At 39.5% G+C, this 142,122-nt stretch overlaps 3 protein-coding genes across 5 annotated transcripts in view; 2 read left to right on the top strand and 1 right to left on the bottom strand.

Annotated features, from left to right (window-relative positions):
* Nucleotides 1-24,142: 24,142 nt before the first annotated feature.
* EEIG2 (EEIG family member 2) lies at nt 24,143-99,518 on the top strand. The gene is made up of 11 exons (XM_065907649.1): nt 24,143-24,570; nt 58,255-58,375; nt 64,307-64,336; nt 69,697-69,813; nt 74,154-74,200; nt 84,328-84,431; nt 88,008-88,103; nt 88,192-88,381; nt 88,480-88,607; nt 89,810-89,879; nt 95,477-99,518. Exons 1-11 carry the CDS (start codon nt 24,431-24,433, stop codon nt 95,517-95,519), a joined length of 1,086 nt encoding a protein of 361 aa, XP_065763721.1. The 5' UTR covers nt 24,143-24,430; the 3' UTR covers nt 95,520-99,518.
* An 8,522-nt stretch (nt 99,519-108,040) lies between these two features.
* HENMT1 (HEN methyltransferase 1) lies at nt 108,041-118,739 on the bottom strand. 2 transcript variants are annotated; one of them, XM_065927559.1, is made up of 8 exons: nt 118,679-118,739; nt 117,824-117,892; nt 115,158-115,286; nt 112,683-112,795; nt 111,695-111,829; nt 109,846-110,025; nt 109,122-109,296; nt 108,041-108,614 (listed from the first exon to the last, which is right to left on the bottom strand). In XM_065927559.1, the coding sequence occupies exons 2-8, from the start codon at nt 117,827-117,829 to the stop codon at nt 108,204-108,206; spliced, it is 1,149 nt and encodes a 382-aa protein (XP_065783631.1). In that variant the 5' UTR covers nt 117,830-117,892; nt 118,679-118,739; the 3' UTR covers nt 108,041-108,203. The 2 variants fall into 2 exon arrangements, with proteins under 2 accessions (XP_065783631.1, XP_065783639.1); XM_065927567.1 differs by lacking the exons at nt 117,824-117,892; nt 118,679-118,739 and adding an exon at nt 116,464-116,557.
* Nucleotides 118,740-136,522: 17,783 nt separating this feature from the next.
* PRPF38B (pre-mRNA processing factor 38B) overlaps nt 136,523-142,122 on the top strand; it is an 8,645-nt gene continuing 3,045 nt past the window's right edge. The window contains exons 1-4 of one of the 2 annotated variants that reach the window (XM_065907647.1): nt 136,523-137,092; nt 139,974-140,042; nt 140,324-140,475; nt 140,556-140,616. In XM_065907647.1, the coding sequence (XP_065763719.1) occupies nt 136,817-137,092; nt 139,974-140,042; nt 140,324-140,475; nt 140,556-140,616 (558 nt within the window). In that variant the 5' untranslated portion in view covers nt 136,523-136,816. Of the gene's footprint in view, nt 137,093-137,276; nt 137,563-139,973; nt 140,043-140,323; nt 140,476-140,555; nt 140,617-142,122 lie in introns of those variants that run through there. The other variant, XM_065907648.1, reaches the window with a different exon arrangement.

Here is a 142,122-nt window from a genome sequence, read left to right as displayed (position 1 = left end):
TAACAAATTCGATAAAGGCTTAAAAATGGTCCACATCAAAAAATTTAAAAAAAGAGAAAGACCAACATAAATAGCACTGCTCTTAACAGAAAAGCACAGACTATCTATGGAATACACATAGAAACTTTAAAATTTTTAAATTAGCATCATCAGAGAGATTTGAAAAAAATACTGCTTCCAGAAAGTTAGAATTGAATGCTCCGAGCTCTCATCCTGATCTCTCCCACACACCAGAATAAAAGTCCAAAAGGAGAAAGACTTCTTGGAAATTAAGCATATAATTGTTGAAGTTTTAAAAATCAGTAGAGACTTGAAAAACAAAGTTTAGGAACTCTCCTAGAACATAAAGCAAAAGACAAAATGCAAGAAAACTTTAGAGAAAAGATGAAACAAAACCCAGAAGGTCGAATATCCAGCAAATAGAAGTTCAAAAAAAAGGGAAGAATTTATATATATATGTATATGTATATTAGTATATATATTTGTCTAGAAGCAATAAATGATTAGTTCTCATCCAGTAAATGCAAGGAGGGCTTTCAGTCACTAAATGAACTTATTAGAATGTTTACTGACCAATGTAAAGATGATACATACTAATGTTCAGAAAAATTACAGATAGGCTGAGTAGCTTGAATTTGGATCAAAAATGGCAGTAGAAAAAATATATTAATTAATTCTGCTAACTGCAATAGATGGTTTATTGGAACCCCTCATAGAGTTCTTCAAAAGGGCTTAACAGATTTTATTTTAACAAGACATAGTAAAGAGGAAATGGTTCAAAAGACGTCATCAGTCTTTTATTTAGCTAAGAACTGTGCTTCATTTAAAGGAAATACAGTTTCAAACTGGAACTTCCTTCTCAAGAAGTGGTATGAGGTTACAACATTGATTTAACATACAAGCTTCAATAAGGATAAAGTTTACACAATTCACCTGAAAATAAAACGCATGTGGAATTTATCATATTAGTCAGTGTAAGTCTCTATGGGTCACAATTATTATAACTATAACAAGCAACATAATGAAAAGTTGAATAAACCAGTCAAGTTCATAACCACTTTGATTTTTTTAAAATACAAATAAAATATAACTTTCAAAACAAATCCATTCAATAACCATGATCGCACTAGATTTCATTCTAATTTTTAAAAAAAACACTTAGATAATCACATAATATCAAATATTCAGTGCAGTGAATCCCACTTTGTTAAGCAAATATATTAATAGAAAACAAGAAGTCAAATTTTTAGCTCTTCACAGCATATGCTGTATGTAACTAAAGTTTTGCTTATATATATGTGTGTAAGCAAAACTTTTATTTTTTAAGCAAAATTAAAGTTTTGAGCAAAATCAAAGTTTTGCTTATACATATATATGAGTATATTTACATATATATGTACATATATCCAGGCTTCCCACGTGACGCTAGCAGTAAAGAACCCGGCTGCTGATGCAGGAGACATAAGAGACGTGGGTTCAATCCCTGAGTCAGGAAGACCCCGTGGAAGAGGACAAGGCATCCCACTCCAGTATTCTTGCCTGGAGAATGCCATGGACAGACAGAGCCTGCCGGGTTATAGTCCATAGGGTTGCAGAGTCAGACACGACTGAGCACGCACACACATGTATATATCCTCCAGAGTTAAAGAAAATCATAAGATCATAAGTATTCCTAGTAGAGAAATGATTGCCAAGCAAAATGAATGAAAAAAGACCATGCAGACACAATATCATAAAACTTTAGAACAACAAATATTGAGATTTTTAATTAATTAATTAATGGCTTTTATTGTGGTAAGAACACATAATACAAGATCTACCTTTTTAGCAAATCATTAACTGACAGACACACTGTTGTAGAGCAGATCTCTAGAATTCATTCATCTTGCATAACTGAAACTTTATACCCATTGAACAGCAGCTCCCCATTTTCCCCTCCCTCTACCCTCTGGTAACCACCATCCTACTCTCTGCTTCTATGAATTTAAGTATTTTAGATACCTAATGTAAGTGTTCTTGCCTGGAGAATCCCAGGGACGGCGGAGCCTGGTGGACTGCCATCTATGGGGTCGCACAGAGTTGGACATGACTGATGCGACTTAGCAGTAGCAGCAGCAATATAAGTGGAATCTTGCAGCGTTTGTCCTTTTGTGACTGGCTTATTTCCCTTGGCATAATGTCCTCAAGATTCATTCATGTTGTTACATTTGGCAGAATTTCCTTCTTTTACTGATAAATAATATTCCATTGCATTGTTATATTTTTTAAGCCATTAATGGACATTAAGGTCTTTCCACATCTTGCCTATCATGAATAATGCTACAATGAACATGAGAAGAGAAGATTTTTAAAGCCTTTAGAGAGGAAGAGGGCTTCCCTGGTGGCTCAGTGGTAAAGAATCCACCTGCAAAACAGGAGATGTGTGCAGGAGATACAGGTTAAATCCCTGCAAGGGGAAAATCCCTTGGAGAAGGAAATGGCAACCCACTCCAGTATTTTTGCCTGGAAAATCCCATGGACAGAGGAGCCTGGTGGGCTACAGTACATGAGGTCAGAAAAGAGTCGGATACGACTGGGCGATTTCACTTTCACTTTTCACTTTCATGCATTGGAGAAAGAAATGGCGGCCCACTCCAGTGTTCTTGCCTGGAGAATCCCAGGGACGGTGGAGCCTGGTGGGCTGCGGTCTATGGGGTCGCACAGAGTCAGACACGACTGAAGTGACTTAGCGGCAAGGAATAATAATAAACTAACATCTAACTTCTTATCTTTAATTCCTGTGCTAGAAGATAGTGGAGCAATACTTCCACAGTTCTGGGGGTGGAGGGAAGTTTGAATACAAAATTCCATGCTCTGCCAAACTATAAATCAATACAAAGGCATACTAAAGACATTTTCATATTTACAAGTACTCAGAGATTTCATCTCCCATCTGTTCTTTATGATGCAGGTTTTTAGATACATATTCCAGAGAAATGAAGTATAAACCAACAAATAGGAGATATAGAACATAAAAAAGAGTAGAATTAACCCAGGAGTCTAATGGCAAACAATTCCAGGGTGAGACAGTTTACAAAACAATTTAAATTATAATAAGAAGTCAGTGGGCCTCAAGCATAATGTCTTCAAGAAGAAAAATGAAATTTAGTCTTTGCAAAAGATAGAATGACCATGGAAATAAATGAAATCAGAAATATGGTAAAGAAAATATTTTTTTCAACAAGATAAAAGAAAGACTTTTGGGAATTCAAAGGGAGACAAAGAAAAATTGCATTTCTAAAAACTTGTGATTCAAATATGAAATCAGATAGAATGTGGCAAAATTTTACACAATTTATGAAATTATAAAAGAATGACTGAACTTGGAAACTAGAACATTCTTCTTCAAGGAGCCCAGAGATCATGACCTTGGACCTCTGAAAAAAGAAACAATTTGTGTACATTACTTGGCTATGCAGTGAACAATAATTAAGTAAGCATAATAATATAAATTGAAAAAAGTTGAATTTTAACTTTCAGAATCAACCTGTAAACAATAGATGAGATCTTACTTGCAAAGCCGAATAGAGACATAGACATAGAGAACAAATGTATGGTTACCAAGCAAGGAGGTGGGATGAGTTGTGAGATGGGGATTGACATATATACACCATTAATACTGTGTATAGAACAGATAACTAATGAGGATTTACTGTGTAGCACTGGGAACTCTACTCCTAAATGGGAAGGAAATCCAAAAAAAGAGGGGATATATGTAAACATACAGCTGATTCACTTTAATGTACAGCAGAAACACAACACAGTAAAATAACTATACTGAAACAAAAATTAATTTTAAAATACATGAAAGGTGGGTTACAATAAAAAATGAACTAAGCATTAACCTTGTAAATGTAAAAACAGAAGTATTGTTGACAGAGTATGATAGGTAGAAGAGCAGAAAGTTGAAAAAAAAAAAAAGGAGTTACTAGTCTCATCAAAGTAAATCCAGAATGTGACTGCTTCTTACCAATTCCATGAGCATTCCCTGCTCAGAACTCCCATCATCTCTGTGTTACTGTAATAGGTGTTGTTTAGTTGCTCAGTCATGTCCAACTCTTTGCAAACCCATGGACTACAGCATGCCAAGCTTCCCTGTCCTACATCATTTCTCAGAGGTTTGCTCAAACTCATGTCCATTGAATCAGTGATGCCATTCAACCATCTAATCCTCTGTCCCTCCTTCTCCTCCTGCTCTCAATCTTTCCCAGCACTCGGGTCTTCTCCAATGAGTTGGCTCTTTCCATCAGGTGGTCAAAGTATTGGAGCTTCAGCTTCAGCACCAGTCCTACCAATGAACATTCAGGTTGAATTCCTTTAGAATTGACTGGTTTGATCTCCTTGCAGTCCAAGGGACTCTCAAGAGTCTTCTCCAACGCCACAGTTCAAAAGCATCAATTCTTCAGCGCTCAGACTTCGTTATGGTCCCACTGTACATGACTACTAGAAAAACTATAGCTTTGACTAATATGGGCTTCCGTGATAGCTCAGTTGGTAAAGAATCTGCCTGCAATACAGCAGACGATTCCTAGGTTGGGAAAATCTTCTGGAGAAGGGATAGGCTACCCACTCCAATATTCTTGGGCTTCCCTTGTGGCTCAGCTGGTAAAGAATCTGTCTGCAATGCAGGAGACCTGGGTTCGATCCCTGGGTTGGAAAGATCCCCTGGAGAAGGGAAAGGCTACCCACACCAGTATTCTGGCCTGGAGAATTCCATGGCCTGTATAGTCCGTGAGGTCACAAAGAGTCAGACCCAACTAAGTGACTTTCATTTTCACTTTTCACTTCGACTATACGGACCTTTGTCAGCAAAGTGGTGTCTCTGCTTTTCAATATGCTATCTAGGTTTTTCTTCCAAAAACCTAGGTCACAGTTTTTCTTCCAAAGAGCAAGCATCTTTTAATTTCATGGCTACGGTCATCATCTGCAGTGATTTTCGAGCCTCTCCAACTAGTCTCTCTGCTTCCAACAACATCTTCCTACACTTATTATCAACATAGAAGCTACACAAATTCTTCTAAATACAAGTCAAACCATGGTTACTTCTCTGCTCAAAACCCTGCAATGGCTTCCCATTGCACCCAGAGTACAGTGAAGTTCCTTCTGTTGGTCCATATGGCCCTACATCATCTCATCCTCTGTCATCTCTCAGACCTCCTTACCCTTTACTCACTCCATTTCATTTATGCCAGCCTCCATGCCAATCCTTGAATGTGCCAGGCACACTCCTATTTTGGGGGGCTTTTGCTATTTCCTCTGCCCAGAATGCTCTTCCCTGAAATAATTCACTTGCAGAACTCCCTCCCTGCCTCTCACTCTTTGCTCAAATGTCATATGGTGCTGGTGGTAAAGAACTCACCTGCCAATGTAGACATAAAAAACATGGTTCAATCCCTGAGTTGGGAAGATCACTTGGAGGAGGGCATGGCAACCCACTCTAGTACTCTTGCTTGGAGAACTCCATGGACAGAGGGGCCTGGCAGACTACAGTCCATAGGGTTGTAAAGAGTCAGACATGAATGAAATGACTTAGCCTGCACACACACACCTCTCAATGAGGCCAAATCTAACCACACTGTTTAAAATTGTTACTCCTACCTATCTAACTCCTGATCCCTTTTTACCTTGTTCTACTTTTCTTTTTCACTGAACTTATCACTGGTTCCAGTATAATCTAAGGGTCTCAACATCCAACTCCTCAGTTAAACCTAAGTGCCAATGAGGCTGAGATCTTTGTTTGTTCACTGAGCACTTAGGATAGTGCCTGTCACCATAGTAGGTATTCAGTAAGTAATCGTGAAATGAGTAAATATAGCTTAGGCGTCATGAGATTATATGAGACTGATGGGACAAAGCCTTAAGTATATTATTCAGAAATATAAAAGCAACCAAAAATAAAGCTATAATAGTAAATATCAAAACCCAGAAGGGATAGCTAAATTCTTCTTTTTATTGTGGATAGTGAATAGATAATGTCTTTTAAATGGAGAAACTAACAAGTGGCAGCAACAGCATATAAATTGAAAGCCTTGAGACAATTACTAGGATTCTGAAAAGAAAAAGTTCCTAAGAAGTGGCTGCTACTTCTGTGTGTGTGTGTATAGTATAAACACAGAAACAAAGACTCGAAGGCTACATAACAGATAACTTGCCACTGTAACTTCTCAGAAAACAAAGGGGTATATAATAAAATTAAAAGTAATAAAAGGGTAAAAATCAGTAATTATTTAAAATGATTTTAAACCTATTACCAAATAAAGGAAAGTTGTTTGTCTCTGGAAAATGAGATTGAGAAGTGGGGCAGACAGCTGTTGTTTTTCAGTGTAAATTCTTCAATAATATTTTATTTTTATCATGTATATGTATAACTGTGATAAAGCTGAAAGAGAAAATTAATTTTTTTAAAAAGAAGGAAAGAATAAACAGTTTTAGTTTCACTCCAGCACAGGGACAAACACACAACAGATTCCGCAAACACCATCATGGCCAAGATGATCACCATGGTCAGGAAAAATAAAATGAGATGAAATAACACTAAACATTTGGCTTTAATAATTTTCAGTTTCTACATGTGTGGATTTCCAAATGTTCCTCTATTATGTCAAATAGTCTCTTCTTTGAAATCAAAGGCTTCCTCTAACATGCACCTGTCCATTGCTAGAGAAATTACTCCAATATTTTAGCATTTGCCTTATTTTCTCCTTTCTGGATCATGTGGGTTGGCATTGCCCCTTTGTGGGTTTGCCAAAAGCAAAAGCAACAAGCCAAACCAAGTATCTGTAACTCAACAGCAGGAGATGTATTACTTTCACATAAAAGAATGTTAGAACAGAAATACTGTAATCATTAAACCAGGATGAGGCCCAGCCCAGTGGATGGTGTAACATTAGACACCACGGTCTCAGGGAACAACCTGCTTCTTCCCACTCTCATAGAGCCCCGAAGACTTGCCTTCTTTCTCTACCTCACTCTCCTTATCCAATCGTCCTCTAGGAAGTCCTAGACTATAATGCTAAAACACATTATGAACCTTTCACACTCCCTAGTTACACATATTCCTATCTCTCAGTTGGGCTGCTATAATGATACTTTTAAAGTGAAAATAGTTACAAACACTTCATAATACTTGCTGTGGGCCAGGCACTCCTCTGAGTACTTTACATATATTGTTCCTCTCACAACTTATAAGGCATTCCAGTACATTACCACTTTAGGATGAGGAAACATGCACAGAGAATAAATGACTTCCCCAAAGTCACACATCTGCAAAGTGGAGAAGCCAGCAATCACTTCCCAACTCACACTCTGCATTCACACCTGTCATCCTCTGATCTCACGCCCACTCAGCAGCCTGTGTGATTGTCTGAAACACTTAACCCTTACCAGAATTGGAAACCCTCTTAAGGTGAGAACAGAGACAAATTTTATTCTTTTCTTCTCAAAAGCCTGATCAAACCAGCTCTGGAGGACACATTCTTTCTTAGTACCTAGGAGAAATGCCTTGACTTTTTTTGGTGCTCTCATTAATAAAAATTCTTCTTTTTAGTCACAAAATAGTCTCATTTCAATAATAAAAATACCCAGTCCAGTGTGTTTGTCAAAACCTGAATTTTTTTGAAGCATTACAGTCAATGCTTCCTTCTACCATCCACCCAAACTGCTTAGTCTGGGGGCTTTGGTGGTGGGGGGAATAGGGAGGGTCAGCTCTTTTCTTCTTGCCCTTTTCCTTCTCATTCTCTCTCTCAGCAGGCCTGGGGTCAGCTAGGGGTGGAGGAGTCAGAAAAGGGAGATAAGGAAATTCCTTATTTGACAGGTACAGATGTAACCTAGCATTGGTATACTCTGGCTGCAGCAGGTATTTAAAGTTGACTCTTGCTCTCAGGGTTGTCTTTGTGAGCACCTTGGATATACCCCTGTGGGTTCTTCTGACCATAGCTTCCTTGAAGCAAGGCAAAGCCTCCATCTTAGCTGGACACTTCCACCCCCACCCCAAGCTCAACCTCACCTTCTGCCTCTGAATCTGATGGCACAGTATAATTGCGTGTACCACTTTGTGGATATATGGCCAGAGACTGCTCATCTGTTTACCAAGAATTTCCATTTTCCTCCTGGGCATACGATTGGACTGCATTTCCCAGCCTCCCCTGCAGTTGGATGCAACCAAGTGACTAGTTCTAGCCAATAGAATGTTGGCAGAAAAAGACCACTTCCAGGCCTGGAAGCCTTCCGAGTTTGAGTCAATTACGGTTGTGAACCTCATCTAGGAAACCTGGGTTGACAGGGGTTCTGCCACTTACTGACTGTGTAATCTTGAGAAAGTTACTTAATCTCCCTGTGCCTCACTCTCTTCATCTATAAAGTTTAAATAAGTGAATAAATGAAGGTGCTTAGACTAGAACAATGACTAGTACATAGTAAGTGCTCAATAAATGCTGATATTATTGTTATAATGTAATTTTATTATTATAGAATAGTTATTAATAGCCATAAATATATGGAATAAGAGACAGGTTCACCAGTCTTAAATTGATAAGGTAGAGAAAACAGACATTTTTCACATTATAAAGGAATTTTAAAAATCATAACCGATAAACATGGATTTGACTATGTAAGAGGTAAGAGATAGTACAGAAATTTAGAATTAAAGTCTTAGAAAGCTCTGCCAATTAAAGATTAATCAGAATGAAAGTAAAAGAACTCTGAAAATATAACAGAGCCATTCAGATTTGATTGATAGCCCAAAATCAGTTTATATGCCACTTTTCAAGAATACATCAGTGTGAGGTTAAAGCACATCTATGTTTTTCAATACCAAAGCACCTCTAATCAGCAAAGACAGATGGGAGCCTTTCCCTCCTGCCCCTGTCCCTCTATGCCACATAATCACAATATCCCCCTGCTACTGACGGCTTCTATTTGGGAGTCAGCACCATCATTCTTACTGTAGCCGAGGCTTATCAAACTAGTGCACAGCTGATATATTTGACCCAAAACAGGGTTGCCACAACTGCAGGTGCTTGATTAGTTAAGATATGTGTTAAGAAATCATCTGCTCTAAAGATAAAGCCAAAGTTTGAAGCAAATCACTGGATAATTTTGATAAAAGTTACTTTTAAATCAGTTGTTTGTGCATTCATCTCGGTTTCCTTTCTTTCATGTTATTGCAAAAAAATTTTTTTTTCTTTTATTTTTTATTATCTACAGTGTTATTATGGGTTTGTTTGAGGGAGGGGTTGGTCTTGTTTTGTTTTATTTTGCTTGCTTCACAGTTAAACCACCTGGGTGAGATTTTGACACAATCTCCTTTGGCCAAACTGATTTGTCATGTATGCAGCAGTCTTCTTGTTCCTACAATGCAACTTCCCATCTTCTCTTAGCTAGTATTTTGAATTGTGCCAAAGAAAGGAAATGATGCCGCGTGTCTCAATGTATCTTAAATCTTGGTTCCCCCCTCAAAAAAAAAATAAGAGGGGCTTTTTATAAAGATAGCTTTTAGGATTTAAAAGAGAATTTTAAATGAGTAAAGATAAATATAACTTTAAAATATGAGACTAAATAGGCCCACTGCATATTCCTACTGTAATTCTTTTCAGTTTGAAAGTGAAAAACCAGATAGGGAGTAAGGTTCTGCTTAGAACAATTTGTGCTATAAATAGATGCACTTTTCATGATGGATCTTCCTTATCCACATTCTTTGGAGGTATTCTGGTAAAACAATTGTTAAAGCCTTTAAAATTTTTTTTTAATCTTAAACAATTATATTGAAACCTGAATATTCCTTCTTAGATTGTACAAATAAAAATTATACTTTCCAACTGGGAAATTATATTGGATCCCATTTGTCATTATAATGACAGTAGTTGTTTGGGGGCCATTTATTTGAAATATATTAACTACATGACATTTAATCTAGAAAGCCCCTGTTTAAGTGTTCAAAGAATATATAAGCTAAAATCTATGTCCAGTCCATCCAAGGGTGGGTGCTTCTTTTGTTGTTAAAAATAAAAATCTTCTGTGCTATTTTAAGAATCTCCTTGGTTAAAGATTTTGAACACAGTGAAAAATCTATACACCTCAGACACTTGGCTAGCCAAGAAGGTCAGGTTAAGGTTGCAAGAGACATTTCTCCAACTCATCAATCTGAGAACATAATATACTTAAGTAATACAGGAAACAACATTGAATATAAGTAACCTAGACACTCATTATTACCATAATGCAAAATTCAAGGTGACCCCTAGTGTACTTCACATTTTCATCACTAGACTGTTAAAGTGAGTTGAATATATAAATTTCCAGAATATAGTATAAATATATTTCTTTCCTACAAGAACATATTTTTTATATCAATCTTATTCCTTCCTTCCCTAAATCTGCTTAAAGTATCACCATCCTCTCTGTCAAGCAGGTTTATAACACCCTAGTCTTTTTTTTTACTTCTTTCCTTATTCCATCACCATACGCAATGAGTTGCCAGGTCCTACTGATTCTAGCTTTACAATAACCTCTTGTGAGTCTTCTTTTCTCTAACGACTCTGCTAATATCCTAACTCAGAGCCTCATAACCTATTGTCCGCACTGCTGTAGTAACTAGCCTTCTATTGGCCCCTGCATTAGACCCTTCCTACTCCGATCTCTTATATGTGCCTGTCAGCTTAATGTTCCTAATGAACAACTCTCATTTTTCATACCCTTGTTCAAATGCTTCACAATCTACAAAGTGAAGTGTAGACTACCCAGCCTAGCACTTAAAACCAGGTTCTGGCCACAGTCTGTGTTTCGAACCCATTTTGTTTTGTTTTGTTTTGTTTTTCCCTACTCCTTTTTATAGCTACTTTTTTATGTATTTCAGCTCAGACTTTTCTCCTCCCTAACTTTGTGCTTCCCTTCCTCTCTCCATTGGCTCGTCGGAAATGCCTTTCCTTCCTCCTCTGCATCTGCAGATCCTACGCTTCCTTCAAGACTCAAGGTCTAGCTCATTGCCACATCCTCCACAAAGCCTTCTCTTAATATCTCATGTGGAAGTAACTGCTTCCTCTGAGGTACACTGGTAGGTATGAAAATGCCTCTTTCTCAACTTTGTTCTGTTTTAATTTCGCCTACTCTGAACTCCTTGAGAAGATCCAGTTCTTATTTGCTTTTTTAATCCTCCAATTGAATGGTTGCATGTTGGATATATATATATATCCAATAAAAAAGACATATTTAAGACAAGCACGAGTTTCATGTAAAAGAAGACATGATCTAATGCATAGAAAAACACTGGACAATATTATAGCTAGATACCAATAAAAAAAAAGAACACTGAAAAGCAATAAATATTTATATCTAGGGTTTCCCCGGTGATCCCCAGTGGTTAAGAATCCACCTTGCACTGGAAGGGAATCAGTTCGATCCCTGATCTGAGAAGATCCCACATGCCATGGAGCAACTAAGCCCAGCACCCCAACTACTGGGCCCAAGTACCACAGCTACTGAAGCAGGCATGCCCTAGAACTGGTGCTCTCCAACAAAAGAAGTCACTGCAAGGAGAAGCCTGCACACCACAACCAAGAGTAGCCCCTGCTCACCACAAGTAGAGAGAGCCTGAGAGCAGCAAGGAAGACCGACCACAGCCAGAAAACATAAAAACAAATAAGTCTTTTTAAAAAATTGTATCTAAGTAATACTATACAGTAATCTTTTCTAAGAAATATCTCCTCAAAGTATTTATTCTAACTGATGCAAAATTTATGAGGCATTTTTAATGGACAACCATGCCTAATTCTTCATTTTTATACTTTCTTTATTATTAATACCAACTAGCGCTGCTGATATGGCTCTAGGTAGTTGAAATAACATTTGAAACATCATCAATTCCTATTGAGACCAACAAGAACAAAATTGAATTGAACTGAATTGAAATACTATCAATCCAAATATAACCAAACCCATCACCTGGTGATCTATTTCCTGAAAAATAGAGTCAAGGTCTGTTTTTGTTTTACTGTACACCTTTGAGATCACCTTTAAAACATTATCCAATTTCTTTGTTTCCTCACTTGCCCAGCAAAGAGCTTAGTACATAGAGAAACACTTGCTAAATATTGAACAAATGAATCTTCAAAATTAGAGTGCTAATATTTTTTGTCATCTACTAACTCTGAGTGATAATGCTATACTCAGAAATCAAGTCAATAATAAGCTGGACAGAAAATAGCTGCTCTGTAAATATGTTGAGTTTAATTAATGTGGGGGCTTCCCTGGTAACTCAGCTGGTAAAGAATCCGCCTGCAATGCAGGAGACCCTGATTCAATTCCTGGGTCAGGAAGATCCCGTGGAGAAGGGATATGCTACCCACTCCAGTATTCCTGGGCTTCCCTGGTGGCTCAGACGATAAAGCATCCACCTGTAATGTGGGAGACCTGGGTTAGGAAGATCCCCTGGAGAAGGGAAAAGCTACCCATGCCAGTATTCCTGCCTGGAGAATTTCAAGGACAGAGCAGCCTGTCAGGTTACAGTCCATGGGGTTGCAAAGAGTTGGACACGACTGATTGACTTTGATGTAGTCACTCACTCACTTAATATAATTTTAGAGCTGGAGAGGGTCTTAGGGATGATCTGCTTTCTGGTAATTGCTTTTTCCTCTATGTGCCCCAGTGCTTTTTTGCATAGTTTATTGAAGCACAGTATTAGCAAGTATCTTTTTAGCTTTTCTCCATGTTAACTCCTTGAAGGCAAAGACCTTAGGATGACCCACCTTCCCCAGGTAGCCTGATGCTTGGCAGGTTGTAGGCACTCAGATACTTGCTGAGTGAATAAGAGTGAATCTAGACCTCTGACACCCAACATGGCAGCACTTAGCCACATGTGGCTATTTAAATTACTTATAATTAAATTAAAATTAAAATTCAATTCTTTAATCATCCCAGCCATATGTCAAGTGTTCAGTAACCACATGTGGTTAGTGACTACCATTACTGAATAGAACAGAGACATTTCCATCATTGCAGAAAGTTCTATTGAACTATGCTGGTCCAGACTATTTCCCTCATTTTGCAGAACAAAATGAGCTCAGGGAAGTTAAACCATCAGAAGCAGAACTGGGATTAAAATCTGAAACTCCTAAATCACTCACTGTTCATTGTTGTTAAGTCACAACTCTGATCCATTCTAACTTAGGGCTAGTGATACAGCAAGCATAGTCTTTAACTTATGGTTGTCATAGAAGTTATTAGATTTTTGTATTGTAATTGATCAATTTGCAGGTTTTATAAACAAAACTGTACTTAGAAGTTCTACATATCTCTGACATAAAGGAGAAAATAACACCAATTTTTAAAATTTTTCCGGGTGCCTATCTAAAAAAATACAATAGTCTGGTCCTATGCCAATTTAATTAGAAAATGCATAGGATAGGTTCTGGTTTAATGTTTGCTTTTTGGTTTCATTTCTTTAAAGCATTCCTCTTTGATTTACTAATTTATAAAAATTACTGGGATCTAAATCAACAAATTAATAAAGTTTGCTCAGATTTAAGATTCAAGGTTGATTTGGCTTGAATTTTTAGAAGACTTTCTACCTGTTTTGAGAGCATCAGTAATTTCTAAAATGCTCTTAGAGAAAGAACCTTATTTTCTATAACTTCCGTAATGTATTTGTTTGTGAAATTAGTATTTAGTATTCTCTGGAAGGAAAAATCTATTTCTACCCAGTAAGAATAATTATAAAGAGGTGAGGAAATAATCATTCATGTGGTTACCTTAACATTAGGCTATCAAAGTGGCAAGGAAAGGAAGGACCAAATGAAAATTTAAGGAGTCCCCAAATGCTATCAGTTTAGGACACTTAGGCTTATCACATTGGCTCAGTTAAAAAACCCTTCTTAATCCACTCTAGTTATATTCTGACTGGCATGGAGCTGCTGAACAAACATTGTAGTTTCTGATAGAAAAGTGTACAATCTAGCACTTATTTTTAAAAGAACCACAAAGGCAATTTGCTATCTTTCCAAAGAAACTCGAAAAAAGGTAAAAAGAACTACTGATGAGATCAAATTTTAGAATTAATGGAGGCACTTCAGAAAGTAATCTGATTCTTTCATTAAAAGCTTTTATCCTTTCATTAGGCAGACAAATCAAGTAGTCAAGACAGTCAAATGCCAGTACTTAGATATCAATAATGACCTTATTTAACCACAGAACCAAAAAAGGAGGATGTGTTTTTATTGTCATATTTCCTTTGAAGTGAAATTCAAACCATTTTGTTTGGCTGGGAAAGTTGTTATCCAAACTCCTGTGTCATACTCTCCTATGATCACTCCTCAATAATGCTAGCATAGTTTGGTTTTAGACAACGGAAAATTAAGGCAAGTATTTGATTTACCATTCTTAGAATATATGCCTTTGCAAACAACCCAGTATAGGAGTGCTTCCCTGAAATGGATAATATAGAAAAAAGATGTCATGAACTCTCAATGGTAATCTAAATTACTATAATTAAAAGATTTTATAAATGTATTTTAAACATAAAATTAGACCTTGTAACTTTACATAACTATAAAGCAACATAATTTACAAATTAAATGCATCATAATATGCTAAACAAATATCTCAAATTAATGACAATAGTTGAATATTCATTCAGCAAACATTTATTTGAGGATCTACTCTGTTCCAGACACAGAGTATATAATACTAGCTGGTACAACAAATGTACCCCAAATTTCAGTGGTTTTAGAAATTAAATGTAGTGAAACAAGCCACTCACCCAAGGACAAATACCGTAAGAGTCCATTCACATGAGGTACTTAGAAGAGTCAAATTCATAGATACAGGAGGTAGAATGGTGGTGGCCAGGGGCTGGGGGACAGGAACATAGGGAGATATTGTTTAATGGGTAAAGAGTTCCAGTTTGGGATGACAGAAAAGTTCTGTAGATGAATGGTGGTGATGGTTGTACAACAGTGTGAACGTACTTCATATCACTGGACTGTATACTTAAAAATGATTAAGATGGTAAATGTTATATGTATTTTATCACAGTTTTAAAAAATAGTTTTTAAAAATCACACCCACATGCACAAATTAGATGTTAAATTCTCACACCTCACAAACCAATATCCTGGTCAGCAGATTTGGGAGAGTGAGTGAGGGATTCTGCTATAAGCTGCTAATTGAAATGCACAGGCTGATAGAGGCTTTCTCATTTTCAACACTTGGCTTCCAAGGCTAGCTTAAATCAACATCCAGGCATTAGATGGGTGAAGAGTGAAAGAATCACATTCAGGAGATTTGTATGGACCAGGTCTGGAAGATGCACTCATTTCACTGGCTGGGAGTCAGTCTGCAGCAGCGTCTAGTTGCAAAGGAGACTGGAAAACACTCAGGAAGAAGAGAAAACAGGTTTGGTTTTGGCACTCTAGGCCATAGCCTCACCACTTGGTCATAAGATATCCATTTCATCCTTTTTCCCCGAATAGATAATCTCCAAGAGAGATAATTTCAAATCTCACCTGGTTACTTCCTCAAGTTCAAAGTACAGGATCTCCAGGTAACCCACACAGGCTTCTCCATCAGGTCTGGATGTAACTCCACATCATTTTGTGGCCTAGTGATTCTCACCCATGGGTGATTTTGTCCCCCAGGAAACAGTAGGCAAGTTCTAGAGAAATTTTTGATTGTCACAACTGGGAAGGAGGAATATGCTACTGGTATGTTGTGGATAAAGGCCAGGGATGCTACTAAAATTGTACAATACACAGGACAGCACCATTCCCACCCTAGAACTGTCTGGTCCAACATGTTAATAGTGATGAGAAACTCACTGTGACCTATGGAATAAGATATCTTCCCTAGTCACACCCAGTATATAATGATGGAACAAGTGTATTGCAATAAATACTTCCAGGTGGAAAAGGGAGAAGGGGAGGCACTGGCCCATTGCAAAGACGAAATTCTGCATGGAGGCTTTGTGATGGCCCTGAACCGGCAGTGGGTAAAGCTCCTAGGTTGGACCATATCACTCTTTTCTGCAAGGAGCCCACTTCCCCTTGTGCATTGTCCTCTTTGGTCACCGACTCTGCCCTCTGAAGTTTTTCTTCTAAGGCCACATGTGAATTGGGTGTCCAGAATTATGACTTCCTTGTGGAAATTACAGCTTTTAATACAGGCTCATGATTTCTTCAGCAATACAATTCCTCAAAAATGCAAAGACTTTCTGATCTGTTTGCATCCAGTCAGTTTCATAATGCCACTAACACTAAAGTTCTTTCCTAGAGATCATTTGTTATCCTAATTGATTTCCTTGCTTTTTCACCCCATGCTTCTCATCCTCTCAACATGAGAGGCCATCAGACCTAAATGTGGAGGCCACACCCTAAATCTAATCTTTGCTGCATGGCTGAGTTTTAATGGGCTCTTGTTGTGCAAAAGCTTTTTTTTAGTCTTATTGCCTATTCTTTGAAGTACAAAGGAGTAGACTCTTCCAATCCCTTGAGTCTCCAAATGGCTGTACTCTCTATATTCCTCTTCAGTTATGCTTGCAAACCTGTTTATTATTGCATGAGCGTGTCTCACTTTTCTAATATCTTGCTAAATGCAACCAGTAAACCTAACCTCTGCCCGTGTGTGCTAAGTCGCTTCAGGCATGTCCAACTCTTTACGACCCCATGGACTATAACCCGCCAGGCTTCTCTGTCCATTGAATTTTCCAGGCAAGAATACTGGAGTGGGTTGCCATTTCCTTCTCCAGGGGATCTCCCCAATCCAGGGATTGAACCCGCATCTCCTGTGGCTCCTGCATAGCAGGCAGATTCTTTACATTGAGCTCTGCCCAACTGGCTCAAACACAACCTACAAACATTTCATTTTCCAACCTCCTCTAGAACAATGGGCATTGTAGCAACCTTTTTTGCCTTCTAAATTATCACAGGTAACTCTTTCACCAAATGTTTTGCCATGGGTTTCCATTTTCCAGCTCCTAACCATAGTTTCCTTGTGGCCCACTGCCTGTCTGACTAGTTTTAAACGATAGTACTCTACTTCTGTAACAATTTCTGAATTAAGGTAAATCTAGCTGTTGTGGCAAACGTACCTCAAAAGTCACAAAAGTTTGCTTCTTGGTCACATAACAGTTCCATGTTAATGTTCCTGTTTAAGGGTGGAGGAGCAGGAGAATAAATCTTTGCCATATAGTCACCTAGGGACGTAGGCTTATACAAGCTCTGTTATCTTCAACACATAACTTCAGAAGTTTCCCTTGACATCAAAGTCCAAACAGCAGATGCCAGAAAAGAGGGAGAATCGTCTGTGGGAGGTTTTATGGGCCAGACCTAGAATTGGCGCCATCACTTCTGATCACATTCCATTGGCTGATGGGCTTAAGTAAAAGTAGAGTGTACATATTCCAGGAAGTGTTCTCAAGAGGGAGGGAGCATACCTTTCTACCTTTCTTCTTTCTGAGCACACCTTTCTTCCTTCTATCTTCTTGCTGGCTGGAATTGAGAGGTGACTAGAGCTTGAGCAACCACCTTAGACCACAGGGTGAAAACCACATATTAAGGACAGTGGAGCAACAAAATTTGGGTTCCTGATGCTCATGGAGCTCTTCCTCCAGCTCTGGGCTTCTATCTCCTGTCTTTACTTAATTAAGAGAGAAATGAGCCTGTCATATTTAAGCATCTGTTGTTTTAAGTTTTCTTTTATTTGGAGCTGAACCTAACTTTAACTTATATGCCTATTCTTTAACTGTTTGGTATGGTTACTTTTTCTTCTGCCCATTCCTTTTAGTTGGAGACTACTAATACTCCCTTCTCATAGAAGAGGATATTACAAGATCTGTCAAATCTCTGATACAAGTAGTCTCTGCACATGTCTAGCACCTTTACTGTTTTCCCTGAGAAGTGAAGCACTTGAAAGTGTGAAAGTGTTAGTTGCTCAGTTGTGTCCAACTCTTTGTGACCCCACAGACTGTAACCCAGCAGGCTCCTCTATCCATGGATAGAGGCAAGAATATCTCTAGGCAAGAATACTAGAGTGGGTAGACATTCCCTTCTCCAGGGGATCTTCCCAGCCCAGGGATCGAACGTGGGTCTGTTGCACTGCAGGCAGATTCTTTACCATCTGAGTCACCAGAAATGAAATTCATATCATTTCAAGAAACACAAATTGAACAACTAATGCCAGGTGTCCGGCTAGACAGAAGAGATACAAAGATGATTAACAAACCATTCCTGCCTTTGAGGGAATTTATTATAGGTATTGGGGTAGATACTTACATCTGCTGCTTCAATGTTCATTCCATTATTCTATTCGAAGAAGTTGAAAAGCTAAAACTTACATTCCTAAGACTCCTTTATCACTTGAATTCTAGGTGCAAATAAGTTCTGCCAAATAGATGCACTTATGAAAAAAATAGGTGCAAGTGAATTGGAGGCTATCTTCCTGCTCCTGTGGCCACTTGCAAGCAAGGTATGATAATGTGTTTGCAGCATCTAGACTCTTCACATGGGCTCCATATGGTGGCAGCAGCAATAGTGTGTCCTATTGTCAGCTTCTCATTCCAGTTACATTGCAAATTAGTCATAACTGACTAGCCTAATGCTGTAGTAACAAGCAATCCCCCAAATCTCAGTGACTAAATACAATAAAAGTTTCTTTCTCACTGACAGAAGTTAACTGCATGCAAAGCAAAGAAAACCACCAATAAAACGAGAAGGCAACCTATGGAATGAGAGAAACATTTGCAAATCACATATTTGATTTGGAATCAATATCCAAAATATATGAAGAGCTCATACAACTCAATAGCAAACAACAAAATGAAACAAACAAACAAAAAAATGGGCAGAGGACTCAAATAGACATTTTTCCAAAGAAGATATACAGATGGTCAACAGTTACACGGAAAGGTACTCAACATCACTAAGCATCAGGGAAATGCAAATCAAAAGCACAATGAGATATCATCTCATACTTAGAATGGCTATCATAAGACAAGAAATAACAAGTGCTAACAAGGATGTGGAGAAAAGGGAACCTTTGCACACTTGATGGGAAGGTAAACTGATTCAGCTATTATGGAAAACAGTATGGAAGTTCCTCAAAAAATTAAAAATAGATCTACCATATGATCCAGTGAACCCACTTCTGGGTCTATATTTGAAGGAAAGAAAATCGCCATCCTGGAGAGACATCTGCACCCACGTATTCATTGCAGCATTATTTATAATAGCCAACTCATGGAAACTCAGTGTCCATCAGTGGATGAACAGATAAAGAAAACAAACAAACAAACAAAATATGCTCAGTCCAACTCTTTGCAGTCCCATGGACTGTAGTCCACCAGGCTCTTCTGTCCATGGAATTTTCCAGGCAAGAATGCTGGAGTGGGGTTGCCATTTCTTACTCCAAGGGATCTTTCCAACCCAGGGATCGAACCCACATCTTTTGCATCTCCTGTATTGGCAGGCAGATTCTGTACCATTAGCACTGCCATATGCCATATTAGGAAGCCATATGTCTTACACACACATACACACACACACATACATATATGTATATGAATGTATATTCAGTTATATAAAAGAAGGACACTTTGCCTTTTGAAACAACATGGATGAACATCGAGGTATAAATTCACTTATTCATCATAAGTGAATAAGTCAAATAGTGCAAGACTTATATGTGGAACTCTAAAAAAACCAAATTCATAGATACAGAGAACAGATTGGTAGTTGACAGAGGAAAGGTTTGGAGGGCTGGGGAAAATGGATAAAGAGGGTCAGAATGTACAAACTTCCACTTATAAATAAGTTCTGGGGATGTAGTGTGCAATATCATGACTACAGTTAATAATAATGTATTGTGTATTTGAAAGTTGCTAAGAAAGTAGATCTTATAAGTTCTCATTAAAAGCACAAAAAAATTGTAACTATATGAGGTGATTGATGTTAACTAAATTTATCATGGTAATCATTTCACAATATATACCTCTATCAAATCATTATGTTGTACATCCTGAACTAATACAATGTTACATATTGATTATATCTCAATAAAACTGAGGGACAAAAATTTATTGCAAATGTGGGCAGCTGTTCTCCAGGTGCTTACTCAGTGATCTGGGCTGCTTCCATATTGTGGCTACTACATCTGAGCACACGGTTTCCTCCATGAAAATTGTAGCAGGGCAGAGAAAGGCTAGAGAATTTCTCAAAAGCTTGTCACTGTCTCATTCTGGAAATGATGTATTACTTCTCATATCTTATTGGCTAGAGCTAGTCACATGGCCCTACTGAACTGCAGGGGGATTGGTAAATGTAAACTCCCACATGCCCAAGAAGTAAAAAAGGACCAGATGATAGTGGCATCTGATGTTGGCCACAAGTGAATTCAATAGTCTGTTAACGTCTACTCCACCAGCCCTTCCAAGGACTCTGATAGCTGTTTGTTTCAGGTTTCTACAGTGAACCCTGGCTGAACCAGATGGGCACTGATAGCTTTCTATCCCCTAAACTCCATCACTCTCCACCCTTTGGTGCCTTCCTCTGTGCCTCAGGAGGCCATCTTCTACCAGCTGCATCTTTCAGGTTTCTTTGCCCTCTCACTTCAGCTGGTTTTGGATCATGGGAAGCAAGCAGCAGAAGATCAGAAAGCAGGAGATGAAAGAGGTCAGGATATTTAACCCCCCTCCTTTCAACACCCCACCAGTTTGTGGTTTCCTTACTCTGCAGTTCTGTAAAGAATCCTTTCATTAAAATTTCCTTATTTAAACACTTTAAGTACGATGTCTGTTTCTTGTCTGGACCCTGACTCACGCACAAGTGTTTAATAATCAAGTCTAAATAAGAATACTAGACTCTCTTCCTTCCTTCAGTTTTAGTGAAGCGAGAGATCTTTATATACTTCAAATTCTAGTATATCATTCCCGTTTTAAAACTTCAGTGGCTCCCTATTACATCCCTGTCACCACACCCCACTCTAAGTTGCAGCCAGACTGAACTTCTTTCAGTTCCTCCTGCAACACGGTCTCTCTTCCTCCGAGCCTTTGCACATGCAGTACCTTCTTCCTGGAAACTGCTCTCCACCCCCACTCTCACCATTCTGACAGAAGCTCGAGTGTCACTTACCCTAGAAAGTTTTCCACAACCCTACTTATCCTAGTTAGATGCACTATATTCCCACAGTCAGACACAACTTGACAACTGAACAACAACATTCCCACAGAAGACTCTATTCATACCTACTGTCACAGGAAGACAGACTCAATATTATATTGTACTGCAACAGCTTCTTACTTACCTATGTCCTCCAAGAGACTCTAAGATTTGGAATAGAAACTGCATCTTAGATAGCTAGGACTTACAAAGGTGCTTGGCACATACTAAGCACTTGACAAATGTTGGATAGTTCCAGAATGTCATTGAAAAAGTTTGAATCTTCCTCTCCTAGCTACTACTGTTTTCTCTCTTTTCGTTCACTGGCAAAAGTCAGGAAAAAAATTTGTCACTCTTTCCTCATGACTAACTACCATTCACTTCCCAGACTGCTAGCCTAAAACTGGGTTTGCTTCTTGGAGGTGTCAAGCCAAAAGACACAAAGAGAGGGAAGGATTTATTACTTGCAACAAGTAAGGAAAACACTGGGGATCTTTCCTGAAGCAGTGTCTCCCCAGTTGCAAATTTGAAGAAATTTTAAGCTAAAGGTATATGCCTATTCATGAAGGGGCTTGAGCAGAGGAGAATTTAGTGTAGAATTGGGCCAAAGGTGATCAGAGTCCAGGCTTTAGTTGGTTGAAGTCAGAAAAAGTCTATGTCATCATTCCTTAGGTTCTAATCAGTCTGGGGTCCCAGCATGTAGTTATTGTCCTCCACCTGGGTGTGGGGGGGTGGGGGGGTGGGGGTGGTGGCTTATATCCTGCTCGACTCAAAAATGTGTATTAGATTGTAACATATATCCCTTGAGGAGGAACCAGGACTCTTTTATTGCTAAACTGTTGTTTCTTGAATGCTTTCCCTTTGTTTTTGCATTCCCTCACTTCCCTTAAGATCATTAATTACTGACATCTGTTCAAGGGCAAGTATAGTCACCAGGCTTAGATCCCAAAATGACTTAGGCCAAAAAAGAGGTTTCTCTTATGTCCAGAAAACAATGCCTGGTTCTCTTTCTCCAGGAACTCCCTACCCTATCTGCTTACTAGACCATTTTAATCTTATTTTGCCATCACCTTTTATGGAGGCTTCACTTGCCTAGATTACCAATAACTTCCTAGAGCTGCAGTTTAATAGCTTCTTTTCAGTCCAAATCCTCCAGGATTGCTCTGCAGCAATGCAGATCCCCTCCTCCGCTCTCCATAGATCATAGACCTACCTCCCTCTCCCTCTCTCTAATTGATCTGCATGCACATCTGTATTATAAGCCCCTCTGTGCCTTGTTCATTTGTATCTCTAGTCTCCAGCACAGTGCCTGGCACACAGTAGGTCTTAATAAATATGAATGTTAAATAATTAAAACTCTTCTTTGACTTCCCGGCCATTTATCTTTCTTGACCTCCTCTTTGTTTGTTCTCAGGTGCCTTCACAAGTTCCTGTTCCTCCATCTATCCATTAAATATTCTTCAGAGTAACTCATTTTTAATCCATTCTTGGGGTTTCAGCCATCAAGGCACATTCTAATTCCTAAATACATGGTTTCAGCTTTAACCTTTCCCGTGAGCTAAGGCTGCCCTTCTCTCCCTGACGTCTCACAGCTTAAAGACTCATTATCTCTTCCATTCCCAATCTGCCCTCTCCTGCTTCCATCTAGTTTTCCAAGTTACAAACCGCAAAGTTCCCTTTAACTCTTCCCACTGCCTTTCCTTGTCCTGATGGCCAGCCAGCTATGTTCACTATCAACTCCCAAGCCCAGGCTCCTAAACTCTGCCCCTGGGTTTTGACCTTCATTTCCTCTGCCCGGAACACACCCTATTCCCACAGCCCACTTTGTCCCAAATTCTGTTGCTTCTTTGAAATTCGGAACACTGGTTAATATCAATTAAATTGCTTTCCCTTCTGATTTGGAGACAAACTGAGTCTTCATGCTAAACAAACACACGTGGTAGGTTTTCTTTTTTAACGACCGATTTATATATATGTGTGTGTGTGTGTATGTATACATGTATATACATCTCACTAACTCATAAAACCGTTGAGGTCAGGGTTTTTATGTGGTTTTTTGTTTTGTTGTTATTTTTTTTAAATAAATCATTGGGTCTTGATAGTGACCAACATTTTAGGTGATTAAAAATATTTTTATGTGAATGAATGCATGGATAAATGAGAGAACTGGAAACGAGGATCTTTTCAGTTGCAGCCTGTCAGAAAGATTACTGCGAGGGTTATAATTTAGACTGAAAACAAGAATATTATGTAAGTAAGCAGGGAAGGCACATTGCAACAACATCCACATGCCTATAGAGAGCAGGTAGTTGCTATGCATCTGTGGACACTATTTTTAGGCTTTACAGTCTCGGTTTGGACAGACTAAATTTTAGAAAGAAAGGTATTATTTTAATCTTTTCTGTACTCTTTTATCCTGGATGACAGGAATTAAAGAATAAACAAGAGAAAAAGTCTGTAGCAGTCAGGGCCTGAGTCCTCAGCACATTTTAATCCTTTCTTTTCCTTCCTCATTTTATATGAGGAGGCTCGTGAATTTTAGTTTTAGGATTTCAAATTGACGAAAAGAACGTCGTGGAGATTCTGATTCACTCTATTAACCCATGACTCTCAAACCCAAGGGGAAAAAACATCGCTGAGGAGGGAGGGGGAGAAAGGAGGCGGGGCAAAATAACTAAAGAAAGGCCGAGAGGAAGCTGTAGCAGGAAGTTCCTTTTTGGTAGGATTTGTTTTCTTTTAACCCCAGAGAGGCGTGACACCCTAACTGCCGTCGCGGGTCAGTTTCCCGGCGAAGCGCCCGCCCGCCCCGAATTTCCTCGCCCGCCCTCCCCACTTCCGCCCGGCGGTGCGCTGCCGGCCGCGGCCGCTGGGGGCGCCTCTGGCCCCGTGGCGCTGAGGAGGCGGCGGCGGCGGCGGCTCTCCCAGCTTCGCCTCTCCTCCTCCCAGACGGGCGGCGGCGGCGGCAAGCTGCACACGGACAGGGCTCCCACCGCTCAGGCGAGCTGCAGCACGACCACTCCCCGCGGGCGGGCGGGGTCCGCGCTGCGGCCGCCGCCGCGCTCGGGCCCAAATTGCCGCAAGAGGAGGCGGCGGCGGCCGGACCTCGGCGCCCCCCGGCCGCGCCCCCGCGCGCAGCTCGCGGCGCGGACCATGGGGCTGGGAGGGCCCGGGGCTCGGCCGAGTTGAAGCGGCGGCGCCGGCCCGCGCGCCCCTTGGGGCCGCCCCCGCACCCCGCTCGCCGGCGTCTGGCTCTCATGATGATGAAGAAGAAGAAGTTTAAGTTTAAGGTGGACTTCGAGCTCGAGGAGCTCTCCTCGGTGCCCTTCGTCAACGGGGTCCTCTTCTGCAAGATGCGGCTGCTGGACGGCGGCAGCTTCACCGCCGAGTCCCCCAGGTAACGCGCCCGCCGCGCCGCCCGCTGCTCCGGAGCAGCTGGATGGGCAACATCTCTTGATGGGCAACATCTCTTGATGCAGCCCCTTTACTCTAGGAGGGCGGCCAGCCTCGTGAGCTTTTCTTTCTCTAGGGACCAGTCTGAGTGTATCGATCTGCATAAAGTGCTTCGCAAATAGGTTTTCGGCTGGGGTAGCCACCTGCGCTTATGATTCCAGATGGTTCCTGGTATCTGCTCTTCCCTCCTCAGTTCTCCAGGAATGGGAGCGATGGTCAGAAGGGAGAGGATGCTTCTGGTTTCTCTTCAGACCTTTCCATGTATGTGAGATGCAGAGTGGAACTTGAGCTGCTGTTAGAACAAAAATAACCCAAACCGCTCGAGTTCCAGGAGCGCCCACTCTAAACAGAATCTGCCTGTGCATTTAGCCTTTCTCTTTATGCCTGTCGGTTGCTGGAGGGCTCAGGCGCCCGGGATGCCCCGGCCTGGTCAGACTTGAGTCAAGTGTTCCCTGGAGACAGCACAAGTCTGGGTCTCATCTCAGAGCTGCGTGTCCAGTTACGCCCTAACACTCACTCAGTGACCTGTCTTGAAGTGACCAGTCTCTCTCAGTGTGGAGGACTTAGAACCAGAAGCTGTTCTCATTTTGTGTGTGTGTGTGTGTGTTTTCGTTTTATTGCTCTCATTTTGAAATGCGCCCCTGGGCCTCTCAGGGAGCGTTGTTGGCAGATTACAGAATGAAGTCAGGAGTGGTAAGTGTTCCTTGAGTCATGTCAGACTATTTGTAGGTTGACAGATCTCCCGTAGGGTAAGTGTTCCTTAGGAAAAGAGAAAACTTGTGGAATTTTAAAAAATGAACTTTTAAGGAATAAGGCTTTTAGTTAATGCTTATTTTGCCATTAGTGCTGTACATGGACTTTATCCTAAAACATACTCTGTTTTCCTTTTGTCATCTCTATTAATTATGTAAAAGAAATAATGTCCATGGGTTGTGGAGTTGGGATGAGAAAATTGTCCAAGGTGGCAATATTGAAGCCTGTGGAAGCCAGAAAATGTAATTGTCTTGTTCACTAAAGCAAAAGAGTTATGAAGCAATATTGATTCTCAGAATTTTTTTTTTTTTTAAATCAGCTGAGGAGTTTTTTTAAAGTGTGTGTGTGTGTTAGTCACTCAGCTGTGTCCAACTCTTTGTGACCCCATGGACTGTAGCCCACCAGGCTCTTCTGTCCTTGGAATTCTCCAGGCAAGAATACTGAAGTGGATTGCCATTTCCTTCTCCAGGGGATCTTCCAGACCCAGGGATCAAGTCCAGGTCTTCTGCATTGCAGGCAGATTCCTTACTGTCTGAGGCACCAGGGAAGTCCCAGGTTTTTTTTTTAAATTAATTAAACTAATATGATGATACATCCACTGCAGTCATTTTTAACACACTGGTAAGAGAACGGTTTTACTGAGAATGATGGAATAAACATTGTACCAGCTCTTAAGGTTGAAAGCCAAAGCCAATCTTTGAATGTTTCTGTAGGTGCAAGTGACAGCCTTACCCTGTCCTGTGACAGTCCCACCCCCAGCTTCTGGCAGTTAGACCAGCTCTCCTGGGCCAGTGATGACACCTGGTGGTCAGGGTACTTCTCTACTCCCTGCTTTCTCCCTCATTGGCTTGATTCCTATCAGTTATGAATCAGTTATCCAGGTGTTGTAGGCAGTTGTTTATTTGACAAATATGAATAGCCTAAACCCTTTAAGTGGGCTTCCCAAGTGGCGTTAGTGGTAAAGAACCTGCCTGCCAATGCAGGAGACATAAGAGAAGCAGGTTCTGTACCTGGGTTGGGAAGATCCCCTGGAAGAGGGCATGGCAGTCCACTCCAGTAGCCTTGCATGGGGAACCCCCATGGGCAGAGGAGCCTGGTGGGCTACAGCCCATAGGGTCACAAAGAGTCTGACACAACTGAAGCGATAGAGCAAGCACACACGCAAACCTTTTAAATATATTATCTTCTCTCACTGCAAGTTTGTGAGGTAGGAATCCCCATTTTGTAGATGAATGACCTGAGATAACTTTCCCGAGGTCCCCACATCTGGTAAGTGAAATGCCAAAATTGGAATTCAGGTCTGTCTAATTTCAAGCAGATTAATGTCAGATAAAGTAGAAAGTTGTGTGCTGTGCTGAATAGGGAGTTTCCCATTGTAGTTAACAAGCAAGGGGTGTAATTTGATTTGGAATTAGCAAGATCGAAAAAGAAAAAGTAGAGTATCCTGTATGAAATTTACCCCTTTCTTTTCCAACTAAAATGTGACTGTAATTGGAGTCAGTTAAATTAAAAATAATGCTGTGTATAACCAACCAGACAACACCCATGTAGTTTGAAGGGAAGCAGTTTATAATAAGGAGGCTGTTCCTTATTAGGTAGAGGTAGTTGATATAAATCTAAGACCAAGAGTATGGAATGAGGTGGATCTGAACCTAAATCCTAGCTCCACCATGGCACATCTATAAAATAGAAACCATTGCTGGCTTATGTGGGTGTTGTGAGGATTTAGTAAGATGATGCACCTAAAACAGCTACCACAATGCTCTGGCACCCAACTGACATTTAAAGAGAAGACAAGGAGCTTATCTAAGAGGGTTTGTTTTCATTACGTGTTATACTTCTTTTCTTCTGGCGACTATGAAAATGTTGACTTGAAAAAGATAACCTCATTTTAGAAGAAAAAAGAAAGAAAACCAGGAATACTTAAAGGATGTGAGTTATTTTAAAATTGTTTAACTTTTTATTTGTGGATACCAGTCTAGGCAGTGTATCTCTAAATAAATGCTAGATTTTAAAATTACCTGAGCTTTGGCAAAAATCAAATATAGTTAACATCTAACATTTCTACCATAAAAACATTCACTGGACTACGTAGAAAAAGGGTTAACTTAGCAGACCCAAGACTGCTTTCCATAGAAAGGCCTGCTTACAGTGTTTTTGTTGGCATCTGGGAACCTCAATGATCAATAGTTGCCTACACTGACGTAAAACTTTAGAGTGACTCATTGTGCCTGAACTACAGTGTGATTGGTGCTGAGTACTTTCTGGGAGTCTGGGATTTTGGTCTGTGCTGGACTGCCCACATGACCAGCTCAGGGGAGAGGGGCAGGGGGGACCCTTAGGTACTGCATCTCTAATGAGCTTCCTTGGTATGCTCATGTGTTGTCCCGGTTTGATACCTGAGAAGTTGGTCCTTGGTCACTCCACTGGGAGAGAGCTCTTGGAAGCTTGCACTTGGCTGCTCAGGGCTTTGTTCCATGCACTTTTCTCCTTTACTGATTCTATTTGTATCCTTTTGCTATGGTTCATCTTAGACATGAGTGTGACTATCTGCTGAGTCCTGTGAATCCTCCTAATGGATCACTGAGCCTGGAGATGGTTGTGGGGACCTCCTGATTGGATGCATGAACCTACATAAACTAATAATTCATTTTGTTAAAGAAAAGCTTTGGAGGGACACAGCAAATTATAAATATACTTGGTTTTCTGCAAAAATTAAAGCTGTAGATCATTCATTGTTTACCAAATACTAATTTTGCTTTTAACAAGTTTCTAGCTGTCTGTCAGGGGCTATGAAAAATACAACAAATATAAAGGCTCATAAGGCAGTTACCTCTACTTAAGGAAATTAGATCATACATGTATAATTGCTTGACAGGAGACAGTATGATAAGTGCCTAATCAATGAGTCAGACAGTATGTGAATGTTGTTGAAATTCTGAAGGTAAAGAGTTTATTTACAGCTGTAAAGGTTATGAAAACCACATCAGCTTTTCAGTTGTGCATGCTGGGAGGATGAATTTGTGTTGAGGAAGTGTGGGTGGGGAGGACTGATGGAGCAAGTTGGCAATAGGAGTTGGTGATAGATCAGCCTGATTGCTCAGAGTTCACATTAAACTTCTGGCAGAATATAGAGACTTTGAGTGCCATTATAAAGAATTTACTTTGCACTGCTCATAGGATAAAAGTCGATCTAAGATTTTTACAGTAAGTCGTAATGTGATTAAAATGCTTTTAAGCTGGCTGTTGGGCTGATGTTCTTTATATTCAGATAGGAATAGATTAGAAATGAGGAGACAAATTACAAGTCTATTAAAATAACCCAGGCAAAGTGATTAAGAAAATGAACATGGAGGCTTCTCATGTATTAATAAGTCACTGATGAAACGATAATACTATGGTAAATGACTTGATGACAAGACAGAGTAAAGAAGTCAAGAAAAATCTTTGTTTCGTTTTGTTGAGGGGAATATATATATATATTGTTAGGGAGGGTCGAAGAGGTCAGTTGTATGTTTAACATACTACATTGAGAGAGAGCCTGATAAGCAGTTGGAGACATTTTTAGTGTGGATTTCTTAGGTTCTGGTAAGCCTGCTTACTAAATTTTTCATCTAGAATTTCCTTACATGATTTTGCCCTTTTAAAGATTATTATTGTGCTCTGTGGAATGGGAGCAGGGAGGGAAGCTCAACAGGGAGGGAAATTATGACTGATTCCCTGTTGTTATACGGCAGAAACCAACACAACATTGTAAAGCAATTATCCTCCAATAAAAAAAAAAAGATTGTTATCGAAAATTATTCTTAAAAGGATCCAGCTTCTTAAAGAAAGTGTATCCAGTGAAGGGGCTTCCTAGGTGGCTCAGTGGTAAAGAACCCACTTGCCAATGCAGGAGACACAGGAGACCCAGGTTCAATCCCTGGATTGAGAAGATCCCTAGAAGAAGGAAATGGCAACCTGTCCAGTCTTCTTGCCTGGGAATTCCCATGGACAGAGGAATTTTGCGGGCTACAGTCCATGGGGTCATTAAAAAGTTGGACATGACTTAGCAACTGAGCAACATCCTCATCCAGTGAAGAGGTTAGGAAAAAATATAAAGATTAAAAGGTATTTATTTGTAATAAATGTTATTAAAATGATCAGCTATTTATATACTATAAAAATAAATTGTATGATTATAGTGATCTAATAAACTGAAACCAAATTATTGCCTAATAAAATATTTTTGAAGATCTTTCAAAAAGAGAATATTACATTAAAATCTTTTCAGAACACTCTTAACTTTGTAAAAGCATTCAGATCACTTTTGAGGTTTACTGAGACTATCAGAACAGATTTAATTTCTGGTCTGCTTTAATAAAGAATATAATAGGAAAATTTTCCTGTATTTTTTAGGATTTCTAAGTTTGCTTTATTTTTTTTCTTTTGTGCGTGTGTGTGTTTGTGTGTGTGCTCATAGCTAAATATTTTTCTAAGTTTCACATGAACTTGTGGCAGAAAACCACGTGAATCCAGGGAGTGTCTGGGAAGCTAATGAGCACATCTGTATTGGATCTTTTACTTTGTAAACAAACTGAAGGGGTTTTTTTTCTGTCTGGCCAGAGTATATTTTCATGTTTTCAAGATTTTAATTCTCTGCACATTGTGTACTTCTTTTTAGTAAACTTTTCCCTCATTGCAAAAATAATACATACTCATGTGGAAAACTTAGAAAATAGAAGAGAAAAATAAGTGAACCAACTAAAGATAATCACTATTATTAGTATTTTGATGTATAACCTAGGAGTCTTTATTGATACACACACACACCCTCCACACACTTATCACATACTTTATTTTTAAAGCCAAAGTACAGTCATACCATTCTTACATTCTTTTCATTTAATAATTCTTCCATAATTTATTTTTAATAGATGTATACCATTCCATTGTATAAATGTGTGCAGTTAGTTTGCTGAACAAAGCCCTTTTTGAAAGTCTTTCTTCTTTGCTTTTTTTTTATTAACATTTTTATAAACACACTAAATTGAGCATCTTTAAAGTCAAATTTTGCACACATTATTATTTTTTAAAGATTAACACTTAGAAATGAAATTATTGAGTCACAGGGCACTTTTAAGGCTTTTGATTTATATATCAATATATTACTAACTTGCCCTTTGGTACATTAAATTGACTTTAAGTTGAAAGAATTACTAATAAGTAGCAAATGCAAAAAATAACCAGCATTAGAAAATGCTCTTTGATCATATGGCACAAAATTATTTATACGCTGACCAGAAATGAGATTATCTGTTCACTTTATAGCAGTAGCTAGAACGTTACTCATGTGTCAGGAACTTTTCTGGGCTTCTCTGGTGGCTCAGACGGTAAAAGAATCTGCCTGCAATGCAGGAGACCCAGGTTCAATCCCTGGGTTGGGAAGATCCACTGGAGAAGCAAATGGCAACGCACTCCAGTATTCTTGCCTAGACTAGAATTCCATGGACAGAGGAGCCTGGTGAGCTACAGTCCATGGGGTTACAAAGAGTTGGACACAACTGAATGACTAACACACACACACAAGAACTTTTCTAAGCCTTCACATCCTCAAAAGAATCCTAGGAGGATAGTACTATTATTACGTTATCACTATTACTACTGCTATTACTCTCATTTTATTCCTAAGGAAACATAAGCCAAAGAGGTGCTGAAGATGAACACAGCTAGTAAGTGGCCAAGCAGGGAGTCAGTCTGACTTCAGGTATGCTGTTAGTCACAGAACTCTGCTGTCTCTCAATTTTTATGTTATGTGTTAAATATCTTATGTTTTAACAAACCAGTAATAATACATATAATATGTTTTCTGAATGCTAGTCTCAGAAAACTGGTTCCAGCGTGCCACACCCCTAAACAAGTCTTTAGACCTGGCCTGTTTAGGTTTGCCCAAGGTTATTGTGTGTGAAAGATGAGAAATGTAGTACTCAGGCACATACTGGTTTGTTTTTTCAAGGTTTGACTTTGCAGCTATAAGTCCTCAAAATTGTTTCATTAGTGGTAGTTGTAAAATTGTTATTAATGCCATTTTACACTAGGAAGTTAATATTCACTGTTGTATCACTGAGTCTTGCACACTAGGCAGTTTTTAAATGTTTATTGAAAGAATGCAGATATTTGGAGAAAAAATCAATTGTAGCTTTGCTAAGAATGACAAATACTCTGAGAGTCCCAAATTATATATATAGGGAAGTCATAGGGGGAAATCACTGCAGATGGTGACTACAGCCATGAAATTAAAAGACGCTTACTCCTTGGAAGGAAAGTTATGACCAACCTAGACAGCATATTAAAAAGCAGAGACATTACTTTGCCAACAAAGGTCTGTCTAGTCAAGGCTATGGTTTTTCCAGTAGTCATGTATGGATGTGAGAGTTGGACTATAAAGAAAGCTGAGTGCCAAAGAATTGATGCTTTTGAACTGTGGTGTTTGAGAAGACTCTTGAGAGTCCCTTGAACTGCAAGGAGATCCAGTCAGTACATCCTAAAGGAGATCAGTCCTGGGTGTTCATTGGAAGGACTGAGGTTGAAGCTGAAACTCCAGTATTTTGGCCACCTGATGTGAAGAGTGGCCTCATTTGAAAGGCCTCGTGTGAAAACTCATTTGAAAAGACCCTGATGTTGGGAAAGACTGAGGGCAGGAGAAGGAGATGACAAAAGATGAGATGGTTAAATGGTATCATCGACTCAATGGACATGAGTTTGGGTTAACTCCGGGAGTTGATGATGGACAGGGAGGCCTGGCGTGCTGCGGTTTGTGGAGTTGCAAAGAGTCGGACACAACTGAGCGACTGAACTGACTGAACTGACTGAACTGATGGGGAAATAGATGCTGTTCTCTATACACAACTTATAAGAATTAATATTCATTTTGGGGTGTCAGCCTTTGAGGGATATTATCAAGTAGAGTTCCAGGGAACTATTAAGATTCTGAGAGCGAGTTTCAGGAGAAAATGATGGTGTTCAAATACTAAGAAATGAGCATATATATTTATATATTTTACATTCCTAATTTTATTTATTACAAAATCCCTGTTATAGAGGTAAAATCCCTTTTGCCTCCTACTGGATTAGGATATATATTAAGTTTTGTAACACATATATTTGAAAAATAACAAGTGGCTTAAACTGTACAGAAATTTATTTTTTCACATATGAAGTTCAAGCCGATGTGTTGTCTCTGATCTGTCAAGTTATCAGGGGCCCTGACTCTTTATCTTGTTGCTCTTTCAGGTCCAGGGTATTGTTCTCTTCCACAGGGACTAAGTTGGCTCACCCTACATCCGAATTCCAGTCACCGGGAAGGAGGAAAGGGGAAGGGGAGGTCTTTTTTGCTCATAGCCCATTGACCAGAACTTGAGCAGGAGAATACATCCAGCCCCACGAAGGTAGAGAAATGTCATCTCTGCTGGCTGTCCATTTCCCCTGCAGAAGATTCAGTTACGATAGAGAGAAGGGGAAGACAGTTCTCAGGGGACAGTTAGCTTCTACCATTCTCCTTGTTTAGAGAAGAGAAAGGTAATCTGCAGGAAAGCAACCTAATTTGTTCAAGGTCACACATCAGTTAAATGAAAAATATCTGAAAGACTATCCCATAAAGAGAGAACAGACTTAGGCTGGGTAGATCAGAGAAGAGAACCAAGGACCAGTGGGGAAATGTTAAAGACCGCATGTTTCTATTCAATATAATAACAGAAAAAATAATCTCCAACATTTAAAGGAATACAGTAGTTAGTGAATAGCCTACCTTGTCCATTTGTCAGGAATGTTATCCTTCATTGGAAGGATGGGTGACCTTAAATGATTCTTACAGCTCTAACTCCAAGATTTCTATCATACAGGACCCCAAAAAGTTTGTTCAGGGTCCTGTATGATCTTATGGAAGAACCCAAAGGAACTTTTTGGCTAACCCAATGTGATTAAGTATTTTATTTCCTAATAAACTTCTCTTCCTATGTGTGCCAAATGTGTGTGTGTTTCTGTCTCCTTGATCCTCTTTCCTATTTTCACCTCTTCTTTACCATTCTTTTAGTTGATTGAAATTTCAGGCATTCTTCAAGATCTAGATCAAATGTCTCATCGGCTTTATGCCCACATCTGTCCCATACTACTGTCCACCCACTGCTTTTCTCCAACACTTATTTCACATACTGTGTTCTTAATAAATATTTATTATTTGTTGAATAAATGAAATCTTTTCTCACCATCCCCAATATGATTTCACCTCTTACGTGGCAGATAGATAGGGAAACAGTGGAAATAGTGGCTGACTTTATTTTTCTGGGCTCCAGAATCACTGCAGATGGTGATTGCAGCCATGAAATTAAAAGATGCTTACTCCTTAGAAGGAAAGTTATGACCAACCTAGACAGCATATTAAAAAGCAGAGACATTACTTTGCCAACAAAGGTCTGTCTAGTCAAGGCTATGGTTTTTCCAGTGGTCGTGTATGGATGTGAGAGTTGGACTATGAACAAAGCTGAGTGCCGAAGAATTGATGCTTTTGAACTGTGGTGTTAGAGAAGACTCTGGAGAGTCCCTTGGACTGCAAGGAGATCCAACCAGTCCATCCTAAAGGAGATGAGTCTTGGGTGTTCATTGGAAGGACTGATGCTGAAGCTGAAACTCCAATACTTTGGCCACCTGATGTGAAGAGCTGACTCATTTGAAAAGACCCTGATGCTGGGAAAGACTGAGGGCAGGAGGAGAAGGGGATGACAGGATGAGATGGTTGGATGGCATCATCGACTCAATGGACATGGGTTTGGGTGGACTCTGGGAGTTGGTGATGGACAGGGAGGCCTGGCATGCTGCAGTTCATGGGGTTTCAAAGAGTCAGACACCACTGAGTGACTGAACTGACTTACTCAATTCCTGTAGTTCTTGTTTCTACCATTCATTTCACCCAAATTCATTCTTTTAATTACCTATAAAGAGTTCCATGCAGTGTAATTCAGTTGTTGTTTTTCAGTTGTTGTTTTTCAGTTGCTAAGTTGTGTTCAGCTCTTTGCGACTCCATGGACTGCAGCACACCAGCCTTCCCTGCCCTTCACTATCTCCTGGAGTTTGCTCAAACTCATGTCCATTAAGTCAGTGATGCCATCCAACCTTCTCATCTTCTGTCACCCCTTCTCCTCCTGACCTTAATATTTCCCAGCATCAGGGTCTTTTCCAGTGAGTCAGCTTTTCACATCAGGTGGCCAAAGTACTGGAGCTTCAACTTCAGCATCAATCCTTCCAATGAATATTCAGGGTTGATTTCCTTAAGGATTGACTGGTTGGATCTCCTTGCTGTTCAAGGGACTCTCAAGAGTCTTATCCAGCACCACAATTCAAAAGCCTCAGTTCTTTAGCACTCAGCCTTCTTTATGATCTGACTCTCACATCCGTACGTGACTACTGGAAAAACCATTGCTTTGACTAGACCTTTGTTGGCAAAGTAATGTCTCTGTTTTTTAATGTGCTGTCTAGGTTTGTCATAGTTTTTCTTCCAAGGAGCAACTGTCTTAATTTCATGACTACAGTCACCATCTGCAGTGATTTTGGAACCCCCCAAAAATGAAATCTCTCACTGCTTCCACTTTTCCCTCTTCTGTTTGCCAGGAAATGTTGAGATTGAGTGCCATAATTTTCATTTTATGAATGTTAAATTTTAAGCCAGCTTTTTCACTCCTCTTTCATGCTCATCAGGAAGCTTTTTAGTTCCTCTTCTCTTTCTGCCATTAGATAGGTATTATCTGCGTATCTGAGGTTGTTGATATTTCTCCTAGCAACCTTGAATCCATCTTGTGCTTCATCCAGCCAGGCATTTTGCATGATGTACTCTACTTATAAGTTAAATAAACGGGGTAACAAAATACAGCCTTGACATACTCCTTTCTCAGTTTGAACCATTCTGTTGTTCTATGTCTGGTTCTAACTGTTGCTTCTTGATCTGCATACAGGTTTCTCAGGAGGCGGGTAAGGTGATCTGGTATTGCCATCTCTTGAAGAATTTTCCAGTTTGTCGTGATCCACACAGTCAAAGGCTTTAGCGTAGTCAGTGAAACAGAAGTAGATGTGTGTTTAACATTCCCATCTCTTTAGTAGAAATAAATGTGTGTTTACACATTTCCATCTCTTTAGTAGAAATAAATACAAGAAAGGGTAGGAAAAGTGTTCATCTGGTTTGTTTTAGGTGGGAGTGTCAGGGGAAGTATTATAAAAGATAATTCCTTAGCTAGATTTTGAAAAAAGTCTAGCTGGAGAATAAACGGAACAGTGGAAGGAACACTCGGAGAAGGCAATGGCAACCCACTTGAGTACTCTTGCCTGGAAAATCCCATGGACAGAGGAGCCTGGTAGGCTGCAGTTCATGGGGTCGCGAAGAGTCAGAAATAACTGAGTGACTTCACTTTCACTTTTCACTTTCATGCATTGGACAAGGAAATGGCAACCCACTCAGTGTTCTTGCCTGGAGAATCCCAGGGGCAGCAGAGCCTGGTGGGCTGCCGTCTGTGGGGTCGCACAGAGTCGGACACAACTGAAGTGACTTAGCAGCAGAAGGAACACTGCATGGTGGCAAGTAACAGCAGCATGGAGTGTGCTGGAAGCCCTTTAGTATAGTGGTTATTATGGTGCCACATAAGAAACAGGAGAGAGTGGGCTTGCTTGAATATTTTAAGGTCCAGGGAACCAAGAGCAGAGGAGTGACTTATGCAAAGTTAGTAGGTTAGCTTAGGGCTGGAGTTTAAGAGAATTCTCATCTGATGACCTTAGCTTTCTCAGTAGGAATCCAAAAAGATAAGGGATATGAAGATAACGATTAAAGACCAGAAAATCTTCTGTAAGGAATGGGAGAGGCATATGATCAAAGACAAGGTCCAACTGAAATTTCAAACATGAATTTTAGTGATGGCAACATGCATGTTTCTGCATCTTTCTCTGGAGAAATTCTATAGAGTGGGCAAGGTTCAGTGTATAGGTGTTACTGAAATGGTGTGAGGATAGGCATAAGGCAAAGGACTCTGGGTCTAGGATGTTAGGTTATTTGCATAATGTTAAAACAGCCAGAGAATAAGAGTGTTGCATAGCCAGATGTCATGTGCCTCATGCTGGAAGTAGTAGAGTTACAGCCTGTAAGTGGCACCAAGGATTTGGGGAAACGCTCACACTGCTTCCTGTGGAAGATGGGAGTGGAGAATAAATGCCTACCCTCTAGGGCTTCCACACAAGTAGTGTGCTCACGAGACAGCCAGGGTTCAATTAGGCAGTGGACTGTTAAGAGAATGTAGGAGTTTGTGTAGCCCTGGAAGCAGGGTTTCATGTGATGTGGTAGAATGAGTTGGGGAAGAGAGCAGCAACAGAACTGGAGGAAAGAGCATTCTGAAGAGGTAGGGAGAATAAGCGACCAGTACTTGCACTGTAGTCTTTCCCTGTGGATTGCAGGAATGAACGGTATACACAGAACTGAATGGCCTTAAGATTTCCAGCATGGGTATAAAATAAATTAGGATCGTATCCAAGGACGAGGTAATACAGGACACGTTCCCCAGCTTCTCCTTCTAGGAGAGCAAGAATGAGGCCGTGTTAGGTCATGCCTTTTACTCCCTAGGAGTCCTTGCCTGCTTTTATTGTCTGTGTCTGTCTGACATCCTCCAGCTACAAATTTCGTCTTCATCCACACTGACCTTTTCACTGTCATTTCAGAGAACAAACTTCTTTCTTTTAGATGCCAAGTCATTTCCCTTTGATCCTATCTTCATCTAACTTCCTTTTTTCTCTCCCTTTCTGTACAATCCTGATCCAAATTTTATTCTTTTAATTTTAAGTTTATTTTTACTTGGAGGATAATTGCTTTGCAATGTTGTGTTGGTATCTGCTATACAACAGTGTGAATCAGCCATAAGTATACATATATCCCTTTCCTCTTGAGTTGACCCATACTTTATGAAAGAATAGTCCGCATTTGCCATCTCGTAAGTGTGCTTCTCCTCTCAACCCCACACTTTGAATTCTACTCCAGCTCTTAGCGGAAATTATCCTTGCTCATTTTATCAACCATGTCTAATAGCTAGTCATTGTTTTCTCATTTGTGCCTTGGTGCTTTATTCTGAACTCTGTGATAATTAGCTATTTCTTAAAACTTGACTATCTTGGTATCCAAGAACCTTTTTCTCTACTTTAACCTCCCATTTCTCTGATTCCTTCACTGAATTCTGTGAGGGCACTTCTACCCACCGTCCTCTTTTAAAAGCAAACTTTAAGAGCAGTATTAGGTTCATAGCAAAACTGAAGGAAACTACAGAGTTCCTGGGTATCCCTTGCCCCCACACATGCACACACATACACGCATGCACACACATACACACATGTACACAGCCTTCCCTGCTGTAAACATCATACACCAGAGTGGTACATCTGCTACAATTGAAGAACCTGCATTGGCACATTATCATCACCCAAAGTCTAAGGCTTGAATTAGGATTCACTCTTGGTGTATTAGGGAGAAGGAAATGGCACCCCACTCCAGTGTTCCTGCCTGGAGAGTCCCGTGGACAGAGGAGCCTGGTGGGGTCCATGGGGTCGCACAGAGTCAGACACAACTGAAGTGACTTAGCATGCATGCGTGCATTGGAGAAGGAAATGGCAACCCACTCCAGTGTTCTTGCCTGGAGAATCCCAGGGACACAGGAGCCTGGTGGGCTGCTGTCCATGGGGTCGCACAGGGTCAGACACAACTGAAGCGACTTAGCATGCATGAGTACATTGGAGAAGGAAATGGCAACCCAGTCCAGCGTTTCTGCCTGCAGAGTCCCATGGGCGGAGGAGCCTGGTAGGCTGCCGAGTGTGGGGTCGCACAGAGTCTGACATGACTGAAGCAACTTAGTAGAAGCAGCAGCAGCAGCTCAATATATAGTTGGAGTCATGTAGTAGGTAGCCATACTCAGATTCAGTAAATAGACTTCTTTCATTTAGTAATACACATTTAAGATTTTTCCATGTCTTCATGACTTGATAGCTCATTTCTTTTTCCCAGTGAATAGTAATTCTGTTTTCTTGACATGCTATCGTTTATCTATTCACCTACCATTCACTGTGTGATTCCACTCACATGGTACCTAGAGTGGTCACATCTACAGAGACAAAGTAAAATGATGGTTGCCAGGGGCTGAGGGGAGGGAGGATTGGGGAGTTTTTGTATAATGGATATAGATTTCAGTTTTATAAAATGAAAGGGGTTTTTGGAGATTTGGTACATAACAGTATGAATGTATTTGAACTGTACACTTAAAAGTGGTTAAGAAAGTACATTTTGTTACATACTTTTCCACATTTTAAAAACATGAATAAATATATTACACCCCCCCCAATTTTTATTAGACCAAGCTGATTATGTACATGTTAGTACATTCAAATAAGAGCTTTCCACAGTTTGTCATGTTCCCCTCGAAGGCTTTAGCCTATGATTGACTGTGTGAAACTTGACAAACTGTGGAAAGCACTTGGAGAGATGGGAATACCAGACCATCTTACCTGTCTCCTGAGAAACCTGTGTGTGGGTCAAGAAGCAACAGTTAGAACCCTGTATAAAACTGATCCGTTCAAGATCAAGAAAGGACTATGACAGAGCTGTCTGCTGTCACCCTGTTTGTTCAACCTATACGCTGAGTACATCATGAGAAATGCCAGGCTGAATGAATTACAAGCAGGGATCAAGATAGATGGGAGAAACATCAACAACCTCAGCTATGCAGATGACACCACTCTTAATGGCCGAAATCGGAGAGGAACTGAAGAGCCTCTTGATGAGGGTGAAGGAGGAGAATGGAAGAGCCGGCTTAAGACTAAATATTAAAAAAACTAAGATCATGGCATCTGGGCCCTATTACTGGTGAGGCAAATAGAAGAGGAAAAGTAGAAATAGTGACAGATTTCCTCTTCTCGGGCTACAAAGTCACTGCAGATGGTTACTGCAGCCTTGAAATCAGAAGACGATTGCTTCTTGGCAGGAAAGCAATGACAAAACTAGACAGTGTGTTGAAAAGCAGAGACATTACTCTGCTGACAAAGGTCCATATAGTCAAGGCTATGGTCTTCCCAGTGGTCACGTACGCGAAAGCTGGACTGTAAAGAAGGCAGAACGCCAAAGAATTGATGCCTTTGAACTGTGGTGTTGGAGAAGACTCCTGAAAGTCCCCGGACAGCAATGAGATCAAACCAGTCAATCTTAAGGGAGATAACCCTGAATAGTCACTGGAAGGATTGATGCTGGGTCATCTGATGCGAACAGGCAACACATTGGAAAAGTCTCTGATGCTGGGAAAGATTGAGGGCATCAGAGGAAGAGATGGCTGTACAGCGTCACTGATGCAGTGAACATGAACTTGGGAAAACTTTGGGAGGTGGTGAGGGACAGGAAGGCCTGGTGTGCTGCAGTCCATGGGGTCACAAAGGGTTGGACACAACTGAGCAACTGAGTAACAAAAATATTCACATAGTGGAGAAGAAAATGACAACCTACTTCAATATTCTTGCCAGTTTAATCCTATGGACAGAGGAGCCTGGAGGGCTCCAGCCCATGGGGTTGCAAGAGTTGGACACAACTGAAACAGCTGAGCACACATTCAAATAAAGTGAAAGTGTTAAAAAGAAAGTTTTCTCTTTTAAAAAATTTGTAATTTAGGGAAATTGCGCCCTGAATTTTCTGCAAAAGCCTTGATGAGTACATTTAAGCTATTCTACCAACTAATATGATTTAACAAAATACAGACATGGGCTTATATGGTAATTTTTATTTAACAGTTTTAGGAAAGTTCCTCTTTTCCCCCAACTTGGATTTCTGCTTATTTAAGCCATTATTTTTGCTTGTAAGTCTGAAAGATATATCTTACTTGTTGCGCATAATATTTTACAGAAAAAAAAAAATTTCTGTAAAATACTATGTATAATGCTTACTTTCATCTTTTGTGTTAGCACTTTTCATCATTTCAAATGATATATTCTTTATAATAATCATTACTGTAAACATAGGAATTAAGTATAATTTTTACCATCCAGGAGTGTGAAGTTTAGTGGGAAATACTGTCACATGCAATTTAGGGCAGAATGACAAAGTCCAGAGTAGCAGTAAATACAATAAATAAAATTGTATGGCAGTTCAGGGGAGAAAGGGAGCAATTAATTCTTACTGAGAAGGTAGAGAAGACTGCTTAGAAGAGGCAGCATGTGAGCTGAGCTTTGAAAGATTAGTAGGATTTAACCAATAGGAGTGGGGGGAAAGGGCTGAAAATGTCATTTTGCTTCTTAATATTATTTTTACTTGTGTTTATTATCAAAAACTATTTTCAAGAGTGATACATCAATACTGCTCAGTACTGGCGGCTTCGCCAGTGGCTCCACAGTCAAGAATCCTCCTGCGGTGCAGGAGATACAGGAGACACGGGTTCAGTTCCTGGGTTAGGAAGATCCCCTGGAGAAAGGAATAGCTACCCATGCCAGTATTCTTGTCTGGAGAATCCCATGGACTGAGGAACCTGGTGGGCTACAGTCCACAGGGTCACAAAGAGTCGGACACGACTGAAGGGACTCAGCGTGAGCGCGCGCGCACACACACACACACACATCAATACTGAATCTTCATCAAGAAAGCATTTTCTAGTGCAACTGCTTTAAAAAACACTGATAATGCCTCAAGTGTTAAACAGTTACCATATGATCTGACAGTTCCGCTAATGTACCCCAAGAGAAATGAAAACGTGTCAACACAAGTTAGTTCTGTAAAATACTAAGTACAGTGAGCCCTTGAACAACATGGGGCATGGGAGTTAGGAGTACTTGCCCTGTGCACAATGAGGCCAAACTGAAACTCGAGTTAAAAGCAGGAAAAGGTTTATTGCAGGGCCATGTAAGGGGGTGGGTGGCCCATGCCCCCAAACCCCAAATTCCTCCAAAGGTTTCAGCAAAGCCTTTCTAAAGTCTAGGTGAGGGAGGGGCGTGGTTAGTTGTTGCAAACTTCTTAGTATAGAAATCCTTTGTTCTTGAAGCTGTCCAGGTAGGTTGGGTTGCAATGTTTTTGTAAACCTAGGACAAACAAATATTCTCTATTCTGCAACTTTTTATCTCTGTGTGAATGGACTCTTAAAGATCAGTACCTGAGAATGGGCTATCCTGTATATTTCAGGTAACAAGCGACATTCTTTTTACAAAAGGGGCAGAGCCAGCATGGCTAAGCACAGGCAACAAAGCACAAGGGTTAAAGCAGAAGGAACAGATCTAATAGAGTCAGATTTGGGTTTGTTTGTTGTTGGGTTTTTTTCTATTACATGCAGAGTCTGCACAGCCAAAGACCCACCTGCATTAGTCAGCTCTCCTTATCCTCCATGTCCACAGTTCTGCATTCTGAGATTCAGCCAGGCATAGACTGTGTAGTACTGTAGTATTTACTATTGAAAATACCTGTGTGTAAGTGGACTCACGAGGTTCAAAACCGTCTTATCCAAACTATACATGAATTTTTCATTATTTATAATAACCAAAAAATCCAAATATCTCCACTGTCTGTCAGCTGATAAAGATCAGTGAAATGTGGACTATCCATACAGTGAAACATTTGGCAATGTGAAGAAAGTCCCAATACATGCTACAACATGGATGAAACTTTAAAACTTTGTGCTAAGTGAAAGAAGCCAGTCACAAAAGACCACCTGTTATATGTTTCTATTTATATGAAATGTCCAGAATAGGCAAAGTCTACAGAGACAGAAAGTAGATTAGAAGTTGCCTAGGTTTGGGAGGTTGGAAGGAAGTAATGAGGACTTACTACTCATGGGTATGAGGTTTTTCTTCCCAAAGTGATGAAAATGTTCAAAAACTGATTGTAGTGGTGGTTTCACAGTCTATGAATATCCATTGAATTGTACTTTTAAATGGATGAATTGCACAGTGTGTGAATTATATTTCAATAATGGTATTTCTAAAAGCACTTTCTGACAAAACTCCATTAAGCCAATCTAATTAACTCCTTGGACAGTTTTCTATATCAGTTTATTCTTTCATTTAACAAATATCTATTGTGTGTATGTGCCAGGCACTATTCCATGCAACTGAACTATTTCTGTTCTCACTTCACTTTTTATTTTGTGAAATTATTTTCTTTGGTGTTTATTCTCTTCTTTGTATATTTTACAATGAACATGAGGTATAAATCAACTGCAAAGATTATAATAGCTATCTTAATTTATATTAATATGCCATAATCTGTATAGTAGCTATATTTTTATTAAGTTCCAATTTTTCAGGATCAGATTTTATATTATCTAAATTTTGTTAAGAATTTTTAATTTTTTGTGGCAATTTATAGTCAAGAACAGTCTATCTTGTGTTATTTAGTCAGTGAGTTATTTTAGCTAATTTTATGTTTATTGTTGCTACCATTAGTATTCATTATGAGTTGTATAAAAGACTTGTAAAATTTTTCTTTCTTAACTAATAGAACAGAAAACTTTGAGCATTACTTTCCCACTTCGTATTGTGGTTTAGGGATCAAAAATGTTCAAAGTCAACAACATATCTTGCTTTGTGGTAGGAGAAGAATGGACCTGATAAGCAGGAGCACAGAACCATAAAAATGGATCACATTAAGAACATGGTGGCTAGGTGGTGGAGCAGAACAGAAAACATTCGGGGCCTGTATTTAAGGACAAGACTGCTTTGGAGGTCAGATTCTGGCAGGCCTGGGGTGCCATTCTGTGAAGACTAGGTTTTATTCTGTTGGCAATATGACCTTGAATCCCCCATTTTTTCTGATTCTAAAATTAACTCAAGATTTCTGTAGAACATTTGGAAAAATACTTAAAATTATGAAGGAGAAAATGTTACCCATCAGAGAGAATCATTGTTAACATTTGGAAACATACCTTTCTAGTTTCTTCTAATTCACTTTGTACACAATTGAAGCCAAAGTCTTTTATCACACTTTTTTTTTAACTGAACATTATAAGCATTTTCCTTGTTATGAAATGTCTCTAGAAAAAAATAAACTCTTTAGCATGTTATTTTAGTAGTGCCATACAATGTAATCTTTTATGAATGGGCTGTATATTAAGTAACAATTCTATTTTGGATATTCCTATTTGTTCCAGTTTATGCCTTCTCTTGCCAGTACCAGGCTCTTTCTTGTGAATATCTGAATGTGAGGTGCAAGCAAGGTGTGTGATAGGCAGCTGAGATTTTGTCTAAAACTGAGCACAGTAGTCAGAACTTCTTTCATACCTAGCTCTTAGGATAATCCATATGGGCAAGATAATTAAAACCCGAGATAGCCTATAGAACAAAACACAAGAGTCAAAGGATAGAACTTTGGTAGAAGAAGACATAATGAAGACAAGTGAGAACAAAACATTGGAGAGGGTTTAACATCACAGAAGCTAAACAAGAAAAAAAAACTTGAGGAGAGGGTGTTCAGCCCTGCCCTAGAGTGGAGAGATGGAGTCATGTGAGAGCTGTACTCTTTATTTGATGGTCAGCAAGTATTTGGTGAACTTTTTTATAAATTATTGAGGCATAATTGATATAACATTATATTACCTTTAGATGTACAACATAATCATTTGATATTTGTATATGCTACGAAGTGATTACCACATCAGTTTAGTTAACATTCATCATCATACTTAGTTACAGAAAACCTTTTTTTCTTGTGATGAGAACTTTTAAGACCCACTCTCTTAGTAGCTTTCCAATGTGCAATACAGTATTATTAATTGTAGTCACTATGACCTCATGACTTATTTATTTTATAACTGAAAGTTTGTACATTTTGATCCCCTCACTAATTTCACCCACCCACATAATCAGTGAGAGCATATACTATTGGTCCATATGTCTCTGACTTATTTCACTTAGCATAATACCCTTGGGGTCCATCCATGCTGTGAAAGAATGACAATATTTCCATCTTATTTTTGGCTGAATAATATTCCATTGTGCATGTGTGTATTTCACATTTTTCTTTATCCATTAATTTATTGATGGACACAGCTTGTTTCTGTATCTTGGCTATTGTAAATAATGAACAGTGAACATGGCAGGGGACTGTGTATGCAGAATTAGTGTTTCCTTTTTTCCCTCCTCCCCACCCCAGATAAATACCCTGAAATGGAATTGTTGGATCATATGGTAGTTCTGTTTTTGATTTTTTTAAGAACTCCTCACTGTTTTCTATAGTGGTTGTACCAGTTTACACTCTCACCAGCGGTGCACAAGGGTTCTCTTTTCTCCACATGCTCATCAACACTTGTTATTTCTTGTCTTTTTGATGATAGCCATTCTAACAGTGGTTTTGGTTTGTAGTTCCCTGACGATGATGAAAAAATGTTGAGCATTTTTTCATGAACCTGGATGTCTTTGGGAAAATGTCTGTTGAGATCCTCTGCCCATTTTTTAGTTGGATTGTTTGGTTTTAATCAGATTGTGTGTGTTTTTTGTATTTTGGGCATCAATCCTTTACCAGATATGATTTGCAAATATTTTCTCTCTTCATTCAGGAGGTTGTCATTTCATTTTGTTGATAGTTCCCTTTGCTGTGCAGAAGTCTTTCAGTCTGATGTAGTCCCATTTGCTTATTTTTGCTTTTATTTCCTTTTGCTTTTGGTGTTAAATCAAAAAATCATGGGCAAGACCAATGACAAGGAGCTTACCACCTGTTTTCCTCAATAACGTTTAGGGTTTCATGTCTTACATTCAGTTTAATCCAGTTAGAGTTAATTTTTGTGTACGGTGTAAGATAGTGGTCTGGTTGCCTTCTTTTGTAGGTGACTGTCCTGTGCTTCCCTGGTAGCTCAGCTGGTAGAGAATCCACCTGCAATGCAGGAGACCCCAGTTCAATTCCTGGGTCAGGAAGATCCCCTGGAGAAGGGATAGGCTACCCACTCCAATATTCTTGGGCTTCCCTTGTGGCTTGGACAGTAAAGCATCATACTGCAATGCAGGAGACCTGGGTTTGATCCCTGAGTTCGGAAGATCCCCTGGAGGAGGGCATGGCAACCCCACTCCAATATTCTTGCCTGGAGAATTCTCATGGACAGAGGAGCCTGGCAGGCTACAGTCCATGGGGTCGCAAAAAGTTGGACATGATTGAGCTACTAAGCACAGCAAATCCAGTGATAAAGTTGGGAGAGTAGTTTTATTGGAGTCATAGGAATAGATGCCAGGTTTTAAGGGATTCCCTTGTGGCTTCCCTTACATGGCTTCCATTGTGGCTCAGCTGGTAAAGAGTCCGCCTGCAACGAGGGAGACCTGGGTTCCATCCCTAGGTTGGGAAGATCCCCTGGAGAAGGGAAAGGCTACCCACTCCAGTATTCTGGCCTGGAGAATTCCACGAATTGTAGTCTGTGGAGTGGCAAAGAGCGACTTCCACTTTCACTTTTAAGGGATTAGGGAGTGAGCAGGTGGTGAAGTGCTGGAAGCAGTGAGTATAATTTTTTTTTTTTTTGCGAAGTTTGTTAATGAAGAAAAGGAGAAAAGTGGAATTAGGTAAAGGAGGGGAAACCAGAACAAACAATTTTATGTTTTTATTTTTAGGATAGAGATTTGAAAATGAGTATAGGTTGGGGCAAAAGAATAGTGTAAAAGACAATAGGGATACAGATATTAAAAACAAAACCAAGACTGAAAGTCTTTCTTTTGTCTTAAAGAAAAATATTTTTTTTTCTGTCCTGAAACCTGTTTACTGGTTTCAGAAGAAATTCTAGGGCTTTTAGTAATCAAATTCTATCTCCAAGCATTGTGGCTTAGAAACTAGCTTACACCCAAGATTTATTTTATCTTAATCAAATGAGAAACAACCCATAGTTTTGATTTTGGACTTTACATGTTTGCTTCATTTCTTCATAGTGAGTCATCACTCACGTCACTTTCGAGTAAACTTATTTAGTGACATTTTCTTTCTAGTTATAGTTTTATATATTTCCTTGTTCACAGACTGCAGCCACATTTCTATAGCAGTTTCTGGGAATTCTCTGGTGCTGGTTTTTATACATAAAGTTATTAATATTTTATCTTCTGTTATCTTTTGAGGCCAATTCAGAGTCCCTAAAGGTATTTTTTTATTATTACCTCTGGGTACCATCTGGTCATGAAGGTCTCCCCATTTTGGTCATTCCTTATGGTTGAGGAATGACTTCCAGTTCAAATAAATATCTTACTTGGTCTGTCCTGTGGATGTTATTATTTACACTATGTACAAGGCAGAAGCAGTTTTAGAAATAACAGCCCCAGGAAGGTAGTTAGAAAAGATTGTTCATGGTCCTTGCCTAACAAGGGAATTGGTTCTAAAATTTTGCTTGTAGGCTAAATCAGTAAAGAATGTTTTATAAGCAATTATAAATTACCTTCATAATTTCTGTTAATGGAACAATAAGCAATCATTGTTAACAATGTAGATAATATGCATTTGTAATTATATGCAGTTGAGAATTATAAACTCTCTTATTGTATAGTGTAAGGCTTCCTGAAGCAACCAGGAACTCAGTAATAATTACATTGTTAGTTAGCACTGGCTGCTTCCTAATTTGAGAAACTGTAAATTAGTACCAACTGATAGTAAGTCAAGAATCTGCTAAGGTAATCCTTAAAAACCAGCACACAAAACAATTGAGAGGCTGTGTAAAATATTTATGGCAGTTTCTCTAACTCAGCTACTCTGCTTCCACTGTGGTTTCCTTCCATGTGAGAAATGGTGTCAGACATGGCAAGTGATACAATGTGATGCATAAACATGAAGCTTACAGTGGCTGTGATCTGAGCCATCAGGAGATACCGCAGCGGGTCTCTGCCACTCAAGAAATATCCCACCATGTATTCTCAGTACAGTCCTTTCATATGCAGCCTGCTTGTAATCTCATTTTTCATTGCTGCACAGATCTCTCCCAGTCTATCCCCCAGACCTCCCTTCAAGTAGAGTTAGCCAGAGTGTGTTGCCGTGCCTTTGATTTTAATTTACTTCACTTGAATGAGTTTTTCCTGATTATTGTATCATTATATTAAGGATAACCAAGATAGCCAGAGTAGAGCTTTTAAAGTCCATTTTTAATATTATTTTGTACTATTTCATCACATAGGGGCTTTCCTGGTGGCTCAGATGGTAAAGGATCTGCCTGCAATGCAGGAGACCCAGGTTCAATCCCTGGGTTGGGAAGATCCCCTCAAGAAAGGAATGGCTACCCACTCCTACTCCAGTATTTTTATCTGGAGAATTCAGTGGACAGAGGAGCCTGGTGGGCTACAGCTCTTGGGGTTGCAAAGAGTCAGATGTGACTGAGTGACTTAATGCTTTCACTTTTTTTTTCATTTTGTCACATACCAGCTGAGTCACTGGCCTATTTCCCTCTGATCTCAAGAATGTAACCATTCTGCAGTTTTCTCCTCCTTATCTATATCTCCAAATAGGTTTTGATGGCCAACGCATGTTCTTTGGAATTCACTATTTAATATCACTGTACCAGAAAACCTCCTCTGATACTTTAGAGTTCCCTTTCAATAATTACGCTTATGAAAATATCAGAGTACTTTTTTAACACACAGCAAAACTTTGTTAAAGTCCTATTTCTCTTGCTCTCAGTATCTTTCACTTGTAAGGCAGCTCCAAACGTAGATGTAAAATGTCCCAGGAGTTTATAGGAACAAGAGAATAATTTTGTCCAGGGCTCAGGAAATGGCATCATAGAATAAGTTTTGAGTGAAGTCTTGATTTGTTAACACTTTGTAGTTTACACAGATACATATAAAGCGGTAAAGAATCTGCCTGCAGATTCAGAGCCAGTGATACAGGAGACTTGTGTACTATCACTGAGTGGGGAAGATAACCTGGAGAAGGAAATAGCAACCCACTCCGGTATTCTTGCCTGGAAAATCCCATGGACAGATTAACCTGGTGGGCTGTAGTCCACCAAGAGTTAGACACGACTTAGTGACTACACAACAGCTATATGTGTGTGTGTGTGTGTGCATTTAATTTTAAATTACTATGTTTTTTTGAGTCGCTTAAACAATGGAAATCTATATTCTCACAGTTCTGGAGGCTGGATGTTCAAGATCAAGGTGTGGTCAAGTTCAGTCCTATTTTGCAGATCCCTGCCTTCTTGCAATGTTCTCACATGGCTTCTCTGTGTGCCCGCATCCTTTGTGTTTCTAAATTACCCCTTACTGTAAATTTTTATAGATTTTATAGATTCAGGCAACATGTTTGCCAATCTATATAATATATAAATATCTAGATAGATATAATTTATACTAATATGTTAAGCTAAAATCAAAGCATTTCATAAAAGAGAAAATTTATATAGAAGTAAGTAATTTGTGCAACATCATTCAGTGTTGAAATTAGACTTGAGCCTAGGTCCTCTGAGTCTCAGACTGGTTCCTTTTCCTATATTATGTGGATGAGGTTGGATCATAGGAAAAAGATAGAAAGCATTTAGGAGGGCATCCTAAAAGAATAGAACAGCATTAGGCAGGCGTACGTACATAGAGCTTGGATAGGGAGTAGTGTATAATTCAGTTAGGTGAAGTTAATGAAGGTAATCAGAGGGGGTCAAGTTTGAGAGGCTGAGAGGTAGACCTTGGAGGGATGAATGCATAGTTGAGGAATTTGGCCTCTGGTCTTCAGACAAAAAGGAGTCATTCATTTCTTGATCTAGAAACTAAAAGGAGCCATTCATTTCTTGATCTGGAAACTGGCTAACTAAATAAGTGACTGAAGAAACTGTATCTGTTATTTTCACATATGCCTTTAGACAATTCAGGAAGGGGGAAAAAAGTCCTCTTGTTCAAAGTAAAATATTTTTTAGAGAACAAGTAACCTCTGAATTGGTTTCTGACCTTTTTTTTTGTTCTGAAGATACAACTTTTAATTCTTTTTTTCTTGTGCAATTCTTCATGTCTTAATCAGAAATGGTACCTGTGATAGTTTTTTGCTTTTTGTTTAGTCTAGTCCTTGCATGCCTGACAAAGTATTTCTTTTTCCTTCATACACAATACAGTTTTTTGGCTCAATACAGAATCAGTAGTTCACATCGGCTTCTGAATTCTGTAGTTAGTCCCTTGTACCTTTGTTTATAAGGGTTGTGAAGGACATATTTTCATTCTTATGTATATAACTTGATTTTAATTTTCACTATCTCAAAGGACTTTTACCTGATGAAAATTGGGAAGCTTTGTGTAGTTTTCTTTAAAATTCCCTAGGCTGTGTGTATTCTTAAATTTTTAGTATAGGTCTTTCCTTAAATTAAGATTTTTTTCCCCTATTATTTCTTGTTTTTATTGTGCCATTTTCACCTGTACAGTCCTTTCTAGAAAGTAAAGAAGTGCTGCTGTGTAGTTACAGAAAAATAAACTATTTTTCATGTGTGATAAAATATGCGTCAAAAATATTCATTTTGATTCTACATAGTACCTAGGTCAACACTTGTTTCTCAGTGAAGAAACTGACGCCCCAGCAGGTTAAATGACTTGTCCAAAGTCAATATAGTTTATACTAGAAAAGGTCGTGATACTTTATCTTTTTCTCTTTCCATTATGCCATCCAGCTTTCCTTTGGGTGGCTAATAAGCTGAAAAGTTATGAATAGAAAAGTATATGTTAGAGAATACATCTGTAGATGCTGGGGGTGGGAGGAGGGTTGGATTAGGAAATTTGGATTAGCAGATGCAAATTATTATATATAGAAATGGATAAACAAGGTCCTATTGTATAGCACAGTGAACTGTATTCAATATCATATAAAACCATAATGGAAAAGAATATGAAAAAGTATATATAAGACTGAATCACTCTGCTGTACACCAGAAACTGACACAACATTGTAAATCAACTATACTTCAATTAAAAAAAAGAAAGAAAACTATAGGTTAAACTGAGGGGTGACCTGGGTGCTAGTCTTCTTTTTTTATGTTATTCTAATTGTATTCATTGTTTAAAAATATGATCCAAAAGTATGTAGAAAGAATGACCTGTGAGTTTATGTGAGGGAACTTAAAGAATACATCTCTCTCCAGATAAACATCAATTCATATTTTTGAGTTTAAACACTTTTTACTCATAAAAACAATTAGTCAATTATCATACTATAAAAATGGGGCATAACTTTACATACTTTTTTAAAAATGAAATTTCTCATAGGCCATCGGCCAGGTCACTGAATGGCGGTCTTTCTTGCATGAGCCTTCAGTTTTTTTGTAATATGTACAGCAGATTATTAGCAAGCAAGTATTTGGCAAACATCTGGCTACTATATATCAAACAGTAGCCAGCATTAGAGCTTGGTCCTTTCTCTACCCCCCTCATGATGCAGGAGGAGCCTCATCTATTCAGGGCCACTCCCTCCAGCTATTGTTTGAGTCCCATCCCCTCTGACTTTCGTTCATACCCTGTCAACTCTGACTTTTTCTCTTTACAAGTTCTCTCCTGTAACACTAAGCATGTTAAAATGAAATCCTTGTTCTACGCCATATGGGCTGCCACCCTAATTTTTTCCACTGTATTACTAAAATGTTTGAAATCCATTGTCTGTGTTGCCTGTGTCTACTTCCCATAGTCACCTGCCTGCACCTTTTTACCGAACTACACAGCATCAGTGACTTCATTGTTGCTTCTTTTTCATCTTTATCTTACCTGACCTCTCTGCCACATTTGATTTTGTTGAACTCTTCCTTCTTAAAAATCTTTTGGTAATAACATGAACTCCTTTGTTTCTCTCTGTTGACACTGGAGTCTCCTTTGTCTGTCCCCCCTTCTTCTCCTGTATCTTCTATATCAGTGTTCCACAGAGTTCCAGACGCTAGCATAGTGGCACATGGGAGTGATCTGGTTCCCTGATGTAGAAGCTCTTTGAAAAAGGACCAGAAAACTCTCCTTCTGGGTTTTTATGAAGCCTTCATTGTTCAGTCCAGTTTGTCTAAATCACTGGTCTGTGGCTATTGATTCAACCGTAAAGCCTCTCTCCACTCCACAAGCCTCTCTCCGCTCCACAGAAATCCTGGGGTAGGACTGGAAGTTCCAATCCTCTATTCTCTTGGTTAGTTCTCCTGGCTACCATCCCCCACCCTAGGGCGGGATCTAAAAGTCATTTTATTTACATAACAAAAGACACCTTTATTATGAACAATTAGGAAATTCCAAGGATTTGGGGAGCTGTGAGCCAGGAACAGTCCATGAAGACCAACTATATATAATAAATATATTTTGCTTATCTGAACAGATATATATTTCTGCTAAGTTATATTATCACAGGGACTCTCAGGCTCCTCAGCCTCAAAATGTCCAAAACTGGGTTGTCATTTTCCTCACTAACACTACTAGCAGAATGAATGAATGTATAATTGAGTGAATGAATGAATGAAAAAAATCTTGCGTTCAGTTTTTTCCACTGAATGATAGATAGTACAGTGCACTCAGCTCCTCAAGCCAGAAATACTTGTGGGGTAAGAGACATTCACTGATTCTTAGTGTTGTATGTTAAAGTCACAACTTTATAGAGCTAGTTTATTCCTGGAGTCTCAAAATGCTGTTTTTACCTCAGTTCCCAAAGGTTCATTTTTTCAGGAATCTGTATCTTTTATAAAACAGAAATCTCCTTTACTGTTGAAGAAAATTCTCAATAAAATTTAACCATTATTTCTCTCTGGAAGGCAAATGTAAGTGGATTTGAACTATTTATATCCTTGATAGTAACAATTTCTAACATCTATTATTGAGGCCCATTATAAATCAGGCATTGTTCTAAATACCAAGTGTAATAATTCACTTGGTTTCCCAAAATTTCCTTGAGGTATAAATACTGTTACCATCTCTGTTTCATAAAGGAGGAAATGGAAATGCAAAGTTTAAGGATTGTGTCAGGGTGATAACTGGCAAGAAGAACGCGTAGGATTTGAACCCAGTCAGACTGGCTCCGGAGATAAGCTTTTAACGTCCATGCAGTAATGCTGTCTGGCAGAAAGCTTGCATTCTTCATGACCGTTTTTTACTACTGTTTTTAACAAGTTAAAAATGCTTTGAGGTACCAAAATATGGCATAATTTTAGTATGTGCCTAGAGTACACATGTGCAAGTTATTCTTAGAATATTAAATAATGCAGTTCTAAGTAGTTGTAAAAACTGGATCCATAATGTTCATTTCATTTTATATTATTTGTATTTGTTTAAGACTTTCTAGATTTTCTTTGACTCTCTTGAAGCATAAACAATGGCCATGGCAACATTTATCTTCTGTTAAGTAAGTCCCCTGTTTACATATTTCACAATCAGCAGCTTTATCATTTTATCTTACAAATACTTGGTTTTCCACAGTATCAACACAAATCATATTCTGTTGCTTTGTTTCTTGAAAATGGTTAAGCAACTATATAAGACTCATAGGAAATTAGTGAGTCACATAACGGAAAGCATTTACTAATGTGACTTTTGTCTCAGTTGTCAAGTAGTCTGAGTTTGTTTCCATAGTTACTCATCAGTATAACAAACTGTCAGTACTAACTTGGCTACTTTTTTTTTGTTTGTGTGGTCTGGACCATTTTCTGACAGCTGTGTGTGTGTTCATTAAAGATTATCACACACAAAAATTGAGTAATTGTTGAAGGCACACAAAAATTTTTTTGTTTGGAGAAATTGTTTGAAACTCCAAGGCTATTATTTTGATAGTATAAAAATCTAAAAGATTATTTAAATTAATATATTCTTTTTGAATTCCTATTAAGAAAGAGCATGGTCAGGGGTACCTTAGGCTTATAAATTTAAAAAATTCATTTGCAATATTGATTCCTTTCAAATATATATGGTCTGAGAATCTGCCAGAAACAAAGCAAGGATAAAGGAAATTAGGACCACATCCTGGGGGATGAGGACTAAATGGAATGATGGAGGAGGCCAACTCAGCCAGTTTCTGCCACCCTGGAGCATGGAGTGGCAGTGCTCCAGGAGAGAGAATGGTGGATGCTGAGGTATTCAGGAACCAAGGCAGGCCAGGTCAGACAGGACACCAGGCTTTCACCTGGAGGCTGAGTTGGGGAAAGATTCCTTGAGGGGATAATGACTAGTCTAAGTGAGTCAGAATTAAACTGGAGAATGTGGTAGTTGAAAGGGAGAGTAGATGGTGGACGAGGTAAAGAAAACATCTTGAAGAAAGGCATACAAGTGAGAAATAGTGTGAAGTAAGTGGGGAATGGCAATCAGTATTAGACCGAAAGAGTCAAGCTATAAGACTTAGGGGGTCTCATTATGGAGATGCCATGTTAAGGAGGTAGGGCCGAATCTGAAATGGGGAAACAGTGACAGAGTTTAAACAGAGGAAGGATGTCACCTTCTGTATTTTAGAAGGAGCTCTGTGGTAACATGAGGAAGGTAGATTTGAGTGGGGGCCATTTAGGAAAATGTTACCATATTTCAGCGAAGAATTGTTGAGGGACAAAATCAGGGTAGTGGGACTAGACACAGGAAAGAGATTGAGTTAGGAATAGTTGTGAAGTAATATAGACAGGAATTGGTAATTGAGACTGTTCGTTTGTGGCCCATGAATGACATTTATGTGTTTAGTCCACAAATGTTTATTGAGTGTTTACTGTGGTTGGCAGTATATTGTGCAGAGTAGTATGCGAGGGTGTTACTCTGCCTTCGTTTTTGGATTTCTCCTCCAATAAGGATTCTTTATTGTGCCATGTTGTGAGCTAATTAATAGGTGAGTACACTTTTCATAGCCCATTTCATCCCAGCCTGGTCTCTTGGCCCATTATTAGACTTTCTTACTCTCACATGAGAACCTGACCCAGCGTCCTAGTTCATGTGTCAGTCTACTACTTGGGAGGTTGTATTTATGTGTCTGGATAGTGTCTTAATCCCTAGAAAGTTAACATTCTTGCCTTGTACTTACAGGAAGCATTACCTGTTTTTCCCCACTGATTATGCTATTAGCTATAGGCTTTTCATATATGGTCCTTACTGTATTCAGGTAAGTTTCTGGTCTACCTATTTTGTTAATAGTCTTGATCATGAATGGATGTTGGATTTTGTGAGATACTTTTGTCTACATCTGTCGAGATGATTATTTCATTCCAATCCCAAAGAAAGGCAATGCCAAAGAATGTTCTAACTACTGCACAATTGCACTCATCTCATATGCTAGCAAAGTAATGCTCAGAATTCTCCAAGCCAGACTTCAACAGTACGTGAACCATGAACTTCCAGATGTTAAAGCTGAATTTAGAAAAGACAGAGGAACCAGAGATCAAATTGCCAACATCTGCTGGATCATTGAAAAAGCAAGAGAGTTCCAGAAAAACATCTACTTCTGATTTATTGACTATGCCAAAGCCTTTGACTGTGTGGATCACAACAAACTGGAAAATTGTTAAAGAGATGGGAATACCAGACCATGTGACCTGCCTCCTGAGAAATCTGTGTGCAGGTCAAGAAGAAACAGTTAGAACTGGACATGGAACAAGAGACTGGTTCCAAATCGGAAACGGAGTATGTCAAGGCTGTATATTGTTGCCCTGCTTATTTAACTTATATGCAGAGTACATCATGAGAAATGCTGGGCTGGATGAAGCACAAGCTGGAATCAAGATTGCTGGGAGAAATATCAGTAACCTCAGATATGATGGGACCAGATGCCTTGATCTTAGTTTTCGGAGTTTAAGAAGGATTTATATTGAGTATTTAGTAGATTTCACCCCTGAAGCTAGCTGATCCTGGGCTTTTTGGTTGTTGTTGTTGGGAGGTTTTTGATTACTGACTCAATCTCCTTATTTTGTATTGGTTTGTTCAAGTTTTCTTCTTGATTGTTTTGGTAAGTTGTGTGTTTCTAAGAGTTTACTGATTTCCTCTGGGTGGTCCTATTTGTTACCATGTTAGTTTCCTGTATGTTCCTTTTTTAAAAACAGCATCCTATTCCTGTATGGTAGATGTACTTTCTTTCTCTCTGATTTTCTTTTCTTCTTCCAGTGTAGACTTTGTTTTGTTTAAGTTGTTTTTTGTTTTGGGGTTTGTTTTTTTATTTTTATTTTTTGCTATTTATTGATCTCTGTCTTTCCTATTAAGGAATTTTCCTTAAGTATCTGCTCATATTTAACTGTGGAGCACTAAAAGTTGAGTAAAAGCTTTGTGCATGTGCAGGGTGCTCATTGACTCTGCCTTTTGTCCTTCATTCTAGTTCAGGATCAATTTTAAATTCTTGCTCTTGGCTTTCAATGTTACCAGCTTAAGGTTCAGCATTCTTTGATTTGCTTAGTCAGTCATTACTTGTCTATCACTGCCTTTTTTTTTTTTTTCTTGTCTCCTATGTGGCTTTCTTTGTCCTTGTATGATGGTGACTTAAAAAAAAATTGTTTTAATTTAGAAAGTTTTGGGGAGAGAGCTGAAGTTAATACAGGTACCCATACTGCCATCCTTGATCAGAAGTTTTTATTTAATTTTATCAGAAAAGTAAAATAACAGGTGTTTTTTAATGTTATTTCTGGTTCTTGATCATTTATCAGTGGTCTCAATGATAGGAACTACCAAGCCTTGAAGCTCAAAATATTCCGGAAGAGTCCAGGAGTACTGGGACTTGTTTGTCTGCATACCTTAAGGGGGAAGCTCCAGAGACCATGGCTGATGCCTTGATCAAGTCTTTAGGCTAAGAGATGTTTAGAGGAAAGTTTGTTATCTCATTATTCACTGATTTTTCAAATTCACTTATTTTTGAGTATACAGATTAGCTGCTTCTCATCTTAACTGGGGGTGCCTTCGGTTGCCTGACAAATACCTATCCTTTGCCAAGCAACTCTCATTCTGCCTGTGCTGTATACAGACAAATTTATACAGATAAACTGCACGCCTGCTGGATTTCTAGGGAAATTCCCCTAAGAACACATGCATTCTCTTCATATCATAATTTCTTAAGTCAGGTAAAGCTTCCTAATGGAAAAAAAAAAAAAGCTAAAGTTACTACAGGTAAATCTATGATAAAATACACAGCCTCATCTCTGTTTATATATAACATGCACATACCACACACAAACACATAGTTGACTTTTAAATTATATTTGTTTTTGCACTTGTTGTTTCTGGATGTCTATGCATTGATAGAGAAATCTATAAAACCAAATCGATTGGTCCCAGTAGAAATACATTTTATTGCAGCTACAAGTTGACTCCCTGCCACATCGCCATCCTCAGCCTTACAAGCCACCCATCAGCTCCTATCATCCTATAGAAGTCACCTCATTATTACTTTCCTAAGAAAATAAAAACCGTTTAACTTGAGCTCTCTTGCCTTTCCCTTCTGCTTTCTCCAGCTCTGTTTTTGCCCCCTGCCTTTCTTTTCTTCTGACGTTAGAGGAATAATTATCCTTCCTTCCTAAGAGAATGGTAGAGGGAACAGCATGTACAGAGAGACCTGGAAACTTGAAAGGGAGGAGGAGTTGAAAAAACTGGGCACGTGGGCTTTCGAGTTAAATGAGCCTGGTTTGAATGCTAGTGGTGCTTCTTCCTACCTAAATGACCTAGAGTTAACATCTCTCCTTATGCACTTCAGTTCAGTTATTCAATTGTGACCAAGTCTTTTCGACCCCGTGGACTGCAGCACACCAGGCCTCCCTGTCCATCACCAACTCCCGGAGCTTACTCAGACTCGTATCCATAGAGGCGGTGATGCCATCCAACCATCTCATCCTCTGTCATCCCCTTCTCCTCCTGCCCTCAATCTTTCCCAGCATCAGGGTCTTTTCCAATGAGTCAGCTCTTCACACCAGGTGGCCAAAGTATTGGAGCTTCAGTTTCAGCATCAGTCCTTCCAATGAATATTCAGGATTGATTTCCTTTAGGATGGACTGGTTGGATCTCCTTGCAGTCCAAGCGACTCTCAAGAGTCTTTCCTACACCACAGTTCAAAAGCATCAATTCTTGGGCACTCAGCTTTCTTTATAGTCCAGCTCTCACATCCATACATGACTACTGGAAAAAGCATAACTTTGACTAGATGGACCTTTGTTGGCAAAGTACTGTCTCTGCCTTTTAATAAGCTGTCTAGGTTGGTCATAGCTTTTCTTTCAAGGAGCAAGCATCTTTTAATATCATGGCTGCAGTCACCATCTGCAGTGAATTTGGAGCTCCCCCCTCCCCAAAATAAAGTCTCTCACTGTTTCCATGGTTTCCCCATCTATTTGCCATGAAGTGATGGGACCAGATGCCATGATTTTAGTTTTCTGAATGTTGAGTTTTAAGCCAACTTTCACTCTCCTCTTTCACTTTCATCAGGAGGCTCTTTAGTTCTTCTTCACTTCCTTACCTATAAAGTGAGGATAGTGTCAGCTGCCTCGGTTGTTACTCCTGGGGTTGTTGTGAGATTAAATAACATGTGATGAACTGTCCATTAGTGGTAGCTCTTGTGGCTGGAATAGGAGTAAAGCTGTGACAGTAGTTGTTTTAGAATAAGTATTGTTATATTTCTGTCTTTTACACTAACTAAACTCTAAGCCCAGTCAGGTTAAAAAACAGTTATTCTGATCTTCATATTTTAATCACCTAGCACATACTCATCACATCTAATATAAACAAATGTGTATTGTGTGTTGAATGAATGATGAAGCATCATTCTATATTAATTGAATTGATAAGTAAATTCACTATTTTTCAGTTGCCTGTGAATAATTAAAACTTTCTGAAGATTTTCAGATCACATGGTTAGGAATTTGTTTTCTTCACATTTCACTGTTTCCAAATATTTACATTGTGAACTTGAGTGAAATAGTGTGTGTGCTTTTTAACATGTCATCAGTAATATCATAGTTAATTAACTGGTTCTTTTTTTTTCCCCCCTCAGGGAGGTGGTGCAAGCAAACTGTGTTCACTGGAGGAAGAAGTTCTCATTTATGTGCAAAATGAGTGCGAGTGCCACCACAGGTGTCCTGGACCCTTGTATCTACAGAGTGTCTGTGAGGAAGGTATCAAAACAGCCTGTCACTTCTCTGCTTTCAGAAGCCGTGGTTACTTCTACAGTCACTGACTCACTTTAGTTAGCTCTGCTTTACTGTTAGAACTGTTATATGTAATTTCACTTCATACCTGCAGCATAATTTAAATTGCTGTGATAAATATGATGCGGAATCTGAAGAGATAAATTAAAATGTTATCAAGAACCTTCATCTCATTATCACTATGCATATAATTATTCATCTTATTTCTGTTAGTTTAGGGGCCATAATAGGTCTTTATCCTGTCATTCATTGTTTCTCTTCTTTATTAGGCACTGTTTTTTAGGGGACTTTGCATATTTTATGTCTAATAACAGCCCTGAAAATGTGTTATCTTTTCCATTTTCAGGAAAACCAAGGCTCAAAGAGGTTGTTACTTGCACAAACTCACTTTGCTAATAAATGATAAATCAGGAACTCAAGCACAAATCTTTCTGATTTTAAACCCATGGTTTTTTTTAATTTCCTTTCTGCTTACTAAGTTGAAGCATATTACCAATAATCTATAAAAATTGTAATCTCAGATTGTTTCAATGTAATACATTGTAAACTTAAAATAGAAGTGTATGTCTCTCAGGTAATAGCCAAGGGATCCAGGGCTGGTAGAGCAGCTTTGCCATCTTCACTGTATGATGCCCATTTTTAGATCCAAGGAAGTTGCTCTAGTTTTGTTATCTCTCCACCAGTGAGAAAGAAGAAAAAGCAACATGAGAACAAATGCATTCCTTTTTAGGGCATGACTCAAAAGTGTTCATACTGGTTAGAACTTAGTTACATGATCACACGAAACTAGAAGAAAAGCTGTGAATGTAGTCTCTAGCTGAGTGACTTTGTCAGATTCCAAAATTAAAGAAGGAAAGAACAGATATTGGTGAACCACTAGTATTCTCTTACCTTGGGATATGGAAGTACTTACTGAACTTACTGTACCTTATCCTATCTAATTATTATGTAAAAGTGAGAACCCATAAAGAAAAATTAGTAAACCCAACTGTATAAATACTATCTGCATTGCAAAACATACTTTAAGATATAATGTTTAACCAAATATCTGGCACCCCATGACCCAGTCTAGTTGATACATAAAATTAACTGTCACAGATTGTTTGTTAGTCACTCAGTCGTGTCTGACTCTTTGCAACCCCATAGAATGTAGCCCACCAGGCATCTCTGTGAAATTCTCTAGGCAAGAATACTGGAGTGGATAGCCATTCCCTTTTCCAGGGGATCTTCCCAATCCAGGGATTGAACCTGTACCCTCCCACATAGCAGGCAGATTCTTTACCGTCTAAGCCACCAGGGAAGCCCTGAAAATAAAAAACCCCTTCATTAGATTGCTAGGGCTGCTACAACAAAGTATCACAAACTGAGTTGATTAAAACAATTTATTGTCTCACAGTTCTGGAGGCCAGAAGTCCAAAATCAAGATGTCAGTAGGGCCATGCTCTCTCTGAAGGCAAGAAGGGAAGAAACTGTTCCATGCCTTTCTCTTAGTTTCTTACTCTGAGGCTTTCCTTGACTTGGAGCTGTATCACTCCAGTTATGTGGCTGTCTTCTCCCTTTGAGTCTTTATATCATCCACCTGCTGTGCATGTCTGTGTTCAAATTTCCTGTTTTTTTATTAGGACACCAGTCATATTGGATTAGGACTGCATTTTTAACTTGATTATCTGTGTAAAGCCTCCTCTGCTTTCAAATCGGGTCATATTCTGAGGTTCTGCATATTAAGATTTCAGCATTTCTTTTGGGAGAGCACAGTTAAATCCATAACAGGCTCTAAAATTATAATAAACTTGGGGGTTTATGCTTCTCAGATTAATGGACTAGCTTGTTACAGGCTACCCTTTCCTCTGAGAAGGGTGAACTTTTCCGAAAAACTATACAAAATATTAAAAGTAGCTGCTTGAAGGCATTAGAAGCTGTCTTCAGCAAGGATTTAAGAGGTTTAGAATCAAAGACCAGGGAAGCATAAAGAGATGAGTTGGTCTTGGTTTTACCCTCAAAGCAGTTGCTAATTTGTAAGCAGTAGCTAAGGAGCTGAGTCAAAAGCAGTGATGGAGAGGCTAAGGAGCTGAGCTGAGATTCTGGCAATTTTACAGGACTAAGGGGACAAAAATGGAGTCCAGAGCCCACTCGCAGAAGGAACCTTGATAAATACCCTGAATTTCTAGTTGGGACTCTGTAAGAGTTTCAACCTAGAAGAATGAGTAAAATGGCTGTAGATCAACCCTTACAAAAATTGACATTCAGCTTCGAATCAGCTTAGTCAGTGCTTAAATGAAAGTGATAGGTCCTAACCTTTCTACTTGCCAGAAAAAAAATGTGTATCTTCTCTGGAGGAGAATAACATTACTCTGAGCCTAAAATTATTTCTTCAGGTTATCATGCACAAAAAATTACCAAGCATACGAAAAGACATGACTGCATGACCAAAATCAAAAGGAAAACAAGATTATAAAAACAAACCCATGGAAGATACAGATTTGGAGAAGATCTAATAAACCTTTTACAATAATTGTTATTAGTCAACAGTATGGGAAATAAGAGAACTTGAAACTGTTTTTAAAATTAAATTGAATTTTAGAACTGAAAAATGCAGTAACTAAAATTTAAAGCTAAGTAAATGAAACTAAATCTCAACAGACGTATTTAACAGCAGGTTTGTCACAACTGAAGCACACTTTGGAAAATAAGACAAAAGAAATTATCAGTAGGGAGTTTGGGATTGACTTGTACACACTGTTATATTTAAAATAAATAACCCAACAAGGACCTACTATTTTTAAAAAATGGAGAGACGACAAGAGGTAGATAAGGAATGATACAGATAAGATGAAATTGGCCATGTGTTGATAATTCTTAAAGCTAATTGATGGGTTCACGGGTATTTATTATACTACTTCTTCCACTTTTGTGTATGTTTGAAATTTTACATAATAAAAGAGTTTTTAAATTTATAAAGGAAGAAAGAAAATATAAGTGTGGGACACACAGAAGAGAATGTAAGACACAGAAAACAATATAAAGGTCTGACATGTATATATGTATCAATGAAGCCCTGAAAAGAGAGGTGAGAGTTTGTGGAGATTGTGGCTGAGAATCTTCTAAAACTGATGAAAGATATTGAGCCACATATTCAAAAGTCTTGTGAACCTCACGCAGGATAAACAACAACTCTAGCATGTTTCAAGATAGACCACCAGCCTAGCTGGAACATACAACACATGGAAATGGAAGTTCTTGGTGATGAGATTGGAGGTACTGGATCAGCTGGAGCTTTATAGGAGTTTAGATTTTATTCCAGTCGTATATTTGGAATCAGTTTGTTTGGAATTTGAAATCAATTTGAGGATTTTAAAAAGGAGAGACATGATCTTCTAAGATGACTTTTGCTGCTGTGTGGAGGATGAATTGCAGAAACCACTTAAGTGATTGGGATAGTTTGGATGAGGAATGCTTATGTTTTGGCGTGGAGTTATAACAGTTGGAGGTGGTATGATTCAGGATGTATTTTGGAGGTAGCCCCCCTACTAATGGATTGGATATGGTGAATGTGGAAAACAAAATTGAGAATAACTCTTAGATCTTTTTCATGAGCATATGGGTAGATGATTCTGCTGTTTATTGAAATGGCAAAGACATGCATTGGAGCAATTTGGGAGGGCAGATAAATAGAGATCAGTAGATCTACTTTGACCATGTTAAACTTGAAGTGTCTATGAGACATCAGGGGCTTCCGCAATGGCTCAGCAGGTAAAGAGCCTGCCTGCAGTGTAGGAGACCTGGGTTCCATCCCTGGGTCAGAAAGATCCCCTGGTGGAGGATATAGCAACTCACTCTAGTATTCTTGCCGGGAAAATTCCATAGACAGCGGAGCCTGGCGGGCTGTAGTCCATCGGGTCACAAAGAGTTGAAGGTGACTGAAGTGGCTGAGCACACATGAGACATCAAGTAGACATGTCATGTAGACATTTAAATATGCCTACATGGAACTCCAAAAATATGGAACTCAGAGGAGAAGTTCAGACTAAAGATTTGAGTTGTCAGCATACAATTCTTATTTAAAGCCGTAGACCTGAATGGGATAGGTCAGCGAGAAAGTGTAGATAGAGAAAACAAGAGGCCCTAGACCAAACACTTAGAAGGGGTATTAAATTGCTTAGCAAGTACAAGAAAGGAGCAAGAATTCATATATATCACGTCTCATATACTTTTGGCCACATCTTAGTCATACGGCCATCGTACAAAAAGAAAGTGAAAAATGTAGTCAGTTAACTTTATTTTGGGTAGCCAAAGCCCAGCTAAAAATAGAGGATTCTGTTATGATGGAGAGGGAAAGAATGGACATATGGGATGCAGCTAGCATACCTTCCACAGAGGTTGAATAAAGGAGTAGTAGGTCTTGCACAGGAGAGGGAGAAATAGCCAGGGAGGTAGAAAGAAAAGTAGACAATTGTAGCACCTTGGAAGTTTATAGAAAAAAATCTTATTAGGAAGGAGGCAGAGAGAGAGGTCAAGTTTGTCATATGCTGTTTTGGAATTAAGTAAGATGAAGCCAAAGCCTTGGACTTTAATAAGAATGGAGATCATTGGTAATCCTAAGAGCCACTGCAGAGGGAAAATAAGAGCAAAAACCCAATTAGAGTTACTTTGAAGAGAGAGTGGGGTACAGCAAATTTTGGTAAGTCTTTTGGAAAATGTGGCTGTTAGAGGGGAGCAAAGAAAAGAATTAGCTAGTAGAGACTAGGATTATCTAGAAAAAGTTTTGCTTCGTTTAAAGAAAGGCACTATTAAAGATACGACAGTAACCCTATAATAAAGGAAAACTTGGTAATTCATAACGGAGTACATCTGGTGGCATGACTAAAGGGCCAGAGAAGGGGAGGGATAGCAAATATTCATGAACAATAGAGTTTACCATAGATTAGCTCTCAGCTTATTTAAATTCACCTCTTTAAAGGTGGAAATGGCACATAATGCATTGTGCATCTTGGTTTGTGAAAGAAAGATAAGACGGTAACTCCATTCAGCAAACACATGTACGGAGTATATACTGTGTGATAAGCAGTGTCTAAGCGTTTTAATTATTGTATCTGTGTGAAGTCTCAAATTGAGGGATTTGGCAAATTAATGTAGTTTATATATTTTAAAATAAAGCGTTAAGACATCTATATATTTTTTTATTATTTTTCACTTTTGCCAGTTTTGTTCACATTAGATAAGAGTTAGATAAGAAAGTTTCTACTATATTACCATGGAACAATGTCATATGTTTTAGGTGGGAAAAAGTAAGGTATATGTAGTATGTTATTGTCTGAGTAAAGAGGGAGTAAATATATATACACACACATATACATATACACATCTAAAAATCGCTAACAGTGGTTGTCTCTGGGGTGGGGATCTCCACTCTTGTTGAAATCTTTGTGAATGTATTATTAATATGCTTAACTAAGTAAATAATTTAACCTTTCTTTGGTGATTCAGGTCATTGCAATGTGTCCAGGACACTTTTTGGCAGTTTCTTCTTCAGCAAATAGATTAAATGTTAGTTTATCTTCTCACCATTTATCTCCTTCAAATTTAAGTTAAATTCTAAATAAAAACTCTGGTTACTTGCCGGAGGCGGGTGGGGGACATCCAAATAGTTGGATTTAAGATCGTCAAAATTTTAGTTTATACTTGAAGTGAAAGTGTAGTTCAGTCATGTCCAGTTCTTTGTGACTCCATGAACTGTAGCCCACCAGGCTCCTTTGTCCATGGAATCCTCTAGGCAAGAATACTGGAGTAGATTTGCCAGCATATAAATAAATACCTACCTCAAGACTGTTTGACATATATTTAATTTTAAACCATTAGTCATATGATATCCTTACAGTGTTTTTTTTTTATCTTTGGCAGGAATTAAAAGGTGGAAAAGCTTATGCAAAGGTAAGTTGGTCTTCTTTAACTCTTTTTGGAATTTGTAATATCCCTCATTGCTATTTATAAGCCTAAAAATTAAATGGTTTGCTTTTCTAATTGCAGTTCAAGCACGGATGTTTTTAAATAGAGCAATTTGGAGATTGAACAGTTGGATCTAACAGTAAATTATAGGCATATTCTTTCTAAATGCTGATTATGGGATGTCATTAAGTTTAAACTTCCTTGCTAGAAGACAATCTCTGGTTTGCATTAAACAATAGCAGTTATTCATTCGGTTTCCCCGGGAGGTAGTCTCATTCCCACCCAACCCCCAGTGGAATAGGACTCCCCACCCTGTTCTCTTTTAGCACCCTCTATACTGTCTTTTATACTTTTATATGGAATTACTAATGAATGTGCTCACTTTTTGCTAGATGAAAGGAATTAGTAAGTAATAATACTACCAGAAACTGACATGCTCTCTTTTATTTCTAAACCTCTTTGTTCTCTAAACCACATACTCCTCTGTTTTTTCTGGTCACACGGTGATGCTCATGGGTTCTCAGTTCCCCCACCAAGGATTGAACTCTGGCCACGGCAGTGAAAGCCCAGAATCCTCACCATGAGGCGACTAGGGAACTCCCCACTCTCCTCTTGTATTTCCAGCCTCTGTGATGGTGTCTCCTTCAATCCAGTCACCTAAGCCAAGAACCAGGGCACTAGTTTCAACTGTCAAATGACCTAACTCCCTAAAACTGGCTGGTTGCAATGTCAACTCAGATGCTGTTTGCTACAAGTAACAGAAAAGTCCCCTCACATAGAGGCTTTTTTAATCTCACGAAACAGGCAGATATGAGATAGAGCTTCTCCAGGATTCACTGACTAGAGAATATCATCAAGAACCCATGTTACTTTTTGTTTTATTTTTATTTTTTTTGTTTACATTCTCTATGCGATGGCTTTGTCCTTGGCTCATCTCTTCATGATCAGGAGGTAGCTAGCTGCTCAGGTTTCAGTCAACATATTCACATATAACAAAGCCCAGCTTCTTCTCCATTTATGTCTTTTTTGAGTGAGAACACTTCCTAGATGGCCACCAGAGGATTTCCCCGTACCTCTGATTGGCAACAACTGGATCATATGCCCGCTACTAAACTAGTCATGGGCAGCAGGAATGGATTGCCATGGTTAGCTTAGACTAATCACAATTGAACTGTCATCTGGAGTTGGGTACTTTCCTTGTGCACATGGATGAGCTAAGAGTGGATACTTGAATAAAATCAGGGCTTGCTAGCAAGGAACATCAAGGCATTAAATGGCGGGTAGGCAAAAAAAAAAAAACAGTCTGCTGTGATTGTCAAATCTTCATTTCTCTGTAAAAAGTTTTTGAAACCATCTCTTCTGTCTAGTCCCAAGACCACTGCCTTAGATTATGCCTTCATTATTTCTTATTTAAAACGTGTGTTGGCCTCCTATCTTTTGTTCTTTTCCTCTGTTGTCTCTCTCCAGTTCATTCTTTGTATTATTGCCAGGGGGATCATTCTAAAATTCAAAGATATCATATCCTCCCTCCACTTTTAGTCCTCCAGCAGCTCTCTATTGCCTGTAAAGGACGACAAAATGCAAAGTCCCCAATCTAGCATATTAGACTCATGTTGGTTTACAGATCTTCCGTCTATACATGCACCCACCCCCACACACTCACTCATCCTTATGCTTCAGGCATAATGCCCTCAGAACGTTCCTGCGGTGTGCTGTGCTGTTTTAGCCTTTGTGCCTTGTGACTTGATGTTTTCCCTACCATGCATGTGCTTCTGTCAACTCATGTATCATTAAGAACTCAGCTTAGTCATCCCTCCCCACTGAGAAATGTTCTTTTTCACTCTCTTTCTTGTAATTGTGTCTTCCTTGATCCAGCACAAGATCTATCACAGTTATACCTAGAATGTATGTATTTATGCCATTTTAATGAGACAGTTATCTCAGTGAAACCAAAGAGGAAATCACAAGGAAATATGGACTCTTGTATCTCATTATAATGTAATCTCTTTCAAGACAGTTGGGTGTTTTTTTTTTAAGGCTGCATTGTACGGCTTGTGGGACTTTAGTTCCCCAACGAAGGTTTGAACCCGTACCTCCTGTAGTGGAAGCCCAGACTGCTAGAGAAGTCCTGAGACTGTTCTTAACCGTGTTGTTCATGACTCGTTTTCATTATCTAGAGCAAGGCCAAACGCATAAAAAGTATTCAGTAAATGTTGACCTTAGTATGCTTTTCTTCATGGAACTGACCAGATTCTTTTTTTTTTTTTTTAACTTGCTTTATGCTTAGTGACACTATAATACCAGCATTCTGGCAGTGGATGGTAAGCCTTATGGCTGTTTTTTTATTCAAAAATATATATATAATTGCCTACATTGTGTAAGCATTGTTCCTAGCACTACTCTAAGTGTAAGAGATACAGCAGTAAGCTAAAACAGACAAAAACCCCTGACTTTGGGGAGCTTACATTCTGATGAGGGATTGAGTGAGGAGGACAGACAATATACAATAGATACGAAGTATGTCCATACATGATGTGATGATAACTACTAAGAAGAATAACGCAGATGAAGGTTAGAGGGCAGGGGAGGGAGGAGGCAGGCATGCTCTAGAATGGTCATAGAAGCCCCCTTTAGAGAGATGACATTTGAACATAGACCCTAATGGAGTGAGATAGAATGCTAAGAGAAGATTTAAGAAAGAATACATCAGGCAAAAGAACAGTAAGTACTGAAGACCTTGAGGTGGTCTTGGCATTTTCAAGGAAAAGGATCTTGTGGCTGGAAGAGTAGATAAGGAGGTGGAGGGGAAATGACAAGGTGGCCGTGGACAGAGGAATCAAGACAGTCAATGCAAATGTCTTTCAAGGAGTTTTGCTGTGAGGGGGAGCAGCAGAATGGTACAGTGGACTAGAGACAGATGTGGGGTGAGATTTTGTTTCCTTCTGTTCATTAAGATGGGAGAAAATCCAGCACATTTGTGTGCTGATGGGAATGATCCAGTAGAGAGGGAAGAATCCCTGACACAATGAACTTGAATAGGCAAGAGCAGAGTGCTTGACCTCAGATGGGAGCACAGCCAGCTCTCTTAGAGTAAGTGGGAAGGTGGGTACATGGGCACAGATGGGGCTGAGTGCTCTTTTGATTGCTTTTATTTGTGAATGAAATAGGAGGCAAGACATCAGCAAAAAGTGTGGGTGGAAAAGATATTGGAGGTTCAAAGAGAAAGGATCGTATGTGAAATGACATAATGGGATAGGCATGATATGATAGGGCATGTGAATGATGTGTGATCACACTGCCACAGGAGCCCTCACATGTTCATCTGGGTGTGGCTTTGCCCTGGACATCTCCCGGCTTTTCGCTGATCTCTTGGGTCAGAGTAATCACATGAAGATTAGGTAGATGTTACTTGTGGCTTAACGTGTTTCTGACTCACTGCTTTTGGAGCTTGTGTCCTACAACTGATCTCTTAAGTTCTTTCCTTCATTCTTTTTGTACCAATTAAAAACTGCTAAAATAGTGCTCCAGCCTACAAGTAAAATCTTCATCTTGAATGCCATTCATACATGCATTTATATGCACTTTAAAGGGTTAACGCAGGCATTTAAAAATCACGGCAGGGGGCTTTGCTGGTGGCTTAGTGGTAAAGAATCCGCCTGCTAATGCAGGAGACATGGGTTCCGTCCTGGTCCGGGAAGATTCCACATGCCTCAAAGAAGCTAAGCCCATGTTTTGTGCTGTGCTCAGTCACTCAACCGTGTCTGACTCTGCAGCCCCATGGACTGTAGCCCGCCAGGCTCCTCTGTCCATGGGGATTCTCCAGGCAAGAGTACTGGAGTGGGTTGCCATGCCCTCCTCCAGGGGATCTTCACAACCTAGGGATTGAACCCAGGTCTCCTGCATTGCAGGCGAATTCTTTACCATCTGAGCCACCAGGGAAGCCCAACTAAGCCCATGCACCCCAACTGTTGAGCCTTTGCTCTAGAGCCCAGGAGCCATGGCTGCTGAAGCCTGTGAACCTATAGCCTGGGCTCTACAGTAAGAGAAGTCACCACAGTGAGAAGCCCGCACACCACAACTAGAGAAAAGCCCATGCAGCAGTGAAGACCCAGCACAGCCAAAAATAAGTATAATTTTAAAAAAAGGAAAAAGAATCCCAGGAACCTTTTTTAAAAAATCACAGCAGGATTTGAAATGTGTAATACTTTTTATTATATATTCAGGGAGATGTGTTTAGTTAATTACAAACTCAAAACACTTTTTGTTACTAAAAGACTATATACACTTAGTGATGTAGAATTGATTTTGTTTGTTCAAAACATAATGATATAAGGGGGATAGGTTTTTTTTTACCAGTTGAGAATGAGAAATAAAGTTGAGCCACATCAGAGGAAAGAACAGACAGTAATCTTTGATAGCTGCAGAAAATGGGGCCCAAACCTGAGTAGTTATAAGAGGGAGGAATGGGTTTGAGTCAAGCTTTTGGGTTAACAGCAGAGAAGGCTGGTGTGGGGAAGGAAAGAAGAAGGCTTCATTCATAAATAGTGATTTAGCTCAAGGGAGACCAGTGAGGCAAATATTGTGGAAGGTGGTGAAGGAGCGGGAGCTTGTAGCAAAGAAAGTGTGTGATACACTTAAGTCATTTTGCTCTCAGGTGGAGAGTGAGAACTTAATAATCTGCAACTATCTGTAGTCACCAGTGGTTAACTGGGGATAGAGCCAAACCAGAACAGGGAGAGGCGAGTCTGATCAGTTTTGTGTGTGTGTGTGCAAGTGATCAAGGTTGGTCTGCTAGTATTTCCTGTAATGCGGTGTGCTACTTGCAGTGATTTCCATTATTTAATATACATTTTTACATCAACAGTTATATGTTTTAATGGGTAGAGAAAAATATATGGAGTAAACAAATCTGTTATTTCAAAGATCATATTACTCAAGACAAGAAAGTTAAATAGGTAATGAAAGTGAAAGTCACTCAGTCATGTCCAGCTCTTTGTGACCCCCATGGAATTCAGGGTACAGTCCATGGAATTCTTCAGGCCAGAATACTGGAGCGGGTAGCCTTTCCCTTCTCCAGGGGATCTTCCCAACCCAGGGATTGAACCCAGGTCTCCCGCATTGCAGGCAGATTCTTTACAAGCTCAACCATACGTTTTTATAAAAAGTGAGTCAATTTTTAAGACATGTTAGGCAAAGAAAAACAGATGTTGTTAAGTTGGCAAAAACTGCAAATAACCGAAGTTTGAGACAACTTGGCTAGAACATGGGTTGAATGTCTTCTTTAAAGAGAATATGATAAAAGCCTACTAGATATTCTATTAATATAATTCTCTTTCTTTTCATAGCTGGGCTTTGCAGATCTAAACCTGGCAGAGTTTGCTGGATCAGGAAATACCACTCGTCGCTGTTTACTGGAAGGCTATGATACCAAAAATACAAGACAGGACAATTCCATTCTTAAAGTAAGCACATTTCCAGATTTACATGTTCAACAAATGAAATTCTCTGCCTTTCAATAATCATAGGTGTATATTGTGAGGCTTCTCAGGTGGCTCAGTGGTAAAGAACTCTCCTGCCAATGCAGGGGACATGGGTTTGATTACCTGTGTCAGGAAGATCCTCAGAAGCAGGAAATGGCAACCCACTCCAGTATTTTTGCCTGGGAAATCCAATGAACAGAGGAACCAGGTGGGCTCCAGCCCAGAGTTGCAAAGAGTTGGACATGACTTAGCGACTAAATAACAACAAACAGTATAAGGTCAAGATGGGAATCAGTACTAGGATCATAAGCTGGCCACACCACTGAAATACACAGCACCTGGGAGGAAAAAACAATCCAAATTACAGAAGCACTGAAAAGTAACAGATGTTCACCTTCATGATCCTAAGGTGTTTCTCTCTGGTGCTGAGAACATTCAGGGAAGAATACATACAACCACTACAACCTGAGAGCTTACGGAGCAGAAGGAACGTCATAAATGAATACCTTTCACTGTTTACAGCTCCCAAAAGGTGACTGACAGCACAGCTGTGGTGGGCATATAGAAGTCACTGAGTACTCTCACAAGTGAAGAGACAGGTGGAACTCACTTTGGACATCTGCCCTACTGTTTCCAAGTACCTTCAGAAGCTCTATACCCCGGGGAACCCAGAGGGAAGACACACTTCAGAGAGTTGGTGCCAGTATTAAATGAGACCAGTAGAGAAAATGTCTGAAAAGTACTTGGATCTAGTAAAACTGGATGAAACTTTTGCTGTATTTTAGTTAGGTTTACCCTCTTATGGTAAGTTACCGAATGATAAGAAAGGAAAATAATCCTGAGTAAAACTAAATAGTCAGAAGTTAGCAAAGAATTACCTATACCTGACAGTTTTCAAACTCACTTAGCCTAGCACATAATAGATTCTCAAATCATGACTGTTGTTAAAGTTGTTGTTATTACCATTATCACTGGTATTTACAGAAGAACATAATAAGATGCTATAGCTGATTTTTTTTTTAATTATTTATTTATTTAAATTGGAGGCTAATTACTTTACAGTATTGTAGTGGTTTTTGCCATACATTGATATGAGTCAGCCATGGGTGTACATGTGTCCCCATCCTGAACCCTCTTCCCACCTCCCTCCCCATCCCATCCCTCAGGGTTGACCAGTGCTCAGCCCTGAGTGCCCTGTCTCATGCATCGAACCTGGACTGGTGATCTGTTTCACGTATGGTAATATACATGTTTCAGTGCTATTCTCTCAAATCATCCCACCCTCTCCTCCCACAGAGTCCAAAAGTCTGTTCTTTACATCTATGTCTCTTTTGCTGTCTCGCATACAGGGTTATCGTTACCATCTTTCTAAATTCCATATATATGTGTTAATATACTGTATTGGTGTTTTTTTTCCTGACTTCACTCTGTATAATGGGCTCCAGTTTCATCCACCTCATTAGAACTGATTCAAATGCATTCTTTTTAATAGCTGAGTGACATTCCATTGTGTATATGTACCACAGCTTCCTTACCCATTCATCTGCCGATGGACATCTAGCTGCAATGAACATTGGGGTGCACGTGTCTCTTTCATTTCTGGTTTCCTCAGTGTGTATGCCCAGCAGTGGGATTGCTGAGTTGTATGGCAGTTCTATTTCCAGTTTCTTAAGGAATCTCCACCCTGTTGTCCATAGTGGCTGTACTAGTTTGCATTCCCATCAACAGTGTAAGAGGGTTCCCTTTTCTCCACACCCTCTCCAGCATTTATTGTTTGTAGACTTTTTGATAGCAGTATGGCTGATTCTTAAAAGGCAGTCAGCAGCTAGAGAATAGCATTTCAAAAAACATTAGCAAAGTTTTTAAGTTCTGGTCCAACAAAACAGAAAAACACCATTTCCAAATAATAGTACTGTAGGTATTCATTCCTTCATTCTTTCAGCCAGAATTTGAGTAGCCAGAGGCTTAGGGAGCTTAAGGAACATAATTACAGTCACGTAGCAGGAGGGTGGATTGTGACATCAGGGCTCTGTGTTTGTTCTTAGATCTCTGGAGCCCTGGGTAAGCACTTCACCTCTGCCCCACTGTTTCCTCCTCTATAAAAGGGGAATTTCAGTAGTTGCCCCGGGGAGGTGATCCTGAGGTCTGAAAGAGTTACTGTATGTGATTTTGCCAACACGCTTTAGTTGTATGAAATAGAAATCCCTTAGGTTAGTTCCTATAAAATGGAGCTTTAGGTCAAATGCAGGGACATTTAACAGAGCCCTAGGATGGGAAGTTACAACCAGACCTGAACTCCCAGGAACTGAAGGATCTTTCTAGGGACTGTTCTTGGCTCTCTGCATTATAATTTCTGTCTGCAGACCAGCTTCCTGTGCTTACTCACAGCCTGCCTGCCCCGCTGAGAACTTCAGCTGCTAAGTGGCGTTGGCTTGCTATGATGTCAACAAAATCTGGGAGGTGGAGGAGGCTGTTTTTAGAGACCTTGTCTAAAAGGTCTTGGCCTGGTACGTTTCCCAAAATATGTTTGCAATAGTAGCCTCATGGTATGCTTCAGGACAGGGTGGATGTTCAACAATATGCTAACTCCTCCTTTCCAGAAAGTGGCAAGAACATTAGTTTAAGTCACTTAGTACCTTGAAAGAGAAGCTGATCCATCTGGTAGGTAGACAAGGACTTTGAATACTTTTAAATTTTTATAGCTCTATTGAGCTGTGATTCACTTGCCATACATTTCACCCAGTTAAAGTACACAATTGAATGGTTTTTAGTATATTCAAAGGTGTGTCCAACTATTGCCATCATCAGTTTTAGAACATCTTCATTACCCCAATAAAGAAACCTCGTATGTGCCCAATAGGAGTCACTTCCCACTTTCCCCCAACTCTCTGCCCTTCCCCATAGCCCTCAGCAACCACTAACCTACTCTGTCTCTGAATTTGCCTATTCTGAACATTTCATATAAGTGGGATTATAGAATAGGTAGTATTTTGTGTCTGGCTTCTTTGAACTTAGCATAATGTTTTTCAAGGTGCATCCTATGTTTCAGTATTGTGCTCCTTTTTATGGCTAAATAATACTCCATTGTCTGGCTATACCATTTTTTGTTTATCAGTTAATGGTCCTTCACTTTTTAGCTGTTATGAACAATGCTGCTGTGGGCATTCATATACAAGTTTCAGTGTGGGCATTATGTTTTCTTTTCTCTTGGGCATACATTCAAGAGTATATATGCTTGGAGCAGAATTCTTAGGTCACATGGTAACTCTACTTTTAACTTTTTGCAGAACTACCTGACTTTTTCAAGTGGCTGAAACATTTTACATTCCCATCAGCAAAGTATATGGGAGTCCAGATTTCTCCAAATATTGAGCCGTTTTATTCTTTAGCTTCTTAGAATGGGGAACTTCATAGATGACCCTGTGCATTTCATATTTCAGATGCTGCTAATAGGCATGTGGAGACTTGCACTAAGCATTTAGTCTTCAGGATAAACTTGTACAGAGATCCTCCAGAGGAAATGCCTTTACTGTTGGTGAAAAGCATTGAATAGCTTCGAATGTCAGGAAGATCAGATATTTCTAAGCCTCACATAATGTACAAGCTTTACAAAATAATTGCTGCATGAATGAATAAAATTTTTTTTACAGTACATTAATGCATTAGTTCAGGTGCAAATCTAGAGCAAAGGCCAGAAGCATTCTTCTCTTAACAGGCTACCAGCAGCACTCCTAGAAGCATCATATGGCAAACGTGTTGCAGGAAAACATTCTAGACATTTAAACAACACAGGAATCTGGGAGGAAAGACATATAAAATAGACCAGAACACCACAGAGGATAATTACTGGTGAAACCCTTGCCTTTTTTAAGATTTTTTTTTAACATGGATCATTTTTAAAGTCTTTATTGAATTTGATACAGTATCACTTCTGTTTTATGTTTTGGTTTTTTGGTCCTGAAGCCTGTGGGATCCTTGTTGGGGAACTAGGGATCGAACCCTCACTCCTTGCACTGGAAGGTGAAGTCTTAGCCACTGGACCTATAGGGAAGTTCCTTGAAGTCTGTGCTTTTCATTTCCACCTTTTCCACTCTTATTTTTGCAGTTACAAAGTTTTGAATGTTAAAAATTATTTTTAACCCATGTCTGTATAAAGTAGCAATTCAATATTGGATATAACCAAATTCAGTAATCGTTTTATTTAATACTTTCTAAAACAGGAAATACTGGATTAGGTACTGTGGAAAGTACATAGATTAGCAGAATGTGGCTTTTCCTCTTGAGATTTTTATAATTACAGTATTTCTTTTTCTCATGTTTAGGTTTGGATTAGTATGCAACTGATGTCTGGTGACCCATGTTTCAAAACGTAAGTTGGTGCTCAGTAAATGAGTTATTTGTCTGAAAGTGTAATAGTCATATATTTATTTACATTTGCACATTCTTATTTTGTAGAGTAATACCAGTGAAGGAATAGTTCCTCTTTTAGGAGACTGACCTGAGCCTCATAGAAGTTACTCTTACTTCTTACAAAACAAACTCTCCACTTTCTAAATTAATTAAGCTATGGGTTTTTTGTCATCTTCAGACTTTGGGTGTAATTATTACAAAGTAGAATTATTAATTTGACCTCTATGAACTTATCATTTCTTCAATAAATACCTATTAGGTGCCATGTGCTAGGCCCTAATTTAGACACTAGACAAACCACAGTGAAAAAAATAGATCAAGTCCCTGACATCTTGGAGCTTATATTCTAAGAGGGAAAAGAGACAATAAGCAAACAAGTAAATATGTGATATAAAGATGGCAATGAGTATTTTGAAGAAACATAAAGCAGGGTAGGAGGGCCGTGGTGAGGAGAAGTGTTGCTGTTTTATATATTACCTTCCTGGTTAGGGTGATATTTGAGCAGAGACCTGAGGGAGGTGGGAAGCACGCCATGCAGATATTTGGGGAAAGCATTTGAGACAGCAGAAACAAGGACAAAAGCCTTGAGACAGAAGTGTGTTTGGCAGTTTCAGGTAACTTCCAGGAGACCAGTATGTCTAGGAGAGACTGAATGAAGAATATGATGATAGGAGATGAGACCAGATGATAAAGGTCTTGTAAGCCGTTATAATAATGGTCTCATAGGCCACTTATAATCTGAGTGAGATAAAAGGCTACTGGAGCGTTTAAAACCAGGAGTAAAATCCCCAGACTTTTGGCTACTAGGTGGATAATAGACAATTTGTGGGACCAGCAAAGGGCCAAGGGTAGAAATAGGTACATGAGTTAGGAGGCTGTTTCAGAATTCAAGGCTTGGGGCCTGAGTAATGAGGAGAATGGTGGACATTTATTGAAATGAGAGTGCCTACAAGAGGAGCAAGTTGGGAGCTTGGATGTTGGACGTGTTAAGTGTGAGATCCCCATTTATCATCCGGCCAGGCTTTCTGAGTAGGCAGTTGAGTATATCACTACAGAGTCCAGTAGGGAGGCCCAGACTAGAGATGTAAATTCAGAAATCATCATATCATCAGTACATAGATACGAGTTAAAGCCATGAGCTTCGATTAAATGACCTAGAGGAAATGAGTTTAGATAAAGAAAAGGACCACAGACTAAGGTATGGGACTCTCCTGCCTGTTAGAGGCTGGGGAGGTAGGGAAGCACCAGCAAAGTAGCAACCAGACAGACAGGAAGAAGGAGCCAGGAAAGTACTGTCCTGAAACCAAATGACAAGCATGTAGGAAAAAAAGAAGGAGTAATCGGCTGTGTCCCACACTACTGAAGCAGGTCAAGGAAGATGAGGGCTGAGAATTGACTATTGGTGACTCTGACAAGCACTGGTAGAGTGTGTTTAAGACTACAGCCACACTGGAGAGGTTAAAGAAAGTTTTGAAAGAGAAACACTGGAGATAGTATAAACAATTCTTATGAGGACTTTTGCTGCGAAAAAGGAACAGAAAAAAATGGGGTCCTAAATAAGAGGAATGTGCAGTTAAGGGCAGGTTTCTGTTTGGTTTCTTTTTTAAAGATGGGAGATAGCGCAGCACACTTGTATCCTGACATGAATAGTCCAGTAGACAAGGAGAAACATGGTTCTGAAGAGAAAAGGGACAATTGTTAGAATAGTGTCCTTGGATTATCAAGAGGGATGAAAGCAGAGAATATGGCTACAGATGCAGATGTATGAGAAGTGGAAACATACAGAAGTAATTATCCAATTATTACTGATTTCCTAATAATATAGGAAACAAGGTAATCATTGAAAAGCAAGGATGGGGAAGATGGAGGTGGGGGTTTGAGGAAAGAGGAAAATATGTGTAAAAGTCTTCTCAGGGAGTAGGAGAGTGAGCTGAATGGGAAAAGGCAGTAGGATGCCTGTTAGCAATCTTAAAATCACTTTATAATTAAAAATGAAAGTTAACCAGATAGCATTTAAAATCTGAGAAAAATATGTTTAGAAAAGTTAACAATTACTTCACTATGCATCAACTTCATGTTTTTAATAGTAACATCCATATAGTTCTCTACTTATATCTAAAGATGAAAAAAAAAAAAAAATATATATATATATAGGGTTGGAAAGATCCCCTGGAGAAGGAAATGGCAGCCGACTCCAGTATTTCTTGCCTGGAAATTTCCATGGACAGAGGAGCCTGGCAGGCTACAGTCCATGGACTTGCAAAGAATCAGACACAACTGAGCATACACAAACCACGCCATGGCATATATATTTTATAAAGATGAAAATATACACAGAGTGCATCAGGCAAAATGCTGAGCTGGATGAATCACAAGCTGGAATCAAGATTGCTGGGAGAAATATCAATAATCTCAGATATGCAGATGACACCACCCTTACGGCAGAAAGCGAAGAGGAACTAAAGAGCCCCTGATGAAGGTAAAAGAGGAGAGTGAAAAAGCTGGCTTAAAACTCATCATTCAAAAAGCTAAGATCATGGCATCCAGACCCATCACTTCATGGTACATAGATTGGGAAACAATGGAACCAGTGACAGACTTTCTTTTCTTGGGCTCCAAAATCACTGCAGATGGTGACTGCAGCCGTGAAATTAAAAGACAGTTGCTCCTTAAAAGAAAAGCTATGACAAACCTAGACAGCATATTTAAAAGCAGAGATATTACTTTGCCAACTAAGGTCTGTATTACGGTCGGTGCTTTTTCTAGTATGGATGTGAGAGTTGGAGCAGAGAGAACGCTGAACACCAAAGAATTGATGCTTTTGAGCTGTGGTGTTGGAGAAGATTCTTGAGAGTCCCATGGCCTGCAAGGAGGTCAAACCAGTCAATCCTAATAGAAATCAATCCTGAATATTCACTAGAAGGACTGATGCTGAAGCTGAAGTTCCAATACTTTGGCCACCTGATGCAAAGAGCAGACTTGTTAGCAGACTCTGATGTTGGGAAGGATTGAAGCAGGAGAAGGGGATGACAGAGGATGAGGTGGTTGGATGGCATCACCAATTCAATGGACATGAGTTTGAGCAAGCTCCAGGAGATGGTGAAGGACAGGAAGTCTGGCGGGCTACAGTCCATGGGGTTGCAAAGAGTCAGACGTGACTGAGCGACTGAACAGCAACAACACAAATCAGTTCTTGATTAAAATTATGCATCTTCCAATAACTTAGCCTTCCTATCCTATTTGCTCCCAAATGATAATTTCCTGGCTTCTTTCCTTATTTCCTGTTCTTTGGGGACTAACAATTTTTGGTTTCTTAGGTGACAATATGTTTTCCTAATGTAATCAGTTTAGAGTGAAATGAGAAAAAGAGCAGCAAAATTTAGTAGAAGAAAATACATTCATTATTTCTTCTTAGGAGCTTTTTAATTACTGTTCCCTTTCTGGCCCTTTCTCTGCCATTTCACCTATTTGTGAAACTCAAGTACTGGAGATGTCCAAAATAGATCATCTTATATTCTGTGTTATCTCCACAAATGTAATTCTGGTAATCTAGAGTTTATAGAGAAAGACTTTCATGACTCACTAGAATAAACAAACTTTACCTAATCCTAAAATACATAAAAGTATTTTTCAGAAGACTCAAATCCCTAATATGTGTTTTCCCTTTGAGTATCTGAAATTATGCAACTGTCTATGAAAAAGGAGCCACTGTAACACATCCATGTTCTTCTTATATTGAGTATGGATTGAATAGAAAAATGTTTGAACTCCTGATGAGAAAAGTGAATTATTTTTACCAGGTTGTATTTCAGCATTTATTAAATATGTAAAATGACAGTACTTCAGGGCTGAAACAAGTGTTGGAAATTGTCTGGTGACTTTTTTTCCCAGAATACCTATCCACAGAAATTCTTGGCAGAAATATATTATGAGTCCCCTATTTACCATCTTCCTGTTGAGGGGAAAAAGATGTAGAACCTTTCTACCCCTGAAGTTGCTAAGAGAGCTTCATGAAGCCAGTTTCAAGAGTATGAGTATAATCCAAGTTCACTTTTTACCGAGGACCCTAAGGCACAGACAGAGCAGTCGAGAAACTTGACTATTCGTCTGCAGGACAAAGATATAAGTAACTTTGGGAGAGGGTCATTGTGCTATTCTATCTGCTTTTGTCTGTCTTTGAATATTTTATAAGTTTTCAAAAACCTACTAGAGAAATAAATGAGTATACAGATCCTTAGCACTCAGTTAAATTCTAGTTTTTATATTTTATGAGCAGAAGATCTGTGACTTAGATCAAACGGTTTTTCAGAAACAAATTTTATACTAAAGCCAGTACGTGTGAAGAAGACAGCTGGTAAATCAACCTCTAGCAACTTGCCCTAAACTCCATTTTATAATTCTCTACAATTCATCAAATATCCACCAGCTTTCGTAAAAGAATGAAGCTGACTCTGAAAAGAAAGCCAACCTCTAATGCTGATGAAAAAGATACTTGGAGAGAGAAGTTTTGTACCGTATTGGCATTTAATGACTTGGTGGTAAAGCAGATCTAGGGACGATGTAACCCACTTGAATAGCGTAGGGCTTTAGAGCGTTCATATTCGAGAAGGAAGGCAGTTTTCCATTTCTCAAAATGATTTAATGAATATTAGTCTCCCAATTTATTTCTTGAAAGAACTCTATGATGTGATGTTATTAACTCTGTGATGTCAGGACATGTCAGAGATTAAGGAACTAAGTTGTCCATGGCCCCAGGATTCACTGATTCAGTACACGTGTATTGATTGCCTACCATGTGCTAACAATTACCAAACTCAGTTAAGACTAACCCCTTGCTCTGAAGGATTCACTATTTATATGGGTGACAGACACACAACATAGGATATTATTGAGGCATAGAGGATAGAGTCCTTAACTCTTCTTCTTTGAAAGCCAGGAAAGTCTTCACTGAGGGGATGACAGGGGGCTAAGTTTTAAAGGATGAATAGGAAAACCACGAAGCAGGGGAGGTAGGTAGAGACATTTCAGGAAGAGAAAACAGCTTGCATAAGTTTATAGCATTGTTACAGGGCGTGGAGAGAATATTTATGAAATACCAAGCAGGTAGTGGTGTCATTTTAGGAGATCATTTTTCACATACTTTTAACATTGTTGCTGTTGGTTGGTTGTTGAGTGTGTCTGACTCTTCTGCAATCCCTTGGACTGTAGCCTACCAGGCTCCTCTGTCTATGGGATTTTCCAGGATCTTCCTGATCCAGGGATCAAACCTGCATCTCCTGCACTGGCAGGTGGATTCTTCACCACTGAGCCACCAGGGAAGCCCACTCTTACATTACTTGAAATTCAGACACAACTGAGCAACTCAGCACACAAAATAATCCCATTCCTTTCATTCTGAAATTGAACCACATTAAACAATTTTTGATAAGAGATACAAAAACATTTTCAGAACAAAAGGGGTAACTTAGAATAAAAATGTGGCACATGATCGGCACTCAGTGATTATGTATTTAACACAACAGAGTAGTCTAGGGAGACTTAGATTTCAGATTCTAACGTCAGTCCCTGTGGTTGATGAATTTTCTCCATAATGCCTAGTTGCCCCAGTATTAGAGCAGTTGGTACAGATGGCTGAAATTATCAAGGGTAGAGGGTCTTCAGATTTTTTGAGACTGCAGAACAAATGGTGCCAAGTTGAAGGAATAGCTCAAAATATTATGGTTGTGAAGTCAGGCTGGACAGGAAGGCGCAGAGCCAGAGGGAGACCCATAGAGAGGGAGAAGGGAAGGAGGCTGCAGGCTGAGAGTTTTGAAGGGTTGGAAAGCAGGCTGAGAGGTAGAGGGGTGGAGACACGGCAAGCTGGCCACCTATGAAAGGCAAAACAGAGGACCTGGCTTTAAAAACATAAGAATTTAGATAGGCAGGCATGAGTCACCATCAGTGATTAGTGACTGTGGCTATACACTCCATTCTTTGCATTTCTTTTATGTATTATATAGTTTTTGCACAGATTATTATGATACTGAATATTATTCCCTTGCCATACAATAAATTCTTATTGCTTACCTATTTTGTGTATATAATCGTATGCATCTGTTAATCCCATACTCCTAATTTATCCCTCCCCTTCCCCTTTGATAACCATAAATTTGTTTTCTATGTCTCTGAGTCTGTTTTGTATATAGATTCACTGTTTTATTTTTTTAGATTCCACATATAAGTGATATCATAATGTTTGTCTTTCTGTATCTGTCTTCACTGAGTGTTACAGTCTCCAAGTTCATCCATGTTGCTACAAGTGTCAATATTTCATTTTTTTTGGTTGAGTATACTCCATTGTATTTATGTACCATATCTTCTTTAGCCAGTTGTCTGTTGATGGGTACTTGTGTTGTTTCCATGTCTTGGCTAATGTAAATAAGTAGTGCTGCTATGAACATCGGGATGCTTATTATGTCAGAGAATGTTTTGCCTATGTTCTCTTCTAGGAGTTTTATATTTTGAGTTTATCTTTGTATGTGATGTGAGGGAGTGTTCTAATTTCAGTGACTAACATATAGTTCCCCAGCATTCCCAAGACCACTTGTTGAAGGGTCTGTCTTTTCTCCATCATATATTCCTGCCTCCTTTGTCATAGGTTAATTGACTGTAGGTGTGTGGGTTTATTTCTGGGCTCTCTGTTCCGTTTCATTAGCCTATATATCTGTTTTTGTGCCAGTACCACACTGTTTTGATTAATGTAGCTTTGTAGTATGATCTAAAGTTTGGAGGTATTATACCTCCACCTTTGTTCTCTTTTCCTCAGGACTGCTTTGGCAATTTTGAGTCTTTGTTTTTCCATATAAATTTAAAGATTATTAATATTTGTTCTAGTTCTATGGAAAATATTATGGGCAATTTGATACAGATTGTTTTAAATCTGTAGATTGCTTTGGGTAGTATGGCCATTTTAACAATATTCTTCCCATCCAAGAGCATGGTATATCTTTGCATTTCTTTGAATCACCTTCAGTTTCCTTTATCAGTGTTTTAGTTTTCAGTGAATAGTTCTTTCACTTCCTCGGTTAACTTTATTTCTAGGTTTGTTTCTTTATTTTTTTATCCAATTTTAAATGGGATTTTTTTTTTTAATTTTTTTTTTTTAGTTTTCTGTATTTCATTGTTAGTGTAAAACAGTGAGTTCTGTATATTAATCTTGTATCCTGCTACCTTCTTGAATTAATTTATTAGGTCTAATAGTTTTTTTGTGGAGACAGAGGCAAAACATAAGATTCTAGTTTGGTGAGTTTTGGACTGTGATGGCATTCACAGAGATAGGGAATATAAGAAGAAGACATATTTGGGGAAAGAATATGAGTTTAATTGGACAAAAATTTGCAGAATAAATAGTTAGATATCCTAATAGAATATGCAGTTTTGGAATTTAAGAGACCCTGGAATAGGAGTAATCTATCAATTAAATAGGTTTAATGCAAATCTTTCATGCAAAGATAGGCACAATAAAGGACAGAAATGGTGTATGGACCTAACAGAAGTAGAAGATATTAAGAAGAGGTGGCAAGAATACACAGAAGAACTATACAAAAAAGATATTCATGACCCAGATAACCGTGATGGTGTGATCAATGGACTAGAGCCAGACATCCTGGAATGTGAAGTCAGGTGGGCCTCAGGAAGCATCACTACAAACAAAGCTAGTGGGGGTGATGGAATTCCAGTTGAACTATTTCAAATCCTAAAAGATGATGCTGTGAAAGTGCTTCACTCAATATGCCACCAAATTTGGAAAACCCAGCAGTGGCCACAGGACTGGAAAAGGTCAGTTTTCATTCCAATCCCAAAGAAAGGCAATGCCAAAGAATGTTCAGACTACCACACAATTGCACTCATCTCACACACTAGCAAAATAATGCTCAAAATTCTCCAAGCCAGGCTTCAACAGTATGTAAACCATGAACTTCCAGATGTTCAAGCTGGATTTAGAAAAGGCAGAGGAACTAGCGATCAAATTACCAACAACGGTTGGATCATCAAAAAAGCAAGAGAGTTCCAGAAAAACATCTACTTCTGCTTTATTGACTACACCAAAGCCTTTGTGGATCACAACAAACTGGAAGATTGTTAAAGAGATGGGAATACTAGACCACCTGACCTGCTGCCTGAGAAATCTGTATGCAGATCAAGAAGCAACAGTTAGAACTAGACACGGAACAACAGACGAGGTTCCAAAACAGAAAAGGAGTATGTCAAGGCTGTATATTGTCACCCTGCTTATTTAACTTATATGCAGAGTACATCATGCAAAATGCTGGGCTGGATGAATCACAAGCCGGAATCAAGATTACCGGGAGAAATATCAATAACCTCAAATATGCAGATGACACCACCCTTATGGCAGAAAGCAAAGAAGAACTAAAGAGCCTCTTGATGAAAGTGAAAGAGGAGAGTGAAAAAGTTGGCTTAAAACTCAGCATTCAGAAAACATAAGATCATGGCATCCCGTCCCATCACTTTATGGCAAATAGATGGGGAAACAATGAAAACAGTGAGAGACTTTATTTTTGGGGGGTCCAAAATCACCGCAGATGGTAACTGCAGCCATGAGATTAAAGAACACTTGTTCCTTGGAAGAAAAGCTATGATCAACCCAGAAAGTATATTAAAAAGCAGAGACATTACTTTGCCAACAATGGTCTGTCTAGTCAAAGCTATAGTTTTTCCAGTAGTCATGTATAGATGTGAGAGTTGAACCAGAAAGAATGCTGAGCACCAAAGAATTGATGCTTTTGAACTGTGGTGTTGGAGAATACTCTTGAGAGTCCCTTGGACTACAAGAAGATCAGCCAGTCCACCCTAAAGGAAATCAGTCCTGAATATTCATTGGAAGGACTGATGCTGAAGCTGAAGCTCCAATACTTTGGCCACCTGATGTGAAGAACTGGCTCATTTGAAAAGACGCTAATGCTGGGAAAGATTGAAGGCAGGAGGAGATAGGGATAACAGAGGATGAGATGGTTGGATGTCACCACCTACTCAATGTACATGAGTTTGATCAATCTCTGGAGCTGGTGATGGACAGGGAAGCCTGGCATGCTGCAGTCCATGGGGTCGCAAAGAGTCGGACACGACTGAGCAACTGAAGTGAACTGAATGCAAATCTTAAATGTCTGTATCCTAAATAGCATGACCTAAATAGCATGGACCTAATAGCATGAGGACCTAAATAGCATGAGGATTCCTGTGAACTAACACAGTAAGGTATTTAAGTTGCCATTTAATGGGTCAGCTTCATGATCCCCCTTCAACCACTTTCCTATTTTATTTCAGGTTACCAAGGGATGGTCTCTAGAGATATGTGATTTTCCTCTAGATATCAACCTCAAAAGATTAAGAATGTTTTCTTCAAAAAAAAAAAAGTTGTTGTTAGAAATCAGTCTCGTCCCTCCCTGCTTCACAGCTTCTATATGGAGACAGGAGCCTTGAGTGAACGAATGAAACTATATTCATCACCTACTCCCAAAGAATCATGCCCTCAAAATCAAATCTAAACAACTAGGCTCTTTATTGACTCTTCCTCAAGCCGGTGGCCTATGTACACAAGAAGCAGATGGAAGATAAAACCATAGATAATTTAAGTAGATGGAGCCAACAAGAGATCTTTCCGTCGGAGGCGTGAGGTATCCCCTGCAGCCTCAGCTACAGAGGGGCTTGTGCCACCACCTCCACGGCACAGACACATCCCTGCCTGGCCTGAGAATCAAGCTGACATTTGGAGCCCCTGCACCACTCTCCTGAGAATACACCTCCTCAGTTTTCCCACCCGACTCTGTGGAGGCAGTGTCCTTTCTGGTCTCACTTCTTTCGTTGTGTAAAAAACTTTTTTCCCTCATGACTTTTAATCAAGTTTTGAGGAATGCTCGTACATTATTTTGTTGATTTTTGTCACTTTCATCCTCAAAGAGGGGACATTACCAGGCACCTTTACTGAGGCTGTGCCCTGACTACATAATCCATCCCTTAACAGCATTTCAAACTTTCACATTCACCATCCATGAAGTTCTGATCCTTAGCAATGTTTGTTTGCAGGCCTCCTTCTACATCAATGTGTATACCAATTGCTGGTGAATCTGAATCTCTGGAAGAAGATAGAAAAGGTGGAGAGACTCTCAAAATTCATCTTGGGATAGCAGGTATGGATGTGTCGCTTACTCGTTTTCTAGTTTGTGAGTCATGGTACTACTCGAAAAGATTCCTAAAGCCCCCCCCCCCAGATTTGTAATTCTGTGAGTATATGCGACTATAAATGAGCCAATAAGTATTAGAAGAGTTTTAATCATGCAGTTTTTGCTTAAACCAGGACTTCATTTTGTCCGAAGGGTATGTCATGCTATGATGAATTAAAAGCTCAATGTTGCAGTGACCCTCCCGGTCCCACCACTGTGTGCCTCTGAGGCCCACAGATCTAATAGGACGCTACGGGAGCGTCCACATGCCTAGTAGCTTCTGCCAGTCACCTTTCAGGTGGTGCTTCTCTTCCGTGAATCACGTGCCCTCTGTCAGTGGGTCCCAAATACTAGTGCACATCAGAATCACCTGGTGGGCTTGTTAAGCCATAGATCGCTGACACTGCAGCCAGAGGTTTTGATTAAGTAAATCCAGATTGGAGCCTGAAAACTGCATGGGTAAGTGCCCAGGTGATGCTGCTGCTGGGATCACTTCTCCAGGCAAACTTCCAGTCATAGGCTGCCCGCCAAGTGTAAAGCAGGTAAGGGGAATGTCAAGTTGGCCGGGGAAAAAGCACTCATGAGCTTCCTTTTTTATCCCCTGCAGTCCCCAGGGTTATTATTTGAAAGAAGAAAAAGAAAGGTGTAGTGATACAATTAATGTTTTCAGCACTTCTTAGATTGCAAAGATAAGCTTTCTTATGCATAATGAGGATTATGATATTTCCTGATTTGAGATCAGTGAATTCTTTGTGACTTTTAACTCTCCTGTTGGCTCCTTCTCTTCAATATTTAAATATTCTGAATTGTTTCTCATATTGGAAACCAAACACTCATCAGCCCTGCATCATTCTCTATCGCCTGTTCCTCCTTGGGCACGTACTCGCCTCCTCCCTCCATGCCCACCCTCGTTCTCTCACACTTTTCATAGCCAAATTTCTAGGAATAATGTACTGCCCACTTATTCCTAAACACACAGGATTCTGGCTTCTGCATTCTGCCTTATTTTGATGATGTCTCCAAGGATATGACTGTCAAATCTTGTGGGCATTTTTTCTGTTCTCATTTGAATAAATTGGCCATTTATTCTTTCTGGAAACTTTCTCTTCCTTTGGCTTCCGCTTCTCTTCTCTAACTTCTCGGAGGCTTATCTTCTTCCTCCTTCCTCTTAAAATATTGATGCTCACCAGGATTTGGTTCTCTCCATTCACCCCACCCTGGGCATTGTCATCTGTACCTTCAGTTTAACTATCATGTAAATATGAGTTAGTGTGTTTGATTTACAATCTGTGTTGCCTCCAAAGCTTCATCCTGACTCCAGGCACATGTTTCCAAATGCTTTTTGGAAACATCCACTTCATATCACATTAGACTAAAACCCATCTGTTTAACTTTTCTCTCAGCAAGCCTCTGAGTTCCTCATGATCAGGTCTTAATTTATGTTTGGATCAACAGCATAAGGGCCAGGGACACAGTAGAAATCTGTGACCAGTGAACGGGCGTCCTCAGATGTCTTAAATTCCACATGCCCAGCACGTCTTCCTAACTCTTCCTCCTGTATTTTCTGTCACAGTTATCCTGGCACACACTTCTAGTTAGTAGTGAAGTACTATCATTTGTGCCTGCTCAGCATCTCTCAGCTGAATTATTATGAAAATCTTCACTCCTTCACCTTCTATTTCATCCTGCTGCCAAAATGATCTTCCCAAAATGTTAATATAGTCAAGTCACACCCTTGCTTAAAGCCATTGGATTATCTCCTTCCTGAAACTCATAGAGATAAGTCCTTCATTATCAGGTATCTGCTCATCTCTCTTTCCTTCAATCATAGTTGGGTATATGCCAGCTTTGTGGAACTATTTGCCTTTCTACAGACAAGGCATGCTTTTTCCCGCCTAGTCTAGCCAAGAAATTCCTATATATTGTTAAAAGCCTGGAGTTAATCTCCAGTAGAGGTCTTTCCCCTATTACCACATAGTGTTCGATGTGTCTGTCCTTTGGAGTGCTTGATAGCTTCTTTTTGGTGCTTGTATTTTGGTACTTGGCACATGAAGCATATATTTTATTTATTTTGTACCCTTACATCTTGTACAGTATTAGGCATTGACCTCGTAAGAGCTTAATAAATATTTATTGAATGAACAATTTTGAAAACCAGTAAACCAGTAAATGGATGAATTAAGATCTGAGCTAACCCTAGGAGTAAAGTGTATAATTCTTGATATGAACCAACTCTTTGCATTCAGAATTTGCTGTACTAGGGCTTAGAACCACTGTCAAGCAGGACTAGGGATGCTGGTTTGCATTTGTACCTTACAGTCTGTCCAGAAATGAAAAACCCTTTGCAGAAGGTCCAGGTCACTCCAGTAGCTTACTTATTTGGCAGCATTTGTTGGCCCATCTGTGTTTAATATCATTTATAGAGCTGTTGTTATAATTGTTATATTACTCAGTTGGGTTTTATTTTGCCTGTAAGTGAAAAACAGTTCTAGTTTTCAAATATTTCACCCTCATGAAAATGGCCACAGTTCTGCATTCTGTAGAAGAAGCCTAGTTCTGAAAATACACAGTTGGCATCTGGAATATGCACATTATTAGGGAAATAGTAGAAGTGGCTTTGACACTGCTTTTTTTGTACATTTACTGTGAAACTGAATACTATAATCAATTTCTGCAGAACCTTATTCTCAGTGGTATATCACATGCTGTGTTGTTTTAAACCACTGACATTTGTACAAATTATAGCCTAGCACTGGCATCTCTAATGCAAAGGTCACAAAGTACTCTTTAGCCTCCCGTTGTGATAGATTTGGGAAGCAAGATTTCCTCAAACACCACACAGAAACCTGGAAATTCTGTGAGAATTTAGAGGAATCCATCTGACTCCCTTTTTAAAAAATTTTATTATTTATTTATTTGGCTGTGCCAGGCCTTAGTTGTGGCATATAGGATCTAGTTCCCTGACCAAGGATCAAACCTGGGCCCCCTGCATCAGGAGTACGGAGTCTCAACCACCTGGACCACCAGGAGTCATTTGACTCCTTTTTATCAGAGAAATACTAAATATAAAAACTGAAATAGTTTTATTTAAGATAGAATGCTATTAAATCTTATGAAAGGTACCATAGCACTTTGGTAAACTGAGGTATTTAAGTTCTTTGTACAGTATTTCTTGCAACAGTTATTTACATTGTACTGATTTAAAGGAATTTCACTCTTGATAATGAATTTAGCAGCTTCTGAAATCCATAGATTGGGCTTCCCTGGAGGCTCAGTGGCAAAGAATCCACCTGCAATGCAGGAGACCCGGGTTCGATCCCTGCGTCAGGAACATCCTGTGGAGAAGGAAATGGTAATCCCACTCCAGTATTCTTGCCTGGAGAATCCTCAGACAGAGGAGCCTGGAAGGCTACAGCCCACAGGGTCGCAAAAGAGTTGGACATAACTTAGCGACTAAACAACAACAAAATCCATAGATTAAAATACATATCAACCATTGACTTTTTGACAATAAGAGTAACATCATGTTATGACATATTGCAGATCTCTCAGCAAAGAGTGCCTCTGTTCCAGACGAACTCGGTGCCTGTGGACATTCTAGAACATCAAGCTATGCGAGCCAGCAATCGAAAGTATCAGGTAGAGGCTAAGAGCAGTGCAGGGAGGACATGTTTGGTTGCAGTGTATTTGATACTAGTGTAACAACCAGAGTGATTTTCTCTGACAGGGTATAGCTCCTGCCACTCCCGGTCATCTAGTTTCTCTGAGCTCTGCCACAGGAGAAATACATCAGTGGGAAGTACATCGACAGGAGTTGAAAGTATTCTAGAGCCATGTGATGAAGTTGAGCAAAAGACAGCTGAACCAAGTCTTGATATAGCAGATAAAGAAGATACAGCTTTAGAAATACTCAACAGGTATCATTTTGAACTCACTTTAAATGGGAAAAAAATTTTTTTAACTTCATTTTAATGACATAATAAAGGGAGGAATTTTTTTTTAATTATTTTCAAAGATGCCCAGTGAAGCAAGATTCTGTAGAATCTCAGCTGAAGCGAGTTGATGATACCAGAGTGGATGCAGATGATATTGTGGAGAAGATATTACAGAGTCAAGACTTCAGCCTAGATTCCAGTGCAGAAGGTGTGTTGATAGCTATTAAGTATATGTAAATATGGACTTCCCAGGTGGCGCTAGTGGTAAAGAACCTGCTTGCCAGTGCAGGAAATGTAAGAGATGTGGGTTCGATTCCTGGGTTGGTTGGGAAGATCCCCTGGAGGAGGGCATGGTAGTCCACTCCAGTATTCTTGCCTGAAAAATCCCATGGACAGAGGAGCCTGGCAGACCTGTGGTCCATAGGGTTGCAAAGAGTCAGACATGACCGAGGCGACTTAGCACGCATATATAGATATATGTGATCCAGGTTTGTATAATCCATGTGGTCAGTAGTGAATAGGCCGTACATCGTGATAGTGTTGCATATTTGTAAAATAAACTTCACACCCATTACAAATCTGAAGATAACTGTATAACTTGGGCTTCCCAGGTGGCTCAGTGATAAAGAATCCACCTGCCAAGTAGAAGACACGAGTTCATTCCTTGGGTCAGGAAGATCCTCTGGAGGGGAAAACCGCAACCCGCTCCAGTATTCTTCCCTGGGAAATCCCATGGACAGAGGAGCCTGGCAGGCTACAGTCCATGGGGGGTCACAAAGAGTCAGACACAACTTTGTGACTAAACAACAACTTTATAATTTATTTGCTAATGGACATTAAATTTGGGAAAGAATTAACTTTAAAAATATCAATTTTTAAGAAAGCTTTTATTGTACTTTTAAAATATGCATCAACGTCTGCTTTATAATAGGTACCGACATCTGCTTTGTCATAACGGGGCATAAGTACCTCAGGTCACTGCTGCAGTTTGGGAGGTTGGGTGGTAGTCCCTCATTCGCTCCTTAGCATTTTCACTGAAGCTGAAAATTTACATGCCACCGATTTGAAAAGTATAATTATTCATGCTGGTGTGACTAGAGAGCAGTTAACAGTGGCCTTAGTTTCATTATATAACTGGTTGTGAAGAGAAATAATTAAACCCCACTTGAGGAAATTTGTAGGAACAGCTGTCTTCTTTACTCAGCTTTAAGAAAAATAGCTTACAGAAAGTTAATGAGAAGTAACTATTAGGATTTCTTTTAAACTGCCTGTTTTAAAACATGTGTGTAGCTCTTTAAGTTTTTATTTCTTTAACAAAACTGAAATGTAAAATGTTAACTTATTGAAATATGAATATTATTTGACAGTAATAATCATATGTATAACAAATATTGTCAATGTGTCTTGCAGAAGAAGGACTAAGGTTATTTGTGGGTCCTGGAGGAAGAACAACCTTTGGAAGTCGTCATCTTCCAAACAGGTATGTAGACCAAAGAGTATCTTACTAAAGAGTAGAGTGACTTTTTTTTTTAAATGTTCATGAGTGGAAGATGAAAGTTACAAAGTTTGTATCAGATTGAGTCTAGAAAGCAAAGTATTAGTAGTTCCATGAGAAAAATTACAGCTCTTAGTGTAGCTTAGTTTTCCATATCCTGTGAGTATGTTTCCTTATCCTGAGTATGTACAAAATACAATTTGTATTTTGTAAGTTTATTTGTTGATTTCCTTAGATGTGTTTTTAGAACGTATTAGTAGAGAACTGGTAGAGCACTGGGAGAATAAAATAAGTGAGCAGTTACCAGGGAGTATGTGGAAGACAAATATTCCTGGTGGTAGGAACAAATAGAACTTACAGGCATAATGATTATAATATATAACTATATAATAGTGAATATATAATAATTATAGGTGGTACTTACTGAGCATTTATTAGTTATGTGCTGAGCACCATATATATATTTCATTCAAGTCTTATCTCTTTCAATGCTCAAAAAAATACCATTATTAGTTTTTTAAAAGAGGGAAAAAAGATAAAACGAGGTTAAGGTAATTTACCCAAGGAAACCCTTAAAGCTAGTTAGTGGGAAAACCAGGACTCACACCCATGTCTCTTTTGAGTCTAAAGCCCATTCATTGTACTTAATCATTTTACCTTACTGGCTCATGATTAATATAACCTATGTAAAGAATTGCCAGTGAACAGGTTTTTCTGAGGAGGTGGGGCATGTGAAATGGAGTTGTGAGACATGAGGCTTGGAAGTATCTTGAAGACAGGTTATAAAGGGCCTCTGTTGCCATAACAGAATGTTTAACCTTCTTATATACACTAGGGAGCCACTGGTCATTCTTCAACAGAGAACTGGCAGATTGGCATTTTAGAAAAGTAACTGGCCATGATTTTGAGGGTAGATTGGAGCAAGCAGAGTCTAGTAGTAGGGAACAGGTAGAAGAATAAAATTTATAAGGACAGTGATATGTATGGTAAAGAAAAATGTATTTCTGAATTAAAGAGACAAGTTTACATCCTAACCAGACCACTTTTGGAGTAAACCATTTAACTTCAATTGAACTTAACTCTTAAAAAATGCAATCATGTAAGTACTTCGTGGAGTTGTTTTAAAATATAAATGGCATGATTATACTCACTAAGCCCTAGCTATTATTATTTTAGATTATACTCACTAAGCCCTCACTGTATTATTTAGGAGCAGCAGCAAAAGACTCTGCTGCAACCAAAAGACACAGTTGCAACCAGATTGACAAATGCTCAGAAGCATGGGCTGTCTCATTAGACTGCCCAGAGGCCACCACTATTGACTTTACAGTGTTAATAACCTCCTTGTAAGCCTCAGTTTCCTCACCTGTACAATGGGGATGATAAATAAGTTACCTAACTCACAGGCTTTTTGTGAGGGTTAGATCACTAATGTAAAGTTGTTTAACACAGTACCTGGCACATAGAAAGCTCTCAATATATGCTAGCTATTTGTGTTGTTATGCGGAGAAAAGAAAGATAATTTCTAGTTGAGAAAGAATTTAGCTTTTAATTCTTTAAAGAATTCTTTTAATTCTTTAAAACTAAATACAAAGGTTTTGTGTAGTTAAGAATTCTGACTCCTATCCTCCTTCCAAATGAATGTTAGAATATTATCACCCAGTACATGGAAGCCTAAAGGGACCATTGGGGTAGAAGCAGATTCATATTACATGCTGAAGAACATCAGGGACAGCGTGTCGTGGTGAAAGGGGAATGGGCCAGAGTCAGACATGGGTTCTGTTCCTGTACATGCTCAGTCACTTCAGTCGTGTCCGACTCTTTACAGCCCCATGGACTGTAGCCCGCCAGGCTCCTCTGTCCATGGGGATTCTCCAGGCAAATACTGGAGTGGTTGCCACTTCCTACTACAGGGAATCTTCCCGACCCAGGGATCGAACCGGCATCTCTTATGTCTCCTGCATTGGCAGGCAAATTCTTCACCACTAGCGCCACTCTCCCGGCTTAGCCATGATTGCCCAGCTTAGCCTTAGTGATCTTGACATATTGCATCTCTCACTTGCTACCAAAAAGACAACTGCACCCCTGAAAGAATAACACACACACCCCAACACACATGGGCTGCCTGGGTTGAGTTTAGTCCCTAGCTCCACCATTCATGAGCTGTGTGTCTTTGGTAAGTTACTTCACTTCTCTCTGCCTCAGTGTCCTCACATCTAAAATAGTGATGATAATACAACCTATTTCATAAGAGTTATACTGTTTAAATGATATAAGGCATGGTAATGCTTAGGACAAAATCTGGCATGCAGTAAGCACTTTAGCACTCAATCAGTTCAGTTCAGTTGCTCAGTCGTGTCCGACTCTTTGTGACCCCCACGTCAGGCTTCCCTGTCCATCACCAACTCCCGGAGGTTGCTCAGAATCACGTCCATTGAATTGATGATGCCATCCAACCATCTCTCATCCTCTGTCCTCTCCTACTAATTAAAGGTCTGTCTTTCACAGTTACTGTGGCAATTAATCTATTTGAACTGTCCAGCAGGTACTTGCACACATAGGTCTGTCCATAAATAGTGGGTATTCATCAGAGAATATCTAACTAATGTGTTAGTGTTAGATATATTATGTAAGATAAACTTGTAGCACAGGATAAAACCAGAATCATTTACCTAGGGCACAGAAGAGGCACAAGTGAACCAAAGTTCCAACAGGGAACCTGTGAGATTGAAGAGAACAGAGCGACAAGTGATAGAGACTTGGGGAGGACTGTCTGCCGTAATCCTTTATAAGTCTAGCAGATACAGCCTGGCTGACTCAGAGCTGTTTACAGAACCCTGCATGCACCTCCTTGCTTGCCCTTAGGACATTTAATTTCTGTCAAGTAGTCTGTTTTCATTCCTCTGTGATTTATCTCTCATCTCTGACTGCTTTTACACTTTTCTCTTTGTCACTGGTTTTTAGCATTTTGTTGTGATGTGCCTCGGTGTGTTTTTCTTTGCATGTATTCTGCTGAGGGTTCATTGAGCCTCTTGAATCTGTGGGTTTACAATTTTCTTCAAAATTGGGAGTACTCCAGCCATTATTTTTCTCCACTTTTTCTGATACCCTGGACTTACAAATTCTAGCCTGTGGCATCCCTGATCTCTGACATGATTCCTCCACTCTAAGAGACCACCTCACTGTACTGGGTTCTCCCTTCCTGCCCTGTAGGCTTGGAGGATCCAAAAGGAAATGGCTTCAGGAAGCATGCTGGGGCAGTTTGTCTGGCTTGCTTTCTTTCTTTCCCTTATCTCAGGACCAGTTCCATGCTACCTGTTGTCCAGTGTGTGAAAACTGTTGTTTCATATATTCTATCCAGTTGTCTGGTTCCTATTATTCCATCACTTCAAGAAACAGAACCATTTTAGGTCATCTGAAAGCCACTGTGTACTGGTGCTTACCAGGGTTCCTTCAAATTCTGATTGTCTGCAGACATGAAAGAGTGTTCACTGGTGTTCTGTTGAAGATGTTCCTATTTCTTCTTTAGAATGAATCCATTAGAAGAGAAGTCCCTGAGCAAGCAACTGAGAACTCCAGTTCAGTCCATGGTGGACTAGTAACCACCATTACTAGTGGTTACTACTATTTCCATTTTTTATAATTTTAAAATTTCCTCTTAAAATGCCATTAAGGGCAGAGACCAGTCATGGTAGTTACTTCTGGTCTTACTGATCTCTGGCATGCTCAGAATGAAATCTCAGGTAGTAGCCCCTGTTATCTTGACCAGTGAGGAGATTGGAGCCTGGTGTTAACTTTGAGCAGTGATACCCTCCATCCATGCAACTCCACTTTAGCTTTCCTCCTGCTCATTCAGGAGGGGTCATGGAAAGGGTAGAAAGATCCTCATCCAAAAATAAATCCATTGCCAACAGAAAGACACTGTTTACAGTGCTATAGAAAACTTTTATCAGGGGAGTTCAGGTGGGTTTTTTGTGGTTTTTTTGTTTTGTTTTGTTTTGTTTTTTGGCTGCACCTCACAGCTTGTGAGATCTTAGCTCCCCAACAGGGACTGAAATTGTTCCCATGCAATCGGCAGAGTCCTAACCACTGGAGTGAGTATGTGTGTTCACAGCTCTGACTCTTTCTGACTCTTTCTGACTCTGTGGACTGTAGCCTGCCAGGCTCCTCTGTCCATGGAATTCTCCAGGCAAGAACACTGGAGTGGGTGGCCATTCCCTTCTCCAAGGGATCTTCCAGACCCAGGGATCAAACTTGCATCTCCTGCATTGGCAGCGGATTCTTTACCAACTGTGCAACCTGGGAAGTCCAACCCTAACCACTGGACCACCAGGGAATTCCTAGCTTGGGTGTTTTAAGTATTACCTGCCCTGGACTCCTTGCTTGGTACCTTGCGATAAATGCTATGCTTTCCTTCACCACACACACACAAACCTTATCCTCCTAGACCAAGAAACAATAGAGGGAACATGCATGTTTATTCCATTGTAACATAAATCTAAGGCACCGGGTGCATCAAAAAGAGCAAAAAAAAAAAGGCAAAAAAAGAAAATCTGTTGATGAGACCTTTAAGTATTTCTTAATACTTTTATTCACAAAGCTTGCAAATTTTAAGTCTTTTACTATTCACCATATTCCATTAACAGAGGTCAGATAGTACCTGGCATATTAGGGCAAAGGCTAAGCTGCTGTAATAAAGAGACTCCAAAATAAAATGGCCAGCCTGGAGGGACAAATTTGCCCCAGAAGTGATTCATTGACGCAGGTACTTCTGTTTTATCCTTTACCATTCTCCTTAACCTGTGTTGTCAAAATTGCTACTCATTCAAGGTGCAAGCAATTTCCCTTTAAGCAAGTGAGGAAGAAGTTGGCATGTCTCCATTCATGCCCCCTGGGGGGAAACTTAGTCACAAGGCCACACTTACAGACCAAAGAGTTTAGGAAATGTGCTCTCAAGCCAAGCAACCTGTACCTAGCTAAAACCATGGAAAGGGGGAGGGTAGATGTAGGAGACAACCCACGGTCTGACAAACCAAGCTTGTAAAGAAATAAATCCCTCTTCAAGATCATTTTCCCTTTTAATCTGCATTTACATAGATATAATTTACAATATGAACCACTTACAAAGAGGACCACTTACAAAGACATTTGCATTTGACTAAAATAAATTTTGCACTTCCCAATTATGTATGTGAAGACACCGCCACACTCCTAATGCTACTAGAAACTGTCATCTGTTAACTCAGTGCAAGATCTGAGCCACCAGAGTCAATATATTTCGGATTTATATGTAGACATGTTTGCCGCAGTATGTTGACACAGTAAGAATTTGGAAACATTTCTAGATTATGTGGGAATAAGTATGAGGTGATCAGGGACCAGACTAATCCCAGTGCAGCAGTTAATAAACATTGAAGACTTAAAGTACTTTCTCTCTGTGATACCTGTAAGCCTTGTGGATATCAAATCAAGTAGAAAATGTCTAATGCAACTGTCTCTTTGGGGACAAGTTTAACTGGAACAATGTCAAACATTGCAGCTCACAAGTTTGAAGTTTTGTTTTGTCTTTTCCCTATTTTTAGGGTGGGGTCTGGAGCTTATGAACAAGTTGTGATCAAACGCTAGAAGTCAAGCTGGTGAACTGAAGCTTCCCTGTGGGTTTAAGATGTGGGCAGTTGAGCTATTAAGGCACTTTATTCAAGCACTTAGAGCAAATGAACCTATTAAAAAAATGAAGCATGTTCGTCTATCAAGAGGAAAGCCAACACTGATTTCTCCTCTGAAGGTGCCCACCACTCTCCTTTCTCACCTACCAACAGGGAACATTGAAATGGTAGTACCAGAGCAGTGTGCCACGTGTGCTTATAGGAACACGGCCTCTGTGGTCACTGCACATAATAATGAAAAGCCTGCTTTTTCTGTCAAAACATCCAGTGGGAAAAAAACACTATACATCTGAGTATAGTTTTAGTGTTTTACGTGTCAAACCTGTGATAGACATGTTCAACAGATTCGGCTCTAGCTTTTAAATTTTGTGTTTGCAGGACAAGAAGTGAAAATAATTTAAACTATAAATTCTGCCAAGAATAGATATAATTCCTGGGAAGGAAATCTTCCATATTATACTCCCTACAGTATTGTACTAAATTCACTCTTCTTGATGCAATAATTGATCTAAAATGTGGGTGTCTGTGCTTTGGGAAAGTGTTATACAACAGTTTAAATATGTAAAATGCTTAATTCTAAATGAATCAGTCATAAATTGAAAAACAAGTGTGTGTTATTTAAGTCTGAGATACATGAATGAGTATAATGCTATTATTATGCAGTATGTATCATTACCTGTTAATATTAGATGAGCTGCAGAATTCCGACTAGTGCTATATAAAGACTAAGAGAAGTGTAAGATTCAGTATGTTAAGCTTTCATAAGATGCCCTAACATAAGAGCTCTGTTAACTAACAATAATATCTGCTGGGTTTAGGAGTCAAACTTTAGAACAACAGGAGGAAAACTGAGATGCGGTCAGAAACAAAACTGCCTTTTCTCTGAAGATTCAGGCTTACATGAAACTGAAAATCATTCCAAGGAGGTAATGGATAAAGAACAAGGGATAGCCGCTTGATCTTACTGACATGGACCTGTCGTTTTCAGTTCTCTTCTTTGCTGCATCAGAACTTAGTTATTTTGAGGCAAGAATAGAAAACAACATGCATCAGGTAGAGCTTTTAAAGAAAGAATATCTGATCTGGATCCAGTTAAATAGCACAGCAGATAAACCTTAAGAGTTTCTCTGGCCTTACATGACAGTTTCTGTGTGGAAAGATCTCAGTTTTGTTGGACTTAGTCACTGAAAAAGAATGTTGCTCCTATGGAACCAGTAACTCCCAGTCCTTAACTTTCAAAACCAGGTTCAAGAAATGTAGTGTGTTAGAATTACTTTGGTCTAGTATTTCCATGTCGGCAAAGTAAGGGAAAAATATTATTTTTTAAGAAAATTTATTTTAATACCCAAATTTAGAGGTTTGAAAGTTTTTGAATAATTCATGTTAAGGTTTTTTTTTTTAATATTTCAATGATTGGCTATTCCAAATTAATTCAATACTACTTTTATAAATAGATTCTGACTTTTTTTTTAAAGAGATAACACCCTATTTGGGGATATTTTGAATGTTGAAAGATAGAATTTTCTCACTTATTAGTTAACCTTTCTTATTAAGATTTGTTTTGAAGAAAAACACTGACCTGAACATTTTAGTCTAACCAAGGAAAATACTACCTTAAGTGGTAAAGACTTGCTGTCTGTGAATAAACAGGTGAATGATCCATTCATTATATATTATGGGAAGGAGAAAATCAAAGTTTTTAAGAGAGATGTGAAGATATTGTTTAGAGAGATATTTAGTATGACGTCTTAAAAACGTATTTTTCTATTTTCAAAGTATTAGTTCTGTATTTTTTATTGGCATCTCTACAGATGATTTTGCAGTTTTGAAAGTGATTATAAAAACTAGATTGTAAGTTAGGCTCCATAAGGACGTTCTTGAGATACGTAAGAGATGCCATGGTTAGGACTCTGCCCCCATCTTACTCATCCTCAACTGCCCTTGGCCCAATACAAGACTGGCTCTTGGTAGTTAAGATGATAGAGAGTTAGTTTTAAAAAACAAAATGTGGAGAGATTTTGAAAATCGTGCCTTTGATTGAGCAGTCACCAGATACATCTTGATTAATGTAGTAGTAAATATAACCAATATTTTAATACGTAGAAACATTAGGAAGAAAAAAGATGACAGTGTCCTCTGTAGTCAGTGAAAGTCTGGATTTATTTTATTCTATTTTGTGTTTTGTCAGCATACTTTGCAACTAGATTTCTTTAGAGTCCTCAAAAATATTTGTTGAAGGACCTATGTGTCTTATTTTCTAGTTTTTCTTAAACTATTGTACTATTAGTATCTTAACCATGTAGCTATTCAAAAAACACCTGCTTATTAAATACCAAGTCCACTTTTGGTTCCGTTTTGAGTTTAGAAAATAAATTTGAAAACTTAATAAATTTTTAACTTAAATATTACAGATTTTATTTTTTTAATATTAAAATCTAATATTTAAACCACCTAGTCTTGGAGAATTTGCAGATGTATAACAGTTTCTTTTTCTAATCTTACCCTCGAATAAAGGATTCATGATCTTTTAAAGCTAAGTATTTCTGATCAGGTAATGAAGTGTCTCAAATACTTTGGGGGGCACTTCCTGTTACTTGTGCTGGTGACCAAGATTAGAGAGGATGTGAAGGGTCGCAAAGGGCAGAGAAGGCCCTGGGCCATTAGTTTACACACCGACTGCCAGCTCCCCTTTGCAATGGTGCTGGTGAAGGTTTCTGTATACAGACAACTGATTCAGATTGGTTCCTTAGAATCTGAGAAAGTCTTGACCAAGAATCCTTAAGTCCACCAACCCATTCCAGCAAAATACTATCAGAGTAATGCTGTCCAAACTAGATTCTTCTGTATGTGCTTTTTGTTTTTTAAATAAAAACCACGAGCCACAGGTGTCTACCACTTAACCCATTTGTTGCTAGAAGGGAAAATAATCTAGCTTCCAGTCAAAACATATTCAGCTGTCAATGAGTTTTGATATATTAAAACATCCAGAAGTATTTTTAGAATTTTAAGATTTCCATGCTAACAGACTACTTGCAAGTTCATGCTAATAGTATTATTAAATACTTCACTGAAGTTCTCCGAAATGTTAGGCTTCCGTTATATATGATAATGTTCTGAAAGAGACTGGGCTCATATGACAGGATTGCATTTTAACAGATCTTTAACTGGGGCAGTTCAGAAAGTATGCTTGGTCAGTTCTGGATGGTACGTCATGTTAATATAACCTATGCTATAGTTGAAATTGGGTTATGCCATTACTCATGTGTTGGCTTAGGTACTGTACATAGTCTTAATAGCTGAGATGTTAAAGAATATGAAGTCTAAAAATACAGAGGATGAAACATGCCTATATTAACCTGTTTTAAGACTGCTTTGGATATAAAGGCCTTATTCCCTTATATATGACTTTCTAGAAGATAATATATATACACAGTATATTTTAAATGGTCATGTGGGTGATCTCTAACTACTCTCCATGTGACAGAATTTGCAACATTTTTAATTTATGTGGACAGCAGACTCCACATTTACAAGTGTTTATGTTCATCCTATGTATATAACAAAGAATTCTCTTATTGATACTCATTGACCAAATTCCACATACAGGAAGACATTTAGGGTATATTCAGTTTGGTTTTTTTGGAGATATGTCTTATTTTGGGGATCACCTTCCTCTTATACATTTACTCGGTCCTCTGGAAGTTGATAGAGTTGTGGGTAATCATGTAAATGCTTATGAACAAGATTTTATTGAAGTGATTCCATTAGTATTCTAATCTCTAATACATGGAAAATGACCTTCATATTTATATTTTTTGTTAATTGTCCAACTATTAATCCAGGAAATGTTTTCCTTTTGTTTTTTTTACCAAAACTAATTTTTTATTGTAAAATATTTGAGTAATGTAAAGGTAAATCTTACACATGTTCAATAAAAATCATATCTTAAAGTTTAGAATGTTGTTTATCCTTTAAGATTTCAGTTAAGATTCTGTCAGAAATCTACCAGATTCTTGCCAACAAAAGAAAACCAAAGGGAGAGGACCAGTGTATAACTTCTCCCTAAGGGCTTCCCTTTATTTATGACCAAGTAGTATACCAAGTTTACAGACTCTCTACAGTCCCCTGAGCATGGACTTGGGAATAAGACAGACCTGAATTTGAATTCAAACTCCCCTCAGAACCTGTTTTCTCATCTAGCCTGTAGATAAAACCACCAACTCTTTCTGGTTGTGATGAAGAACATAAAAGCTAATGTTAGGAATATGCCACTTAGTAGCACTTAGTGTTTGATCAAGCCAGAATTTGTCTTTGTGTAGCATCTACATACACATCTTAACTCTAGTGTTAAGACAGAAGATGGTCAATAAGTGTGGCACTATTAGAGGTTAAAATCATGGCTTTAAATGATACTCATGGTCATCACACCTTTGTACAGACTGTTCTTTTTGACTAAAACCTCCTCACAGAGAGGGAAAACGTCAACACATTCTCCCTGCAGATAATCAAATTATAACAGCAATTTAAAGTTAATGAAAGAACTATGGTTCACTATGAGTTTGAACCCAGATCCATGTAGACCGTCATGACTTCCCTAGATGGTGCAGATTATGAAAGGTTACATAAGTTAAGGAGAAAGTACCTTGCTTGCTGGCAGAAGTGGGGGGGCCTATGGCCACTCTGGGGGAGACCCTCAGACCTCCTCCTCAGTACACAGGGCCATGCAGGTGACTCTGTCCCGGATCACAGCGGAACCTGGCAGGAGCCTCTCATCTGTCCCCTCAGACTCTTTCAATATGGTTGATTACAGGTGTACAGCATGGTGACTAACAATTTTTAAAGCTTATACTCCATTTATAGTTATAAAATATTGGCTATATTCCCTCTGTTGTACAATATATCCCGTATCTTATTTTATACTTAATAATTTGAAAATTTTAAACCACCCCCCACGGGGGGAGCTTCCCTGGTGGTCCAGTGGCTGGGACTCAGAGCTTCCAAAGCAGGGGTCCCAGGTTTGATCCCTGGTCAGGAAACTGAATCCCACATGCCACAGCAAAGATCAAGGATCCCCAGTGCTGCAGCTGAGATGTAGCACAGCCAAATAAATAAATACAATACTTAAAAAACAATAATTTCCTACCCCTGTCTTGCCCCTCCCCTCTTTCCCCTCCCCTCTGGTAACCACTAGTTGGTTTTCTGTGAGTGTATATATCTACAAGTTCTCTATATCTGTAAATTTCTGTTATATTCACTAGTTTATTTTTTAGATTCATAAAAATATACAGTATTTATCATTCTCTTATTTCACTTAATACCAAGTCCATCCATGTTGTTGGAAATGGCAAAATCTTGTTTTTATGACTGAGCAGTGTTCTACTGAATGTATATATACCACATCTTTATCCATTCATCTGTTGATGGGCAGTTAGATTGATTCCACATCTTGTAAATAATGCTGCTATGAAAGTCAGGGTTCTTATCTTTTCAAATGAGTTTTTTCTTTTCAGATATACATCCGAGAGTGGAATTGCTGGGTCATATGGTAGTTTTTAGTTTTTTGAGAAACTGCCATATTTTTTCTCACTGTGACTGCACATAATTTACATTCCCACCAATAGTGTACAAGGGTTCCCTTTTCTCTATATCCTCACTAGCATTTGTTATTTGAGTTCTTAATGATACCATTCTGACTGGTGTGAGGTGGTTATCTCATTGTGGTTTTGATTTGTATTTCTCCGATGATTAACAACATTGAGCATCTTTTCATGTGCCTCTTGGCCATCTGTATGTCTCCTTTAGAAAATATTCAGATCTTCTACCCATTTTTTAATCAGGTTGTCTTTTTTTTTTTATGTTGAGTTGTATGAGCTCTCGGAGAAAGAAATGGCAACCCACTCCAGTATTCTTGCCTAGAGAATCCTGTGGACAGACGAGCCTGGTGGGCTGCCATCCATAGGGTCGCATAGAGTTGGACATGCCTGAAGCAACTTAGCATGCATGCATGCATTGGAGGAAATGGCAACCCACTCCGGTATTCTTGCCTGGAGAATCCCAGGGACAGAGAAGCCTGATGGGCTGCTGTCTATGGGGTCGCACAGAGTTGGACACGACTAAAGCCGACTTAGCAGCAGCAGCAGCAGTATGAGCTCCTTACATATGTTGGCTATTAACCCCTTATCAGTCATATCATTTGCAAATATTTTCTCCCATTCCATAGGTTGTCTTTTTGTTATTGATCGCTTCTTTGTTGTGCATGATAAGTTTTAAGTTTCATTAGGTTCCATTTGTTTATTTTTGCTTTTACTTCTGTTGCCTTGGTAGACTGGCCTAAGAAAACATTCCTATGAGTACACCAGAGAATGTTTTGTCTGTGTTCTTTTCTAGGAGTTTTATGGCATCGTGTCCTAAATTTAGGTATTTAAACCATTTTGAGTTTATCTTTGTATATGCTGTGAGGGAGTGTTCTAATTTCATTGATTAACATGTAGCTGTCCAGCTCTCACAGCACTGCTTGTTGAAGACATTTTCTCCATTATATATTCTCATCTCCTTTGTCAAAGGTTAATTTAGCATAGTGGTGTGGATTTATTACTGGGTGCTCTACTCTCTTCCATTAATCTGTATATCTGTTTTTATGCCAATACCACACTGTTTTGATCCTGTAGTACAGCCTGATTTCTGGGAGGGTTATGCCTCCAGCTTTGCTGTTTTTCCTCAGCATTGGCTTTGGCAATTCTGGGTCTTTTTTTTTTCCATACAGATTTTTTAAGTTTTGTTCTAGTTCTGTGAACAACGTCCTTGGTATCTTGCTAGGAACTGCACTGGATCTGTAGATTGCCTTGGGTAGTGTTTTCATTTTAGCAATATTAATTCTTCCAATCTGTTTGTGTCCTGTCCCTTCAGACGTTCTTGCCCATGTCTCAGGCATGGGGTTCCCAGGCCCAGCCTTCTTATGACTTGCCCCATCTTTCCTCAACACCTAGTTTTTTCTCCCTTCCTCCTTACATCCTCCCCCTTCTTTCACCTTATTTTACCTTTTCCTTCCTGTACATACATAGCATACATACCTGGTTGCAGCAGATATAAAGGAATGAAACCTGTCTTTTCCTTTGCATCATATGCAATCTTTGGTAGAGCTAACCCATCCCACATTACACAAGATGTAACACAAATTTAGGAAACATAAACAGAAAAGGCTTAAATTTAGACATTCCATGGATCAGTGATCTCTATTCCACAGGGATCATGTAATAACAAAATGCAAAGATCATTCTGTATGAATTAGTTTAGACCCCATCCCTATGCATTACAGCTCAGCTAAGTGGAGATGTCTCTTCAACCATTTCTCTTAAGAAACTGACTCCACTGCTAGATCTTGAAACCATTTCAGCAGTGATTTTCCTGAATATGCACAGCAAAAGCTTCAAACATCTAAAGAAAAAGGGCATAACTAAAAATTTTTTTGCATTTTATTTATAGGGAATCCTCAAAGCAAATGAATGCATTTACTCTTAAGTGGGAAAACTATGCCACCTTCTGGTATTGAACTTAAGTGATTCCATTCAAAACTGCCTCTCCTTTGGAGAAATGTCTGTTTAGTTCTTTGGCCCATTTTTTGATTGGGTCGTTTATTTTTCTGGAATTGAGCTTCAGGAGTTGCTTGTATATTTTTGAGATTAATCCTTTGTCTGTTTCCTCATTTGTTATTATTTTCTCCCAATCTGAGGGCTGTCTTTTCACCTTACTTATAGTTTCCTTTGTTGTGCAAAAGCTTTTAATTTTCATTAAGTCCCATTTGTTTATTTTTGCTTTTATTTCCAATATTCTGGGAGGTGGGTCATAGAAGATCTTGCTGTGATTTATGTCGGAGAGTGTTTTGCCTATGTTCTCCTCTAGGAGTTTTATAGTTTCTGGTCTTACATTTAGATCTTTAATCCATTTTGAGTTTATTTTTGTGTATGGTGTTAGGAAGTGTTCTAGTTTCATTCTTTTACAAGTGGTTAACCAGTTTTCCCAGCACCACTTGTTGGCGATAACCCTATATGCAAAACAGAAAAAGAGACACAGAAATACAGAACAGACTTTTGAACTCTGGGGGAGAACGTGAGGGTGGGATGTTTTGAAAGAACAGCATGTATATTATCTATGGTGAAACGGACCACCAGCCCAGGTGGGATACATGAGTCAGGTGCTCGGGCCTGGTGCACTGGGAGGACCCTGAGGAGTCGGGTGGGGAGGGAGGTGGGAGGGGGGATCGGGATGGGGAATACATGTAACTATATGGCTGATTCATGTCAATGTATGACAAAACCCACTGAAATGTTGTAAAGTGATTGGCCTCCAACTAATAAAATAATATTAAAAAAAAAAAAAAAAAAAAAACTGCCTCTCCCACATGAGCCTGTGTCTGGCTCTTCTTTCCCCTATATTCCTATATTCTTTGGAGTTAAGACCAAAGGAAAAACATATTTTCTATGTTCTCAGTACTAAATTCAAAACCTTCAAGCACTTTAAAAGACTTTAAAGCATTGCATACTCTGCTTAAACAAGGCAAAATTGTTTTTAGTATGGAATTAACCAAAGATTCAGTAAGCTCAATGACATGATTCCTCCTAGAAAAGACTGGGAGGTCAGCATGATAAAGGGATTCCAGAGGGACAAGGCTGGACAAAGACATGGCAGTGGGAAAACACAGCTGATTCAATGAAGGCAAAATACCTGAGTGTGGGATGAGGTGTGGAAATAGGAAGCAATGCAGCACTTCCAGGAAAGAACAGAATGACCAGAGTTTGACTAGTTTCAGGTCTGGTCACAGTGTATATTACAGGATGAAGTGGAGTAGGCAGCAATGCTGGCACAGAGCACATAGAGTTTAAAAGGAACTTAGAACCCAACAGGTAAATGGGCAGAGGCCCCTGACAGTTAAGACAGGTGTATAACTAGACTGATGCTGGCATCAAAAATTAGTTGCAAAAGAGGTGAAATTAACATTTACTGTACAATCTTGACTTCCAGCTCCTACCAGCTGGCTTGCTAGATCTTACCAATACTCTTTAAATATTCCCTACTTGTGGATATCCCCAAAGATGTGCACCACATTCAGTGATAAACCATGTTGGCCATGGTTAACACCTGCACGCTCCATGAAGGTATAATCTGGTAAGCCTCCGCCATGGCGCTGCTGGTGGTGCTCAGTCCCTGACCTCCAGCCTCCAGCTGCTCAGCTCAGTCTCCACACTACCAGCTATATAGAGGTAATTTTGTTGGTACCCAAACTCTAATCAAAGAAATTACTTTCATTTGGAATAACTTCCTGACGGAAATGAGCCCCAGAGGCTTGAGAGCAGTTTAAAGAGAGCTGAGCTGCTGGGTATGCTGCAGACAGAGGGGTTAGGAAGAAGAGAGGGGTGAGGAGGTGAGAAGCTAAGGGAAGGGCGCTGAGACTGGGGCTGTGTAGAATGTCTTGAGATACTGAAGGGGCTGTTTCACATCTCAACTGCACTATAAGGGAGTGCTGTGAGCTGTGCAGAAATTCTTAAAGGGGGTTTGGAGTTGCCCAGACCATGCAAATAGGAATTACAGGCAAATTTCACTCAGAACAAGGGCCTGTAAGTTCCAGCTAATACCGGGTAGCATAAATTTCCATCTAACCTGGTGGGTGGGCCATGATGGTGGCAGTGGTGGTAACTTTCCAAGCAAATCTGCAAATAAAACTCTTCCTCCTACACAACAACCTTTTTCACTGGCATACAGTGTACTTTAATTCCGTGGAGCAAAGTTTGCTATTCTTAAGGCCTTTTATGGTTACAAAAGTGTGGCCCATTCAAATGGTTTTCCTAGGAGAAAATAAAATCTGCCCCCCTAAAAAGCCACTAGTCTGCAAAACTGGAATTTACTTGTACTTAATTGGGAACAAAAAACTTTTAATAGTTTTCTAGGGAGTGAAATGGAAGGGCTGGGCGCAAACTGTTGAGGGATTTCTTCTTTACACCTTTATGAGCAGTCTGGGTTTTAGCATGAACTTGCACTACTATTTCCACTTTATTAAAAAGCATATGTAGTCATTAAAAAGAATGGGATACAAATAGATGAAAATTAATTTTATATTACTAATGATAAAGCTGCATCAAAATGTATAATACCATTTATATGAAATAATTGATATCGGAATAGATATTCTATTCACTGGACTTCTGTAAGGAATAGTGGTCTCTCTTAGAAAAACAATGAATTTGAGAGGAAGCGGGTTCCCAGTGGCGTTTCCAAAGGCAGGCATTAAGGAGAAGTTTTAAGGTTTATAAAGTTTAAAGGCAATAAAGTTTAGGGAATGCCCTAGTGGTCCAGTGGTTAGGGCTCTGTGCTCTCACTGCTGAGGTCCTAGGTTCTATCCCTGGTCATGGAACCAAGAACCCACAAGCTATGCAGCATGACACCCCCAAAAAAGAAGTGTATGAAGTTTACTTTAAATTCCATCAATGAAAAGATTTTTAAATTATATAAAACACTTCACCAAATTGCCTACTAATATGCAGCCCACAAGCTGGGAGGTGGGAGGGAGCAAGACATGATTGTGAAATTTCAGATAAGATTATGTCACTTCTCAGAAACCTCCTAGCAAATTATCCTCGGTAGTCAGGAAAAGCCACAGGCCTTCCAGCACTGCACCCTGGGGAGCTGGTTTCTAGAGAGCTGGGGGCTGCCCTTGGGCATGACTGTAAAGTGAGCAGGAGGCAAGAGTAGCTGAGGAGTGACTGGAGGAGACTATATTGCATCTCAGCAGGTACCCATACTCCATGGGTATCACAGACACTTAGAACCTGGCAAGGTACCATGCAACTCATGTATACAGATACGAGTAGGGTTGCCAGTGCTGTTTTCTTTAAATCAGACATTTAATCACTCGGTCTCAGAAAGACATGTAGAATTATTGTGTTCACTTTTCCAATCAACTCATGCAGTTGCATGTTGCAACACTCAAAGTTACTCTGTCCCCAGAGGAACATTTGCTGACCCTCAACTTAGAACCATTCAACATGCAAATAAAGGCTTGTATCAAGATAGGGAGGTAAAGACAAATCAAGAAGGCAGCAGGTACAGGAGCCACAGAGAAGTGGGGAAGCTGTGGGGAACGTGTTCTCATCACCCACAGCAGTCATGGGCATTTAGTGGTAGCTAAACACTTCTGGGAGGTGATTAAGCCTGAACAAAGTAGATTTTTGGAGTCTTGGCTAGAAGATCTTGGCTCTAACAGAAGAGCAATGAAAAGGAAACCCTAGAAAGCTGCACAGGCCTAGAAAGATGAGGACAGAGGGCCCTTCGGGGAGGGTGGGGGTGCAAAAGTCTAGATTGCATGCCTCCGGGAGTAATATCAGTGTTAAGTACATAGAGGGGATCTGATAGAACAGTCTGATTAATAGTGTTCTCTCCCAGAATCCCTTTTTTTTTTACTCACCATCTCCCACCAAATCCATTTTCCATCTACTTAATTATTAACCCTTAAAAACTCAGCTTGAGAATTACAGCCCTCCCCTCCCCCCCAAGGAAGCCCTTTCTCAGGTACCCAGTCTGCCTAGCCACAGCTTGTTTCAGGATGTTCCAGCTGTGGCACGTTGCCACAATGTCCTTTGTCCCCCTAGTTCCTTGGCAGAAGCCTACCACATCGGCACATGGCATCCCAAAATAAAAGGCTCCACTTCCCAGCATCCCTTTCTGTAAGGCCTGGCCATGAGACTTCCATCTGGCCAAGAATCAGGAGCAGTGCAAAAAACCTTACCAGACAGCTGACACATGCCCTCTGTCCCTTCCCTTTTCTTTTTCACTGGTTTGGAAGTTGCCAAGTGGTAGCTAAAGCTCAAACAACCATCTTTGTCCGCAGGGTGCACATGAAGTACAGTGGAATGGCACGATGGACATATGCTTGCAGAGGGGTTCCTGTGTGGTATAGCAGTCTCTTGGTTGGCTAACCGCTGCACTCCCATGCTTTAGGAAAAAATGTCTCATTTAGACAACTTTTTTTCCTATTACGTGCATGTCCGATTTTGTGACCCCATGAACTACAGCCCGCCAGACTCCTCTGTCCAGGGGATTCTCCAGGCAAGGATACTGGACTGGGTAGCCATTCCCCTCTCCGGGGGATCTTCCCAACTCAGGAGTCGAACCCGGGTTCCCTGAATTGCAGGCAGATGCTTTACCATCTGAGCCACCAGGGAAGCCCAATACAAGAAACTATATTTCTCTTTCTCCTACTGCTACTACCACCCGAATTCCAGCCAGTAAGCTCCAGAGAGCAAAACTCAAAAACCACGGGCAATATTTTGACTGTTGAGGTTTTGTTCTCTCAAATACCTGCATTCCTATTGTATATATGTTTTAGGCTAAGTATCATGAGTTAGAATTAAGCCCAAAGGAGGGAGAGGTTTTAAAGCTGCTCTACCCCCTGAAAAAAGGTTTTAAACACTACTGGATAATTCAGTTTTCTTTAAAACTCTTTAATATCAACAGTCAACACACACACACCAAAAACCATAAAAGTTAGGTGTTTTTAAAATGAAAAGCTATCTCAATTATGACTGCACAACCTTTAAATTCTAAATGAGCCCAATTATTGTGAAGATCCTGAATTTCAGGAAGTAAGGATGGCTCAAAAGTCACTACAATCGTTCAAGTCAACCTTCACTGCAGAACCATCACAGTTCAGTTCAATCACATCACCAAGGAACTCTCTCAGCTTCTCTACATTACCGCATAAGTGCCCCAGCCTGGGATAAGCAATGATTCTTTGCAGGGGTACGTAAAACTTATCTTCAATACAGAAAGGTTGGGGAGCCATCTCCATGGCTTTATCATCTTCAGTGAGTACTGGATCTGGAAGGTCTGAGGTGAATTTTCCTGTCCAGTTGCCAGGGGCTACGAACTCAGGCTCCAATTCATGCTGTCTCAAACCCACTTGGTATTTCTGTCTCAATCTGCTCACTTCTCGGTACACTAGATAAATCACCACACGTCTACGGTAATTTATCTGCTGTAAGCTTGGGTATGAGGTTGTATAAACCTGAAGGAGCAAAAAAAAAAAAAGACTTGAAATAGAAGAAAAATTTTCAAAACCACTAGTAACTTTTCAGCACATTAGAATTAACTGTATATACAATTAAGCATATGAACATGTGAAACCTTACCTACTGTGAAAGTCCCAATTATGAGGGTCAAAAATTCCTGGCATATAGATATTCTTCAACATATTTTTACCATGCACACCTCCTCAAACAAAATGGGTCTGACAAGCTTCAAGACTCAATTTCAAGTCATGTCCTGAATCAAGCTACACAGAAACTACTGCTGTTTTTCCTCTTTCCTAACAGATTACCAAGTTGGGGGGGTGGGGTGCGCAGTTGCTGGAGAAGTATTTCCAAGACACCAGCAGATCATCTCTGTAACATGCTTTGAGAGATCATGGGGCATGGGATTTTCCTCAAAAGAACGTCATTCACACTTCTCTCTAGTGGGGACTCATCTCACCATCCCAGTAAGTGACCTTGCTCTGAGAACAAAGAACACTCACAACTTCATAAACATGTTCACCATGATGCTCCAAATCAGCCAATCCAGCTGCTTCTGCTTTTTTCCGGAAGACTCCTATCTGGGTACAATAGCCAACATCCTCAGCTCCTGTGGGTGGTTCCCCCACACCAGTAAACTCCACCGAGTAACTGTAGCGACTGGCCACATCTAAAGCCCTAAGAGTCAAAACAAAGAGAAAAGATGGTTTTCTAAACTAAAACAACCATTTCCAGTAGGACAGAACATAAAAATTACAAGTTAAAATAAACTGCAATTCCTACAACATCACATAAGGCCACATCACTGGGTTTGCTTATTTCTGCAAAAAAGCATTAAGGCAATGACAGTGTCAGTTTCCCAGTAACCATAAGAATATGGAACAGCATGCAAGGACAAGGAAACCAGAAGGGCTATAATCCCAACTCCTATTTGGGTTTGCAGTTTTGCCAGAACATGGCCATCTGTCATGCCATTTTGGGAGATAACTCCTGATACCTTCACATGAGGTACCAGTGCCCACACACCGTTTCCACACTTGACAGAGAAAATAAATGCCCAAAGGTGGTAGTTCCTTAACGATTATATGCTAAGTTGCATTTTGGGAATCAATTTTATTGGAGTAAAGTAAGAAATAACATATTATGGTAACCATAGATACTAAGATTTCATATGGTTTAAAATTCCAGTGTAATCACACACAAAAAAAAAGACACTTAAGAACTCACCAGGTCTGAAACTGCATTCTGCTCCACTCAAATTTGTGATCTGAATCTCTCAAGACTGCACAAGGAAACAGGGAATTGAATTCAAAGTTTGGTGTGCTGATGACAATCATGGCTGGAGACATGTACCCAAAGACAACTTCAGGAAACTTGGCCAGATCTTCTGAATCAAAATGTTCTATTCTAAAGTGGTCAGTGAGAAAGATATAATGAAACCTAGTTTCACTTGCAAGTAGCTCCCTAACTGATTTAGCAAAACAATGTCTAACCATGGACCTCTCAGACCAGGTAAGAGAAACATGATCTGATGTTTTTCACAATAGCCAAAAGGCAGTTAAAAATAAACAAATGATGAATAAGCACACTGATATATACAATGGAATATTCAATCTTAAAAATGACATTCAGATCCAGGCTACACATGGCTGACACTGATCGCTGTGCCTTGCTCTTCAACCAATGTTCCAATGGTCTCCGTCAGTCATTTCAAACATTAGGCACCTACTGTGTGCCAGGCAATAGGAAATACAAAAGAAATAAAAATCTAGAGAATACATTACTAAACACTTGGAAATCTGGACACGACAGTAGGCAAACTGACCCTAGAATAAGACACTTAACTACTATTAAGAGGTCATTTAGAGACATATTTTGGTTTCTGAATACCATTTCCCATTAAAAGAACCAGAAGTGGCAGATTAGGAAGGAAAAGTAGACAACCAGTCTGGTACATCTTGTTACAACAGGAAGTGCGTGCTCAAAAAAAAGAAACAAAAACCAGACATATCACAAGGACACAGATGCCAGCTTGAAAGGACCCTCCACTGCTGTTGACCAATCATGGGAAGATCTGAGTAACAAAATAAAGTAAGTCACAATCCATTAAAAAAACAAACAAACAGGAATTCATGAGTTCACACTGAGGATAAATAAACTGGGGTGAGAGGGCTCCTGACTAGTAAATACAGAGAAGTACTGAAGCCACAGGAAATATTTACCACCATGTAATACAGGTAAATTTAGGGGGGAATATGGATGAGTAACAAAATATGTGCATGGTATGCAGTCTCCACTCTGCTTATCTGGGGCTGGAAGGCAGTAATTATACAGCTAAGCAACCACAAACACACCTTGACTGGAGAGATCAAAATTAACCTCCTCAGGGACAAACAGACATTACTGCCTCCAGATGGAACGACCTGAGGACCCAAATACAGTGCTCTACTGTATTCCAGGAATCTAATCATTAAGAGCCCAAACTGAAAAATACTCCTATTAAAAATAAAGAGAACCGAGGAACCGCCTGGTGGTCCAGTGGTTAAGACTCAGTGCTTCCACTCCCAGAGCCTGGGTTCAACCCCTGGTCAGGAGACCAAAATCTTGCAAGCCATGAGGCACCACCAATAACAAAAAGGGAACTGCCTATTTAATACTGAATTTGTTAGGGGCAAAGAGTAAAACCTACACTTATGTGGTTTAGAAGAAAAATGTGTGGAGGGAGAGAGACTTAGGGAAACAACAAGAGAGCACATATACATAAGATAAAGAAAATAAGGGAAACGTTCACCTGTGAATCAGGATAAAGGATATGGGTGTTCATGGTACTCTATACAGTTTGTATCTTAACCTATAAGCTTGAAATTATCTCCAAACAAAAAGTTGGAAAAAGCCAGGGAAAACCTAGTCCCAACTGACAAGCAATTTTCTCCACAAATAACTCAGATTATGACAAATATTTAGGGTACTAACTTTACTGAGACTGATTAATTCATATTTTTCAAATGAATAGTTTGAATAGTGTATAATATATAGTATATATATAGTGTATAGTAAGAACCAGTTTCATACTTACAATTCAATACATGCTGCCAAGTCAAATCCGAGCAAACGACAGTCTTTCTCTAACACAGAGCCATGATACAAGGTAATCGCTAAATCCAGCTCCCGGGGATCCAGATGATCCCCTATACATGGGGACAGCCTTGACCTGCAAAGCATTATTGCAGAAGGAACACTTGAACACATAAAGTCTATTTAGAATATCTTACCAGCTCCAGAAACTCTGATCCCCTGATAAATTATCTCCTGCCTACACTGGTTAAGTCTGACATAGCCTGTGTCCATGACTTGCTGTATTAAGCGCAAGGTCATAGGATAACTTCCTCTCTCATGGGACTTTAAATGGCCGACAAGAACAAGATTTTTAGTACTTGATATTGCTCTCATGATTAATACTTTTGGTTCTCTCTCCTCACCTTGGATCAGTAATATTAAATTTTTTGTTCTTTAGAAGAAAAACATTCTTAAAACGATCTGTGGAAGTCATATATGAGCAAGCAACTCACTCAAACTGAAGGAGGCCGTGGGCCTCTGTCCCAGAGCTGTGGCAATTTAAATCCTCTGCTTTAAGTTATCTTGGTGCTCAACATTGGACTTTGCCATTTGAAACTGAATTTGCAATGCTTTGATGGCTTTAACTACTGCATTGAGGCTATACTTGCTACATAGGTAAACAGAACTTCTAGGTATTATTCACAACATACAACCAATTAATGTCATGGGAAAGGCATTATTTGGTAAGCCTGCAGCTCTCATAGTGCCTTCTTTTAAACAAGTTGTATACAGCTGGTGTAAGTAAACACTTCATCTGGGAATTCCCTGGCAATCCATTGGTTAGGACTCCAAACTTCCACTGCCAAGGGCTTGGATTCAATCCCTGGGTGGGGAACTAAGATCCCATAAGTTGCATGGAATGGCCAAGAAAAAAAATACTTCATCTAACTGTAATTAATAGTTAGTTTTAGATTAATGCATAATTATTTTAGAGAATTCAGTATTACCCACTCCACTTAAGTCTCCCCTCATTGATATCTACTCCAACAAGCTCTTCAATGCACTTTTGGTATTTTAAGATCGCTAAGAGGCAAACATCACCACACCCCAAGTCTGCAACCTGTAGATGAGAAAAAATGTTATTTCAAAGACATTATAGCCAGAAATCACACATGATCAAGCATTTTTTCGCCAGAAAGAGTTGGGTATCAGAAAAATTACATAGTATCTTTTTGGTAGAAAAATTACATAGTATCTTTTTGGTAGAAAAATTACATAATATCTTTTTGGTAGAAAAATTACATAATATCTTTCTGGTAGAAAAATAAAACGGAAATTAACCTGATACATTGAAAACCTGGGAGAAAAAAATAGGTCCTGTTAATTTCCCAAGACCTACTACAGTGTTTGGACAATAAACTAATTCATGGACTTCCCTGGTGGTCCAGTGGTTAAGAATCTGCCTGCCAATGCAGGAGACACAGATTTGAGTCCCTGGTCTGGGAAGATTCCACATGCCACATGGGCAACTAAGCCCATGCACCACAAGTACTAAACCCATACTCTAGAGCCTGTATTCTGCAACAAGAGAAGCCACCCCAATGAGAAGCCCACACAGAAGTGAAGACCCAGCGCAAGCAAAACTAAATAATTAGAAATAAATAAACTAATTCAGTTTTCAAGGTAAATTCTAGGGGCCTGGCATAGGAGCAGCACCTATGACAGGCAAGTGTTCTAAGAGGGGTCTGTGCCTCTGAGAAGCTTGAAGATTTAAAAAGGGATACTGACCAAACATACTAGGATGCAGTCTAATCTGTTAATCTAATCTCCTTAATTTATATTCACATACATTCTTAAGATTTTTATTATATCTGACTTTCTTAATCACACAATAATCTTCATTAACCACAGAGAGTTATCTATATATTTCTGAACTCTACGTTATGAAAAGGGCAAATGAAGATAATTCATGACAAACACTTAAAAGTACCTACACCCAAAAAGATACACCATCTGAGTTGCACCCATGGTTATTCACTAATTTTCCTCTTTGCGGCAGGCACATTTATGGAATGGTGGGAGAAGGGGAACACAGAAATGAAAAAGGAAAATCTAACTACAGAAAGCGTATTACAGAAGCACTGAGCTGCACTAATTTTTAAATATATAGTATACTATATAATATAGTATATAATATGCTATTTAAAAATTAGTATATACTAATATATTATTAGTATATATATTATATATGTATTAGTATATAATATATACTATATAATAGTATAAAGAAAGAATGGAGCTGAAACCATACTAAGTATATATGAGCCCTATCACTTGGCATCCATCCGTTTTCCCTTCGTAGCAGAGGTATGTGGTCACTAACTATCACTAACTATAAACCTATCACTAACTGTAAACCACATAGCAGAGAGAAGTCTGGAGAGGTTAACTTAATTCATGAGAGAAGCTACCATTTTCTTAAGAAGTCGATCATCCTTTAGCCTGTAACTGGCCCTACAGACTTCAGATGTTCACTGGGCTAGCCAGTTTCCCTGGTCCTATGAAATCCAAACACCGGACTTCCCTGGTGGTCCGGTGACTAAGACTCCATGCTCCCAAATGCAGGGAACCCAGATTCGGTCCCTGATCAGGGAATTGGATCCCATATGCAACTAAGACAGACCTGGCACAGCAAAATCAATAAATAAAATATTAAAAAAAAAAAAAGAAATCCAAACACTGACACAGAAGGGACTGTTACTAAGACAGAATCCAGTGCCAACACTGATCACATACCTCTGCTACAAAGGGAAAGCAGATGGATGCCAAGTGTTCCTTGCCTTCCGCCACCATTCTTATCTAGTTAAAAAGAACCACAGTATCTATGTCCACAAGACTTGTCTACCTGATGTGTGGACTAAATGCTCTAGAAATGTGAACCACATGAAGATCACATCCAGTGGTAACATGTCAAGATCTCCTTCACATCTGAAACTTGCAATGTTGAATTTTACCTGAGCTCTGTGCTCCTATCCCCCATGCTTTGTATTTTGACAAAGAGTTTTCAGAAGGTACCATCTTGCCCACACTCACAGATGTTGCCTAGCGTTCCCATTCTTTGCTTAGAATGATAACCTTGACTACTTGTCCCCAAATTCTCTCCTCCTTCCAGGCCCCTGAACACTGGACTGCATTTAGCCAAGGACTGCTCCCAGGTAATAGGCTGGTTTCAGGGTTCACACCTTCCACTATCCAATTATACCACTCTTTTATCGTACTTCTCCTCATCCTCCTCTCTATAAAAGAAAATTCCTTTTTGCCCATGAAGACAGATGCTCTCCCTATTGCAAACCCTTTCCCTCCTTGCAAAAGTCCTCTCGTATAGCCTCTGCTTACTCGCTAGGTCCTTATTAAGATATTTTCATTTGACAAAGCATTAGAGAAGGCATTATTAGCAAATAACTGGAAAGAGAAATACCTACCTTCTTGGGTTGATGTTGCGCCACTAAATTTTTAACGAATTGGTAACGTTGTTTGTATAATGGAGGATTAAACTTAATTACCTTCTTACTGGGAACTTCTTCGACGTTTCCATCAACTACACTATTGCACTGAAAGTTTATAAATAACAACAACAACAAAAAAAAAAGGTAAGTGTTCTAATCATGCATGACTTCAGGAATTAAATAGGAGAAAAGTTTTATTTCCCCCAACCACTTCGTAGAATACATAGGCCCTTGAATCACCTCAAATCCTAAGATTAGGTGGCACTGTACTTCCTCCACACTTCATTTCATCTAAACCTCCTTTCATGTCTTTTAAATTATTATCTGACTTTAATGCCCCCTATAACTCAGGGTCAGCTGAAGGGAAAATTACTTATGAATTCATTTAATAACACAATCATAAGTCTCCTAGCCACACTGAACTACAAGGCCTAGGGTTCAGCTAGTGCATACATGCTAAATTGTGTCCAACTCTAGCCCGCCAGGCTCCTCTGTCCACGGAATTCTCCAGGCAAGAATACTGGAGTGGGTTGCCACTTCCTTCTCCGGGCGATCTTCCAGACCTAGGGATCGAACCTGCGTATCCTGCATTGGCAGGCAGCTTCTTTACCACTCAACCACCAGGGAAGCCCTGGGGTCCAGGTGGTCAGGAGGCTAGAACCTGTCTATAACTGACAAAGACTCTCCTTAACCAAACGGAAGTTAGACTGTGCCCTCTTTTGACTACACGTTCCTGAACCCTGTCCTGTCTTTGGCTGGCCTATCACAGTTTTACAGGTATCCTAAAGTCACCCACACTTGATACCTCATCACACACTTCATCCCCCACCTCAATATATGATCATACTGGCCCACCTTCAGAATCCTATCATAGGTTTAGCAAGAACCCCATACCCTTGATGGGGTTCTCCTTTCTTTTCCATCCACTGATTCCCTCACTCTGTTCACATGCCATGTATCCCCAGTTGTCTATTGCACAGAGTTGGGCCCCACCTCTCTCCCCTAATGCAATACTCTTAGTGCAATAGTTCTAAATAGTTTTCCTTTTACAAAGGTCAAAATTTCCTTGACATGATTCCCATTACAAAATAATGTCATGATTAATCCATAACTACTGTTACTGTTGTTCCTAAATTATTGTTGGTGCTTTTCAGTCGCTAAGTCCTGTCTGTCTCTTTGCAATCCCATGGACTGTAGCATGTCAGGCTCCCTGTCCTTCACTAACTCCTAGAGTTTGCTCAAACTCAAAATCATATCCATTGAGTCGGTGATGCTTTCTAACCATCTCATCCTCTGCTGAACCTTTCTCCTTTTGCCTTCAATCTTTCCCAACAACAGTGTCTTTTTCAATGAGTCAGCTCTTCACATCAGGTGGCCAAAGTATTGGAGTTTCAGCTTCAGCATTAGTCCTTCCAATGAATATTCAGGACTGATTTCCTTTAGGATTGACTCCCCTGATCTCCTTGCAGTTCAAGGGGTTCTCAAGAGTCTTCTGCACAATTCAAAAGCCTCAATTCTTTGGTGCTCAGCCTTCTTTATGGTCCAACTCTCACATCTGTACATAACTACCAGAAAAACCATAGCCTTGACTATAGGGACCTTTGTCAACAAAGTGATGTCTCTGCTTTTTAATATGCTGTCTAGGTTGATCATAGCTTTTCATCCAAGGAGTAAGCATCTTTTAATTTCATGGCTGCTTTCACCATCTGCAGTGATTTTGGAGCCCAAGAAAATAAAATTCTGTCACTGCTTCCACTTTTCCCCCTTCTATTTGCCATGAAGTGACAGGACCAGATGCCATGATCTTAGTTTCTTGAATCGTGAGTTTCAAGCCAACTTTTTCACTCCCCTCTTTCACCCTCATCAAGAGGATCTTTAGTTCCTCTTTTCTCTCTGCCATTAGATGAGATGATCTTTAGTTCCTGTTTTCTCTCTGCCATTAGAGTGGTATCATCTGTATATCTGAGACTGTTGCTATTTCTCCCACTGATTTTGATTCCAGCTTCTGATTTATGCAGGCAGGTATTTCACGTGATGTACTCTGTATAGAAGTTAAATAAGCAAGGTATAACAATATACAGTCTTGCCATACTCCGTTCTGAATTTTGAACCAATCAGTTGTTCCACGTCCAGTTTTAACTGTTGCTTCTTGACTTATATACACAGTCTTATAAAGGAATCCAAAATGCACTAGAGCATTGCTGTTCAAAAAACATGCAAATATGCAATGTTCTCATAGCCTATTTTTAATAGATTTAAGGTATAATTAATATATCTGAAATATTTCAAGATAAAATCAGAAATGCCTTATCTGTATTTGAATGTCAAAAAAAGCTACCTTTAAAAAGATTCACCCAAGTTATTCCAAACATACTTCCGTTTTTTCCAATAATGAAATATTTTTAATTAATTTTCAAGTCTACTGAAGTTCCATTCTTCAGTTGTTAAAGCCACATCCTAAGTCCTCAATAACCATGTGAATTATAACCATTTTACAAAAAGGACTTGAGCATCCGCGAATTTTAGTGTGCACGCGGTGTCGTAGAACCTATCTCCCAGGGTTAGCGAGGGAGGAATGTACCTCACAGGATATCACGGGGATGACTCTTCAGTCACACAGCAGGTCACGAAGGAAGCCTTACCTCCATGTTGTTTTCCGCCTTTGTTTTCAAGTTTCGTTGAAACAGAAGTGCAGCTGTCTCCTGCAACCCCTAGGAATCAGCAATGACTAGGCTGTAAATAGTGTATCAGTTTTGTAGAGGAAAGGCTAGACTAAGTAGCTGCTGCCTAGATCACTGGGAAGGAAGAGAGCGAGGTTTCTTCCTTCTCTTTACGTTTAATCCACATTAAAGTATCCTTTAACCCACAGAATGTATCCAGGAAGCACTGCTTCAGACAATAGCAAAGAAAACCTAAGTGGCCTTCCGCTCCACCAAACACACGCAATAACACCCATTCTTTCCTTTTACTGTTAGTTGGATTAAAACTGAACAGTTCTATCAGTTGTGACTATTTCATTAAAGCCCTCAACGTCACTCAAATTGCTTTCAGCTACTCTTTCACACGTGGTCAAAATGAAATTTAAAGAGAAAAGTGTCCTAAGTGAAAGTCACTCAGTCGTGTCTGACTCTCTGCGACCCACCCCACGGACTATACAGTGCATGGAATTCTCCAGGCCAGAACACTGGAGTGGGTAGCCTTCCCCTTCTCCAGGGGCTCTTCCCAACCCAGGGATTGAACCCAGGTCTCCCCCATTGCAGGCGGATTCTTTACCAGCTGAGCCACAAGGGAAGCATATATACTCCAGCACGTATCCAATTCACTACCGGCCTTGAATTTTACATTTTTAGTTCTCTGTTGCACATCTGCCTCTATCCACTAGAACTCAGTCTAAAGTGTAGACACATCGATCTCCTGACTTGAGTTATTCTCTAAGTCGTAACTCGGAAACCCTCCTCGAGAGAGCTCAGGAGAGCATGAGTGGATGCAACTATTACCTTTCTGTAAGAAGCACGTCCGCGCGCGGCCGACCAGCGGACATTGCGGAGGAGAGCGGGTGCCGCACCTCTCCCCGGCCCGGCCGCTGACACTGGCGCACGCGCGGTCTCACCACGTGACCTTACCCGCCCGCCGCCGCACCTGCGCCGGGGGCCCCGCCCCGGGGACGCCCTACTCCTCCGCCCGCGGTGTCCGGAGCCCAGCTCCGGACTCAGCCCCTCTCCTCTAGGCTCCTGGCTCCAAGACATCGGGGTTGTGTCTTTTAACGGCCTCTGTGGCTCATGCCCCAGAGCCATGTCTTAAGTCTCCATCCGCACGTTGGCGGGGGGACCACGATCCCTGCCACATCCCCCCTTCGCGAGCAGCTGCGACCCGCCCCAGCCGGCCAGCAGCCGCGACTGTTGGCCCGAGGCTGCACCTCGCTCGGCGTGTCCGGGGCCGCGAGCAGGGCGCCGGGCTCCGGCGGCTGTTGGCTTCGTGGCTCTCCCCGTGCGCGGCAAAGAGCTGAAAACGGTCCCGGCCGATGGAAGGTGCCAAGAGGAGCGACCGGGCTGAGCGCGAGCCGAGCAGCCGCTCGCGTCCGAATCGGCCAACACTCCCATCCCCAGAACAGTCCACATGGACCTTAAAGGGGACCGTGGGCTGCCTAAAGCTCTGCCGGTAACATCTGAACTCAGAAAAGCCTTGACACCGTACAGTCCGCAAACCACCAACTGGTAACTACCTCATGCTCGGGATACAAGTATCTGATCTCTTAGAAAAGTTACCTTATCGTCTGCCCTTTCCCTTGCAGAGATTCAACCTAACACCTCAAAAGTTATTTCTTTCTAATATGTGGGAGAAAAGCTTAAAGAGGAGAGGAAAAACGAAGCTGCCTTTGCGATTAGGAGAGGAATTTAGTCCTATTTTAAGAGACTCGATCTGGTTTTACTAATGAATTCAGTTCAGTTCAGTTGCTCTGTCGTGTCCGACTTTTTGCGACCCCATGAACCGCAGCACACCAGGCCTCCCTGTCCATCACCAACTCCCGGAGTTCACCCAAACCCATGTCCATCGAGTCGGTGATGCCATCCAACCACCTCATCCTCTGTCGTCCCCTTCTCCTCCTGTCCTAAATCTTTCCCAGCATCAGGGTCTTTTCCAATTAGTCAGCTCTTCGCATCAGGTGGCCAAAGTATTGGAATTTCAGCCTCAACATCAGTCCTTCCAATGAACACCCAGGACTGATCTCCTTTAGGATGGACTGGTTGGATCTCTTTGCAGTCCAAGGGACTCTCAAGAGTCTTCTCCAACACCACAGTTCAAAAGCATCAATTCTTCTGTGCTCAGCTTTCTTTATAGTCCAACTCTCACATCCATACATGACCACTGGAAAAACCATAGCCTTGACTAGATGGACCTTTGTTGGCAAAGTAATGTCTCTGCTTTTTAATATGCTGTCTAGGTTGGTCATAACTTTTCTTCCAAGGAGTAAGCGTCTTTTAACTTCATGGCTGCAATCACCATCTGCAGTGATTTTTTGAGCCCAGAAAAATAAAGTCAGCCACTGTTTCCACTGTTTCCCCATCTATTTCCCATGAAGTGGTGAGACCGAATGCCATGATCTTAGTTTTCTGAATGTTGAGCTTTAAGCCAACTTTTTCACTCTTCTCTTTTACTTTCATCAAGAGGCTCTTTAGTTTTTCTTCACTTTCTGCCATAAGGGTGGTGTCATCTGCATATCTGAGGTTATTGATATTTCTCCCAGCAAAATAACCGATTATATATAATAATATATAACATATTTTCAAACACTTAACACCTACTATATGAAAAGCACAATGCTGACCCCTTCAGGTATCACAAAGATACATTGCACAGTTTTTATTTTTGACATTTTAAGGGTTCTAGTCTCTAGGGAAAAGTTTATAACTTAAGGTAAGCTTCAGCAGGTTCCTGTTGGCTCTAGGAAACAAAAGTTTTAACCAACAGCCTTCCTTGAAGGAGCATATGCCCTATTACAGAATATATAATCTAAACAAGATCTTTAAGCATGAGTAAGTTAATTCCACTTCTGTGTATTTTTAAAATCAATTAAATAAGGCGGTGTTGGACTGAGGTGGCTCTAATGCCCTGAAAAGCCTGTATAAACAAAAGTAAAGCCTGCAAATGCCTCAATGTTAAAAAATGGAATCCTAGGGACTTCCCTGGTTGTTCAGCATGTAAGACTTTGAGCTCCCAATGCAGAGGGCATGGATTCCGTCCCTGGTGTGGGGAGTTAAGATCCTACACACACCTGGCTAGCCCACAGTGGGGGAGAGTAATGGAAACCTAAGGACAATCAATCATAAGCAAGTAGGCTTTTCCGAATAAGGCATCAGCTTAAGCTTGTGAAAGCAAAAAACAAAATGGAATAGGTATTGCTAAGAAAGCTCTCTAAAATGGAGCCAGAAGACTGTTGAAGAAGTGTGACTCATGCATGTGTGAGCCTAGGTAGAGTCTGAACTGAACACCACTTACTCTCTTAATTCAGGCATCCAGACCGTCTGCCCAATGTTCCAAAACTCAAGATAGTTATTGAACCTCTACCCCGAAAGAACGCCTGATAGGATATCCCTTCAAGACAAATATTTCCTTTTTTGTGTCCAGTCAGTCATAATTTTTGGCAGACAATTTTAACAACCTTGTGGCGTTTGCTTTTATAAGCCCTTGACTTTCTCTTCCACAAAATACTGGGTTTTACCCAAATGTGTGTCTCCTGGGTTGTAATTCCTAAGATCCCAAATGAACTCTTCTTATTGCAACCTTCTGCATTTCTTTGTCAACAGGTGATACCCAGTAAAGTAATTTCCTTGCTTTGCTTTGGCATCTTTCCTATAAAAGCCTTTCCTCTAGCTCCTGACAGTAATTAGGAGCTATCAGGTTTGAACGGATGTTTGCTGAAATTCTTTTTTATTGTTTGATCAAAATCTTAAAAATTCCAACATGCCTCAGTTTATCTGTTAACTTTATATACCCAAAAGAATTGAAAGCAGAGACTGGAATGAATATTCTTACACCAATGTTCACAGCAGTATTATTCAAAATAGCAAAGGGTAGAAACAACCCAAATGCCCATCAGCGAATAAATGAATAAATGAAAGTGGCATATACATCCTTTACAAGTAATGATTCTGACATGTTACTACATAAATGAATCTGGAAAACATTATGCTAAGTGAAATAGGGTGGTCACAAAAGGACACATATTCCATTGTGGGTGGGGAAGGAAAAATAATCTTCAATAGACACTGGATTTGTGGATACTGGATTCTAGTCCTGTTCATTGCCTTTGAGGTTTTGTTGTTGTTGTTCAGTCACCCAGTCATGTTCAACTCTTTGCGATGCCATGGACTGCAGCACACCAGGCCTCCCTGTCCCTCACCTTCTCCTGGAGTTTGCCCAAGTTGATGTTCACTGCATCAGTGACGCTGTCCAGCCATCTTATCCTCTAATGCCCTTTTCTCCTTCTGCCCTTGATCTCTCCCAGCATCAGGGACTTTTCTGTTGTTGTCTGTTGTTCTGAGTTGTCTGTTCGCATCAGATGACCAAAATACTGGAGCTTCAGCTTTAGCATCAATACTTCCAGTGAGTATTCAGGGTTGATCTCTTTTAAGATTGATTGGTTTGATCTCCTTGTTGTCCAGGGGACTTTCAGGAATCTCTTCCAGCACCACAGTCCAAAGGCATCAATTCTTTGGCATTCTGCCTTTACAGTCCAGCTCTCACAACCGCACATGACCACTAGAAAGACCATAGCCTTGACTATACAGACCTTTGTTGGCAAAGTAATATCTCTGCTTTTCAGTACACTGTCTAGGTTTGTCATTGCTTTCCTGCCAAGAGGTTTTGTTCAGTTCAGTTCAGTGGCTCAGTCATGTCCGACTCTTTGCAACCCCATGAATTGCCGCACGCCAGGCCTCCCTGTCCATCACCAACTCCCAGAGTTTACTCAAACTCATGCCCATTGAGTCGGTGATGCCATCCAGCCATCTCATCCTCTGTCGTTCCCTTCTCCTCCTGCCCCCAATCCCTCCCAGCATCAGGGTCTTTTCCAATGAGTCAACTCTTGGCATGAGTTGGCCAAAGTACTGGAGTTTCAGCTTCAGCATCAGTCCTTCCAATGAACACCCAGGATTGATCTCCTTTAGGATGGACTGGTTGGATCTCCTTGCAGTCCAAGGGACTCTCAAGAGTCTTCTCCAACACCACAGTTCAAAGCATCAGTTTTTCGGTGCTCAGCTTTCTTCACAGTCCAAATCTCACATCCATACATGACCACTGGAAAAACCATAGCCTTGACCAGACGGACCTTTGTTGGCAAAGTGATGTCTCTACTCTTCAACATGCTATCTAGGTTGGTCATAACTTTACTCCCAAGGAGTAAGTGTTTTTTAATTTCATGGCTGCAGTCACCATTCCGCAGTGATTTTGGAGCCCAAAAAACTGAAGTCTGACACTGTTTCCACTATCTCCCCATCTATTTCCCATGAGGTGATAGGACCAGATGCCATGATCTTAGTTTTCTGAATGTTAAGCTTTAAGCCAACTTTTTCACTCTCCTCTTTCACTTTCATCAAGAAGCTTTTAATTCCTCTTCACTCTCTGCCATAAGGGTTTTGTTATCTACCTGAAAATTAGACTGAATCCTGAATTCTTCTAGTTTTCACCAATATCTGTCACTAAATTAACATTTCCACATTTTCCCCACTCTTGTTACTTGAAATCATAAAGACAAAAACTGCCATTTTCTTAAAGACCTAAAAGCTGAAGCTGAATAACTTGATATAAACTTCAGAGGAATCGCCACAACATCTCACATCCAGACCAACTTTGTGCTTTTTGCTCTATGGCCCACTCAGAAATTTCACTGGAACACCTTCTGACATCACCCAGAGATAATAGGAAAATCTATCCGATTACTGCTGCCTCTCCTCACTCTGAAGATGCTTCAAGCCCAACATCTAGAAATCTTGACTAACAGCTCCCTAGGCTCAAAATTTTTGTTTATATTCTGTTCTAACCATTAACTTTGTTTTTCTTCTGTTTCCATGGCAATGCCTCTTATTGAATACATGATTGCTTGTACCATATAGGCGTGACTTTGGAAGCCAACCTGCATCACTGCCTCCTGACATTAGATAGCACACTTTAATTTAACTGACCTATTCTCAGGATAAAGAGGTTAATTCAATGAGAAATGGAGCAATGTACCAACTGAGCTTCTGGGGATGTTTCAAAGGCAGGAACTTCTCGGGGAAGTTGCAAAGGCAGGATAGCAGAAATGGCTCCCCAAAATATGCCTCTTTGGCATAAGGACTGTTTTTAGCTGATTGTTTAAAGAAATAGCAGACAGATACTTCCCTGGTGGTCCAGGGGACCTATATTCCATCTCTGGTCAAGGAACTAATCCCACATGCCTAAACTAAAAGTTTGCATGCCGCAACTAAAGATCTCGCATGCCCTAACTAAAGACCCCATGTGCTGCAAGTAAAGATCCCACATGCCAAAACTAAGACCAGTACAACCAATTAAGTAAATATTTTAAAAAGAAAGAAAAGGCTGATCCTTTTAAAAAATTAAAATTAAAAAAATAAAGAAACAGCAGACACAGAAGAATCTCTGAAAACACAGACGTTACCCTTTTGAAATGGAGATATATGTTTGTAAAAGAAATCTCTGTTTATGTGAGTTCTCTGGCAGAGAACGATGACTAAATCACTTGAAATCTCACTGGAGAAAGAAGATACTGATTTAAATCTATAAAACAAACATTACCCCTTTTACCATGCTTTTCCTGGTGACCTCCCATAACTGGCCTCTTCTCACCACCACCCCAATATCTTTCCTTTATCTTTACTGAAGACATTATGTAAGATGGTAGCTTGGGCCTTCTCAGAGAGTAACTCATTCTTCCTAGATATATGTTAATAAGCTTCTATCTGTTTTTCTCTTGTTAATCCATCTCTTATTACAAGGAATCTCAGGCAAGAACTCAAAAAGGTAAAGGAAAAGTTATTTTTCTTCCTCTTTGGTATGATTCCATTTATACAGGATAGGCTACAGTAGTCGAATTCATAAAGACAGGAAGTAGAAGTCTCACCAGTGGAACGATGATGATTTCTTTGGTTCTCTCGAGGGAAAAAATTCAGATGAGAGACTCAGACAGTCTTAAGGAGCAAGAGTTTTAGTGGCAAAGTGGAAGTACTCTCCCAAGAAAAGCTAAGAGCCGGCTGCTTAAAATTAAACCAGAAGCAGCCCCACAATTTGGGTAGGGTTAATTTTTCAGAATGGTGGAAAGTCCCTCCCTGTGTCCTGCATCATTTGACTGGCAAGGTGATTGACAGCTTTAGGTTATATAACTTTTCTCCTCGTGTGCATTGCACTTACCCATAAGCACCCAAGCGAAACCCAATGGTGTTGTGTGTGTGTTGGGAGCAGAGGGGCAGGTAATGCAAAATCTGCATTGCTAATTTATTATAAATATGGCATAATGAACTCCAGGTTACTTTGAGTCACCTTTGAGGTCTTGGTGGGACTGCACCAGCCTCTGCTGTCAAGTTTTATCTAGCTTGGTCCTGACAAGGCTGGAAACTCAACAGTCCTTGACTAAATAAAGGAAGAATCTCTGGGCATATTCTGATCACCAGTGTCCAGGTGGGGATGGAAGGATGACCCCATCCAGGCTGGGGCAGGGACTCACTCATGTCTGACTACCTGCCTAACAGAATACTAGTTGCCAGGGGCTGGGAGAGGGAATTGGGAGGTTTTGTTTAATGGGTTTCAATTTGGAATGATGGGGAAATTCTATAGATGGATGATGGGGATGGTTGCACAACAATATCAATGTACTTTATGCCACTGAACTATTAATATACACTTTAAAACGGTAAATTTTGGACTTCCCTCATGGTCCAGTGGTTAAGCCTCCATGCTTGCACTGCAAAGGGCATAGATTTGATCTCTGGTCAGCAAAGTTCCACATGCCTCATTGTGTGGCCAAAAAATTACCCAAATCAAATAAATGGTAATTTTATGTATATTTTACTACAATTTCAAATATTTGAAGAAAATTTTTTTAGAAATTAATAAATGATTTGTATAGGATTCCTGGATTTATAGTTTTTGCCTTGCCTGCTGGTGGCTCATTAATAAAATTGAATTCTCACATCCAGCTCCAGTTCCTTCTCCAAATGTTCCTGTTTCATCATTCTCCTGGTCTTCTACTCTCTCAAAGCCTGATCATTATCCTTGGCTCTATTCATTCCCACCCTTCCCACATTTGGACAATCACCAAATCTTGACCTTTTCAAGCTGTCCGTTGCATCTGTTCCTTCCCACAGCCAATATTGTGACTTACTCTTTGTCATCTCATTTTCTCAACATATCTAATCTTAGCTTCCTCCACTAGATTCTAAGTACCACGAGATACAGGACATAGTATACATTTTCAGGTTGAGTTTTAAGTCAAATAGACCTAAAATCCTGATTTGACTATTACACTCTAAATTTTGGAAATTTACTTACCCTCTCTGTCAACTTTTTTTTCAGTTGAAAAAGGAGAAATAACTAAGATTATCTATTTGATAAGTATGTACAGTTGTGCCTATTTTGGACCAAGTACTGTATTGAGGGAAAAAGAAAAATAGAGGTCCTCTGTTATGGCTCGACTATTCCAGCAGGTATAGATGTCTAACATGAAATAAATGACTGGGAAGTTATCGGAGACTTCCCTGGTGGTCCAGTGGCTAAGACTCCATGTTCCCAATGTAGGGTGCCCAGGTTTGAGCCCTGGCTGGGGAACTAGATCCCACATATCCCAACTAAAATTTCCCGCATGTTGCACCTAAGACCCAGAGCAGCCAAATAAATAAATAAATGTTAAAAGAAGCAGCAGCACAGGTATCAACCTAGACTTGTAACCAACGTCTAACTGAGAGGAAGGGGTGGGCAGACTTGTAGGAGCCCTTAACCTATGGGGTCTGACATAATCTCCAGGTAGACCTTGTCAAAGTTAATTTGAACTGTAGGACACCCACTTGGTGTCCTGAGCATCAAGCATGAGTGTCTTGAGCATGGCTTGATGGTATGGAGAAATACCCACCCGACACACATTGCAAAGGGTAATCAGAATCCTTAATTATGTTTAGTTTTGTAAGAAATTGCCAAACTGTCTTCCAGAGTGGCTATAACATTTGCTTTTCCATCAACAATGAATGAGAGTTTCTGCTTCTCATCCCATCAGCATTTGGTGTTGTCAGTGTTCTGAATTTGGGCCACTCTAATAAGTGTATAGTGGGATTTCCTAAAGACATAATGTTGAACATCTTTTCATATGTTTATTATACATATACACATATTTTTTTAAACTTTTGGCCACACTACACGGAATGTGGGATCTTAATTCCTTGATCAGGGATCAAACCTGCACCCCCTGCAGTGGACGCTCAGAGTCTTAACCACAGAACTGCAGGGGAAGTCCTTCATATGTTTATTGGCTATCTGTATGTTTTCTTTGTTGTTGTTTAGCCACTAAATCATATCCGAGTCTTTTGCGACCTCATGGACAGTATATATAGCCTACCAGGCTCCTCTGTCCAAGGGACTTCCCAGGCAAGAATACTGAAGTAGGTTGCCATTTCCTTCTCCAGGGTATCTTCTTCACACAGGGATTGATCCTGTGTCTCCTGCATTGGCAGGCGGATTCTTTAGCACTGAACCACGAGGGAAGCAATATTTTCTTTGGCAAGGTGGCTGCTTAGATCTTTTGCTCATTTTTTAATCAGCTTGTTAATTTTCTTGCTGAATTTCTCATTCTTTGTATATTTTGGATAAAAGTCCTTTATTGTATATGTCTGGTATTTTCTCCCAGTTTGTGGCTTGTCTTCTTGTTCTCTTAATTGCTCACATTTTTTAACTGATGTCAAGTTTTTCACCAAATGCTTAAGTGGTTGTAATGGATCTAATTTGCTATGTATTATAAATATTGATGTTTGAAAATAATATTTACACTGCTTTTTAAAAAATATTCAGTGTAGGACTTCCTTGGTGGTCCAGTGGTTAAGACTCTGTGCTTCCACTACAGGGGGCACAGGTTCAATCCCTGGTCAAGAAACTAAGATCCCAAATGCTGTGCAGTGCTACCAAAAAATAAAAATTTTTTAAAAGTATTCAGTGAAATTTAATACTATAGCTAACTGATACAGCAGTCATTTTAAGAAGACATGAAGTGGGAATGTAAATTGGTACAGCCATATGGAGAACAGTATGGGGATTCCTTAACAAACTAGAAATAAAACTACCATATGAACCAGCAATCCCACTACTGAAACATACCCTGAGAAAACCGCAATTCTAAAAGACACATGTACCCCAATGTTCATTACAGTATATTTACAACAGCTGGGACATGGAAGCAATCTAGATGTCCCCTGACAGATGAATGGATAAAGAAGCTGTGGTACAGTTAACTGTGACTCAGCCGTAGAAATGAATGCATTTGAGTCGGTTCTAATGAGGTGGATGAACTTAAAGCCTATTGCACAGAGTGAAGTCAGAAAGAGAAATCGTATGTTAATGCATATATATGGAATCTAGAAAAATAGTACTGAGAAACCTATTTACAGTGAAGAAATGGAGACACAGACGTAGAAAACAGACTAGTGAACACAGTGGGAGAAGGAGAGGGCAGGTCAAATTGAGAAAGTAACATTACATGTATACATTCTGATGTATAAAATAGAAAACTAGCAGGAAGCTGCTGCATAACACAGGGAGCCCCCTGGTGCTCTGTGATGGCCTAGAGGGGTGGAAGGGGGTTGGGAGAGGCTCACGAGAGAGGGGATATATATATATGATTATGACTGATTCACACTGACGTACGGCAGAGACCACCACCACATTGCAATTATCCTCCAATTAAAAAAAAAAAGACATGAAAAAGCTCCATATGAAGTAAGAAATTTTATATCACTCCTCCTTTATCCAGTATTTTCATTCTACTTATAAAATTTTTTCCAAATGACATCTTTATGTTCACACATCTTCTAGTGATCACCTTATCATACTTCTCTCTAAACAACTATATATGTTAAAGAAAATAATTTCATCTCCTAGGAGTATAAGGCTCTAAGTGTTAATGTTTTTCTTCTATCTGATTGTTTTCAACAGTTACTATTAATGCACAGTTGATCAAAATGGCACATACTATAAATATTGATAAGTGATTATTAAACATGAAAGCAACATTTTATGAGAAATACATCTTTTAATAAGATATATCTTTTTAAATAGTACATGTAGCTGTTTATGAATATTGCTGATTTCTAAGATGAGACACATGGGACTTTCCTTGTGGTCTGATGGTTAAGACTCCAGGCTTCCACTGCAGGGGACATGAGTTAAATCCCTGGTCAGGGAACTAAGATCCTGTGCAGCAAGGCAAAAAATAAAAATAAAAAAGATGAGACACAGCATAATATCAATACTATCCTTTTTTTGGCAATTCTTTGCAGTTTGAAGGATCTCAGTTCCTCCATGACCAGGGATTGAACCTGGGCTACCACAGTGAAAGCACCAAGTCCTAACCCCTGGACCACCAGGGAATTCGTGCTATTTTTTTCATACTTGTATATGCAAGTGCTAAAGACCTCATTCATATAAACAAGTAGATGGATCTGAAAGGAGTTTTGTTATAGCATTGTAACTTTCCTGCACGTGGCAGGGATTGAATCCATGTCCCCTGCATTAGCAGGCAGATTCTTTACCACTGAGCCCCCAGGGAAGCCCCAGAGTTTGTGTTCTTAACTACTGACTATCCTTTTTTTACAGCAACATCCCACTTACATGAAATGATGAAGATAAGGCTTTTTCAGATAACTAGGTGTTAATCATTTAAAACTTAAATAACTAATAACTTTATGTAATTTTTTTCTAAAATTTGCATATCTTTTCTAAAATAAACCCATGCCTTCGTAACCATAATTTAAATAATTCAGGTTCATTCTTATGAATGTTACTTTACATCATGATTACTGCTTCGCCCTTGAATAACACTGATGCATCTTTGAGACACATGTCTATCCTTCTCTGACATGGAGTTAACTGACTTCCTGGGCTGTCCTCACATTTACTGAAGACTTTGAATCAGGCTTACTCTCCAAGTGGAACCAATAATTTATTAATTTGTTTCTTCATTTAATAAATAAATATTGTATATTGAGAAATATATATGTTTGGTCTTTGTCTTCAGTTCTTAGCACTAGAACTTCTAAAGCCCTTGTTAATTTCCTAAGTGATAGGAGTAATAGGAGCATATTTTGTTATAATATTTGGTTCTTAGTCCTCAGTTCCAAAAATAAGAGCTTCTTGTTTTGTTTTGCTTTTCTTTTTTTGGCCATGCTGCAGTATTTGCAAGATCTCAGTTCCCCAACCAGAGATTGAACCCAGGCCACAGCAGTAAATGCCCAGAGTCCTAACCACTAGGCAACCAGGGAACTCCCAACAAGAGCTTCTAAGATCCTTCAAATCTCTAGAATGATGAGGGGTTATTTGTTTGGTTTTTTGGTGGGGTTGTTTGTTTGTTTGGTGAGTATCATTTATATGCTAGTAAAGTGATTCTGGCTGGGCACTTAGATAGCTTCAGATACAAACTGGTTGCCAGATAAACCCAAATCAGGTAATTAGAAGGTTGAAACTTTCAGCCCTATGCTGACCTCCTCCCCTGGAGAAGAAAATGGCAACCCACTCCAGTATTCTTGCATGTAAAATACCATGGATGGAGGAGCCTGGTGGGCTACAGTCCATGGGGTAGCAGAGTCAGACACGACTGAGCAACTTCACTTTCTTTCTTTCTGACCTTGGCTTATGATTCAATCAAGCATCCCAATGTATCAATAATAGAACCTCACAAAACCTCTAAGTAATGGAGTTCAGAGAACTTCCAGATTGATGAAGACAGCCATGCATCTGTATGCTGGTGCATCCAGAACTCCACAGGGATAGAAGCTTCTGCACTGAGGTCCTTCTAAACCTCACTCTATGTACCTCTTCATCTGGCTATAGCCTTTGTAGTAAGAAGCAAAGTTCTGTGTTCTGAGTTCTGTGAGCGGTGATAGGAACTCAGGGAAGGTCAAGGAGGTTGAATGAAGCCTATTTTCTACAAACAAGAACCAAGGGGCACAGAAAGGACTTGCAGCTGGAGAGCCCTAAGAGTCCTGCTCTCATTCACCACTCCTTGTGACTGATGCCTAAATTGGGAAGTCATGTGGGACTGAGCCCTTGACCTGAGCAGTATGTGCTAACTCCGAGTAATTAGTGTCAGGACTGCAATTAAATTGTAGGACACATAGTGTACAAAGAGATGAAAAATTGGTTGGTTTGTGGGGTTGGGGGAAACTGCTAACATTTGGAGTCAGATGTGTTGCAATTAGTTTCTTTTATTTATTTTTATAATTTTTCTTTATTTTTGGCTGTGCTGGTGTTTCGTTCCTGTGCGGGCTTTTCTCTGGTTGTGGTGCGTGGGGGCTACTCTCTAGTTGTGGTGCACAGGCTTCTCATTGCGGTGACTTCCCTTGTTGTGGAGCATGGGCCCTAGGGCACACGGGCGTCAATATTTGTGGCACATACGGGAGCAGTAGTTGCAGCCTCCTGGTTCTAGAGCACAGGCTCAATAGTTGTGGCACATGGGCTTCATCGCTCCGCAGCATGTGGGATCTTCCCAGACCAGGAATTGATTGTTTTATTCTCTCAATTTGTTGAAAAATAATTGATATACTTCACTGTGTAAGTTTAACACATATAGTAGGATGGTTTATGTTTATTGTGAAACAATTGACAAGTTCTACTAACACCTGATAATTCTTTTATTTTTTAAATTTTTTTTCCCAAACTTAAAAATTTTTCTTTTGTATTGGGATATAGCCAGTTAACAACGTTGTGATAGTTTCGGGCAAATTGCAAAGGGGTTCAGCCATACATATACATGTATCCATTTTTCCCCAAACCTGATAATTCTTAAATCTCAATTCATACCTCATCTGATTCAGTATTTTGAAGTCATAACCAAGGAAACAGGGATAGCTTTGTCTAACACTTTTGACCATTTTTAACAACTTATCAGTAGTATCAGATTTTTATTCTTGGGTACTTTAGTCAATGGCTTCTTTTGTTACTTTAGAATTGTGATTGATGTTTTTGTAGTTTGTTTTGAACAATAAATTCTTCTTTATGTTTATGTAATAACTTTGTTATTTTTGTTACATATGGCAATTATTTTAATTCTTATTCATAAATGATACATGTTTATCAAGCACCTTCCACATGCCAGGCTTTTTTTTTTTTAAGTAATTGATGGAAACACAAAGGCCCCAGAGTAACCAAAGCAATTTTTAAAAGAAAGAATGAAGTTGGAAGACCTAACCTACTTGATTTCAAAACCTACTATAAAGCTGCAGTAATCAAGGTAGTTTGGTATTGGCGAAAAGATAAAGACCAATGGAACAAAGTAGAGTTCAGAAGTAGATTCATACAGGATGGGTCAGTTGATTTTTGACAAAAATGCTAAAGCAATTCAACAGGGAAATAAGTCTTTTCAACAAATGGTGCTGGATCAATTAAATAGCCACATGGGGAAAAGAAAGAAAGAAAATCAACTCTACCTTACACCATAGGCAAAAATTAACTCAAAATGGATCACAAACCTAAGTACCAATTCTCAAATTATAAAACTTTTAGAAAACATAAGAGAAGCATTGCAATCTTAAAGATGGAAGTGTTTAGAACAAAAAGAGCACAAATCATCAGCAAAACAAAAATTTCGTAACTTGGACTTCATCAAGATAAAAAAAGTATTTGAAAGACACCACTAGCAAAATTAAAAGGCAGGAAACAGACTGCAAATCTTTGTAACACATGTTTCAAAGGATTTCTATCCAGACCATGTAAAAAAAAATCTTCCAACCCAACAAGACAACCAACCACATAAATAAATGGGCAAAAGATTTGAAGTTACTTCACAACAGAAGGTATATGAATGCTGGTAAGTACCTGAAATGATGTTCAACATCATTAGTCATAAGGGAAGTGTAAATTAAAACCACAGTGAGATACTACTGCACACCCTTTAGAATGACTAAAATTAAAGAAAAAAAAAATCCTCATACTAAGTGTTGATGAGTTTATGGGGCAACTGGAACTATCAGATTTTGCTGGTGTTAATGTAAAATGGTACTGTCACCTTGCAAAACAGTTTGGCTGTTTCTTAAAAAGTTAAACATATACCTATCATATGACTCAGTCAGTCTTATGTCTAGGTATTTCACCAAGAGAAACAAAAACTTCTACACAAAGACTAGTACACAAATGTACATAGTGACTTTATTTGTAATAGACAAAAATTAGAAATCCACATGTCCACCAGCAGGTAATTGGGTAAACAAATAGTAGTAATTCCATACCATGTAATGCTACACAGTAAAAAAATAAAATAAGCACATATACAACTGATATAAGCAACAAGGATGAATATCAAAATTATTGAGTCAAAGAAGCCAGGTAAAAAGGGAACCTAGTGTATGATTGTATTTATTTATTATAATTCAAGAAAATGCAAACTAATCTATATTGACAGAAGGTGATTGCTAGGGACGGAGATGGAGGGAGAGACTGGATTACAAAAGGGCACAAGAGAACTTTTGGGATGATGTATGATTGTTAACTTGATTGTGATGATACTTTAATGGGCACTGAGGTAGACCTAAGGGTCCCTCTCAAAGTTCTAACCCTTGAAGTTAGAATTTGAAACCCTAATCCCCCAAAATGATGGTATTAGGAGGTGGAGCCTTTGAGAAGTACTTAAATCTTGAGAGAGCAGCCCTCACAAATGGGGTTGGTGCTCTTAGAAATCTCAGAGAACTTCCACATCACTTCAATCTTGTGATTACATAGCTAGAAGGGGCCAACCATGAAGCAGGAAGAGTTTTCCCTTGGCCTTGGACTCTCCAGAACTGTAAAAAATTTTTGTTGTTAATAAGTTACTCAGTCTGTGATTTTTTTTTATAGCCTGCAAAGACTAAGACAATAAGTGTACATGTATCAAAATGAAGCAAACCAAACTTCCCAGCTTTATCTATGTGCAGTGTAGTATTCCTAAGTTAAATATAACTTTTAAAATGGGGATAATAGTTCTATATTCAGGCTGTTTTAGGGATTCATTGACTATGTCAAGCACTTTATCTTAATACCTGATTTAATATTAATACTTAATTTGATGCCACTGAAACTTTGACATCAAACTTCAATCTCTCTACTAAGCTTTCCACTCAGTCTAGAGGTAAATGAATTTTTTAAAGATTTAAGCATGAAGATCAGTCCTGGGTATTCATTGGAAGGACTGATGTTGAAGCTGAAACTCCAAATACTTTGGCTTCCTGATTCGAAGAGCTGACTCATTGGAAAAGACCCTGATGCTGGGAAAGATTGAGGGCAGGAGGAGATGGGGACAACAGAGGATGAGATGGTTGGATGGCATCACCGACTCGATGAACATGAGTTTGGGTGAACTCTGGGAGTTGGTGATGGACAGGGAGGCCTGGCGGTCATGGTTCATGGGGTCGCAGAGTCGGACACAACATGAACTGAACTGAAAGCATTTAGTAGGATTTGGCAATTAATGTCATTGAGTAAACTTAATAAACTTACTATCAAAGCAAAAAAAATACACATAAAGGAAAAACTGGGTTCAAAATTTTTTCCATGCTATTTTTAACAGTAATTCATTAAAATCTGGGATCATCTATTTTCCTTGGGAAGTAAGTCTATACTAATGTATAGAAAAACAAGATTTACTAGGAAGTTAAAAACCACTTCTGAAAGCTTTAGTTCTCCAATATAAATAAAGGAACTAGACAGGATGATCACTTACCTACTGTTCAGCTCTAAATATTAATCACTCTAATCATTCATTTCTCATTCATCTTTCCTTGCATTGTCATACCACTGTCTCCTACTGGTTCAACTTCATCCAAGTGTGGATTTTCCCCCAAGTTTCTGTCTTATCCTTTTCCCCTCCTCTGTGTCTAAGCCACTGAACTTAAGATCTCCACCTTCAATTAAGTCAGACAGAGAAGGAAAAATATATGACATCCCTTATATATGGAATCTAAAAAGAAATACAAATGAACTTAGGAAACAGACTCACAGAGAACCAACTTAAGCTTGGGGTGGGGGTAAGAATAGGGGGAAGGAATGGTTAGGGAGCTTGGCATGGACATGTACACACTGCTACATTTAAGATGGATAACCGGAGGAGGAGGTCCGACCACGCTCTCTCCCGGCAGTGGCTGTGCGTCTCAGCGCTTGTCGTGTCCCCACCCCTTTTAAATAAGCCGGGCTGGTGGCCGGCTAAAAAAAAAAAAAGAAAAAAAGATGGATAACCACTAAGGACCTACTGTATTTGAGCAAAGAACTCTGCTCAATGTTCTGTGGCAGCCCGGATGGGAGGGGAGTTTGGGGGAGAGTAGATACATGTATACGTATGGCTGAGTCACTTCAATGTTCACCTGAAAAGAACACAACACTGTTAATAGTCTCTATTCCAATACATAATAAAAAGTTTAAATACTTAAAAAAAAAAAAAAAACCTCCACCTTCAAACTTCCAACTTCAACAGTTTCTAGGCAAGATTAAATGATTAAAGTGCCACAGCGAGAAATCAAATAGGATGGAGAATGGAAAATGTCCTTGGATTTTGGCAATTAGGAGAACGCTGAGCATCCAAGGTTTTGAGTAAGGAGTGCGGCACTTTTCGAAGGATGACTCTGGCAACACTGTGAAGATGAACTGGAACCAGAGACTATTAGGCGTATTACCATCGAAGGTGACTTTGGAGTCATAGCTGTAACCCTTGAGTTTAAATGACATTAACTTCCTAATGTTTCATCTTGGCATTCCAGGCACTTAGGTGGTCTAATTCCTATCCAGTCGTTACTCCCCCATAAGTGTATTTCCTGGCCTCGGTCGGCCAGACTACCCGCTACTGAGCTTGATCTTCCTTGCTTCTATGGATACTCAGGCTGCTTTCTGTTTATAAAACTGCCCAGTTCATGAATACTTGCACAAACTTTACTGCCTTTTTTAGATTCTCTTAGCTCTCAAACACCATAAATCTTCTCTAGGTTAACAGCAGCTTTTGAAAGGTGAGACCGATTCTGACTCCTTTTCACACCCACCAGCTTCTTCCACCTCTTCCTCCCCCAGTCAGAGTGCACCGGCAGAATGGAAGTACTCAAAATAGAAATCACGTAACAAAACGGCGCTACAGGTACAGCAGTTCTTTTAATGCTAAAATGACTTTTTTTTTTAACAGTCCAGTAAAATGTTATCCCGACCTTACTGTTGAATAAATTTAGGCTCCAATAATAAGACCTCCGGTCAGACACTACAGCCTGGCAGACGACTTTGCATAGGTATCACATGAATGAGTGCGGTCCTATCAGAGAATACGAAAACTGTGAACCCAGGAGACTCCACAGGAATCAAGAGTCAGGAATTTGCAAGCACACAGCCCTCCGAACGCCTTCCCGCTAAGCTTCCGAAAAGGAGAAACCGGGGCCGCGGTCCAACATACAGATCAGACAGATAATCCCCGCCCCTGGCCGCCAAATCCCCAGTGTAAGTCTCCAAAGAGTTAGGCAGTGAGGCCAGGGCCGCGACCGCAGTGCGCGCGGAACTCGCGGAACTAGGAAGAGGAATCTCCAGCCCACCTGGGCGTCTCTGATTGGCCGTCGGCTAAGCTTGGAATTCTGGGGCGTGTTGCGTCATATCCGCCGGGGCCGCCATCTTGCTCCCAGGGGCAGTTGGCGGAAGAGAGCGCGCTACCAGGCCCGCCGGCTCAGTGTCTGCTTGGAGTTCTTGAGGCCCACGATTCGGCGTCTGCTCTCGACCAGGGGTCCGTCTCTTACGTCCCGTTTGCCCTCCCTCACCCAGCTGGGGGACAGCAAGGCGGCCCCCTCTTCGACGGCGTTCCATGGAGTAGGGTCCCGGACCGTTGTCCCGAAGAGCGAGATCGAGCTTGGCCGCCTCCCCCTCCCTTCTCCCTCCCTCCTTCCTTCCGCCGCAACATGGCTAACAACAGCCCCGCGCTGACAGGCAACTCGCAGCCGCAGCACCAGGCGGCAGCGGCCGCAGCCCAGCAGCAGCAGCAGTGCGGCAGCGGCGGCACCACCAAGCCGGCAGTCTCGGGCAAGCAGGGCAATGTGCTGCCGCTGTGGGGCAACGAAAAGACTATGAACCTCAACCCCATGATCTTGACCAATATCCTGTCGTCGCCTTACTTTAAAGTGCAGCTCTACGAGCTCAAGACCTACCACGAGGTGGTGGACGAGATCTACTTTAAGGTACGAAGCGTCTAGACTTGGCGGGGTGGGGGGGGTGTTAAGTTCCGAGGAAGGGGTATGGAGGAAACGGGCGGAGGCGGCCCTCGAGGTCTGATAATCAGTAGATATGGGAAGGTTGAACGGAGGGGGAGCTGTGGCCTGTAGTTCGCCAGGGAGGGGTCAAAGTGGGGCCGCCCTCTCATTTCCTTTTCAGATTTTTAGGGCCGGGAGAGCCCGCCGCCATTAATCTCTCTCTTCCCCCAACCTCCTGCCCACCCCTGGGGGGAGTTGGGAAGGGAGGACTGGGGGAGAGGAGAAACGAGTAACTGAAGTCTCTCCAGTTTACAGTTTAAATTTCTTTCTTTTGACGTGGATCTGCTCAGTGCCAACTTGTTGGTGCTTCTCCCGCTCACCCCGGGCCAGTTCGTGTATTGACTTCAATGTTGGCCTCGTGTTGTTGGTATTCACTATCCGATCCGGACAGGGAAATGGTCAGTGTGTGTGTCGGGTGGGGTGGGAGGGTCGAGGGTGGAGAGGTGCAAGTGGAAAAGATGGACCGAAGGCCTGGAAATTTTAGCAGCAGGAGGTCAGGAGTGAGTGGTTTCAGTCACCTGTGCGTTGGGCTTGTTTAGAATTATCTGGGCCCTGGGCTTCTGCGGCAGGGTCGGTGCTGGCTTGGCTGTGCTGGGGAGCTCACCTGGCGCCTCCTCACTGCACTCTTGTCTCAGTTCTTGTTTCGTTAGCAGGATTGACTCAGTCTTGCAGCGAGGCTCGGAGCAGCCCAGGGTCGCAGGTAGAGGTATGCATTATTAATCATGCTCAATCGCCATAAATGCATTTCCCTGGTTAAATGAACGGCTACTTAGATTTTTGTTTTTTTTTTGACCATTGGTTTTGGTCTTTTCCTCATGAATTTGGTAGGCTTTCTTCATTTACCTAAAAATATGTAGTTTTAAAATTATCTTCCAGGCCTCCTAAGGTAAATTTATACTATTAAAGAATATCAGTGAGTCTTAACGGTCTTTAAATACTTAAACTAGGACATCTGCCATAATACAATACGTTTTGTCTGTATTGACTCCTAAAAACCACTTGACAGACCACATAAAGTATCTTCCCTGACCTGAACATATCTGTAGAGGTGATAAGAGAGGAAATTTTCTTTATTCGCCTTTAGGTTATGTTTTATCCACCTTTCCCCCAATAAGTGAATAGCTTATTAAAGGATTTTGAGATACTAGTTGCTTTTGATCTTATTTTGAGAATATTAGTTCAACTTTGGGTATATAAAGTAAACTGAAATTTCGGTGTACTAAGCATTGTAAGTAATTGTAATATTGTGAACTAGTTTTGTTTTGTTTTTTCTTTTTTTAAGGTAAGGCCTTTTTCAGTGTGGATACAATGTGGTGAATATTTAACCCTTAGCCTTATTTATGCCTTAAACTTCAGTCAGTTGAAGATAGGGTTCCTGCTCTTTGTGGCAGGTTCTGTTTAATAACCTAGGCAAATGTTAATACGACTGAGGGAAAAGCTTGTTTTCAGATTTTACATACTGTGTCTTGAAACACTTTAAGATTCTACTACAAATTATTTAAATTTAGTTATAAAACCGAAGACTCGGGTTTTGTTATCCAGATCAAATAATCGTTGAACTATGTAGGCTTCCTATTTTGTAAGTCGATTTTGTTTGGCATCCACCCTTTTGGTTAGCCTTTAAGGAATTGAAACATCTCTTCACAGCAAGGTAGGGGAAGGAAATAAAACTCTAAAGCAGTGCAGCTTAGTCCACTGAGCAAAATAGTGTAGTGTTTACAGTTAAATGAATGCTTTTCTGTCTGAGTCACTGACAAGGACTATTTCATGTAATAGTGGATGGGTGGAAGTAACATTTTAGAAATACGTAGTGAAAGAACAGGATTTCAAAACCATTTGGTTTTGTTTCAAGTTAAGAAACAAATATGGGTCTTATTTTTCCAAAACACCTTTGTTGTATCTGTTGTACAGCTAATATTCTTTCTTTGCTGTTTTTAGGTGAAATATATTGTTTTTATAGGGTGCCCCACTTTAGCAAAGATCTGTATCTTTGAATATACTTGACAGTGCAAGTTATACTTACTGTTTTTGACCCAGTTTATATTTTGGGGGAAAATTGAATTGGTTCATATAATCCGGCTGAAAATATACAGTAACTAAAATAATCTATGTGTAGGTATGGCCTTTGTAATTTCATCTTTAGTCAGAAATGAACATAATGCTTGATCATGGTTTTAAAAAAATGTGTAAATACAAAGTTTCATGATGTTGCATCAGAAGTAATTTGTTACTACTTTAGCATACTTCGTTTTTTCCTTTTTGTATTTTTTTAATTCTTTTTTTCAAGTTTTTTCTTTACCTTATAATGTGGAATTTTAAATCACCACAAAACTGAAATATTAAGGGTATTTTAAAGTTTTTTTTTTTTATAAATACTTAAACTTGTTAATACTTTCTACTTTAAGTTGGGGCTTTAAATCCATTTTAAAATGAGGATTTTTATTTTTTAAGTAATTCATAATACAAAGTTGATTATCAATTTTTAAGTGTATAAGACTAGAAATTTCATGTCTCCACCTGTATCTACTTCCTACAAAGCTAGTTTAATGTGATTTCTGCAGTGTAAAGTTGTTAAGGTTTTGTTAAACCCTAGTTGCTTTATTGGTGCTATTTAAATATCTAAGCAGTTTTCAGAGGTGGTTTACATACTTTAAAATGTATGTAAACAAAATAAATAATACATCATGTCAAAATGCCCAACTTTCAAACTTTTGGAAGAGCTGCTCTATTATGGATTGGGGTTTACTTGAATCATTTTTTAAAAATTCAAAGCATGAATGTTTGTTGTGTTTCTCTTTTCTATTTTCAGGTCACGCATGTTGAACCATGGGAGAAAGGAAGCAGGAAAACAGCTGGCCAAACAGGGATGTGCGGAGGGGTAAGTAGAAGTACGTGCATTTTTCAGTTTTTCTGTGTCTGATAACTGAGTTTATATTCAGAAAACTAAAAATTTGTCAGTTACATGCCAAGTTACAATTAGTTTATGTTTTTTAAAAATCTAAATTCAAGTGTTCCCTGGTGTTAGAAAAGCATTTTTTTTTTAATGGTCTGTTCTCAGTTCTGGATTGTATCTCCTGTTAATACCTAACAGGATTAATCAATTGGTACTAAGTATCTCTGTTAATTATTTTACCACTTTCTTAATTCTTTCCCTTAAAGGTTCGAGGTGTTGGAACAGGAGGAATTGTTTCTACAGCTTTTTGCCTGTTATACAAATTATTTACTCTGAAATTAACTCGCAAGCAAGTGATGGGTCTTATAACACACACAGACTCTCCATATATTAGAGCCCTTGGATTTATGTATATAAGGTGAGCATGTGTTTCTCTATATTTTCAATAAATATCTTATTTTAATTGACTTAAGCTTAATCAGTCTTTTGTAATTCTAGGTACACACAGCCCCCTACAGATCTGTGGGACTGGTTTGAATCCTTCCTTGATGATGAAGAGGTATGTCAACAAGGGTAATAATTAATTTTCTTCTGATTATTCTTTTTAAATATTTTTTATTTATTGATGGTTTAACATCTTCCAGAGTTTTCTGTACCTAAATTTATTTCACTCACATACGTTAGGAATTAATGTCCTATTACTAAGATTAGGGTGGATTTTATATGCCTTGGGTTAAATTTTTAAGTCTTGTTTTCACATTTTTATATTGTTTAGATTTATTTTGCTAACTATTGAAAGCTGTCTCTTCCTAATTGTGTTCTGTGTATTGTTTTGATCTTGACTTGTACAGTTGATAGTGACTTCTTAGTTGGCCATGCTCAAGATTGAGGTGGTAAGCCATGCACATAGAAATAGTAATTAATTATTGCTTTTTTTTTTTTAATATTCTGGGACTTTTCAGTTTTTTACCCTATAACTTCCACCAAATAGTAATATTTCCATTTGCATAGAAGTGCAGAATTGAAGAGCTGAGTGGAATTTAAATAGGGTGAGAGCTTAGATAACTTGTTCAAGGTGATCAGACTATTTCAGTCCCAGCTTTCTAACTCTTAGTATATTATATACATGTTTATAGAAAGAAACCTCTTTTTAGTAGTTCAGAATTTTTTTTTTAAATATGAAACTTAGCATTCAAACTTAAGGTTGAGCTTGTTACATATGCTCAGAAAGTACTTTGGAAAACATTGCTGTGTCAGATTTAAATCATACATGTATTAAAGTCCAAGATCACAAAATGGATCTTAATAATGATCACTGTTGTCCATATATCTATCCCCACGATTATACTTTGTTTTAAGGTTCATAAAGTAAACTGAGTGGTGTTTTAGTAGTCCTATTTTAAATGTATCCAAAGAATTGGTTGTATTAAAGGATAGTCCTAATGGAAATCTTTCTGGTGTATTTTTATTACTCCGTGCACAATTAAAAGAATCTCACTCATGTAGACAAGGAGAATTTTTCTCTGCACTTTTTTTTTTTGTAAACAGACTATTTACAGTCTGTTTATCATCTCGGAAGAGGCCAAAAGCGTGGTAGATAATCACAATCTTTAAAGTTTTTTCTTTTTAGATAAGGTTTTTCAGGCCGGGGTGCTTCTCCTTTCTATATTTAAAAAGCATGTCCCGCTTCATAATTGGTATTAGGTTTGTTTCTGAATGCTTCTGTTTAATCTGTTTTTTATTGTATTTACAAACCTGAGGCTTTCTATTTAAGCTAACTTATTGTTTTCTTCCTTAGATATCTGCAGCGATTATATTTGGAAATACTGTATATCTGAACACTTAAATGTGTGTGAGTGCAAGCAGTTTTACCTTTAGCTCTTGTTTTCCTGTTTAGATAACAAATCTCACTTTCCTTGTGTGCTTGCACTGTAGGTTTGGGACTGACAATAGCTGACTAACATGTCCTGAGCTGTGAGAGGGCATAGCAAGAAGGCCTTCATGCGGTAATGACCCTTTTCAGAGACAATGGTCATCATGGATTATGCGTTTCCAATTATTTGTT

Source organism: Muntiacus reevesi, chromosome 1 (assembly GCF_963930625.1).
Source record: "Muntiacus reevesi chromosome 1, mMunRee1.1, whole genome shotgun sequence".
Taxonomy (NCBI): domain Eukaryota; kingdom Metazoa; phylum Chordata; class Mammalia; order Artiodactyla; family Cervidae; genus Muntiacus; species Muntiacus reevesi.
This window is presented reverse-complemented; position numbering and strand designations above follow the sequence as displayed.

Bases quoted from the DNA above. Each gene is read 5' to 3' on its own strand.
- EEIG2 (XM_065907649.1), top strand. From the start codon at position 24,431: ATGATGATGAAGAAGAAGAAGTTTAAGTTTAAGGTGGACTTCGAGCTC. The intron at 64,337-69,696 runs GTAAGTTGGTCT...TTCTTTTCATAG, and splicing joins GTGGAAAAGCTTATGCAAAG to CTGGGCTTTGCAGATCTAAA. The intron at 89,880-95,476 runs GTATGTAGACCA...CCCTATTTTTAG, and splicing joins AGTCGTCATCTTCCAAACAG to GGTGGGGTCTGGAGCTTATG.
- HENMT1 (XM_065927559.1), bottom strand. The intron at 111,830-112,682 runs GTAATACTGAAT...AATGCTTTGCAG, and splicing joins GGGAGACTTAAGTGGAGTGG to GTCAAGGCTGTCCCCATGTA. The intron at 109,297-109,845 runs GTGAGTTCTTAA...TTTGACTCTTAG, and splicing joins AGAATGCAGTTTCAGACCTG to GGCTTTAGATGTGGCCAGTC.